This window comes from Perna viridis, chromosome 3 (assembly GCF_037379345.1).
Source record: "Perna viridis isolate PV_CMFRI_1.1 ecotype Kerala chromosome 3, ASM3737934v1, whole genome shotgun sequence".
Taxonomy (NCBI): Eukaryota; Metazoa; Mollusca; class Bivalvia; order Mytilida; family Mytilidae; genus Perna; species Perna viridis.
In genome coordinates, this window is record NC_142447.1 from 8626768 (window position 1) to 8770946 (window position 144179).

The 144179-nt window shown below is 32.7% G+C and overlaps 7 protein-coding genes across 9 annotated transcripts in view; 5 read left to right on the forward strand and 2 right to left on the reverse strand.

Moving 5' to 3' along the window:
• The first annotated feature begins 5908 nt into the window (after positions 1-5908).
• Positions 5909-24921, forward strand: LOC148620902 (uncharacterized). The gene is made up of 7 exons (XM_088574775.1): positions 5909-6630; positions 13972-14262; positions 15293-15367; positions 15509-15673; positions 16464-16718; positions 16976-17086; positions 21556-24921. The coding sequence occupies exons 1-7, from the start codon at positions 6205-6207 to the stop codon at positions 21916-21918; spliced, it is 1686 nt and encodes a 561-aa protein (XP_088430901.1). The 5' UTR covers positions 5909-6204; the 3' UTR covers positions 21919-24921.
• Positions 24922-25553: 632 nt separating this feature from the next.
• Positions 25554-38505, reverse strand: LOC148620903 (casein kinase I). Its single transcript, XM_088574776.1, has 8 exons — positions 38254-38505; positions 38056-38162; positions 35577-35703; positions 34571-34669; positions 33387-33605; positions 31152-31226; positions 30562-30772; positions 25554-29807 (listed from the first exon to the last, which is right to left on the reverse strand). Exons 1-8 carry the CDS (start codon positions 38377-38379, stop codon positions 29800-29802), a joined length of 972 nt encoding a protein of 323 aa, XP_088430902.1. The 5' UTR covers positions 38380-38505; the 3' UTR covers positions 25554-29799.
• A 2154-nt stretch (positions 38506-40659) lies between these two features.
• On the forward strand, positions 40660-43634 carry LOC148620904 (endoglucanase-like). Its single transcript, XM_088574777.1, has 3 exons — positions 40660-40819; positions 41217-41468; positions 43259-43634. The coding sequence occupies exons 1-3, from the start codon at positions 40783-40785 to the stop codon at positions 43609-43611; spliced, it is 642 nt and encodes a 213-aa protein (XP_088430903.1). The 5' UTR covers positions 40660-40782; the 3' UTR covers positions 43612-43634.
• An 839-nt stretch (positions 43635-44473) lies between these two features.
• LOC148620905 (tudor domain-containing 6-like) lies at positions 44474-87792 on the reverse strand. 3 transcript variants are annotated; one of them, XM_088574771.1, is made up of 24 exons: positions 87663-87778; positions 86837-87176; positions 79670-79815; positions 78898-78946; positions 77010-77101; positions 74233-74371; positions 73714-73818; positions 73021-73058; positions 71838-71887; positions 65876-66565; positions 65285-65353; positions 64461-64557; positions 63097-63166; positions 62724-62847; positions 62000-62214; positions 60992-61093; positions 60437-60652; positions 58823-59088; positions 58022-58219; positions 53820-57466; positions 52545-52658; positions 51538-51708; positions 51013-51228; positions 44474-50414 (listed from the first exon to the last, which is right to left on the reverse strand). In XM_088574771.1, exons 3-24 carry the CDS (start codon positions 79768-79770, stop codon positions 50308-50310), a joined length of 6876 nt encoding a protein of 2291 aa, XP_088430897.1. In that variant the 5' UTR covers positions 79771-79815; positions 86837-87176; positions 87663-87778; the 3' UTR covers positions 44474-50307. The 3 variants fall into 3 exon arrangements, with proteins under 3 accessions (XP_088430897.1, XP_088430899.1, XP_088430896.1); XM_088574773.1 differs by lacking the exon at positions 86837-87176 and having other exon boundaries at positions 62769-62847; positions 87663-87792; XM_088574770.1 differs by lacking the exon at positions 86837-87176 and having other exon boundaries at positions 87663-87792.
• Positions 87793-87902: 110 nt separating this feature from the next.
• Positions 87903-116380, forward strand: LOC148620906 (protein FAM184A-like). Its single transcript, XM_088574774.1, has 17 exons — positions 87903-88405; positions 90339-91211; positions 93158-93278; positions 94555-94736; positions 96307-96513; positions 99268-99390; positions 100890-101051; positions 101384-101505; positions 103453-103603; positions 103908-104120; positions 104392-104545; positions 105344-105471; positions 106848-107032; positions 107565-107711; positions 110070-110187; positions 111712-111819; positions 112456-116380. The coding sequence occupies exons 1-17, from the start codon at positions 88265-88267 to the stop codon at positions 112621-112623; spliced, it is 3303 nt and encodes a 1100-aa protein (XP_088430900.1). The 5' UTR covers positions 87903-88264; the 3' UTR covers positions 112624-116380.
• A 3889-nt stretch (positions 116381-120269) lies between these two features.
• On the forward strand, positions 120270-122939 carry LOC148620907 (potassium voltage-gated channel protein Shaw-like). Its single transcript, XM_088574778.1, has 2 exons — positions 120270-120979; positions 121572-122939. The coding sequence occupies exons 1-2, from the start codon at positions 120536-120538 to the stop codon at positions 122646-122648; spliced, it is 1521 nt and encodes a 506-aa protein (XP_088430904.1). The 5' UTR covers positions 120270-120535; the 3' UTR covers positions 122649-122939.
• A 19103-nt stretch (positions 122940-142042) lies between these two features.
• The window catches only part of LOC148620908 (potassium voltage-gated channel protein Shaw-like), a 6274-nt gene continuing 4137 nt past the window's right edge, over positions 142043-144179 (forward strand). The window contains exon 1 of the mRNA XM_088574779.1: positions 142043-143141. Coding sequence (XP_088430905.1) covers positions 142686-143141 — 456 coding nt within the window. The 5' untranslated portion in view covers positions 142043-142685. The remainder of the gene's footprint in view (positions 143142-144179) is intronic.

Sequence of the window (144179 nt, forward strand, 5' to 3'; positions counted from 1 at the left end):
TAAGATGTTACAAATTTCCATATTATTTATACTATAATTGCAAAAAATTGCATTCTGAGGGTCACTACCAGAAGAGTATTCTGTTGAAAAGAAGAGAATGCAAACTTCATGCAAAATTTGTTACCAGGCAGTGCGGATACCTTCAAGTCTGCATTAATGGTCATAACTCGGCAAAAAAAAATCAACGGACCAGAATAATTTTTGGACGTTTTAATATCTGTAACTTGCCATGGTATAAAGTGATATACCAAATACCAATAAATAAAAAAAACATTTTAGCGGAAGTCACCGGATTTTAGCGTATATCGCATTCGTGACATTTCGGGTTTTGAAAGTGAACGGGAATATTTGAAGATTAGCAACATTGAATAAAGACTTCAGTCTTTGATTATCCTATGAACTTCTATTTGTATTTAGAAATCACGATATATCCTTATGGCCAAAAAAAAAAAAAAATATGTCGGTTTCAGGTTTCCCGACCGACCCTAATACATTTTTTCTCCAAAATTGACAAAATCGGTAATTTCCGCCAATTTACGGTATAACACGGATTATTTCCGGTAAAACCGAAAGTATGTTAAAAACCAGGTCACAATAGCGTTTGAATAGGAGACTTATTTATATCACGTAAATCCAAGCGTAAATACAGTGTACTTATATTTTGTTCAAAATTCCCACAAAAAATAAGTGTATTGTAATAAAAGACATGATTAATAGGTGTGTAAAAATTAAACTTTCTGCTTAAAACCATACACTTTCATGACTTTAACATGATGCTATTTTACAAATTTAGGCTCAACTTCAGTGGAGAAAAAATAAAATGAAAAAAAATGAATAAATAAAATAAAATAAAATGAAAATGCCGACCGACCTACCCTATTTTCGGGAGGAATGTAACCCTAAACAGACATTTTTTTTTTTTTGCCTTATTATCTTGCAGTCTCTTTTGAATTTGATAGAAACGCAAATTACGCTTGCCAGACACCATTTAATTTATTGAAAAAAATTAAAAAAATTAAATAAATATTATCAATTTTAGCCACTTGTTTTGTTTTCATGTAAGAGGCTTAATTGCTTTTTCTAGACTAAAGTTTGTATGCATGTCAGAAGGATATTATTACATGTAACTAGAACTTCTTAATAGATAGTGTTTTTTTTCAAATGCAAAGCTCGTATTACATTTTTCAGTTAATAATTATATAATACATGTACTTCTGTTTTCCCATTTGGTAACTCAGAAACCAACACAGACTTGCTTCAATGTTTGGCTAGATATTCGAATATGAAATCAGCCTTGTTGAAAAGAAGTAAAGATTAGTTTTGTGCAATCCAGAAGGCTTAATGAAGCTAAATTCATATACAAGGAAACTTTTTGCGATCATTTTTTAAATAATTTGATATAAACTAAGGATAAACTAACGATAAATTAATGATATGTACATTTTTATTGTTCTTTTTTTTTTTTAATTTTGTGTTGATCTCTGAAAAGAGAGAAACTGATAATGTCATATGTGCGTAATATATAGGTCTACTATGGGTGTGCAACTGGTTGATTTTGGGTTATGGTTATTTATAGAGATAAATGAACTTTTTAGTTTCAACAGAAATTGAGTGTTGGATTTTTATATAAGTTCTCCAGTCTCACGTGTGTTTTAAGACTTTTCCCGAGTATTCAGTTAACTTTGCAGATGCTTTTGATTGGGATCTGGTGATTATGAAGCGTCTTCTCAATTCTTTGCTTTGAAATTTGTTTATAATAACAAACGTAAAAATTCTATTTTGAAATGTTTTTTTAATATTGATAAAATCCGAAATTGTCCATTTAATGAGAAATTCCATCTTGAAAACCGAAAAATATATAGTACTTTATGGTATATTCTTTTAAGTTGATAGCTGTAAAGAAATATGCTTAAACCTTTAGTATTGGAGTAACATTGGTGTATATATTTGTAAGAATCAATCATGTAGTTTTAATGTTAAAAATTACACATTTGGCGGCATTACAAAAAAAATAAATAAATAAACCGTTTCATTGCAAAATAAAAAAAAATGAAAGTTGCCTATTTTTCAGATATTTGTGGTCACAAATATTATAGGCATTTCTGTTCTTCAAACATATGTTGTGATACTTAAATGTATCATAATCTATCCTTTTTCTTCCATTTTACCATATATCAGCCAAATAAATAAAACTTATTTATCTTTAATGGTCGGTTTTTAAAGGGGAGGGATAAAATTTTGAATTCATTCCATTTCATTTCAAAGAGTAATCAAGGGAACCAAGTTTATAGCGGTAATCAAAAGAATGCAATCCAGGGACAAAGACCAGACATGGAAAACAGACGTACACAACAAAGAACATAAAGTAACTAAAATCATACATACAAAGTAACAAAAGCAAATGAGCAACTCGGACTCCACTAAAAACTGGGAGCATGGACCAGGTGCACCGTTAGGGTAAGCGTCCTCTGCTTTTCTAGAAACACTCGCCGAGTTGCTCATAAAAAAAAGTCAAGTCCGGGGTAGACAAACGAGGAAAGGAAAACTATGACCCGTTGAATAAATCAGTTTTCATAGTGCAGATGGATACACCATAACGATCCACGAGTTCATGATGACGACAATAAAACTTCTGTAGTGGTGACTTCGATCTTGTAGCAACATAACCCTGTTTTAGAAGCCTATTTTTTTAGAGTTCTAGCGCGATACAAAAAGTCTCCGTTGTTTCTGCAAGCTCTGACATAAAGTATGAGTTGTGATATGAACACTCCCTACGCAGGTGCTGAAGGGATGTTGCCACAGATGAAAGGAAAGTTGACAATTCTGAATGAAAAGTCATCACGTTTGTCGTAAAGTTTGGTCAATAGTTTTCCTTTACCATGGATTTCTAAGTGTATGTCAAAACATGAGGCTGACGTTACAGTGTCTGTAGTATCCCTTATCTGGAGTTCTTTGGGGTAGATGTATCAAATCCCCGAAATTATGATTGTGTAAAGATAATACGTCATCTATACAGCGGAAAATGAGATGACAAGATCTAGCCAAACAATGTTCTTTCTTTCGGATCAGATCAGCTATAAAGTTAGTCTCATAAGAGTGAAGGAATAGGTTAGCAAGTAAAGGAGCATACTTTGTTCCCATTGGAATGCCGACCGTTTGGTGATAAACACGTCCACCACACTGGACAAATATTTTGTCGATTAAAAATTCCAGCATTTTATAAACATCTTCTGTATATTTGGAAGATGATTTGGAATTATTTCTTACAAAGTATGAGAAATCACTACCAAAAACTATATATTTGTATCTAGGTGTACCTTTTTTTTTTTGAAAAAAAAACAACGATGTATGATGTTTTTAATTCGGGATTTTAACTGAGTATGGGGAATAGAAGTATACAGTGTTGAAAAATCATAGGTTTTAATGCTATTATATTCAGGTAATAGTCTTGAACTGATCGTCTCCAAAAGATCTTTCGAATTTTTCAGGATCCACATTGAATTAATACCACTACGGGAGTAAAAAATGTTGTGATAGGACTGCAGACTCTCTTTGTTAGTTGTGAGTACAGAAGTTAAAAGTTTTGAAAGAGGTTTGGTGATACATTTTGCAGATCCAGCTATGAAACGTTGTTTGTATGGGTTTTTGTGGAGTTTAGGAATCCAGTACATAGACGGTAAATCACAATCGTCGTCCTTGTTAGAGAGACCGAAAGGGGATAGCACATATTTATGGTTTTCCACAATCTCTTCTTTGGAGAGTGTGGTAGCAGTAAAAGTCTTATCACTGCTATTATTAAAGAGTAGTACTCAGAACGAAATAACTTAGCAACTTAAAAAGGTTGGCAACTTTTTTTAATAAGCATATCTTGGTTTTGATTAATGCCATTTGTATTAACAAAAAATATGTTTTACTTGTATTGAAGCGAAATGTTTCAAAGACGAATACTTACAAATTACTTTGTGGCTTACCTTTAGATCCTGGTTTCCATAACAACACTGCACTTCATTTTTTTGGCAAACAGACGGAATCATGTTTCTAATATACAAATCTATCAACCTATGTAGGTCTGCAAAAATACCTCTAAGGGGGGGTGTTCGTTATCTGGCCCATAGACTATTTTGGTTTAAGTTGAAGGGGTACAAATAATGGATTTTAAGTTGCCAAGTTATTTCGATTCTGTGTACTAGTTTTTAATATGTTCCTTATTTTAAAATCATGACAATAACTTATAAACTTTAATCATAAATATTAATCCTCTCTTAATATTTAAAATAAATTAATCTTCTTCATTTCAAAAAACTAATTACATTCTAGTATTCCAATGGAAAATTCCCCTTGAACAATTCTCAGTTCGAAAATTATAGTCAGTCCATAACATGGTTGGGATCGAAATTTCTTTTCTAGTCAACGCTTATAAAATTTCTAAATGTCCCATAACACAAATATATATAGATGCTGAAAAAAAGTATTAAGGTCTTGAATTTGGCTGAAATGAAACGTGTGACGGTTTTGGCTAATTTTTCATTATTATCTCCCCTTAATACACATGGTAAAGTGAATTTTACTCTCGTTTGGCAGATATATTTCAATACTGTTTAGCGGATTTGATAGTCCTATTTAACAATTACTTGTAGGTATTGTTCATTTTAAATGATTATCTTTTTAGACTAAAATTTTGAAGAGCCAATTTTACTTCTGTACCAAAACAAGTTTGATATAAGATTTACATATAGTCTAAATGTGTAATGAATATATTGATGTGGAATTTGCATTACAAAGTTTATTTCATAGGAGTTGTATAAATCCGTCTATTTTCTTATTAACTTTTGGAAACCTGATTCATATCGGAAAACTCCATCTAAATGTTGGTTTGAAAACTTAAGTAGTTTGATTTTAACTTTGCTAAATTTCAAACTAAATTCTGACTTTGAAATAAAGTAAAATATAAAGCTTACTTAGCTAATTTAGGTCCGTCATCACTTTGCGTCCTCTTTAGGGTTAATTTTTAGTCCGTCCTCTTTATTTACCTTGCCAGTGCCGTCTATTTAAAAGCCGTATTGTTTTTGAAAAGTGCTATTGCATAAATTACTTCTATTTTTGAAACATTTACACAAACTTTGTACATTGTTGAATTTGAAATATTTATACTGATGTTTACAAATGTTGATGTTCTGGTATATAAAATATGAAAACTAATAAAGTCTTGAGTCTTATTGCCATTTAAAAAGCTCAGATTTCAGTGGAACGAATTAGTCTAGAATGCTGCAACATTATGGTATACACTGTCGTCGTTAACTGTTGATATAAGGTCTGTCGTCTGTTGTTTCGTTTGAAGGTTCATATAGAGTACTTTACAGGTTTTCTTTCTATTTGTTCAGACAGATATATACAGATAAAAAAAAAAAACAATTCTAGACCATTCTAGTACACAGGGGGTACGGATAAGCATATTGTCCGAACCCGCCCTGTTACACATGGAAAACTTCCTGTCACCTAGCTATCAATTATTTATTAAAAACACCAATACTTCTGTATATTTTCAAAAGCTTACCCAGGCCCATCGCACCAGACGCACGGACTCCCGTTTTCGTGAAAAAAATGGTTGAATTGAAAAAAAATCACTAGTGGAGAATTACAGAGGGCGATCTCCCGTTCTTCAAACCCTGTACTCGTCCAGAATTTGTATCTGATCTTTGTAATCGTTTCACTTTTTTCAAGGCATTCTCAAAATCGTCGGGGATAAAGTACGCGGGCGTCAGAGAACACACCTAAAGTAGAAGTGTGCAATTATAAACGGAAACGCAAATGATTTAAGTTCACATCGAAAATTTAGAGAAAATCCCCTACTTAGTTGTTATATTGAAATGTGCTATATATCAATCAATAATTGAATGAAACAGACTATATCTAATTGGATAGCGGAGGGGAATCCCCGTGTTCTAAATTAAGGAGTGAAAATACGAAAAACAGTGTGTTTTCATTGCGGTAACTCCTGGACGTCAGTCAGTTTTAGCGTAAAATACCTTCATTCTGTAATTTCAAAGGGATTTTATAGTGATATCGTTTATAACGGCCAACTATTGAAATACTGATTTCATGAATTACGTTCAAATGTTTTCATCCACTACAAAGATTTTATACTGAATATTCGTATTCGAAAGCACGGTATTACCTCGGAGACAACCATATTAGGGAATTATCATGAGCCAACAATCTTCATCTCCTGAATCATCTATGATGCCACTTAGTGTGGAACAGGAGAGGGATTCATACAAGGAGAAAGTTGAACATCTCAAAATTATGATTACGAAATATAAACAAGAGATTCAGGCACAAAAAATTAGAAAAGAAGGAGTGGAGACTGTGTCTAAACTTTTACACGAAGCAAGAGAAGAAAATTCAAACTTGACAAAGAAAAATCTTGCCCTTGAAACGGTTGTGAGGAATTTGCAGTCACGCTTATCATCGAACGGGATGTCGAATGAATTCGGCTTAGAGGAAGACGAATCGTTTATTCCTGGTTCATCGAAAAGATTACTTGACAATTTAGCAAGGGAAAATAAACGACTTCGTTCCCTCATTCAAGTTTCAACAGCTGATCCGGAAGAAATAACAAAACTGCAACAGGTTTGTTTTTCCATTTTGATTGGTTGACCTTATCACCAATGAAACATGTTTCCTGCTATGCTTAGGGGTTTTCTTTCAGGTTCGGTTTGGTTTATAGAGCAGAATTTTAGATAATTATTGGATTACTATTCAATTATTTTCTATAAAAAAAAACCCCAATATATGGTTTCTTTCTAAAGAAAAGATTTCAAGTACATGTAACAGTTTGCTGTTTTTAAGAATTCATGAAATTGTTTAATTTTATTTGAAACATGGAACTAGTGCATATAAAGATACCTGTTTGAAGTTAAAGTAACATTCTGTATATGGTATTTTTGTAAGTTGTGAGTTATTATTTTTTTAAGTCTGCAATTTCCAGTTTAATCAATAAGAATTTTTTCTGAAAATACCTTAAACAGAAAAGTTCAAAATGCATACATATATTACTGAACATTTCCATGTAGATGTATGACAGAAAGTTTTAATTTAAGATGTTTTTTTTTAATCTTTGAAATACATTTACCAATTGAAAAGCAAAACCAGTAAAATACATGTACAATGTACATTGTACAGTTGTATACATGCATGTCCAATTTAACTGCAAAATAAAAATCGTACATTGTACATGTATTTACACTATTCTGCTTTTTTAGGTGTAACAAGCATTTATAACAATTATAAAGCATGGCTGAAGATTGTATTTATGATATTTTCTTTATAGAGATTCCCTACTGTATATTTGTACATGTGCATGCAGCAATTAAGGACATGTTATGTATACCAAGCGCACTAGAAAATGATAATTTTGTAATACTTGTAAGAAGTTGTGACTCAAGACAGTATACATGTAGACAGTTTAATATCCTGAAGTTTACAGGAATTTCATTTAAATGATAATTGACAGAACTTGTCAATCACCCTGAAAGAAAAAATAGTCCAAATTAAGTATATAAACATGCATCTTAAATTAAATATTGGTTCATATATACATGTACATGTACTGGTGCATGTACTTGTATCTGTTTTACATACATTTTGTATGGTATTTATAGGTATATTTGTACACTATTATATTGGCTTAGAATTTAAATATACAATGTACACTGTAGATACATGTACATGTATATAGTTTACTTGAAAATGTGAACTGTTGATTCAATGTTCATGTCCTGTCAACTTCACATAGAATTGTATCTACATTATGGGTAAACAGATCACAAATTGAATTGGTCCCCATTACAATTAAAATAGCAACCATTTGATTTTTTATGGGGGCTAGGATCAAATTTTAAATTGAACAGTTGGGTAAATCCAAAACACATAAACAAGGAACTCGTACTCATGTACATTTTGTGTATCCCCTGCAGCTGCAAAAAAAGTCGAAGGGCAAAAGTTCCATAACTCCTGTAGAATAACAATATTTGTTTAATCAAAATTGTGGCGCAATATGATCAACTACATGTACATATTGCAACTAACAATCCTTCAGAATTCATAATTATTGCATTCTTCCAATTATTCATACATGTAAGCATATAATGTACAAATGTATGCAGTGATGAGATTAGGCATTGTTTCAAGTTTTGGAATGTGTCCAGATGTTCTGTAATTACCTGTAATATGTTTTGATATTGTTCTGTCTAAACTGTCTACATGCATTCACATACATGCATGTTGTATAATTGTCTTGTTAAATTTCTCAGATTTTGCCTAAATCTTATTTTATACAACTGCAATGAAATTGCTGTTGTAATACATTAGCATGCCTTTGTTATCTGGCATCAATAGACAATTTGGTTTCCAGACAATAAGTTTAGAATAAGCACATGTACAAATTTGTATGTGGATCTCTATGAAATTGTACAAGGTGCCATCCACAAAGGCTGATATTGATTTCTGAAGTTGTGACTTAATTGAACCATCTAGGAATTTATAAGGGCCAAACAATTTACAAAAGTAATTGTAGAATGCAATGTACATGTACTTGCGGAGCGTAGTGTAGGGAGGGTTACGTTATCGGATCTATATTTATCATGTCTCAAATATTTAATCACAGTCAAAATTCAGAGCTGCACCAAGCTTGAATGCTCAATCAGTGTGACTATACTTGCTCAGCTGCATCCTGTGAAGCATTTTATCACATTTGAATATGTGATAAAGGTCTTACAGAAGTTTTTATCATTTTAACATCTATGAATATATGAATTAGAAAATGTTTCATAAGTATTCACAAAAAGGCTTGACCTACAATGTACATTATATGTACAAATGTATATTCACTGTCATATTTATTTCCTTATGAGCAAGTTAATAAGACAGTTAATGTCATCTTTGAAAATGTTTTTTTATAAATGATTAAGAGTATTGATGTTTGATGACATGGGACCTGACAAAAAGTAATGTTTGGGTTTTTTTGCCCTTAAAGAAATTTCCACATCAAAATCTATGGATCATAAATGACAAGACTGTTATAAGATTGTACAATGTAATTCATGTGATTGTATGTACAATGTAGGTTTATTTATTACATTTAGATACAAAATATAACAATGTAGCTGCTGTGTATCCATTTGGGGTTCCAAAGGGTAGAACACCCACTCCTCTTTGTTCAAATATTTTGTTGATTTTGTGCCAAAATTGGCATAAATGAGCAAGTGATTGCCTGCACTTCCCCTTTTATAACTTTCTTGATCTGTCCTGATGTAGTCAACTAGTCTACATGTACAGTGTACATGTATGTTCATTTTCAAACAATGTTTATGCATTTAATGTGCAGTTTGACACTTTCAGTTACCCCCTAGCATATATGACAGCTTCAAATCTTGATACATTCACATGCATGACAAATTGTACTAGTATATACATGTACGTGTGCATATATATGTACTTGAAAAAAGTTACAATAACAACATGTACATATTTAAAGGTAAAAGCGTTTTTCAATACAAACAAGCTTTTTAGCTCACCTGGCCAAAGGCCATGTGAGCTTTTGCCATCACTTGGCGTCCGTCCGTAAACTTTTACATTTCAATCTTCTTCTCTGAAACCACAGGGCCAAATAAAACACAAATGTTCACTGGTATGAGGGGATGAAAGTTTGTGATTTTGGTGCCGATCGGAAATTCAAGATGGCCGCCACCGAGGATCTTAGTTTAACATTGGACCCTATGGGAGAAACATGTAAAAATCTTCTTCTCGGAAACCACTTGACCAAATTAAACAAAACTTGACACAAATGTTCACTGATATGAGCGAATGAAAGTTTGTGATTTTGGTGCCAATCGGAAATTCAAAATGGCCGCCACCGAGGATCTTAGTTTAACATTGGACCCTATGGGAAAAACATGTAAACATCTTCTTCTCGGAAACCACTTGACCAAATTAAACAAAACTTGACACTATTAAATGTTCACTGATATGAGCGAATGAAAGTTTGTGATTTTGGTGGCGATCAGAAATTCAAGATGGCCGCCACCGAGGATCTTAGTTTAACATTGGACCCTATGGGAAAAACATGTAAAAATCTTCTTCTCGGAAACCGCTTGACCAAATTAAACAAAACTTGACACAAATGTTCACTTTTATGAAGGGATGTAAGTTTGTGATTTTGGTGCCAATCGGAAATTCAAAATGGCCGCCACCGAGGATCTTACTTTAACATTGGACCCTATGAGAAAAACACGTAAAAATCTTTTTCTCGGAAACCGCTTGACCAAATGAAACAAAACTGGAAACAAATGATCGTTGGCATGAGGAGATGAAAGCTTGTGATTCTTTTGCCATTTCAAAATGGCTGCCACTGTGGATCTTAACTTAACATTGGAGCCTATCGGAAAAACATGTCTGAAACCACTGGGCCAAATGAAACCAAACTTGACAACAAACAATTGTTTACTAAGGGTAAAAAAAAAAGCAATAGCCCCCCCCCCCCCACACACAAATAAAAATTTAATGGTAGTTGCCTTATAGAAATATGTAGTGAAAGTATGTCCTTAGTAGTATTATGTAGGTACAATAATTTGACAGGTTTTATATGCTGACTGGGCATTTATTGCAGTTCATAAAATTAAATGAATGTTCATAGTACTGAACTATATTGGTGGAAAACTCTAACCATACTTGTAGACAAGTTGAATTTACATCTTATGTTTTACTTTTTTGTCCAAAGTATACTTGATTAAATGTTAAGACTGTACTTGCTATTGCTGGTCATGTACCAATAAACATTGATTTATTATAGGCATCAGAGGGTCTTAACTGGGAACTATAAAAACTAGCTTCCCTGTAGATTTGATTCAATGTTTGTTGGTCTCAATGGGATGGCTGTATTCTCATACACATGCTTCAATGTAAGTTATCATTTGTTTAGAAAGTTCGTTGACAAAATCATAGTTTTCAGAAAGTTATAGGATGGTGCTCCGAGATTGGAGGACCATACAAAAAGCTATGTTAGATTAAAAAAAAATATTTGCTATGTCTATCATTTATACTATTAATTTATTCAATGATAAATTTTGCTGATATTTAAGCCTAGTTCACAATAGAAGAGTCACATATTTGAAACTTGTTATTTCAAAAATTATTTAGCTGCCAATGTACCCAAATTTTTAGACAAAACTGTTGACCATCAAACCTGATATTTTTAGCCAAGGCCAAAAAAATTCTGTCTGTTCACGGCAACATCTTCAAATAAAAAAGTTAAGGTCAGTGGTTCAGCATTATATTTATTCTATTTTTTAAAAATCCATTTTATCGAATGTATTTATATTCAATACTGGAAATGCATCCATATTTATATTCTTGTTGATAAAATGAGTCAATTTCTAACACAAACATAACCTAGAAGCACTGATAAGCATTATAACTACAGAAAAAAATATTGAATTTGCTTTCAATTTTTTGGGGGGCCTAATGTTATGGCAGACATAACTTTTTTATTACCTGTTGTTTATGCAAAAATGTATCTATTAACAAGCTCCATCCTGTAAGGTTAATTTCAGATTTGTTCATTTATTAAAAGTGTTGAAAAAAATATATTGTTTACCTTTTTGTGAAGCCTTTAACAGAAGTCAAGAAAAAGTGACACTTTGGTATGGTGAATATGGCAGCAAACATGGAGTTAACATTATTGTTTTAAGTTGTTCAACATTAACCACTTATAGTAACCCTTTGATATGCAGTTGCATTAGCATCAGTGCGGATCAGTTTTGCCATCGTTGTATGTCTATGCCTCCACAGTCATTACCCACTGCCTTTGACATTTCCAGCCATTAATGTCAAATGTTAATGATTTTGATTAGGTTTAACATCAAACACTGACGGTAGCTTATTAGAATTTGGTATGCACTTGCATCAGTACAGATCAGTTTTAGTACCATTTTATGTCTGTGACTATGCACCAGCAGTCACACTTCACTGACTGTAATTAGGGCCCCCGCATCGTGAGATTCGGAAGCCGTATAGTTTTCACTTTGTCTGTCTGTCCATCCGTCCGTCTGTCTGTCAACAATTATTTTCGTCAAAGTTATCTTAGTTACTACTAATGGGAATGATTTTATATTTGATCTGAAGCTTGATAATGATGAGTTGTACCGTGTAGCCAATTTTCAGTTCAGTCTTGCGACCACTTCCTGTTTGCCAAGACTTTGAAATTTTCCTTTACCATACAACAAAATAAAATTTTCGTCAAATTTTCTCAGTTACTACTAATGGAAATAATTTGATATTTGGTATGAAGCTTTATAATCGACTTTTGTAGAAACCAGATTATTGACTTAACCAGAAGCAATCGGTGTTTGGTTTTATTTATGAAAAAGAACGGATATGGAGTTAATGTCAAGGAGACAACCTCCCATCTCCAAAGTTTCCGCTCGAGAAAATATACATCTAGAGGTCGCCACATGATCTTCAACAAGTGGGAAATTTCCTCCATGTAGCAAGCTCTAAATTGCCCCAATAAAAACAAAGTGGATAAATCAGTGAACACAATACTGAGGGGGAGCTGGAGGGGGTCTGATCCCGGAATCCCGACTTTATTTTTACTAAATCCCGAAATCCCGAACAACAAAGGAACTTAAAAACTGCTAAAATCCCGATTCCCGGTGGATTTATTTCCCGAAATCCCGGGCTTAATTCTTAGAAATCCCGAAATCCTGAGCTTAAAAACCTCTGATCCCAGCATCCCGAAAAAGGTCCGGCCCTTCCTCAATACTATATCAGTTTATCATTTATGGTAAGAAACTAAAATCTTTTAAAAAAACACAACTACATGCCAGTGACTATATTTCCTGCCTTGGGACAGGCGCAAACAATATGCAGCGGGGTTAAACTAGTTTTGTTGGATCCAAACCCTCCCCCTCTATACGGTCAAAGGCTAAAATAAATACAAAGTTAGACACACAGTAAAAATCAACCTGAAATACATCCAATTCATTAGAAAAGTACCTCAACAATTATTAACAATAACATAGAAGACAAACAAATGAGGTATAAACAATGAATGCTCGCAGTTACTGAAAGCAAGCTCAGGACACAAATAAGGATGACAAATCTTCAAGCCTCCCAACACAAAAAATATCAGTTACAAAACTTCCAAAGGATTTAGAACTGCAACATCATAGACTATGTTGGTCTAGCAAGAAGTTGTGCAATGACTAAAATGCTAAAATATGAATGATTAAGTTATAATGTAATGATCTAATAAGAGTATCAATATTTTTTCCTACAAAGACAAGATTTAATGATCTGACAACAATGTCGAATTTATATCCTTTATGAATCAGTCTATTTAAATAATTCTTAAGATTTGATGGACATTGTTTGCATTTATGTGCCTTGTAAACTATATTTCCATACAAAACTGGATGTGAAATGCCTAGTTTAATAAGATTAGTTTTTTAGCAAAGTAATCATGTTGGAGGCTAAGAAACGCTGTGTTTTGCGGAAATTTCATGGATTCCGCAAAACAATGGCAATTTCTGCATTTTTAAAGGCCTGGTTCCGGATTTTAGTATGTTGGGGTTGCAAACTATGCATTATGTCCCCTTTCCAACCTGTCCCATGCAATAATTCCTGTTTACCAATGCTTTAAATTGCAAGAAAATCTTCATCTAAGGAAAATTCCTTGTAAATTTACGCAAAATTATATGAAATATTTAGCAAGTAATTAAACCAGGTGAGCGATACAGGCTCACGTGAGCCTCTGGTTTTTATGGAACCTTGCTTGTAATTAAGTGCATGCTTTGACTAGGTTTAAGTCTGAAACAGATATTGCAGGTTGACATCAATATATTAAGTTAAAATGACTCTTTGAGTAATTGCACTTCACATTTTCTGCACCTATAGTATTTTTTTTTCTTGTAGGTCATTGAAGTGAAAAATTCAGAGATTGATCAATTAAAAAGAACAATTACAGATCAAGCAGAAAAAATACAGAGTTCGGAAAAACTACTGAAAGCAAGTGATTGTGATAAACTTACAGAGATAAGTAAACTGAGAGAAAAAGTTAACTCAATGAGGAATGAGTGTGAAACTCGGGATATTTTGTGTTCATCACTGGCTGAGGAGACTAATACCCTAAAACAACAACTGCACGAGGTAGCGGTTCACTGCCAACAACTTGCCTCTAAATTGGAGCGTAGTGAGAGGAGTAAGGTATGAGTTCATTGTTTGATAAATTGAATTTCTGGATATTTTTATGCTTGTCATTTGACAGAAGTTTAACAGTCTATCCCTCTTATTGTTGACATACCTACATGCACCAGTATGATACAAAAACTAAAAAACACCAAGGGATTATTTAAATTTTTTTTCATAATGATAATAAGCTTCTTTTGTGTATACTTGCACCTGTCTTCCTGGAAATGAAGTTTTTGGACCCGGGTACATGGATTTTGCACTGTTTTTCAGTCTGTCAGCTCATCTATCCACATATCGTGTACATATTGTGATGAATACAAAATAGGAGGAAGAGGGTTTTTTTATGTGCTATTTAAAAATGAATTGTCAAAATTTAAAGATAAAATGTATTTGTTTATAAAGCGAATTACACAATTATACTGAGGTCACATTCTTAACAACAGGAAGAGCATACTTTCAGCATGACCTATACTGTCATGGTTTGTTCACACCTTGCACAAAAACAGGTCCTTATGTGTTCAGAATATCAAAAATGATGAGGAAGTTATTATGTGACAATAGGGTAAAAAGGAGTTGATCTCTTATTTTAGAGTATTATATATATTATGTGCATGAATATCAATTATAGTGAAAAATATTATTTGACACACATTAGACCTGAAGTTTGTTTTAGTGAAAGTTTTTTAACGACAAGGAAGTGAGCCGTAGTCCCACTCTCCTCAACCTGGTACTCACTCATTTAAAGATTATTGAGAAACCTGTTTAAACTGAACTATAAAGAAACCAAAAACCTGTCCAAATCAGACACTTTTTGAAGTCCCTTCATAGCAGTTTAAATGTATTTGGAACTTGAGTAAACCAAACAAGTGTCTAATCCAAACAGATTCTACAGTACAAAATAGTTTGGTTTAGACAGATTTCACTGTGCCACGATCATACAATATAGCTTGTGGATAGATAAGATAAGACCTGCCTAAACTATGGGGAGTAGATAATAAAATAGCAATGAAACAATAATGAATATTCATGATGATGACTTTTGTAGGGAGGTAGTGTTAACCAGTTAGATATTGAGAAGTTACATGAAGAAAATGCTGGTCTTAAAGATAAATTAAGTGAGGTAAGTTTTGAATATTGATTATTGTACTTTCATATTCATGGGCTCATAAATTTTGTTAAGTCTTGTCAACAAAGTCATATGATCAGTGCTACATGTACATTTGTTCAATAGTACAAGTTTTTTCTACTACATTTTTTTTAGCTTGTGAAAATGAACAAGAGATGGCAGGAGTATATGTCACAGAAAGAGAGATATTGGCAACAGTTAGAATCTAACCATGTTCATCCGGAACGTATACAAGCAATCAATGCAGCTTTAGAGGATGCCAGTAGACGCTTACTGAAGTTAGAACAAGAAAAGAAACAGGTACGAATGCTGTATAGTATGAAGCAGCATATAGCAGATATGTTTTGAAAACATATGAAAAATATATGTTTCTGATTAACAAATTAATTCATGAAAAACAATTAAAATAAAAATCATGTGGTGTTTATATGTTTTCAAAAGGATTTCACATACGAAATGAGTACTGTAAACATATTAATTTTCATGGTTGTTAATTTTGGCGGATTCTGTCAAGTGAACATATTTGCGGGTATCAAATTTCATGGTTTCCAAAAAATGATTAGCACTATATAGTGTAAAAAGTCAATTTCATGTGTACTATTTTTCGCGGTTTTCTGTCTACCATGAGAATAGCGAAAAATTAGTAAGTTTACAGTACGGTTTTCATATGAATTTCGAAAACATACGATTTCATGTTGTTTTTTTTTTAAGCACAAAAATGTATTTTTCCATACTGTTCATAAGCATATGTACCCATATGTTCTAAAACATGTTACAGTTTTTCCTATGTATAACTTAGAAGAAAACAGAATCATAGGAGAATCAAAACTAGGGATCTGGAAGTACAGAATCACCAGCATTCAGATTAGTCAGGACCTGTGTACGGTTTTCACATTTCTGTCTACACACAGGAGTTTTTTCTTTTTTAATTCAGTTTCTGTCAAACTAAAATAAGAATATCTTTTATTTAAACATAATGAGTACAATTTGTATAGGTTACCATTATCTGCAGGAACTCAGTGCGATAATATTGGTTTAATGATCTTTGCAATATTTTGTAAAAAGACAAAAATATTTTGATTTATTTCAGATTCAAGATGAACTTGATGAAAGAAACCAACAGCTGATATCCAAATCATCAGAACTGAACAAATTACAACAGGATATGCAGGGATTCCAAGGCAATGATGATGGACATATACGTAGTGACACAGAAACTATTAGTGCTCTGAAAGCTCAAATACAAATATGTACAGAAGATTTTGAGTCAGAGAGACGTGACAGAGAAAAAGCACAAAACAGAGTTGCTGAACTTGAAGCTGAGTTAGCACAGTTTAAGAGAATGGTAATTCATTGAGACTGTCTGAATACATATACTAATTTATAAACATGTGTGTCTTTTTTTGGAAAGGAAAAGTTTTATTTTCTGTTATAGTAGATAGATGTTTGGTCAAAACGTCACACAATAGTGCATGTACTTGAATATCAGTTTGAACCTAAATGCAAATTTTTTTATAGATATACATGTATGGTTAATGGGATATTGTTGAAAGCGTTAAAACCAGTTTCTGCAATTTCAGGAATGTATTTTTTTTTTTGCAGAGACCTGAAGATTCTCGACTACCTCATCAGAATTTATTTGAACAAAGGAACCAATCACCTGAGGTGTATGGTAACTTTAATCTTCCTAGCCAGTACAATAGAGAAGTTCCTGTAAGTTATTTGAGTTATATTCTGAATTATCACAAGTTTTATTCAGAATTACAGGTACTGCCTTTGGTTCTGGTAAAGTCAAGCCTGTCATAGTGACCACCTATATTCAGCAATAACCCATCTTAATAGACTATGAGTACAGTATCCTCACATGGTGTATGCTACATAAAATTAACCTATTTGTAATGACCACCTGTCTTATGTGACCTTGATTTTGCCCTTTCTTGGAAGGTTACTTAGGACAGATTTCACTGTTCTTTCAGTTAAATAAGAATTATCACAACTTTGAGTAATATTTGGACAATTTTTCCATGATTCATTGTAGGAAACCCATGGTTGATTACGCAGCATTACCTTGTCTTCCTACATTATGTAGTAAGGCATCACCGTATAATCAACCTAAAATATCCATGATTAGACTCCATATCAAAGTGAAAATACCAATGAATGTGAGAGACTAATGCTACGTTTGCCATTGTTAATGTAAACATTGAAACTGAAGTCATCAAAGACAAAATAGTGACTATAGATTATAATTAGTTGTCTTCACTCAGATTGCTTTTCTTGCTTTTACTCTGCCAGCTCAATCAAGAAACTCAATTCTATTTAAATGATACTGAAATTCTATGAATATATGTTGTAATAAATACCTCAGTATCTAGTTTGTATGCTTTTGTCTCAAGCGGGAGGGACATGAATCCATTTTCTACACGAAGAGTTACAGTATCAGTATTTTGTTCCTTGTATTTGATGTAGAACATTGATCCAGTTGTATTTTCTCAATGACAAGTCATTTCCTTTTGCATAAAGTATTAAATATTACTGTAATTGTGCCATAACCATAGTTTCTTTTTTTATTTTTAACAAATATCTATAAATAAAAGATCCAGAAAACAGCATGAAAATATTAAACATCTGTGAAGTTTCATTGGGATGGCATAATTTACTGGTAGTTAAACCTGTATAATATAATATTCCACAAACATGGATTTAAATGAAATTCTGTTATTTGATTGGACAAAAAAATTAATTGGATGAAGGAGCTGATTTCAACTCTGTCTCTATTTGACAGATTGATGCATTTCTTAAATTATTTGACACTTGTTCTATGAGTTCTTAAATTTGTCCTTTCAATAATTTTAACCTGTCAATTCCAACAACTAAATGGTTAAATTTTATTCATTTAAGCATAGTCCTACTTTTTATTATATGTTCATGTATTTGTCATGGAAATGGCCTGTAACTAACCAAGACTATTGTGTAATGTTTTGAACTTTCTGGTCTTTATCATAGGAAATGCCTGTAACTAGTCAGGACTATTGTGTAGTGTTTTGAACTTTCTGGTCTTTATCATAGGAAATGCCTGTAACTAGTCAGGACTATTGTGTAATGTTTTGAACTTTCTGGTCTTTATCATGGGAAATGCATGTAACTAGTCAAGACTATTCTTTATCATGGGAAATGCCTGTAACTAGTCAGGACTATTGTGTAGTGTTTTGAACTTTCTGGTCTTTATCATGGGAAATGCCTGTAACTAGTCAAGACTATTCTTTATCATGGGAAATGCCTGTAACTAGTCAGGACTATTGTGTAGTGTTTTGAACTTTCTGGTCTTTATCATGGGAAATGCCTGTAACTAGTCAAGACTATTGTGTAATGTTTTGAACTTTCTGGTCTTTATCATAGGAAATGCATGTAACTAGTCAGGACTATTGTGTAGTGTTTTGAACTTTCTGGTCATTATCATGGTGAATGCTTGTAACTAGTCAAGACTATTGTGTAATTTTTTTAACTTTCTGGTCTTTATTGCCGTGATATTGCAATTTGTTATACAGACTTTCCTTTCAGACTTTGCCAAGAGTTTATCAGTCAGGTAATTTTGTTATTACCCGTCAATTTTATATGACAGCAACAAATTTTTAGTTGTATATTGGTATGGCACTGTTGTTGTCCATGTCATCATCGTCATCGGTCTCATCCTTGTTGTCCTTGTCATCGTCTATAGACACTTGCTTTTTGGCCAATAAGTCAGGTATTAGTTGGTGGATCTTTATAAAATGTTATGAAAAGGGAACAAATCACAAAAGGAAGGTTGGTAATGTTTTTTTTGGGGATTATAGCCCCAACAGTTTTAGAATTAGAGGCCAATAAAGGACCAAAACAAGCATTTCATAGGATTCATCAGTTTGACTCCAATAAAAGCTTACGATTGTCTATGATATTGTTCCACAATATTTGATACCACAATGGTCAGACTTTGAATGAATGATTTTTGGGTTGAGCCTTGAACTTTTCAGAAATTAGGGCTAAAAATGTGCATTTTCCTGATGTTCAAACAATTACTTGACTATTATTTATTTTTGGTTTTATTTCCAAATTATTTAATTATTGGATATGTTTTGAAAATCTGTGGCCGTGTATTTCAATCAAATTTCAGATATCTCTTATGGTTTTTGAGTTATAAGGGGTCAAGGGGGCCACACTCCGAAAAATCAATTCTTCTATCTTTGGTCCGATTTGAAATTTTTAAAAGTTTTTATTTGATTTCTTATGAAAATCTCTTCCTTCATTTTTCAATGAGATGTCAGATATCTTTTACTTTTTTGGGGTTTTAATTTTTTGTCTGATTGTGAAAATTTGTAATTGAATTTCAAGTTTTGTGCTATATTGTGTCCAAACCAGTTGTTTTATCCATAATGAATTGTAAGTTCCTACTGGCTTGTCAAAAAGATCATCAGTACAGAAAGTAGAATGGATTGTTGTTAGATCCTATATGCAGTCACTGAATGGAACAATTGATAGGTCTAATTTTAATTAGATTGCCATGCATCATTGTGTCCATCCATTTATAAGCCATACATTGTAAGCACACTCACACTGAGATTTCTCAATGAATTTGGATAAAGTTCATACCAATTGTTTCTACTCAATGAATCTATCTGACAAATTTTAAAATTAATGATGACCAGCAATATTGTGAGAGTTATGTCCCTTGAAAATTTAAATTTCTGCAGATTTCCCCATATCTTTGTTGTTTTAGCATGAAACTTTTTGTACATCCATGCAATAAGTTATAAAGTATCTGAACTCCAGAGGTTGTACATTTTTAATGTTTAATGTTATTTGTAATTTGAGTTGAGTCATGCTGTACTTCTGAAATAGGATATTGTGTAAGCATATAAAAAATATATTAAATTAAAACAAATCGGAAGTTCTGATATCATTTTTCCCTCAACACCCTTCCTTGTTTCAGATGGCTGTTTCAGTCCTTGATTATCACAACTTCTGTATAATCAGGAAGTTAATTTGGGGTCAGAGGTCTTATCTGTTAATTTCAGGATCAATTTCCTCTTCTGGTTTCATACATTTGTAATTTGGGATTTAATTTCCAGAAAAAACCCAGAAGGTTAATTTACCTAATTTATAGAAAATCTTTTTAAACTTGCATCTTCATTTTTATGCTTAATTAATGTTTGCATTTGGTCAAGGATATTGTGTAAAGAAGCACAATTTTGAAACTTTGCCAGAATCTTTATAATACACAAAATCCCAATAGTTAAGTCACATTATATATGGTGTAAGTATAAATAGATTTGCAGTAATACAAAAAATAAATACTAGCAAAATAAACTTGATTCAAAGATCCGAAAGATTTTCTTCAGTATGCACCAAGATATTTCATCTATTTGCTGGTCAATGTGTTTGTTGTACAAAATGTTAGTTCAAAAAGAAAGTTGTAAGATTTGTGATAAGTGATGGGTTGGGACTACTTTTTGAAGTGGCATTTGTTTGTATTTTCCTGTTGCTTAATGAACACCTTTTGTTTAATTTAAAACCCTTGCTATTTGCTCATTTCATACGTTATTTCTTCTTTGATTTTATTCACCTGAACATCTACCATTGCTTCACCTCTGGATATGATCCCAAAGATTCTTCTTTTAAATTATTGAGGATATTTATGATGAACTTAATAACCTTTTGTTTTGTTTGTAATACATCATGGGGAGATAAAAAGCAACTTTTAAAAAGGGGACATATTCTTAGAGCAGCAATACTATAGAAAATAACCTTAAATGGTTGAAATGGCCTTTCCAAGCTTTTTAGATACTCCAGGTCATCTGTGTTTGTCAATGATATATACACTTAGCAATTTTCACCACTAGATATATTTGGAAATTTTTCTTTAGAATGTTAGAAAATCTAGATTTTTGACAGAGTTATCTCACCTTGAAATGTGCATTTGCAGTGCATTTCTATGAATTTATAATTTACCAAAATGGTATGGAAAATCTTGTCTTCATTCTTTGTTTCCGATGGTATAAGTAGTCAAATTACACTGTTAAAGTTGTGGGTTATTTTATACCATGTTTCACCCCATGCCTGATTCTTACAGAAACTGGGATTTCTGATATTGCATAATATTTATAAATAGAATGAATGAAATAAATAACTTGCATTCCTTTTTTCAGACTACCCTAGCAGCAAGAGGCCCTTTAAGGAGAAGAGAAGATAATGTGTATGAAATGTACAACGTTGCTGACACAGTACAAACAGACTCTGCTCATAGACATGAAAAAACAGAAAAAGAGGGTACAAATTTAGCAACAAAACTAAATGCAACTGACCCAGAAACCATGTTAGATAAAGTTCCTGAACTCAATGATTTTAATTCTGTGGATAGTGATACATTTAATGAAATTGAAAAAGTGGGTGATATAAATTTAAGAAAGTGTGAAGATCTGAATTTAACTCACTGTCCACGATGCGATCACAGTTTTGAACTTGGAAATGAACAGGAGACTCAAGAACACTTAGAGAAATGTTGTGATTGATATGCTTGAAGAACTGCTAGAATAGTGATATATAAGTATTTGTCTGAAAATGTTTATACATGGTCATTTCTTGTTAGGTTTGAAGCATATACTTCACTTCTTGTGGCGGAACCATCTGGAAGGTTTCAGGGTTGGAATCTACCTTTTTTTGGAAGTTAAAAAAAAGGTTTTGTGTAATTGTTGCAGAAATGTGCAAGTAATTGGCAGGGACCCCTATCCCAATTTTTATCAATTCTAGGAACCCCGTATCTTTAATAAATTTCTGGATCCGCCTCTACCTTTGAAGTTAGTCTGAATTTCCTTTGACACAGCAACCCATCTCTTTTTAATTTAGATGTTGATATGAATGATTTAAATAAAAGAGGAAGGTTACTGGGTCAGAGAAAATTTGGACTACATGTACAATGAAGTATGCATTTGCTGATAAACCCTATATATCATTTGTATAAAGGCTTGTTTTCTTTAAGACCAAAATTCCTTTTCACTTCGATTTTATATATAGATTTGCTTGTATATAAAGACTATCCCTACAACCTACACTTTTTTAACTTCTTTTAAGGGCTGTTATAGTCAAGATTTCAATGTTTAAAATAGGCAAAAATTTGACCCTGACTTCAGTAATAATTTCTGTTCTTCATTTGAATAGTGTATTCCTAATTCACAAAATATTTAATTTCCTTAAGAGATAAAGTGCATGAAAAGGCAACTTTTTATTTGACAGGTAAAAATTTGTGTGCAGTTACAGCAAAAATATACAGAAGCTTTTTCTCCCCTTGTTTAGCGTTTAAGTTTTTTTGTGCAATCATCAAACTTTTTCACCCAAATTAAAGTCCCTGCAATGAGCTTATAGAAAATAGTTGTATGTTATGATTCTGGTCGATTTGCTATATCATCTTCTCATACAAAAACAGATTAGTTATCTGTTACTTCCTCATATATTATCAAATTCAATAGGATGTCTATTTAGTTTTCTCATCTTGTAGTGATAATGGAATTTTATTATGACTTGATATACAAAGCTGAACTTAATAGTACTAAAGATAAAAGTATTTAATTTTAGACATCAGAAGTATATGATTGGTTGAAATTTTCATAAGTTAATGGACAATAATACATGTAATAATAAACTGTTTATTAGTCTACAGCTTAGATAAGCTTTCATCAACCCAGTCCAATCTGGATTTACTTCATAAAAACCATACTTCCTGTTTCTTGAAGTTAAAATGTGAAGGATTAAATGTATAGTGGGTCACTAAACCATGACAAAGAGTGAAGACACATTCTAAGGGGAACAACTCTAGTTATATTTAGATGAAGTTCTAAAAAAGAATACAAGAGAAGTCCCCCCTCCCTCTTTTTGAGATAAAATTTCTGGTAAATATAACAGACTCAGCTCAGTGTACATTACAGCTCAAGTTGATACCAGTATTTTCATTTCCACTTTTTGTGTTATTTACATTCATATAGAAAATACTCTTGGAGATTTATATATAATTTATGATAATTTGGAAGTTTCAGTTCCTTGGTTTACTATTGCAAGTTTTGTTGAATGCCAACATGTCAGTGGAGTCAATACATTGTATTTGCACCCATCAAATCCACAACAACATTTTTTTTTAAATGCAATACAATTACATGTATGTCCATTGTGTTACATTTGTCAAATAAATCTGGGAATATTGCAAAAATCTTAGAAAGAACTAAAGACTTAATACCTTGAAAGTATTGACATTATTTAATAAAATTTGACATAACATTAAATGTTGAATAAGTATCCTTTTTTGAAGATTTTATTATAATGAATGAATCATTAGTCATATTAATTTAAAACACTCATGCTAGTGCATGTACATTTGTCAATTAATGAGGATGACTACTCAGTGAAGAGTAAACTGGTACCTTGAAATGTTAGTTAACTCATCACGTATCTGCTTGAATCTTCCTCTTAAATGTGAAAATAATTTACTCCACTGGAATTCAATTGTACATCCTTGATTACAAATGAAAATTTCACATGACATGTTTTATTTGTATTATGTATGTATATTTAAACAATGAACCCTTATATAGAACTTTTTCTGATGTGTTTAATTAGTCAAACCCATAGAACTTTTTATTTCTTTTGACAACTACCAACTACCATTTTTTAGTAGTTACAGTTAGTGAAACCTATCTAAAATGAACCTCTTTGAACCCATGTATTTGTTTGGTTAAAGCAGGTGTATGCTTTAAATAAGTTGATGTCTTGAAATTTATTTGTGGGGACGGGAAGATTTCAGGGGGTTTGGTTTACACAGGTTTCCAGAATATCGGGTGTTCAGTTTAGACAGGTTTCCAGAATATCTTGGGTTTGGTATGGTCAGTTTTCCAGAATATCTTGGGTTTGGTTTGGGCAGTTTCCCAGAATATCTTGGGTTTGATTTGGGCAGTTTCCCAGAATATCTTGGGTTTGGTTTGGGCAGTTTTCCAGAATATCTTGGGTTTGGTTTGGGCAGTTTTTACTGTACATTGTGTATTGATGCCCCACAACTTGTTTTTGCATTTATTGAGTTAAAGTCTATCAAGTACCAAGCTTAGTATTAATTTCTAAAAATGTAAGTAGAATAAATAGATTGCTTGACATTGAGGCCTATAAATTTCTAAGTCATATGATAAAGTCAGGCCATTCAAAGTAAATTTCTTGGTCCTCAGGATATTGTTTGTGAAAATCTTTGAGAAAGAGAGAGGTGAATTGCATTTCACAATTATATTCCCCCCAAGAAAACAAGGGTGTTTTTTGTATTGCTTAAAGTTAGAAAAGATGATGAGGTTCTTTTTTTGTTAACATTTTATTCATGGGTAATGAGACATCTTCAAAAGAGGTGCAGGAGGACCTGAAAACCAAGAAATGATTTTATTCAAGATTGTGATGGTTGTTATTCCAATGTCTACTATTGTTGTGATTGTAATTATTATGATATTAGTCAAAATTTAAATTTGTTGCAATAAAATGTTTTTCTTCTATTCATGTATTCCTATTTGTATTTTATTTCCTTGTTTTTCTTCCAGTGATTGGTTTAAACCTACGGGTTACATGGGATATAGAAATTGTACAACATAACAAGTTCCAGGTATGATAGTCTTCTCTTGATTCACCAGGAAGTATGTGTAGCTTAGGTATTGAACCTTACCATTAATCCATACATCCCCACAACCTTTGTTGAAGTATATAGTGATCATGGTGTTCAGTCATTAAAAGTTTTCTCTGCTTTTACATATCACAGCCACTTGGTTTTATAAAGATATGACATATTATGGGATGTAGTTTCCTGATTATCACCTTTTTATATATTTTGACAATATGGTTACTGGGTATCCACCATTGGCAGTAGTTAAAACCTGCATTTTTAAAAGTAAAATAAACATGTATGTATGAAGAGGGATTTTTTCTCAAAATGGCTAAGATTGATATTTTAGTCAGAAATTTGGAAATTGATTAATTTATTATGTTCATTTTAAGAGGTGAATTTAAATTTAGTGCAGTTACTGGTGGTCACCAATACATCAAAAATTGTAAAACAAAAAACAAATACAAAAAAAGTGGGCCTTTACTGGTTGTCAATGAATACATCAAAATACAAAAAGCTAAAAACATGTCTTTTAAAAACATTTTATTCTTGAACGTCAAGTTCATCAAATTGGCAAACAAAACTTGATATACAATAATCTGGTAATACACTGGTAAAATCTTGTTCCCCTCGTGGTTGTGTTCACAATAAAATACTCATAAAATATCAGATTTGTACTGCACATACTACACATGAACAAAACCAAAAATATAGCAACTGGGTTTCGTCGTGAACACACACTACACAATGTCGATGTTTGGAGCTTCCCTGCAGTTTGTCTATGATAAAATCATGACTTGACCATGAGGAAAACATGTTTTCAAAAGCCAGCTTGGAAAGTTATCTACTTTCATAAATAATATTTATCATTTTACTTCTAAAGATCTTCACTAAAAACATTCAATAGTTCTATTCATAAAAAAAAAATAAAAAACAGAATAAAAGCAACAAAATTTTCATCTTACTAAGACTTGGTACTGAACATTTTAGTCAATTTCAACCTCAAGTCAGGCATTAAGTAAGAAAACTACAGTTTTCTTGATGTAGAAATCAAAGATCTAAATAACTGATACAGCTCAAAACAAACATAAATGCCTTAAAAACAATGTGGAAAAACCATGAGAAAAAAACTTGTAAAAATTTATTGATGTGTGTCATGAGATGATGGCTAAAAAGGCATGGTATTCATAGAAACTGGTTCACTCTTTTGATTTGATCTGAACTTTTATAATGGAAAAAATGTCATGGTAAAGAAAGACATGAAAGACTTCAGGGAAAGTGGAGAAATAATAAACAAAGTAACAAAAAACATGAATTTACAAACACAATATGGATGAACCTTCATGCAGTATGTTTCATGAAAAAAATATTATTAAACTCATGATAAAGCAGTTGTTATGGTATGCCATACTACTCTATGCTTCCTAGCATCTTAGGCAAAAAAAAAAATAAGTCTTGTTTTCTGCTACCATTGAGAAAAAAATAGGGTGGGTAGGTAGGTAGGCAAATTATTTCATTTTTCAGAAACATTTTACATTGAGTCAACAGGGAAACATTCTAGACTTGAACAGTGCTTGAGCCAAAACGGCCATAAAATGTTTAAAGTAGGCACAAAAAAACTAGGGTAGGTAGGGTAGCAGGAAAGACATTATTTTATTTTCGCCTGATCTGTATGCTAAAGGACTGGGTCATACTGAATATCAATATTCAAATATTTATACAAGGTCAACCAATCAAAAGAACTCTATTCTGGTAAAATTTTAGCAGACATGTATTAGAGCATAGGGAAATAAAGCAAATCATAACAGCTGGTTACAAAAGGTTGATGAAATAGGTACTGACCATACAAATACTGCAGTTCAAAATTTTTCGAAACTCTAAATTAGTGAGAATATAAGTATTAGACTGAGACAATACACTAAAGGGTAGGGTGTATGCTGGAAAGACAGTAACTATACAATAACTTGACAAATACATGGTTGGACTTAGTACTATATACAGCCATGTCATAGTTTTAACCTTCTTGGGGTATCTTAAACTATAGGACGAAATCATACATATATATCGAAACATGAAGGCAAAACTAAAGTACTAAAACACCAAAGCATTGAATCATAGGAAAATTTACTATATTCCAATTTTTAAAACAAATGTAATTTACTTTGAAAATATCCTCCCAGTAAGAAAAGCTCTACAACAGCAAACTACTCCTAGAGGTACATTCTAAAAGCATTTTAAACATCTATTCACCCTATTTCTAACATAAACCATATCCCTACAGGTACTTTGTATGTAGTCACCACAATGTTCCATCTACAGTTGTAGCTAAATATAAAGGGCATACCCCCATCTTCCATTCTGATTAAAATATAACTTGACCTTAACCAGAATTCTCATTTAATCCAAAAGATATAAGTGTGCTCTAATTGAAGTAATGCACTAAAATGTTCTCAGGACTGCAGCCAAGGAGTTCAAGGGAATTTGATAACCCAAACCCATCTTGGATGCAAAAGAATGATAAAAACTGTTAAAAACTTTAAAAAAAAAAAAGCTTAACATTGGGTAAGTACTACCTCAGTTCAGAAAATTAAGTCTAAATACACCACTCCCCCCCCCAAAAAAAAAAAATAGCCTAGGGTTGTCCTAGCCATTTTTTGCCCTTATGCTTAATATTCCAGTCAGAACACTCTATACATGTACTGGTACATATTTTTTACATGTACCTACTGAAAGTTAAAACATGAAATATTAAATGTACAAAATGTATTAGACAATGTAAAAGTTGTAAAAAGTCTCTGAAATTTAAAATCCTTCAGTGTTACATATTCTTGTAGACAATGATATAAAACAGCTCCACACAAAACTGTAAAAATTTCACAATAAAAGTTATCCAAACCCAGAAAATATTTGAATAATTACATCTAAACTTCACTGAACACAAAGTGACAATTAACTATCAACAAATAATCTATATTTATAAAATCTACATTTCTTCCAAAAAATATCTCGTAACTAAATTAAGTGCTATACAAACAACCATTTAGAGAGACAGAGGATTGCGCTATTTAAAAACCTCCATGTAATGTCTTACGTATTTTCATTATCTTATTATTCATTACTGTAAGAGAATCTCTTCAAAGATTGATTGATTGATTGTTGTTTAAATGCTGTTTTTGGCATTCAAGGCTGTATAACAGCAAGATCATTTATCAATCATGGAACATTATACTCCTTTGAAATGCATTTGCTTTTTATTCAATCATGTTAAACATGATTATCATGATTGTAAAGGTAGAGCCACATTAACAATCAAAAGTTCTTCTAATGGTCAACTAAATCATCCAAAATAGGATTATTAATTGGAAAGAGTGAATAACTCAAATTTTATCACGAGTGCCAAAGAACGCCTAGATTCCATGAGTGCACGGAACTTGTTTCGCACACGAGTTAAATCCTCAAGTGTTCTTGGCATGAGTGATAATATTTTGGTTATTCACGATAACCAATTGATTATTTTATTTATTATATAAATAGTTTTTATAATTTATCGATATTTTTAATATGAATTTTAAATTCTGTGATTGGCAGATTGATATCAAAGTTGTGACGTTTTGGCGGGAGAACGTCCGAAAGTGAAATTACCATTTTATTTCACAGTGTGAATTATCGAAATTTATTTCACAAGGAACTTTCCATAAAAGACTGCTATCTTTATAATATTATGATTTTCAGTTCGAAGATATCCCCTTCATTTACAGGTAAAAGCCATGTCTAAGCCAGATTGACATTTCTTAGTTCTTACTGACTGATAATATTCCTTATCAGCATATAAGATTAAAGATGGATATTATTGCTAATTAAAGAGATCCATCCTGGCATGATTTAACTAAGCAAACAAACAAAAATAAAAAATAAAACAAATCTGAAGTAAATATACTGTACAAAAAATACCTAACATTAAAATCCTGATTTCAAAAAATGAACTGATTTTAATTGGAAAAAAAATCATATCTGTAGATTAAAAGCAAAATAGCAATATATACAAATATTATTTGTCATCTTCACTCAAAATGATTTTATGGTTTTTCACTATGTAGCCTCATGAGAGAACACTGATCTTGTGAAAATGACAAATAATAATCTTATGCATGACAATGTATTTTAAATGCATTATTGGTTTCATTGGTAGCACCAAGAAAGTTAAAGCTGGTTGCTCTTAGTTAGTAAGCATTTAGTGTATGTAGATATTTCAAGATATTGTGAATACAATGTGTTACATGTAGGTGCTTACAAATTTGTGCACAAGAAATAAAATTCAATCCACTAAATAGTTATTTGTATAAGCTTCAATAATGGTTTCTCATAAAGATCTCAAATCTTTATTTCATATAGTATTTGCACCAAAATGTAATACTATCATATCATATAAGTATTATAATATTAAAATATGATGCAACAATAAAAATAAAATGCTCAGAACACAAATAAAACAATTGAACATAAAAACACAAGTATTTAGCCTATGTTCTGATTGACAATTAACAAACAAGCAAGAAAATAAATAAATAATGTACGAACACATGACTGATACAAACATGGTGGAGCTTGTCTTTTGACTATTCAGGTGGAGATAACTCCTCTGAGAGATCAATTAGATTATGATGTAATAAAATGTTTTGGTTGTCCTCTGAGTGGCAGTGTAGCACAGCTAAAATTGTGCCAACACAGTTTTGGCAATAGACATTTGTTCATTAGTGGGCGTCCTCTTGTCTGCTCACCTCCCTATAAAAGAAAATGGTTATAATTATGGTACCAGAGTACACCTAATGTCATCTTTGGATGTTCAAAGGGAGATAACTAATACTCAACTGTTAGTTTAAAATTTACTAAGCAAATAGTAAGTTCAACATACATGTATCAATTACATTAATATTTGTTAATGACTAGGATTTGGTAAAAAAGGCATTTCCTAAGAGTAAGACAGAGGTAAAACAATATAAATATGTATACACATACAAGCTAAATGTGTATAAACAAATCATTACATGAAACTACTATTTTAAAGTTAGAAATTCAAAAGGTGAATGCAAGTTAATTCTATTCAGCCGTTAAATATGTATCATTATGCTAAAATAATTGTTTTAAGTGGCATAAAGTTAAATCTGATGCTGTTTTTTATAAATAGATAGTTAAAAAAATCTTGAAAATGAAGTACAAATGTTCATTACTTCTTTTGCTATTACATCAGGGACATACAATATTTGTATAATGTGTCCCTGATTACATGTACAGAGTTTTTAAATTACAGCAAATTTAAACAGAATTCTCAAGTCTGCTAATTGCTTTCTTCAAAACACTGACAATTGCTAAATGAGACTAAACTATAAAACCTGTGACTTTCCCAAAGTTCTAGAAGGGTATCACAAAGGAACAAACTGATTTTTGAAGGATTTACAGAGAGCTGAGCTAAATACTGGACACTGTTCTCTCTTAGTCAAAGGTTTCTCCACTAGCACAACTGTCTATATAAACTAACCTGCAGTGGCATTTTGAGATGTAGCTAATCCTGAGCTGGCCGCTGCTGCCTTCTGTTTGAGCATCGTCCAATCAAACACATAATCATACTGATAATTCAATGTTCGGAACAATATTCTGAATAACTGTCTTAAATACATATAATCAGGTGCTTCTTCAAATCTCAAACCACGACAGTAATTTAAATACATAGCAAATTCTGCTGGAAATCCCTGTAAAAACACATTATATATGGTCACTGAAACACAAAATTATGACCTGAAATTGGTTTGGGTTAAATTTGCAAAAAAAAAAATTTTAAGCAAAATACACTATTTTTTCAAATTTTAGGAGCGTGATTAACCCTTCTGAAACTGCTACTTGAAGCCTATCAAAACGAACCATGCTCAGAAAGCTTGTATTTCTCCCTTTTTTATATTTTCAATTTAGAAAAACAAACAAGACCTCCAATCTGCAAGAAATATTGTTAAGACAGGTTTCAATATGCAAATAATGTCAAAAAGATATAAATACAGGTAATATTCTTGAATTCTGACCAGATTTAACTGAATTAATGAAAATTCCTAATTCATGTTAACCTTGTCAACTTACCTTACAAAGCACTTCAACTGGGGTTGACATTTTCTTCTCACTGATTTTTTCATATTTTTGTTTCTTTGTTGCTGCCTAAAATAAATCATTTCAAAAATATTATCCATGACTCTAAATTCTAATTGTTCTTAGGACATATTCCAGAATAAATTAGGCAGTTAAGAGTTTTAAAGTAAGCATTTTTTTTTATTTTGTCTACAGAATAAAGCAAAAGTCTGTGAAAATCTTGTTTGGATTTGTGGCAAGGGTCAGCTTTTCAAATGCTTTTCCATGAATTTTTGTTCTAAACAAAACATTTTGAGGTGATCAGGGATGGGCACAATTACTTTCAACAGTAATCGATTACATGTTAGTTTGTTTTTTTTTTTTTAATGTAATCCATTACATTTGATTAATTTTACAGATGTAATTGGCAATTACTTTTGATTACTTTTTTTTAATTACATTTCTCAGAAGGCAACAAATATTATATAATGCTCAAAATATTTATATAGAGAAAAATATTTACACAATTTCAAATGCCAGATCGAAGTGTAATTCACATATTGACAAAATTTAAACATCAGAGTTGCACTTTATCATTATCATTTTGCAAAAAGTGTCATCACAAGAGAGGTGTTAGATTTATAATTCTACGGATCTCAGGTATTTCAATTTCAACTCAACTTCTTCAAATATTCTACTTAAGTTTTAAGTTGAGAATTGTTTCCCTGAGAGTGTTTCATATCAAGGATCAAGAATGTTTATAAATCTTTTAAAGTATGGATTCTCTACAAAGGAAGTGGTGATAATGTTCTAGTTATTATGTGCAGTTGTGCACCATTAGTAACCTTTTTCTTTTTTTCATTTTTTTTTTCGTATTTATTTTTTTTGGCATGAACTGGTCAAGATTTCGCTCATTGTTATTTTCAGTTTCTTTGTCATATTCATATTGTTCATTTTGATGTTTCCTCTGATAAAGTAAGAGATTTTTTTTTACTTCATCTTTCAAAAACTAAAATTTAATTTTTTTTAAATGGACATCTAGTCAATCAGTACAATTAACAAACAATAGTTGTTTTTATGCAATGTAATTGTAAAATTACACAAATGCACTCCATTTAAAACCCAATGTTTCAAATTGTAATCGAATGTAACTGAAAATTAATTGATGATTACAGACCTTTGAGCTGTAATTGATTAAATTACAATTACAAGTAATTGAAATCAATGTTGATTACAGATAACTTTCGATTACGAACTATGTTGTAATGGATTACAATCGATTATGATTACCCCAATCCTGGAGATGATGTCATTTTCAAATTCTCCTCTACCTGTTTTATGACCTTTTAAGTAGCATTCCAGCTAAGGATCGTGCAAAATGTGATTCATGGGTAAAAAGCCTCCATATTTTTATTTTTGATACTTTGTTTGAAATGTCATAGTAAACAGAAATAAACACATGGTTTTTCATATAACCCGTGCTCTTATGAGATAAAAATTATATAGAATGCACTGTAGATTTCAAAATTAAGGGAGATAACTCTGTAAATGGTGCACAAATATAATAGAATCTATTATATTTTCAATGTCGATTATCTCCTAAAAGCAGGCAGAATTGAATGAATAATTACACATTTCATAGTATAGACCCATAAAACAACCTAATTACAAAAATAAAAATATGTAGCCTTTTTTGGGGTGTATCACATTTTTCAGATTTTGCATGATTCTCACAAAGACAGCTACTTAATTACATGTAGATTTAAAGAACCTTTTGAAACAGGGTTTGTTTCTTTACAATTGATGATGACAAAAAAGAACAACCTATTTTTTTTCATTTAGCAATGTATGCTTCTAAATAAATACAATGTAGCTCATTTAGCTATAACAGTAAATATACAGTACATTTATTACCTGATATCACGCCAGATTTTGATAAGTGTGTTTATTTTTTTTTATACATGTAACTGTAAAAAGACTATATATTTTTCATGGTCCTCTTGGTTCAGTAAAACCATAACCAAACATTTATGTCAGTATCAATCTTATGAAACCCAAAAAATCAAAACATGTCAATTAAACTAACATTGTTTCTGCATACAATTTTATTTACCTTCACAGTATCAAGTACTGTATTTAATGAAATAATCAAAAGTTTAAACAAATTACCTATTAAAGGCCGTTTCTTGGTCAAAGTTTAAAACAAATTACCATTAGGTCTTGCAAAGGTCAAAGGTTATAACAAATTACCTTAAGGCCCTGCCATGGTAGAGACCCTCTGTTGAAGTACATCAGGACATATCCAAGTGACTCCATATCATCTCTTCTACTTTGTTCTATTCCCAAGTGGGCATTGATACTGGCATACCTAGCTGTACCAGTCAGATTTTTGTCTTCTCGATATGGAATGTGTTGTCTTGTTCTACTGTCTCTGTATTTTTTGGCTAGACCATAATCTACTAAGAAAACCTGAAAAAAACAAAACAAACAATCTGGGTTTTACTTTATTATTAAACTATAAGCATTTGTGACATATCATATTTTTGCTTTTTTGCAATGGTCAAATAAGCAGGGAAGTCCCAGCAAAATTGATTTTTTACACAATGATACATTAACTTAGTAATTTTCGAAGCCATGAAAACTGATACCTTTAATTTTTTTTTCATTTTCACGAACCTGTGAAATTGAATATGATTTCAGTAACTGCAATATAAGTGCTACATTGAATTCCCATACAACACAATGCTATAAATTACTTAACATGTGAAAATTTCAAAATAAGCATGTTAAACCAATAATTTCATTTAAATATTAATATAATATATTGTAAAAGTAAATGTAACTCAAATTTATGAAATGATTTCAAAAAAGAAAAACTAATCCAAAAATTAACAAGTTGGTCAAACAGGAAGATACAGTTGGTATAGTATGACAATAAATCGTAATATATGGCATACCTATATAAAGCTTCCCTCAAAATATCAAGTGGCTGTGATAAGAAAACTTGAACAATGGTGCAAATGTATACCATGATCATTATATACCACCTGCATTTAAACCCTGGCAGTATTAATATAAGAATTCTCTACAATTTGGTTGTTTTATTTACTTCTTGAGCCAAGTATTCTTTATGATGTTCTCCAGCTGGTGACGTTACAGATAGGTGATTGCTATACTTTTTGCCATGGCAAATGCTGAATGTAAAGTGGCCAAATATTCCTATGGAATCATAGAGATAAAGGTTTTATATCTCATGAAATTTGAATATTGCAAATTATCAACTCAAAAAGGCTCTTTGTTATGATGTAAAATTGAATAATTTGACTTAATACTTTGCAATATTCAACTATCACTTATTACAAAACCTAAAATATCAATGTTTAATCAGATAAATATAGGTATAATCAATAATTTGAAAAATGAAAATATCAAACCTTATTGCAGTGGCGCCCAATGCCCATCAGAAAATTGTCTGGCTTGATATCTCGATGGATGAAGTTCTTGTTGTGAACATATTCGATTCTGTTGATCATCTATAAAATGAATGCAAACATATAAGAAAAACATTCAGTACTATCAAATGAAATGAACCCTGATGTAGAATTTGGATATTCATCTCAATTCAAACGTAGAATCTATTACATGTATATAGAAGGCTTTTCTTTGTCTCAAGAATTTGAAGTTTTTTAATCAATATACATAGCTTACACCAATGTCCTACCATAAAGTTTACAACAGTGCAAAAAGTTTGCCTCAGGGAATCACAAAGAAGTCTATACTTACAGTAGGTAAAATAATATAGTTTGTAGAACTCAATATAATATTCTGATATATGTAATTATAAGATAAGTATAATTTTTGTTTTGGTATTTTGTTTACTATATATATCCAATAGATGAATGCTTCTCATTTAAAACAAATTCATGCTTCTTTTATTGTCGTACTGCTGGAAGTAATGTCTAATGTGCTTTATGCTGCATCTCTATTTTACCATGTGTTTAAATGTATCTTTATGTTCCTACGGAGGGGACAACCACTTCATTTTTTATGGGTTGGGGCAAGGATAGGTTTTATCATCCTTTTTTTTCGTCAAGTCTTAAGTAATGCATGCATGATCAATTGCTGTTCAGGGGTTCAAATTCAATTTCAAGAAGGTCCTGAACTTATTCAGTTTCAAAACAATGGTCCCCTTGCAAACACCCAATAGCCCTCAATTCAGTGTCTTCGTAAATGGTTGAAGGAATTAGGTAAATGAGATTTCTAAAGACCTATGTCAGACATTCAGGGTCTAAGAAGTCAGATGGACACAAATTTGAACCCTGCTTGTCTAAGATTTTCTTCCAAAAGAATTCTGGTCCCACTGTAACAAAATCAGATCTTAATCCCTTAACAAAAATAAGATTGTTGCTTCCTAACCTACAAATATTGCAAAATACCTACCTGATCTGCCAACATTAATACTGTTTTCATTGTAAACTTTCTTGAGCAGAAGTTAAACAAATCCTCAATACTTGGTCCCAACAAGTCCATCACTAGGACATTGTATTCCCTCTCCTGGCCCCACCATCTGAAAAAAAAAATCATTCTTGAAAATGAAGTATATTTATTTGGTAAGGCAATTAATTCTCTTCATAATTAGTCTAGAACATCTTACATGTACATGTGATCAATTTTTATGGTTTAACCAAATCAAGTGAAAGAAATAGTGGTAGCTCTACACAGCCGAATGTGCCACATATGATAATCATATGGTGCTCTATTCATATGATAACCATATAGTGCTCTATTCATATGATAGTCATAAGTTAATTTTGGCTTGTGAAATTGTGAAAAACATATGATTATCATATGATAATCATGCAATTACCATATGTAAACCGAAACATATGATTATAATATGGTGCTTGATTTATATGATAATCATATGATGCATACCATATGATTCTCATGTGTGGCACATTCGCCTGTGTAGACTTTTATAAAAGTGAGGGGGCACCAATTGGCCTAAAAGGCCTCTCTAGTGATTTCCAGGTTTCTATCATATAATCAGACTAACTTTTCAAGCATTACGGGGACCCAGGCCCCCTATTGATCCACCTCAACTATGTGATTACCTCAAAAACAATTATACTTGTACTTTCAAAGTAAACTAAATGTATATACAGTGAAACCAGTCTTAGCAACCACCTGTATTCAACAACAACTTGTCATAAAAAGACTATGATTAAAATATCCCTGTGTAGTGCTTTTGATGTAAAAATTAATCTGTATATAAAGACCCTCTGTCTAATGTGGCCATGATGTTGACCTTCCTGTTTGTTTGTTGGGGTTTAACGTCCAAGCAGCAATATTTCAGCTATATTCAGATGATGAACATGAAATTGATGATAAAATGAACATGAAATGATTGTGAAATGAAAAAGGGATGGGACACAAGGACAATGGGGTCGACAAATTTTGATTGCCATTGGAAATAGGGAGAGGTGGGTAGGGTCGGGCAATTTAGCCTCCTGTGGCGGAGCCCTATGGTTCCTACTCCGGGAGAATATCACAGTAGGGTTCTTTAACATGCGAGGAATGTGGCATCTTTCCCAACACGGTGCATCACTATGGTTTGTGGTCAGGTTTTCCGTATTATAGCCTGACAACCCCAGCATGTAACACGCCAGGGGTACCCCATTCCACCACATGGGGAACACATCCCAGTAGCTCTGTGGGCAGAGCGCCCTAGCCTCTGGCTAGGTTTCTGAGCACTATTTAGTCGCCTTTTACGACAAGCTTAGTGCTGCTGCAGGCCTATTCTTTTGACACCCGGACCTGCATGGGGCTGTTGACCTTCCTAAGAGGTTCACTAAAGATAAGTTTAACTGCATGTATATTATGGACACTACTTAACATGTTTAGTTGTGTAATGTTTTTTTCCACAGTGGCCTGATTAAAAAGGGGAGGGTTGTGATCATGCCAAAGTATTTCAACCCTGCCACATTTTTTTGCACCTATTTCTGGCCTTTGTATTCACTGTCAGTTAATTTTTATGTTGATGGAGTATATGGGGGCAGCTATTTCACTGCACTGGAGTATAAAGTTGTTTTGAGGGCAGACCCATTGGTGGCCCTGAGCTGACATTTTTTATCCTGGTGGGGTTGTTGTATCTTTGACATATTCATCATAACCATTGTTGTTATATTACATGTAATTAGGTCACTACAGTTACACATTGAATCTACATGTATATTTTTCGGAGGTGCTGACCCTTAGAGTATAATAATAAAAATACTCTTTTTTTGCAATATGTACAAAAATGTGTGTACCTTGTACAAAAGCACACATATATAGGGGTATTCCAGTGTACATACATAAAATACATGTAGTAATTATATCAGTTACAATGTATGTATAGGAATTAATAGAGGCACATATAAATACATGTGATAATGCAATGATTGTAAACAAACATGAGATAAATATTCAGTCCTTATACATTTGTAGAATGAGGAAGCATTTTAACCTACATGTCTTAATATTTACATGACCAAAAATTTATTGTTCACACCACACAAAAAATGTGTCCCTTCAAAAGAAATTGTTCAAACAGGAAATTAGAAATATTTGTTCAATAAAACCACTATGTACACACAGGTATTTCCAATTATTTTATTATCTGCTGAGATACATATATTTTTTCAACATGTTATCACTATGTCATTCTTGATGACAGCATGGGAACATTGTGACTACAGCTGTACAATTTATATATTTTATGACAATGTAATTAATCATAGATTACATTATGTATTATTGGAAGCTGATGACATCTATAGTTGTGATATCAGCTGATCGATTTTACTAATGATTATTTTAAGGACCACTCAGTAATGTGTGTAACATATCAATGATGTAATAACGATGGGGCACTCACCTTATGTGTGGAATACCAACTCCGCCCTGTAGAATTTTATACAATTTGCTTTCATAAATTAACTGAGGGTGTCGAGCCTTTTGTGATTCCAGTTTCACAGCTACTTCCTAAAATTATAAAATTAATGAAAAATAAAGTTTCGTTTCATTCAAAGAAACAAATATGTCTCTTCATCGAACAAAGAAACAACATACGTACCTCTCCATTTGATATATTTATAGCAAGGTAAATGTCTCCGAATGACCCACTTCCAATTTTTCTGACCAAACGGTATTTTCCTCCGACATGAAATTCCCCTTTCGAAGAACTAGACGCACTGGCCATGTTTCAAACAAGTTCTTAATTACAAATTCTCTCACTTCATCGTTGATTCAGAGGTATTCGTCATGTACGGGGTTGTTCACTCGTAACACGATCATACAAAACAAAGATCTCGGGAATTATGGGATCGATTTTGAAACAGCTGATTTGGCGTCTCGTTGCTAGGGGCGACTTTCATTTTGGATCTACCTGTGTGGTAAAGACCCCGGGGAAATTCAACACCACGAAAATTATAAATAATTAATATTAATTCATCAAACGTCTTCAAAGTATGAGATTCAACCAATAAGAAAATCACATTATTTTTAGCACAGTTATTACAGGTTTATGGTCATATCACAAAGAAAGAGTAATCAAGAGAATCAAGATTTTTGCGGAAAATCAAAATAATGTAATCCGGGAACAAAGACAAGACATGGAAAACAGACACACACAATAAAGAACATAAAATAACCAAAATAATACATACATGTACAAAGTAACAAAAGAAAATGAGCAACTCGGATTCAACTAAAAACTGGGAGCATGGACCAGGTGCACCGGTAGGGCAAGCTTCCTCTGCTTTTCTAGAAACATCCGCCGATTTGCTAATAATAGTCAAGTCAAGGGTAGACGATAGAGAAACTATGACATGTTGATCAGTTCTCATGGACCAGGTGGATACACCGTAACGATCCACGAGTTCATGATGACGACAATAAAACTTTTGTAGTGATGACTTCGATCTTGTAGCAACACAACCCGGTTTCAGGCCTAATTGTAAGAAGTGTAGCGTGGTACAAAAAAGTCTGCGTAGCTCTGGCATAACGTATGAGTTGTTATATGAGAACTCCATACGCAGGTACTGAAGGGATGTTGCCACAGATAAAAGGAACGTTGACAACACGGAATGTTTGTTTGTTTGTTTGTTGGGGTTTAACGTCCCAATAAACAAACAAACAAACATTCCGTGTTGTCAACTTTCCTTTTATATGTGGCAACACGGAATGAAAAGTCATTGCGTTTGTTGTATAGTTTGTTACGTAACTCTGAATCTTTGTAGCGACGTCCTCCTCTCCAATAATACCGATGCAATCTGTTTGTAATTTTAGTACCCGACATTCCGTTCTATTGCGATCTTTTTGTAATTTTAGTAGCTGACATTCCGTTCTATTGCCCACCATAATAGGTACAAATCAGTGATAAAATAAAAAAGTGTATACGACCTTTAAGGACTTGTCTATTTTCGATTTGTGATAATGTGTGAACTGTTGCCTTTATGGCATTGTCTTGTTTGTTTAACATTTTAAACATCTATTCAAAAACCACAAGTGTTGCCACGACATAAGACCGAGCTCGATCCCTAGTTTTAATCTGCAAATTCTAGTTTTCTGTGTTTTTGTTGCTATTTCGTCATCGTTTCCATTTCATCTACCCTGTTCTTTTTCTATGTTAGCTTTGAATACTATTTCAGAATCACCAATTCAACAATTATACTTATTTTAATTTTGAAAAGAAATTGTTTTTGTTTCTTTTTTTTTTTAGAAAAACGAAACTCAAAATGCAGAATGGCATTAACTTCGATAAAACCATTTCTTTTTCGTTTTATTTTTTAGGTGTACTTGTGTGAGGATAATGACATCATCTCCAATAAAAATGGAGGGAATGCCTACACTCGGATTCATGACTTGGTCAAGGAAGAACACTTGACACCTTCTTGAGAGATCAAACAAATGTCTTAAGGTGAAAAAGTAACGACGTGGTCTAGTATCTAAGTAGAACAAAAAACAGGACACGTTATAGGGAGAAAACACCATCTACAACAAAACGTGTCCATGATAAAACCTTTAAGTATTGTTTAGGAACTGATTGTGCGCTTTATTGGGTACCTATGTATTGCTATACTTTAAGGCGTAAGAATTTATAATATTTTGTTCAAAACAGAATGAAAACGATATCAGTACCTTTCTCTAGTTTCATAGATGGTATCTAGTCACTAACAAATCACAATTAGGGTATTATTTTCATGACGTCTCATTCTGTCCATATAAACTGCACACCGGTTTCATTCTATCGTTGGTTGTTTCTATTATATTTCCCTTATTTGGTCTTTATTCCTTGACTTTCTGTTTTGGGAATGCTTAATTCTCTATCACGTAACTCATATCAGTTTATTTCATAAACACATGTACTTCCGGTTGTTCTACTGGTAGGGCGATCAATGTGTCAACCGACAAAACAAAGAAACAAAAAATGAAAAAGAAATTTCTCATTCAAGGTGGTCTAATTTAACCGCCTATAAAAGAATGCATACATGAAACCTGTCGACATTCCCACGATAAGAGCGTCCCAGATATCAGCATTTTATGATATATAAGTAGTGCAAAAGAGTTTTTCAATATTGGAACCAAATTAAAGAACACCAAAATGAATGTTTTTGTTTGCTTGGCCGTCTTGATAGTAGGTATGTAAAAACCGCTTGCCATATTAACAATCAGTTTTATAAGCGAGAATTATAACATTCATGTATCTTTTCTGAAGGTAAGTGTGGGAGTATAAGGCATATCGTGCACATTAACACTCTTTTATGCCAAGAACTCGAAGCAAAATGCATAACAGTCATTAAACTAAATTCAACGCTTCCTTTTTAAAACACAATGTGTACAAGAAATTGCTTATACCGCATCATTGCACTACATATACGATTCATGCGCTGTGTTGATCACTTGACTCGCTAAGCTGGCCACGATTCATGTCGTGAATATTTCAAACCTCATATAGTTGATTTTATACGACGAAACGAGAAATACTAGAAAACCATGCATAGTGTTAGGTTGTAAAGTTGGTGTGCTTAATTTCAGCATGCGACGTCCATGCTTACCAGAAATGCACTGGACATCCTCCAATGTATCATGGAAAACGGTGTGCATCGACGACCCGCTACGTTGACAAGCATAAGGGTGCATGTGGGTGTGGACCAGCAGGTGGAGATACACAATTCAACTGGAATTCAGCTGGTTTTGTAGTAGCAGCTAGCCAGAAATACTTTGATGGCAACGATAAAAGTTGGTGTGGACAACATTGCGGACAGTGCATAAAATTAACAACGACGGGTAAGTGTCGGATTCAGTTGTACACATATGAGATTGTCTCTTCCGAGGGGCGGATCCAGGATTTCAGGTTGGGGGTGTAAATCGAATTAAAGGCCGATCGAGGAGTGTCAAGAACATATAGGGGCTAAGATTTATGAAAACACAAGATTCCACGCAGACATTAAAAAAAAAAACCAATTTAAGTGGGTATATCCGGGTCTGCCCCGAAGAATCTACACATTCGCATTCTAGAATCTTGGTTCCCTTGATTAATCTTTCATCAGTGAACTATCTCGTGAGGAGACCATGCCCCATCATTATCTCCATATAAGCTTTGTTCATGAAATTGATTTTCTTTATAATAGAGATTGGACTGGAACAACACACCGTCGTCTCCTGTGCCAACTGAATAAGTTTTACTAAGTAACTGTATCAAGTATTTCGTGCTTGAAAAAAAGACAAATAAAATGGGGATGCAAAGTAAAAATCAAAGACTGAAGTCTTCAAAGTCGATAATAGCTAAATGTTCTTTGCCACTGATTTTGGCTTACTTTTTACATCCGAAATGGCATGAATGCGATATGCTCTACAACCAGGTGACTTCCGCTAAAATCTTGGTCCCCTTGGTATGATTACTCTTTCATAACCGTGATGGTCCGAATGTTTTCACTCAAAACAACTGGTTACAAGAAACAAGATTAAACAACTGGCAATGCTATATATTGATATCGGGGCCCTGATAATGTGTATGACCTACATAGTCAATTGTAACTAGTCACTGTGTCTGAATCAGAAACTTGGTAATGTTCAATGCTAACCGATCATTTCATCTTTTAATGTAAACTTCCCGTTCTCATACAAGCAAAAAACACACAGGCATGTGTATGATATTTTCTTAAAAAGAGGTACATTTTAGCGATCTTTCGGTCGCATTTGATGTTGATCAGGGAACCAGGTTAAACAACTGGCAATGAATATTTATAGATATCGGGGCCCTGCTAATGTATATGACCTATATTGTCTTGTAAAGAGCCCCTTTGCCTGAATCGGAAACTGGGTAATGTTGAATGCTAACCGATCATTTCAAGTATACTTCCAGTCCGTGCAGGTCCGGGTGTCAAAAGAATAGGCCAGCAGCAGCGCCAAGCTTGTAAAAGGCGACTAAATAGTGCTCAGAAACCTAGCCGGGGGCTAGGCGCTCTGCCTACAGAGCAACTGGGTTGTGTGCCCCAGGTGGTGAAACGGGGTACCCCTGGCGTGTTACATGCTGGGGTTGTCAGGCTATAATACGGAAAACCTGACCGCAAACTATAGTGGTGCACCGTGTTGGGAAAGATGTCACGTTCCTCGCACGTTAAAGAACACTGCTGTGGTATTCGATAGGAGTAGGAACCTTTGCGCTCCGCCACAGGAGGCTAAATTGCCCGACCTAACTATCCCTCCCTTTTTTCTAATGGCAATTAAAATTTGTCGACCTTATTACCCTTGTGTCCCACCCCCTTTTTTTTATTTCATTATCGTTTCATGTTCATTTTATCATCTATCTCATCTTCATCGTCTGAATATAACTGAAATATTGCTGCTTGGACATTAAACCCCAACAATCAATCAATGGAACCTCAAGTACGTGCTGTTATTATTTTTAGGATCACAGGAAAGATAAATTGGTGGTTACATCTATGAAGGATATTGAGGTATCTTTCTATTGAATTACTACTAATATAGCATTGATTTTCTGCAAAGTTGTGCCTCCGGCAATGCTACCCCTGGATCTGCCCCTGACAGTGATACATGTAATTTTATCTTTAAAGGAGGATACGTTCCAGGCCAAGGCGGTCCTACCCCAGAGGGACATTCAAAGGTTTTCATGATAACCAACCTCTGTCCAAACATATACCCAAACCAAGACTGGTGTAACCAGGCATCACAATACGGCGGCCAAAACAGATATGGATACGAGGTCCATTTTGACTTGGAGAATGGTCACGGACAAATCAGTGGTATGGGTTGGAATAACCCAGAAGTAACATGGGAGGTAACAAACTGTGATTCTGGACACAGCCAGGATGGTAGAACACCAAGTTACCACCAGTGGGGACAGTGTCAATGTGCACATCAGGGAAAAAGATCTTTTAACGAGACAATTGATAACAGCACAAATTAAATAAATCAATGAACAAAGTTAAATGCTATGTGTTTATTGGGTAGATAAAGATACAGGATAGTTTTTATTCTGTGTATCATGGCACTGTAATTTGCTTGCACGAGAATTGAACACTAAATCTAGTTTTTTTTTTATATAGACTAAGTACATATTTTCGATGTGCTCAAAACATCCGCAAAATTTTAGACATGCAAAGTCAAAGGTTAGACACAACAGACCTGGTTTCACCAAGGGTCTAATCAAGATTCTCCATGTAGAACATTTGACCTCCCATTTTTTTTTTTATTTCAATGAATTGTTTGAACTCATTATGATGTCAGAAAGGTGCCAGTGCATGACTCGTATGTATTCATGGCTCTCTAACAAATCAACTAAATTATGCACAAATCAGTCATTTCCTTTACTACAAATTTTGTAGAAGTTTCTATGTAGTGTATTTCATTATTGCAGTCAATTATAAACATTCACTTTTTGGAGATGATATGAGTGTGATCTCTAATGGACATTTTTTTTATTAAAAATGAAATTTTGCACATGCCATCCACTGGCCAGGTCTTTCATAGACACTCTCTTAAAATGTAGTAGTCCTAGATATATCAGTACTGTGAAATCTATCAAAACAGAAGGTATGACAACATTTGGCTCTGTTAACATACATATTTGGTTTACACAATTTCCAACTACTTTTAAACCAACGAAGATGGGCTTCAACAAATAGTGAAGATTGAAGGTATTCAGGGTTTAGTTTAGACAGATTTCACTGTAGCATATTCTGCATTAAGTAAAATACTAGATATATAGTTAAGTACAGAAATACTGTACCAAACCCCATGACTGATGAAGCAAACAGATGAACTCAATAGAAGAATATAACTTTTTATTACAGTCAAGTAGTTTCATTATCAGGATTTACACAAACTAAAATGAAAGATATCACTCCCATAATATCAAATACAGATTCCAAAACGAGTACTCACAGTTAGACAAAACCAAAGCGCTTTTATATTTCTTTTTTAGTTTTAGCTGCCTGTCAAAAATAAGTGAGCAAAGAAACATATAGTTCAATACCCCCTCTAGCATCAATGTTTTTAAAATAAGACACTCGTATCTTTTCATCCAAAGCATTTTGTGTAAGACAAGAATTCTCCTGTTTCCAATTATTTTAGTGTTTCTTTTTGTACCAAGATTTTGAAGAATTTCAGCTGAAATTTCAATAAATTGGTGTGGCATAACCTAAAAAGTTGGCATAAGAGAAAAATCTTTCCACACTTCGTTCATAATTCAGAGATGTATTACTGCAATAGCAAATAACCAACCTACAAAATCATCTAGATTTAGTTCATATTTAAGACTTCATCTACATGTGAATTGAAAGACTAGACTTTTAAGTACTTTTCTGTCTAAGAATCAGGCAAAATGTATATACGCTGTAGCACATGAAAATAAAATACTCATATTTTTTTGTATTAACCAAACATTTCTATCTCATTACCCCAAGAAATAACCATCAAAATGTAGAGTTTGCCTTTCAAAGATATTGATAGACCTAATTTAGATAAATGCACTACAGAAATAGTGAGAACATTTCCAACACTTTTTCTCTATATAAGTAAAAATATTTATGTCAGATGCTTCAGAATTATTTTAAACAACTTTTTGGTTATTTTATAATTTTCTAGATGTATTGATTAAAAAAAAATACTCAATTGAGAAAAATGATGTTACCTATTGCCTGATTCTTATACAGAACGGTACTTAATACATTAAAATATTTTAACATGAAATTTCCATAGTTATAAATTACAGTTAATAATTCTGACTATACATACTTTCTGGGAAATACATTTTATAGCACTACAAAAATTCTTTTTTCTAGAACAAACTAAAATAGTTAATTATCATTTTTACCCTTTGAAATGTGTAGGTGACTAAGCCACACACAATCATCCATTATTTCCAAATCTCCATACAATTTTTTTTTTACAGAAGAATGAAGGTAAGAATTCTTTTTCTATTTGAAAGTCAACTTAAACCAAGGATACACTGCTCAATTCAAAAGGAACATGAAACTAGATGATGCCACCACATTTAACCTTCATACAGCTATATCATAACTCATAATTGTAAAAAGCACTTTGTCAGATGTGTTATTGTGTCTGTGAGACACAAATGATGCCCCCACATGTGGTTTTGAGTAAAACTCAGCATAGCTGAATGAAACTTAAACTCAATCTGTAACTAATCATGACAGACTTACATAACAAAAACCAATCATATATCTTCAAGCATTTACAAAAAAAAAGCGAAAAACTATTATTTCAATACAATTTTTAAAGTGCAGGGCCCATTATTTTGGTAAAATTCAGCGTAGCGGAACGAAACTTTAACTCATTCTGTAACTAATCATGACAGACTCATATACAAATAATCAGTTTAATATCTTCAAGGGTTTACAAAAACAGTGCAGAAAACTTATTTCCATGGAATTTTTCAAGTCCAGGGCCCATAATTTTGATAAAACTCAGCGTAGCGGAAGGAAACTTTAACTCATTCTGTAAATAATCATGAAAGACTCACATACAAAAAAATCAGTTCAATATCTTCAATGATTTTCAAAAAAAGTGCGGAACACTAATGGGACAGACCGAATTACGAACAGACGGGTAAAACAATATGCCCCCCCCCAAACTTCTTGTTGCAGGAGCATAAAAAAGCCATTAAACAGCACAAGAGTTTGGAATTTAGACTTCTCTGAGATACATTTAAAAAAGAATTCCTGATTATCTTAAGTGTGTAATACTTTTGGTCTAATTCCATTGAAGAATGTTCTTTTAAAGAGCTGTTCATAAAAGGTGATACAGGATAACAGTTAGATATTGTGAACTTGTTAGTGATGATGACCTTGAAAAACAGATTTTCCCTACAAACTTAGTTTGTACCAAGTGGATTGTTGGGTGCTGATTCTAGGAACTTCACAAGGATTTGAATTATGAACAGTAGTTTTTACACTGATGACAGTTTTATCTATCAACTGTGTAAATATTATTTACACAATTAATTATTGCAATATATTTTTTTTTCAAAGGTTTAAATTCAGTACATTTTAGGTAATATGAGCATATGCCAGTGAAGTCATCAATATTTGTCCAATTAGATAGAACATGGCAAGCTTCAACTTCTCTGTGTGCTATAAAACTCGTATCTGTTAACCAACTAATTTATTGTCTGTGAAAAATACTAAATAGTTGAATTTTTAAAACAAAAAGTAACTTTTATGTATGTGACAGTGACAATGGGGGAGAATATCCCAAATGAACTTTTCCAAAAGTTAACAGGTATGAAGGCAAGTATTCTACTAATTTCAAAAGCAAGTTTTATGTATACAACTTTTTACCATTATGCTTACTATTCAATATTTTAACACATGTAAATATATGAGCAATTTTTAGCCTCAAATATGTTCTTCTTTATAAAATTTATTTTCAATACAATGTGTACATCCTGGACCGTATACATATGTAGGTTGGTGAACAGATTAGATAGGTTTATGCTATCATCTTAAGCTGACTGTCAGAGTAGGAATGTCTGTTTCTATTTGATAAAACAGATCCAATTAGTCCATGAAAAATTTAACATGTCAGTTGTGTCAGCGTTGATATCACATTTTAATATGGTGCTTTGAGATAAACCTTTGTTAATGTTAATTTACTGTAATATTACAATCAAAATGTCTTTACATACAGATTACAAACAAATGTATATATATATAGGTAATAAAACATTTTACCAACTTCATCAATTGTTGAGTTTCTTAGTATATCATTATAGCAGTAGAGAAAATTAGTTTATCTGGACAATGTGTAATTGATGAAAGTCTGTTAAAGACTATATTTGCAATTACATGAAAGGGAAAGAGGAAACCTTGGTTCTCCCATCTAGCTTTGTAGATAATAATATTGGAGGCAATTATCAACATAAAGAGCATAAAATAGCCTATGATGCAAACAGGTTCATTTCAGCCTAACAAGACTTCATCTGTCAGTACTCTATAAAACTCTTCAAAACAGCATTAAACGAGGTTCTCTAGGACTGGAGAATATGATAGATGAGTTAAAGTTAATTTTTGACTGCTTGCTGGTGTCCACAACTTAACAACAGTTGGTGCTGACATAAAAAAGACTGGAAATCAATACTGGTTAATTATGGTTAAACATCCTATAGCAGATAATCCATGCATTTCAGGACGAGAACAACTGACCAATCAGACAGACCCTGCTTTGTACTAGTCTGAGTCACTGAGCCAGTGGTTTTCAATGAAAATGTAGAAAAAAAGTACCTGGTAATAAGAAATATATATCCTTCTGCTGTTCCATTTTAGATGTGATTCTATGATAGTCTGAACAATTATGTTAAAATGACCTTACACAGGCATCATTATCAAACATAGTTCAGTTTAGAAACACAGCAATACAGTAGTACATGTGTGAGACTCCTCATAGCACCATAATCATCAACATATTCATTAACATACACGAGCAAAAAAACAAAACAAAACAAAAAAAGCTGTGATTCCTAACGCCAATAGCATACAGAATATAACATATCTATATACAATATTAAAGCTGCATTAGCTGTCATTTTCGTAAATTTTTGTTTCTGTTGAAATATGCATTCACTTAATCATTTCTATTAAATTGTACTTTTCTCGTATAATTTTATTTGATATCCACAAATAAAATGCAACAAATAAATGAAATAGGTGTCGATACATTTATTGTCTTAAAAAACAAAATCGACCTATATAAATTTGTATGCATGTAACTTCTGGTGACCTCAATCCACACGTGCTGTAAGGGTCTATTCTTTAAAAAAAATAAATCTGATTGCAGAGCAAAAGTGGTTAACCAACAGCAAGGAAGACCGAAAGACTCAAGCCATAAAAGAAAGTTCAAATATAATTCAAGGATCTTTTTGTAATTTACGTATTGTGATATAATGTGGTACAAATATGGTCAAAAATTGTCATTTTTTTTTTTGGAAAACTGATCAAGAAATAGATGAAATAAAATGTTAACAAGACACATGGTTACCTGTGTATTTGTTATTGTTCTTTTTTTTATACCAAGGTGAAAGCATTTTTAACCATGGTGATTGTCCTGTTGGCAATCTTCGGAAGTAGTGGCGAAAAATAATTAGATCTGAGCTATCAATACTCTTTGATTAAAAAAAAAAAGGTTTTCATAATATTCTGTAGGTATTATCGGCATTTATTGCTTCAATTGCATTACTACAAACTTATTTCATTGAATCAGCTAAATTCAGTAGAATCAGAACTGACCAAATTTGGCAGCTAATGCAGCTTTAAAAAAAAAAATACAAGTGTCACAATAGTATTTTTGTAAGTTTTAACCTCAACAATCCAGTCCCAATAATGTTGTGTGCATTACATATGGTTTGTGACAACACAACTAGTAAATAAGGTTGGTAAGTTGGGACACCTACTTTCAGGGTTTTCAAAAGAGGAAGTAAGTAGTTACTGTACCTAACTACAAGTATGTAACCACAATTTTGTAGTACAATAGACAGCAAAATACAAAGAAAAGCAGAAGGAAAAAAAATGCTGCTTATAGACCTGTTTATGATGATCTTATTAAAATGGTCCTTATCATCAAGAAATTTGTGATTTTAAAGTCTACCTTAAAGAGATTCACTTTATGGAGAATTTGTTAAAGCTAATATCTCTGTGCTAACCATCTGTTTTTGAAAGCCCTGAAAGAACAAGTTGGCAAAGCACAAAAGTATTCAATCACCAGATTAATACAATATATCAACAAAAAATACATTGAAGATTCAATACAGAAAGATTAATGACACACCTGATCTACATGTAAGATTAGAAATCAAGTCACATCAATTTGAATTACATTCATCATTTAGAACCAACATAAGGATGCAACATTTTAACCCTTTACATTGCAACAAGAAATTCTTCAACATTGTAAATTTTAACAAAAAATCTACACACATTAGGTTAGAATATATTGTTGAAGTCCAAGCATCATACTTAAAGTTACACTTTCCATCAATAACACAGCACTTGTAATACCACATACAGTATGTAAAGGGTACTGTAAAAATATTTATTTTTGTGGATTCTTTCAAGAGAACATATTCACTGGTATCAATTTTCATGGTTTCAAAAATTGATTAGCGTTAGATTGTGTTAAAAATCAATTTTGCATGTACTATTTTTCGCGGTTTTCTGTCCACCATGAAAATTAGTACGTTTACAATACATAAAACAACAAACATTTTGTGACTAGTTACACTTTACACGTACAAAATCGTTACTACTAAAAATATATATACGATTAATCAAAACATAGACAAAGTTTGTTTTTTTTTCAATTCCAAGGATGAGCACTCTTTATGGAAGGAAAATAAGAAAAGAAATTGGCATGTATAGTCTCACATAAAAACTCTGCCAAGTAAAAATAAAGTTCTTATTAAAAAGTAGTTCTTTCAATGTTGTTTCAATCCATAATCGTTATGTTCTTCGAAGCACCTTTATTTACTAGAAAACATACAAAAATGAAACAAAACAAGTCCCAGATAGATTTATATAAACAGGTAAATTCTGTTCCACTCTGAGAATAAGACATTTCAGTCAAGTAAAAAAGTTTCCAAAGAAAATTCTCATGATGTTTTCAATGAAGCAGCCAGTTGAGCCTGTAATAAAGCAATCTGTTCCTTGAGAGCATCAGGATCAGCAGCTCCTTGGAGACCAGCAACATTGGCAATACCTATTACAAAAACAAAATTACATTACATGTACAATGTAAATGCATGTAATATAAGATGGTAATATAGCAGATACCAAGGGTACAAATGGACTTATTAGGATGGAAGGTCCTCTTAAAGGAAAACAAATGTCCTCAATACAGCTCAATATAAGTTTTTAAGTGCCAGGGCATTGTTTCACAAAGCACTAGTAAGACTTGCACACACAAAGCCTTAAAAAACCAATGGGACTTATGTGCACATAAGTCTTATGTAAGCTTTGTGAACAATGCCCAGGACATTTAACCCACATTTAGTTTGAACTCCTCAGATACATGTATACCACTTACATTAAGTCTTTCATTTTTTAAATCTTTAAAATACTGAAGCTACACAAGCACCAACTGTCTTGGAAAATCTTAACATAAATGGTTTGTACTGTTAACATGAAGAATAGTCTAGAAGAAAAGATTTCACAGAATTTTACATCCATTAAATACATGTAGCAAATTAAGGTTGGATTGTACATGTAATTCAAGACTGAAATCTTTTTATTTGTTCAAACACTCAGCACCACTAAGTATCAAATCTATGAGTATCACCTCTGAAATCTGACTTTACCTGTGGGTTCTGTGGAAGGTTTTTTTGCTAGGCCAGCTGCTATCAACTCTGAGGCAACATCAAACTCTTGCGACGTATTCTCATCTATGATGACCAGTTTAATAATATAGGAATCTCCAGATTTTTTCATTATCTTCGCTTTCAGTTGGTTTCCTTGGAAAACCTTCATTTTTTCTTTAATCGCTGAATCCCAATCAGAACCAAGAGGTGCTATGTCTGTAAAGACACCACAAAATTACTTAATTCCTACATGTGACACAAAGGTAGACACAGCAGATTTCACAACAATTTGCATATTTAAAATCATGAAACTATATGACAAACAACACTTCTATTTTTTTTAGAAGGTAAGTGTACTGTAACCTATCATATTTTGTAGTGTACAGATACATCACATAGTTGCATTTTAACACTCTGAAACAATAATCATTTTTTGAAACAGCAGAAATTGATACCTACAAGTATGTTCACTGGACAGAACCAGTGAAAATTGGCACATGTATTGTTACATTAATTAATAGTTACCTGCTAGTGAACATTTGAATGCTCTTATTGGCATGTTGATATATTCTGGAAGCATGGACCTAACTTGATCAGCCTTCAGCATCTCCATGTTACCAAAATCACAGTAATGGACACAATAGGAGCCATCAGGGTAAACCTCCACTACACTCCCTCTGTACCAGCCCTTGTCAGCTGAAACACAATACACATTAAATTACATACTCTGTTGAAATAGGTATTGCTGGGCCCATTCTCAAGGTACAAAACCTTAATTCAGAGTCATTTAGGCTATTTTCTATTGTTTGATTGACCTATTTTCTCTAGGAAACATTGTTGATATCCATAAACAACTAATTAAAAGTGAAGCTGCTAACCAAATTTCAAATCATTCCTAACCAAGGGAACAAAAATTGTTTTCATGAAAATTTTCATCTCAAAAAAAGGATGATGAGCAAAAGTCCCATAACTCTAGTAAAATTTGTTTGAATCTAAATGGCAGTGCAATATGATCAACTAACAATGGTCACTAACAATCCTATGACCAAGCATGTTAAGTGGCATCTGAGGAGTTGTGTCCTCACAGCGTTCATATAATGTAGCATAAACAAATTCAACAGTCCCATTACTCCTATAAAATTTGTCAAATCAAAATGGTGGCATAATATGATTAACAACATATGGTGACTACCAATCCTACAAAATCTGTCAACTTGTGTCATCAACTGTGACCAGATATTTCTATGTACCCTTCCAAATAGCAGTGGAGGACAAAAATATCCACATACTGGCTGGATTCTATGCAGCAATCAAATTTCCTTACAGCACATGCCAAATAATAACTTACATGTACATACCAATTTTGATCAATTACATAAGTAACGAGAGAGTTGTAGACAATGTTATGAAAATGCTTAAGTCCCTCACTTTTAATTTCTTCTCAGTCATTTGATCATGATTTCTTAAGTACATGAAATACATTGTAGTAATCAGAAAGTTCACTGAAGTTCATGATATTATTGTTTACTTACCAGGATAAAAGGCACACACTAGATCATTCTTCTGGGGTTTAAAAGTACGATCAGGGTCATCTATTTCACACCTACACATCATGCTCTGCATCACAGCTGCTAAACTTTCAATGGCTGAAAATATCCAAACACTTATTTAACTGCTACTATTAAACCATAACCTTTACATTCCTTTATCATAGTTTCTATCACAAAATGTACATATACAAATATTTTTTTTGATAAATATGAATGTACTAAAATTGAAGTGTGTCATGAATCAAATTATACAAGTGGTTCAACAAAATCTTATTAGTTCTTGAAGTAGTGGATTTATATATTTAAACACAGAATGATTTTCAATTCAAGACATTTAATTTAAAGCATTTTTTGAGGTTATTAATTCAAAAGATAGACTTTAAAGGGAAAGCCACTTTTGTATTAAGTTGGGCTCTTATGATAAATCATACCCAAGTAAACAAAAATAAATAACCTTTAATGAAAAATACGCTTTTATAAAATGCTCAAGGCTATGCAAAGTTCAAAATCTTTGAAATATAAGTAAATAGCCATCTTACAGAGCTCTCCTTTATGAAGGAAGATCATAAGCATACTTTATTGATTTTAACCGAAAGCTTCCAATTGACTCGTGACGTCATTAAGTCGGTTTGGTACTGATACAAGTATTACAAATAATATGTAAACAAAGAATATTCTGTAAATATTTATCTAATCACCAAAACATGTTGTCTTGTCAACATTACAATTGCAGGAATGACAAAGAGAATATTCTAAAAGTTTCTGATCGGCAACAAGAACATTCTTTGGAATTAGATTTTCCTATGACATACTAATCTTCTGGCAGCAAATCCCGGTTTTCGTCAATGTTGTCTGACATTTACTGACATGTTATGCCTCAATCTCTTCTTATATTTATTTTGGGTTGAAATTATAGGGGGGAAAGTCCCAAATTTGAGACTTCTTCGGACATCGTAATCCATTACCTATTTAGTTTCACTTTGCAAACCAACTTCGTGACGTCACAACTCAACTGATCATGGTGGCGCCCATAGATGTGGGAAGTACAAATTGCCTAATTTTAAATTGCGATTAATTAATTAAAAAAGGGAAATAATTTTGTTTCAATTTAATTTTCATGAACTTTTAAAAGACTAGTTTCGATATTTCTGACTTGCACAATAACATGGTCTTCACCTTTAACTCAAATATCATGAAAATTTTTATGCTGTGTCAAAAATGCATCTTCTAAGTTTTATTTACACAATAGACACTTACCATTCAAGTCAGCAATCTGGCAGTAGAATTCTGATGGACTAACAGAGTGGGTGATCACCACATTAACAGAGGAGGATTCTGCCAAGTCAGTTTTTGCCACATCCCTCAAGGATAGGTATTTACTTCCTCCAACAGCTGCATCTACCAATGGTTGCTGCTTTATTTGTTCAGTTTTGTTCAGTGGAGAGGTAGACTTCTGTAGCTGATCAGCAACACTAGGTCTTCCTCCTGTAGGAGTTTTCGGTGGTTTTTGGAATTGTTCATTCAAATTTACATTGTTAGAGATGAGGACAACATGGTAAACATCTGCCTCTTTTTTCACTACTGTTACATTGATTTCCACGTTAGCAAGACTTGAAAGGTGTGCTCTTACATCTTCCGATTTAGGAACGTCATTTAGAACACATTTGATACACTGGACAGGATCAACAGCAAAGGACTGGTCTACCTTTCTGATCGATTCCTCTGTGACAAGATCCTTGTTGCCAGAGTCGATGAAGTGAACTAAGTACTTCCCATCGACAACATCTTCAACAGCAGTTCTATACCACACTTTGTCAATAGAGAACTGAGTACAAACAAGTTCACCTTGCTGGGGTGTGTATGCATGAGGATTAGAATTACAATACTCCATACAATGAGACAAGATTTTGTTCAATGCTTCTCTACTTACTCCAATATTTGGTTGAAGGTAAAATGAGCAGTCCTCCAATACTTCTGATAAAACAGCATCAACTTGCTCACCATTATTTGAAATATTTAACATGGGAACAGTTTTGGCAAGAATGACAGGTTCCACTGTGGCAGCTTTTGGAACCTGCAATTGCTCATTGATATTTATTCCTTCTTCTGTAAAAAGAATGACCTCATAACATTGATCAGAAAAAGATACTGACTGTACTTTTATTGTCTTGTTCATTGCAAGTTGTGAGAAAAGTGTTATCAGCTCAGGAGAGCAAGATTTCAAATCAACTTTGTGAAGAGTACAGCATACAGCACTCAATGGAGCTCCAGAAAGAATATTAGGAAGTTTTTGAATGGATTCAGAATTTACCTTGGAAGTATTTCCAAAATCAACATACAACAAATGGTAGTTTCCATCTTTGGAATCTAACACTTCTGCCCTGTACCATTCACCTTCAAAAATTCCAAGGACAAGTTCACCTTTTACAGGGACATGTGGTGATGCTTTTGTTTCACAGTGTTCTTTTATAGCTACTTGAAGATCAACAAGTTTTTGCTCCTCTGAGGGAAACTGAAGATAAATTTTGTCCAGACCTGAAGCATCAGCTATCATCATATCAACTTTGGAGCCATCTGAAGGCAAGGCCAGTAACTGTAAATCCTTTGCCATGACAACACTTTCCTTAGCTTGAGTAGGTAGTGACGAGGTTAGGTTGCTTCCCCCATTCATTATGGGTTGTTTACCTTCAGGGACATTACCAAACAATGTGTTAATACAATTACCATCAACAGAAAACAATTCTATGTCATATTGGTCCTCAGATTTTTTAAGAGCTTGAAGTTTGATTACTTGGTTCATAGTCAATCCAGCAAATTGTGCAAGTTTGTCCTGACTAAGTTCATTAAATTTCACACCAACGATAGTGCAACACAATGCTTGCTTTGGCATTGCTGCAAATTTTGTATTGATTCTGCAGATAGAAGATGGTGTGACAGTCGACAAGTTTCCATAATCAATGAAGTGAACAGTGTACTTGTCACCATTTACCTCTGTCACGTTAGCACGATACCAGACTCCATCCTCAAATTTGGCACATACAATTTCTCCTTTGGATGGTGTATAGCCTGATGGAGCAGCTTGGCAAAAATACTGCAATTCTTCTGTAAATGTTAGCAATTTCTCCTTATATTCATCACTGAAAATCTGAATGTAAGCTAGCTCAAGATTCATTAGTAGTTCAGTCAACAGTACATCAATCTGAGAGCCATCAATTGGAATATTTTCCAATGGTATGCTTGATGCAAATATTGGAGGTCCAGGATTGTCACCATCATTTCCAATTGGACATGTGGCAGCAGGTCGTACAAGACTGTTAATATTTGTTCCATCTGCTTTATAAAATATAGTTTCATACGTTCCATCAATCATACTACATCCTTGTACTGTAAGTAATGTATTCATAGCATTATAAGCAAAAGTGTTTATCTCTGTCTCATTAAGGTCTTTCAAAGAAATATTCTTTAACCTACAACAAACTGCTTGACGGGGAAGGGCAGTAAATTTAGATGGAATTTGAAAAACATGTGTTGGTTTAGTCACAGAAATATTTCCATAATCCACAAACTGAACTTTGATTTCATCTCCACAGATTTCCAGCACATTAGCTCTGTACCACTGTCCATCATCAGAAAATTGAGCACTAACTAATTCTCCTACCACCGGTGTATACCTAGCAGTAATAGAATTACCTATGGCTGTCATTTCTACACCTACAGCTTCCACACTAGCCACACTATCCTGTTTCTGTAAGTATATCTTGTTGTTTATCTTATCAGCATCAGTTATTATCAAACCACTGACCTTCGACCCACCAACAGGAAGTGTTATCTGTGACACACTGTTTGTCATTACTTTCTGTTCAGCTGAAATAGTAGTGGCAACTTTTGGAATATTTACTGTCTCCAAAACATTTTTGGGGCGGATTAGATAATTTATATCAGTACCATCAGCTTGGTATAGTGTAGACTCATAGACATCAGCTTTTAACTCATGAGCAAGAATTGAGATTAGCTGATTCATTGCTTTTGTTGCAAATGTACCTTTTTCATTTTCATTAAGTTCTGACAAAGGAATATTTTTCATGCAACAGCAAACAGCTTGTCTTGGTAGTGTTGTAAATTCCTGTTTAATTTTCATCATGGTTTTGGAAGTGGCTGTAGATGAATTGCCATAATCAACAAACTGGACTTCACACTCAATATCAGCTCCAACTCCTGACAATGATAAGACATGTGCCCTATACCAAGACCCATCATCAGGGAACTGAGCACACACCAATTCACCAACCTCAGGAATATACAATGAGCAGAATGATTTTCCATCAGCAGTCATTTTTCCTACCAAAGCCTCCACCTCTGCCACAACATCAGCTTTTTGTAAATATATTTTATTACCCTCAAGATCAACATGAGTAATTATCATATTATCCACTTTAGATCCAGCAGGAAGCACAGTCATTGGAATATTGACAGCCTTCACAGTGGGCAACTTGCCTTCTTTCTCCTCAGGACTAAGACTCTGTAGTATTAATCCTGCAGCAGATTCTCTATTGTCATGGAGAAAATCAACTTCAATTGTATCATCTGAAACTGCCTTCACTTCCAATGCAACAAGCTGTGCATTCACTGGGTCTACAGGCAATAAAATATCAAATAGTTGCAGTGTATCTTGTGACCAACTATTTTGTTTTGTTACACCAGCAAACTTCATTTTAGCGGCAACTTGAGGGGAAGTTTTACATAGATCAGTTGCTGTTCTTATCAATGAATAGCTCACATCAGATTTATTTCCATAGTCAATAAATAAACATGAAGCTACTTCTTTTGACAGGGCAAGAACTTCAGCTCTATACCATGATCCATCTACATACTGGGCAAACACTATTTCTCCAACTTGAATTGGTCTGAAAAACAAATATGAAGTTGATTGTTGGAAAGTACATGTAGCATAAAGGGGTCTTGAAAAATAGGTTTTCATCAAACATTTTTAAAAACATGTTCAAAATCTGCATTACACCTTAAAAAATCATCTTTTGACTGTCAAGTTCAAAATCTGTCATTATCAGGCATGACTTCATGAAGCTTACAAAACAGCATAAGTTGGCAAAAATACGAAGTATAAAACGTTTAGTATATTTAGTTCAAATTACCATGCTTTTATTGAGTATTGAAAATAGAATTTAGTTTTTTGAAAAATAATTCAGCAACATCTCAAATTTATATTCTATCAAATATGTTGACACATCACTAATGTTTGGTTAAAAATATTGCAGAGGGTTATACCATCTTCAAGTGTTCAGAAGGGTTATACCATCTTCAAGTGTTCAGAAGAAGCCAGGAAAACTGTTAAATAATGATCAAATGAATGACAATCCATAGCCAATCTGTGGCATTGGCATAAAACTAATTTACATAATTCTGAAACTGGCGACATATTACAGCCTTCTTTCACATCTTACCTGTAGGCACTCGTGTTTGAAGCCATGTCTTTCTCAAGCTGTATGGTCAGTTCACTAAACTTCTGAGGAATATCATGTTCAGTCATCTGTCCATAGAACAACACAGGAGACTGTTTTTCTGTCACCAAGACAGTAATTGTATCACCTACAGACACCAAACTACTGGGCTTTTGTATATCTGTTGTCATTATCACAGTACTGCAGGATAGAAAGGTATAGTGATGAAATGTAGTCATAAATGGGTTGTAATTTAAACTACAATAACCATTCTTTATATTTTCATGTACCTAACTATTATCACTATAATTTTGTGAAACTGGTACAAAACTATCATTTAAAATGAGGCTTTCTCTTGTACCAATTTATGTCTATTCCTTAGAAAATTTTAAGTCATACATGTTATTAACTCTGCCAGCACTATCATTCATTTTCACTAAAAAGTCTTTAGTTTTCCTGTTTCATCAATCCATGAATACTTATTTTCTGATTACTTTCTTCTTAGAAATACCAATCAATTTATACAGTCATACCAAAGTTTTAAGCAGTTCAAAGAACTTTCACAATATTTGGACCAAAAAGAACATTAATTTGTCTAATACATTTATATTCATGTACGTTATGATTATATTCCAGAAATTGCAGCTAAATTGTCCACACCCCTTACCCTACTGATTTAATGTTTAATGAAAGACATTTTGTGATTATAGTACTAATCCAATGATTTGCTCCTTCACAATTGAAGCTAAATGACCATTCCAGAACATGGCATCAAGACAATTCTGAGACTTTGAAGGTCATTACCTAGATTCTGGTAAAATAACTGGGCCACAAGCCAAAGAGTCTTGTCTAACAGCAAATCCTTCTTGCACCAATGTCTCTGCAACATCTTTTTCATTTGTCCCAAGGATTTTTATTTTGAATGTATACCCATATACTGCTGTTGCTGTGACAGGATATAACATCTGATTAACAGCTGAGGATACAAGGAGAGTATTCATTTTTACTATGGCTGACTGTGACCAAGTCTTCTCTTTAGGTAGAATTCCAGCTAGCTGACATATTATTGCCTACAATTACAACAGCTTATGAACCTCTATTGTTGAACTTAATATGCTGATGTATTTAATTTTTTTAAAGCAAAGACATGAAATTTTAACTTTCAGAGGACAAAGCCTATAATTGATTAGTTAGCTTCTATTAAACCCCTGGACAGCACCATATTAATGCCCAATTCTGATAAAAACAACCAGATGGCAAATACATGTATTTTTTATTGATTTCAAAATAAAGTATATTATTTCAGGATTACAGTGCTGCGACCTTGTTAACCTTAGGATAGACATTACAACAAACAAAAATATAGACAAAACAAGACCTTTCGTGAGAGATGGCTAACTAGTGATATCCCTCCTTTCAATGATGATATATGGAAAAATGAACGATTCCTCAGTAAACAGGAAGTTGTCAAATTTTTCCATAATGAACCAAACCATATAGCATAATAACAAGAAGAATGTGTTAAAGCTGCTGTGATGAGTAGTTACTAAGGAAACTGTGATGGAAAAAAAATGTTACCAAAAGAAACACGAACACAAGAGTAAAACAGTATTTCCCCACTTCTTCGGAGCTTGGGAATAAAAATAAATGGAAATAAAAAGCTTTGCCAAGTGTAGCATGATATGATATGACCACAGTGATTGAACCCTTAACAGTTGGGACGAGTGTGGACATAATATAAGTTTCTGACACACTTAAGCATAAGGACTTACAATTTATTATTGACACAACAAATGGTTTGGACACTATATTGCACAAAATTTGAAATTCAATTAAAAATTTTCTAAATCAGACCAAAAATAAAAAAGATTTTTCAGGTGTGGCCCCTGTGACAACTAATAACTCGAAAACCATAAGAGAAATCGGAGTGAAAAACGAATCCAATAAAATTGGTTTTTTTTTTTTTTTGTCAAAATCATACCAAAAAATAAAAATGTTCAATTTTTTGGGGCATTGCCCAACTTTAACCCCCTATGACTTGAAAATGATCAAAAACTCATGAAGTCTGCTAATACATTTGTTTACAAGAATTAAATAAAGAAACGCAATAAAGAGAGAATCATTAAAATGGAAAAAAAAAACCAAACATTCTACATGAGTTTTAATAAGACACTTATTTTTACCTTTTTTTTGTAAAACGAAAGAGGCCAGAAAGTCCAAAATCAATACCAACCTTCCTTTTGTGGATTAAAACTGGGTTATAAAAATTAATGAATCAACCAGCTAATACTCAATTTAATGCACAAAAACCAAGTGTCAATGTAAGACAGCATCATACCAATATATGACCACAAAAAATTTGCAATTGTATAAAAAAAAAACTAAGAACAAAACCTTTTAAAGGTATAGCTTACATACCATTGCCTTCATTGATACCATATCAGGTTTTAATTCTCGGAATCTTTGGAATGGCACCTTCTCTTTATTGCCATAATCAATGTAGGTGACATCAGCAGTAGTAACATCAATACTGTCCACTCGAGCTCTGTACCAGTTTTTATCTTCACTAAACTGAACAGCATAAACTAGTCCAGTCTGTGGAGTCTTCACTGCGTCTGTTGTGTTACTGTACACCTGATAGAAAACTAAGGCAGTTTAGAAAAAAGATCCAAAGGCTCCAGGATTGCCATTTCCTGTTACCCTTGGCATTGGAAACTTAGCCAGAGGGAAGACTTATTTGTAAGTTTTGCGTATTGGCTTATGTAATGGGAAAGTTTGTGGAATGCAGATAATTTCTTAACTTTTAGATCACTGCAGAATTCAAAGTTGATATTAAGACAAAAGAAATGTTACATGCTTGTAACAGATATAGATATCAACCAATAAGCTCCTACTGATGACATGTCACTCCTTATTTCTCTGTTGTGTACATCTTTCACTGGAAATCTAGTAATGAATGTTTATAATGCTTACAGTATTCATTCTTTCTGCCAACTCTAAACCAGCTCGAGCAATTACACCATCTGCCAGCTGAACTGCTATGTGGTCTGGTGATGTGACAGCTACTACCAATACCTGAACAATGGAAGATACAAAATACAACAATGGCACTAATATCCAGAAAATATGAGCACATCTAAAGTTCAAGATCAGCTAAACAAATAAGACGTCTTTGAGCTACTCTCTACAACAGATGCCACTACTTAGAAAAAAATCATGAAACAGGGGAAAGTGTGTTGAAATATAAATAATTCATTTTATTGCACAACTTGTCAGAGCAAATTGACCAAAATAAAAGTGACTCTTAAACTTCCTTGATTATGACAATAATAACTCAATCAGAACCACTCGGCCATTTCCAATACACTAAAAAATAAGCTTGTATGCTTTGAGAATTTTTTCTTGAAAAAAATTGCCAGAATTGTAGTCATTCACATCTCAAAAGTAGGTGGCCCTATAAAATTTATTTGGTTAGATATCACTAGAAATAAAGGACAATAACTCTGTCAAGAATTTTGGCAGGAAGCGAGGAACTATGAAAAAAAGTAATGGTAAAAATTTCAACCAGTTGAACAATCATTTTAGAATTGGTTCAAATTCTGGACAGATTATTTCGCCTAGTGCCTTCAAGGTTTTTATTTTGCATAACTAGAAAGGCTGAGGAATTCTGATTGAATAATAACTAAGACATGAAAACAGGAAGTTTTTACGACAGAAAAGTGTAAATGATTGTGCTGTGTTGGGGGGAAAAATGGAGAACCATATTTAAATTTCCACTTAAATAGTTGACACTTAAGAAAGTTTCCAACATTAATTACAATGTCACCACCATTAAGGAACCCTTTCATATGAACTTTTTTAAATGGAAGCTCAAGTCAAAGTGACATGCAGCAACTCTGACATCTCAAGACACTCCTCACATTGAAAAGGAGGAATTCACAACATACATGTAAATGGAAGATGATTACTATACATCCTTACTTGTGTTTCGGTATTTAGAGGAAGCTGGGAGTACTGAATTTCTTGTGCTGGTAGAACAGCTTTTGGGCTCTCCTTCCTTTGGTTCTGACTTGGTCTTTGGCTGACAAAAGACTGTTTCTTTGGACTTTGCTGTTGTCGTGGACTGGTATAATTACTCTTAAAGTTTGAAATAGGCTGTGTATTGGGTCTAGGTTGTTGTTTCTTTATTTGCCCACCTAAATTGATACTCCTATGTTAGACAAGCTGCTTAAAATAATTCATGAAATAGGCATGATAAGGCTGTATTTATAAACAGTAACCAAAGCTGGATTTGATTTTTAAAAACTTAAAAATATAAAGTTTAAAAATAATAAAATAACATTACATTCCTTAAAGTTTCGTGTACTTTATTTTAATTTCACAAGTCATACACCTAACTGCTAAGCAAATGTTGTAAATATAAGTTAAATATGACTAAGTTTTCAAATGTTCTTTCACAATAATAACTGAGACCTCATTAGATTATACTACAAATTTGTCTATTATCGATGATCCAGATAAAAATGCAATGAATCTGATAGAACTTGAAGAATATATACATCAGTGATTTACACATATATTTTTATAGACAAAAGACATTTCCAAAAATCCCAATTAAAATTTTCAAAAATTTTGACAAAATGTCAACTGGAATTTAGCTTTAAACACTATTAGCAAGAATTAATTTCAATGCTTTTGAAACAACCATCTGTGGATTTAGGACTTGGCTGTTTATTTCTTGGTTGATTGCCTTGTGGATAGTTTGGACTTTTCTTTTGCTGACATGATACTGTCTCTCCAGTTGCATTTGATACTGTGTTTTTCATTTTCTAAAAAAAGAAAGGACACATTATTATTTTGATTCAACAGTAAATATCTGCAGACAAATACCATGGGTTTTTATTTCTAGATGCTATATTGTAATATTCATCATCAGTATTCATATAGTTTTCAGTATCCTAAAGTAAATCAGTTCTAGCATGATAATGCAAGGGGTTAAATTAATCTCTAAAAAATTGACAACTTCATGATGATTTCTTCTAGTAAGTTTATTTTGTAAAATTGTTTTCAAACATTACCTCGACCATTTCATCTCCTACAGAAATCTCAAACTGGTTCTCAAATGCATGTGAAAAGTCATTTGAGGCCCTGGAATAAAAAAAGCATATAATCAGTCAACAATAAACAAGCCAAAAGCAGATGATTTAAATGAATAGGATATTCATAGCTTAAAACTTTATCACAATATACCATAAAATATGAAATGTGTTGAGTATGAAAACAACCTGCACACCCTTTATTTCACATGAAAATGTGGAAAAAAAAAGCATGTATCAAATAAGCTTCTAAGAATCATACTTGGAATTCTTAATAGAAACCCAAGGTTCTAAAGAGCCTGAATCATTCACGTGGCTTTTTAAGCAACATTCAATTTTTGGAAAGGCATGTTTTTCTTGGATAAACATTCCTTACACTCATACCTAAGGAACAATCATATCAATTTTCATTAAATTCTTTCCAGTAGTTTCTGAGAAGAATTTCCTTAAAAGCAGTAACTTAAAGTGTGATTAGTACTGTTTTTTTAATTCTTGAGAAAATTGTAATACAAACAAAATTTAAAAAATTACATCATGTAAAATAAAACTATTATCATACATTTGCATTTCCCATATTATTTAGAACAATTTTTCCTAATATGTATAAACTGAATGTTAATCAATACTGATTTCTGAAATAAAAACTGTAATGGAGAGTTAAATAGTATCCAACTTCACACACACTTACAAATTTTGTTCTATTTCACCTTTTTTTCAATTTTTTTAAAAAACTGTCCAAAAGTTTATATGCAATTATATTCACAACTATTTCAACAGAGTGTTATACTACACCTTAATTATACTCAATCAGAATTAATTTCAACAAATAATTGCCTTTGATCAATGTAAAATTTTCACAATTGGACACTTATTATAAATTTGAATTTTTCAGCCAATTTAACTTAGCTAAAATCACTGATCTTCACATCCTATTTATTAATCATAAAATATTGATAACAGGATACAGATTTTGATTCGTAATTTAAAAGGTCGAACATGCTCAGTACATTTAATGCTTCTTGACACATTAATGCAAGAACTTCATTCACTTAATGCTAATATATTGCTAAACATCAAAAAGGAGTCCCTCAAATCTCCAGTTTATTTGAAGACTAGATTTTGATTTTTTTGCTGAAATAATAGAATATTATTAAGCTGAATAATTGCCTGAAACATGTTTACAGGTTATAAAAGATGTATTGAATGTTATAAAAGGAATTTCATTTGGACTTTATTTTTGTGTATAGAAAAAGTAGGGAGGTTCCAGGCATCAACGAAGAAAGAGGAAGATGGTAAAACTACTTTTTAAACACTTGACGACAAATGTGAAATATCAAATACAGTACCTCAAACTTTTACATAAGTCTTTATGCTCTGGCCAATCATTCTTTTGACAATCTGCACTACAGTAGGGAGTTTTACATTTACTGCATTGGAAGGAACCTGTTGAAAGAAGTTTTATTTCTTGGTTCAATTCAGGAATTTTAGAAGTTAAGCTAGTACAGGAATCGCTCACCAGGTTAAATTTTGCCTTCAAAGGACAATAAATTTAAAGTTTAATCATAAAAATCATTTCAGCAATTGAAAGTTTCTTTCTATTAGTTTTTAAGATATAGGCTGAATTTTTTCACCTTTCAAGGGCAGTAACTCCTACAAGGAGTTGTCAGATAACTTTTATTCCTCGAGACTTTACAGGCCTTCTAATAAGGATCATTTCAGTAATTGAAAGAATTTGGCTAGACAAGACAGTTTTGGAGATATATGCAAAAAAACTAGTCTGACCCCTATGTTCCATTTTTAGTAATGGCAGCCATGTTTCAACTGATCAAAAATCCCCATATCAATTCTTTGCAGGATAGCCCAAGAAACATTCATACCAAATTGGCTCCAATTGGTCAAGTAGTGTCAGAGGAGGAGAGATATGAAAAATTGTTAATGACAACAACAACGGAGGCCAAGTGATGGCAATAGCTCACATGGCCTTCGGCCAGGTGAGCTGACAAGCAAAAGTCCAACAAAAACAAAAACAAAACAAAAAAACAATTCCCTTTTCTAAGGTTGTACTAAACAAAGGTGTTCTTGGGGTATTATAAGACACATGGAAGGACAGAGTGCTTGCCATATACCATACATCCTTCAGATGATGGATATATCAATAAATTAAACATACCAATATTTCTGCAAACATTACATGGCCTAGGATCCACTTTACTTGGCTTTACTGTCTTATGTGAGCTTCCTAAAAATATAAACCTTCTTCGTAAACTACAAAATGATAAAATTTGTAATAAAACAAGCCTCAGATGGACAGTATTGTCCTTAATTAAGTTAAAATGAAATCTAAAGTAGTAATATCCTGCTAAGTAACAGAAATATTTACAGGAATATCAAGAATTACAAATAAAACAAATTTAAGCAATTGTCAGGATTAAATCATTCAGTAAACCAATATACTGTATGTAAATATGCATTAATAACAATGTACTGTAATTCTGTCACTATAAATCAAAATGGTATTTTCAACTAATAATCCCCAATAGTAATGGTTAATAATCTGCAAGAATAACCACATAACAATAATTTCTGAATTTACAATATTTAACTCATCATTTTCCCTTTTTTTTTTTTTTTTTGGGGGGGGGGGGTGTTATTCAAACCTTATATACACATCCAGCAATAAAAAATCTATCTGGTTTCACTCACCTCTAATTCTAAGATATAATTTCTTAAAAGTCAATCAACTGCATCCCTGCATACTAACCTTGATAAGACCTCATACTAGAATCTAAACGCCTTCCTTGTCCCCCACCTTGTCTATATCCCTGATAGGTAGGTGATGAATGCCTTGGCTGCTGGTAGCCCTGATCATGGGAATGGCCGTAGCCTTCATTATAATCGTAACCATCCTCATATTCATTGTAACCCTGAAAATCTCCAGAAGCATTAGGATATATGTAGTTTTTATACATATTCTTGCCACGTCCATACCCTTGTTGGTAATTGTGATAACCCCTTCCATAACCTTGCTGGTAATTTTGATAACCCTGTCCATAATCTTGTTGAAATTTTTCATAACCTCTTCCATAACCTTGTTGGACATTGGGAAAACCTTGTCCATATCCTCTTAGTGGTCTGTATCCTCCTCCATAGCCACCATCATAGTTATTTGGTGGACCATGAAAAGCACCTTGTCTGTATCCTCTGTTGCCTTGATTGTAGTCAGGGCTAAATGTCCTTCCATCATGAAAAATTCCTTGTCCCATACCTCTACCTCTCATTTGATCTCCAAAAGGAGGACCTCTTGTGAGAGGCTGACCTCTACCATAACTTGTATTGCTAATTGATGACATTCTATCAAAATCATCATCCTCAACGTCATTAAACCTGTCACTAAGATTGGATCTTCTTTTTTGTACAGGCATACAAGAAGGATCAGGTATCACTTTGCTTCCTACAACAGTTCAATGACCATTCAAGAAATTAGAAAAATGCAAATTAAGTTGAGGGGGGAATAACAACAAGAGGCTCCCGGGAGCCTGAATTTCCCACCTGGTTGAATTTAGCCTTTCAAGGACAATAAATTGAACAAGGAACTGTCCAACAATTTTGAATCAAGAAAACTTTGATAGGACTTATCATAAGGATTATTTCAGTAAATTGAAGTTTCATTTAATCTATCATAGTTTTCAAGATATTGACTGAAAACTATTTTAAAAAGTCATCTTATCCCCTTTCAAGGGCAATAACTCTTACAAGGAGTCTGAGGACTTTTGTAGTCCTAATAATATGGATCATTTCAGCTGTTGAAAGAATTTGGATAAACCTAACGGTTTTGGAGATATATGTGAAAAACTACTGTCTGACCCTTATGTTCTATTTTTAGTAACGGTGGCCATGTTTTTTGACGAATCAAATATCCCCGCATCAGTTCTATGCAGTATACCACAAGGAACATTCATACCAAGTTTGGTTTCAATTGGTCAAGTAGTGTAAGAGGAAAAGGTTTTTGTAAAATTGTTAACGACGACGACGGATGCCAAGTGATGGCAATAGCTCACATGGCCTTTGGCCAGGTGAGATAAAAAAAAAAAACCTGTCATTTTCCCTGGCAAGGGCAATAACTCTTATAAGAAGGCGTCTGACAAATTTTATGCCTGAAGACTTTTGTAGTCCTAAAAATTAGGATCATTTCAGCTATTGAAAGAATTTGGCTAAACTTAACGACTTTGGAGATATATGCAAAAAACTACTGCCTGACCCCTATTTTCTATTTTTAGTAACAGTGGCCATATTTTTTTCGACGGATCAAAAAAACCTCACTACAAATCTATGCAGGATACCGCAAGGAACACTTACTTATACTGCGTTAGGTTTCAATTGGTAAAATAGTCTCAGAGGAGAAGATTTTTGATAGAAATAACATTAAAAATAGCAAAAAAACTGAGAAAAAGGACAACAACTCCAACATGGCTTAATAGATTAAAATGAAAATTTGACCGCAGATAGATCTCATCATGCTGAACACTTTTATCCCTTTCAGAATGGACTAAACCTAACTGTTTTGGAGACATATGCGAAAAACTATTGTCTGACCCCTATGTTCTATTTTTAGTAACGGCGGCCATGCTTTTCGATGGATCAAAAATCCCCACAATCAGTTCTCTGCATGATACCCCAACGAAAATTCATACCAAGTTTGGTTCCAATTGGTCAAGTAGTATCAGAGGAGAAGATATTTGAAAAAAATAACATTAAAAATAGCAAAAATCGTGGAAAAACGCACGGTTTTAGCTAGGATTTTGAGGGCTTTAGTCACTTTTGTGTAGAGCACTAACGACATATTATGGGCAGCAGAATTTTGTACATAGTCACTAGTATTATAAACTAAAGACACAAACACTCTTAATACATTCATTTTAAGTTTACAGATACAGTCATAACAATAAATATTACAACAAAATAACTAATATTTTCTATAAGAAAACGTGTGTTACTTAATAAAATAGTTACTATTAGAAAAATGGTAAAATAGAAATTTTTTTTACATCATGACAAAGTTTTGATGCATTCAGTCTAAAATTAGCTACTATTTGACATAAGCTACTATTACGGTATGACCTGACACTCAACTAACAGAAGAAAAATCCTCCTGTCCTTTGCCAAACACCACACCTCAAAAGCCCTCTTCAACCTAAAACTCCTCAAATCAGAAGGATAGAGACAGATCTTTAGAAGAGGATTGATTGATAAAACCTTGAGCTTGTTCCTAAAATATAGTACCTACTAAATCCCCTTTCAGTCACCAGAAGATAACGCACAAACTAGACAGATAGAAAGGAGGTTGGCCACATTGGCATAGTCAACTGTGGAATGTTGCACTCAGTAAGCAGTTGCTGCATGATATCTTATAGCTGGGTGGTAATGTTTTAGTGATGTTTGTCCCCAGATCATGAGTAGAATTGAAGACATTCGTAATCATTGTGATTTCGTTTCAAGGAGAAAAGAGAAACGTAAAATAAATATTTATCGTTGATTAATACTTCCTAACTGTCTGTAATTGAAATTCATGAGATGACCAGTCACACATCGGAGACATTGTTTTTGTGTGCATTTAAATTTCTAAAAATAGATAGCTATATATATATGTTGCGAGGTTCATGAAGGTTTTTTTTTATATGGGAGTAAAATTGGTTGGTATCCATTAAAGATCAAAATCGTTTAACACGACTAATCCTTAAAATAAGGATATATATGTTATATTTTAAACGCACTTAAAAGCAGAAATGTCTCAAGTCAACTCGAGGCTTTTTTCAGCTGTCAAAAACGACCAGCTGAAGTTGAGTGAGAACCCTGGGATTATCTTTTGTGGTCCTAATGATCAAACAATTGATGAATTGTTCACATTTTAAAGGATTAGTATTGAAGCACATATCAAGGATGCCAGATTAACAACAATAAAATGTATTTCATCACACCTGGTTGACCAGGTTATTACCAAGCTTGGGGTCATAAACTTGTCAGAACGTAAGGCCGGGTGAAATTATGTAACTTTCGACTGACAGTTTTTAACAACATTCCTATTTAAGAATATGAAAATTTATCTGAAATACTTTTTGAATGGAATTTTTTTTTTATACACTTTTCAAATTATAAGTGACGAAAACGATCTTAAACATTTTTGTCATTAATGAAATTATTTCGTAAATGGCGAAAATGATGAGCGCTAGCTAAATCACTAAAAAAGGGCAATAACTCCAACATGGCTTAACAGATTAAAACCAAAATTTAACCAGAGATGGATCTCATCATGCTAAACATTTTTATTCTGTCAGAATTTAGCTAAACCTAACGGTTTTGGAGGTATATGTGAAAAACTACTGTCTGACCCCTATGTTCTATTTTTAGTAATGGCAGCCATGTTTTTTGATGAATCAAAAATCCCCAGAACAGTTCTATGCAGGATACCCTAAGGAACATTTATACCAAGTTTGGTTCTAATAAGTCAAGTAGTTTCAGACGATGGACACCAAGTGATGGCAATAAACTCTCTACCAAAGACTAATAAAAACGGTGACAACACCTATACTGTTACTACACTCTCCAAAGAAGAGATGGAGGAAAACCATACATCTGGGCTATTCTCTTTTGGTTTCTCTACCAAAGACAATGATTATAATTAACCGTCTATGTACTGGATTCCTTAACTCCTGAAGAATCTATACTAACAACACTACGTAGCAGGATCTGCAAAATGTCCCACCAAATCTCTTTAAAAACTTTAAACTTCTATACTCACAGCTGTCAAAGAGGTTCTCCAGTCCTACCACAACACTTGTGGTATTAATTCAATGCGGATCCTGAAAAATTTGAAAGATCTTCTGGAAACTCTCAATTCACGATTATTATCAGAATATAATAGCATTAAAGCCTATGATTTTTCAACAATTTATACTCCAAAAATGATAGTACACCCACATACAAATATGTAGTTCTTGGTAGAGATTCCTCATACTTTGTAAAAAATAATTTCAAATCATCTACCAAATATACCGAAGATGATGTTTTCAAAATGCTAGAATTTTTGATGGACAACATACTTGTCCAGTGTGGTGGACGCATTTTTCAACAAACCATCAGCATTCCAATGGAAACAAATTGTGTTTCTCTACTTGCTGACCTAATCCAAAAAGGAAATCGTTTAGCTATATCTGTTAATCTCAGTTTCCACTACATAGATGACATATTATCATAAACAATCCTAGTTTTGGGGATTTGATGCATCGCAATGGCCACAAAGAACTAGAGATAAAGAATACTACAGACACTGTGAAGTCAGCCTCGTACCATGACCTAAACTTAGAGATCGATGGTCAAGGGAAACTGTTGACCAACCTATACAACAAACGTGTTGATTTTCATTCAGTATCATGAATTTTGCTTTCATCTGGCAACATCCCTTCAGCACCTGCATATGGAGTTTTCTCATCTGAACTCATACATTACGCCAGAACTTGTCGTAACTACGCAGACTTTTGTATCACACTAGACTTCTTACACATAGAATTTCTGGAACCGAGTTCTGTTGCTAATAGACTGAAGTCATCACTACAGAAGTTTTATGGTCGTCATCATCAAATCCTGGATTGTTACGATGTATCCACCTGTACCATGAAAACTGATTTGTTCAACATGTCATAGTTTTCCTTTCCTCTTTCGTCTACCTGGACTTGACTTTTTATGAGCAACTTGGCAGGTGTTTCAAGAAAAGCAGGGGACACTTATCCTACTGGTGCACCTGGTCCATGCTCTCAGTTTTTACTGGAGTCTGAGTTGCTAAATTACTTTTGTTACTTTGTATGTATTATCTTAGTTATTTTATGTTCTTTGTTGTGTTTGTCTGTTTCCAAGTCCGGTCTTTGTCCTTGGATTACATTCTTTTGATTTCTGCTAGAATCTAGGTTCCCTTGATTACTTTTAAGAAATGTAATAAATGATCAAGACTGCTGCTATTAAATTTCCAAGATCATCATTAATTTAAAGGAATAGTATTTTCTAGAACTATTGCAAACATAACTTCTGGCATATATACTGTAATAAGAAAATGAAAATTGTAAGTGAGGTAACTGACAATTTGATATAACGTGTAATTTTATAACTGTTTACAAACCTGTTTCCACACAATTTAGATCTGTTAAAAAGACAGTATTTGTCTAATCAATTGTGCAGTAAAAATTAATCATTGTTATCTGATTGGTTGTCCATAAAATTGTGATAGATCCACACAGGAACCATTTTCTACCAGTCAATCATCACAGAACAACCCGAAAGAGCCGATTGGTTTTCGGTCATAAAAGCTTACCTTTACCTGTTTTGACAGCAATTAGCACTTTTTGTCAAATTTACACCTCTTCTAATTAACAAAATGATATTGAAACATGAAAATACAAAAGGACGTTTTGGGTCAAGTTAAAAGGGTAGAAGGGTATAGTGCCCTTCTAATATCAGGCTAACAAACCACTGTTGAAGACATAAAAATTCTAAAAGAATTCCTGAGTTATTGAACAACATGTGGACAAACTGCAGTGGGGAACAAAAATGTCTTCATGAAAAAGGATAAAAAAAGATAAAAAATAATTTGAATACATTCATAGTTAACTAGTATTGTACCAGATTTCATCATTAATATTTTCCCTTTAATTCTAATTGTTCATAGATTTACTCACCTTGTCCTCTCATACCCATTTTCATGCCAGATCTTTTATCATTTGGGTAACTGAAAACAGAAAAAAAAACCAACCAAGTTGGCAACTGTTATATAAGAATATGCTCTGCTCATAGATAAGTTAATCACTTTTTAAGTAGATCTATTTTTCAACAATCATTTAAATTAAAAATACAAACAACATATGGTCTAAAAGCAATTATTTCCAGCTCTTACTACTCATCTTCCAAAGGTCTATTAACATAAGCATTATCTCCACATTATTATACAGGCTAGACAGGAGTTTTTATAACTCAATAATGATTTTTTTTAAGTGAATAGGCATCAACTCTCTAAAAAAAAAACACAAAGGAAGTTTTGGGTCAAGTTACGAGGGTAGAAGGGCGTGGTGCCCTTCTAATATCGGGCTAACCAACCACTTAAAAAAAAAGAAAGAAAAAAAGCCAGTCACATTTAATTTTAAAGTCCACGAAATTTACAGTTTGTCACCTGATCATTATACTTATAAATTTCTTAATACTGATAATATCTTTGTAAATAAGTAATGAATCAATAGCTTATGTCATATTTATGATCTTTGGTGTGTACAAACAGCAAATTCTATATCAATTTAACATAGTTTGATTTTTTTCCTGATCTAATACAGTCGAAATTTGACTCGCATGAACTCTTTCACAAACACTAGAACTGACTAGTTGGTCCGTCCAATAATAAATCTTAGAGAATAACCCTTACTAACCTGAACTCATCAGCCATTTTGTCAACTTGGGTAATATTTAAGTCATCATTAGTTAGGTAATTTAAATATAGCATAGTACTGATTTAAGTTCCAGAACATTCCAAAGTCGGCATAGTGAAAGCATCAAAGAAAATTATAGATGAAAACAAATTATTGACTAAGAAACTTGAAACCTAAATGTTCTTTTTAAAAGTAAACACGGCATTTTCAATGTCCACAAATCAACATAACCTTCCAGAAGCGAATGATAAATATCAAAGAAATAACAAACTTAGTAGGAACAGTAAGCAATTTTTAATGATCAAGTCCACCACCGATCAGCAACCAACAAAAATATGAAAATCTATGAAATTCAATTTCACCAACTCCTGATAACTCAAAAACATTTCAATGGTCTGTTGGAGCTACTGAGGTTTGACTGTATAATAATTTCTTTTTTACTCACTGTGCATTTCCATTAACTACAGTTCTTGTTCTTTCATTCTGAAATTACAAAACAAAAAAAAATGTCACTCGACGTGAAATTAAAAGCCTCTTTTTATCGTAATGATTAAGTGTTTAATATCCATAATAGGCATTGGGTACTAGAAAACATACTTTTGTTATACTTGTAACCTAATCTATCAATGCAAAGATTTACTTCATTTTGTTACCTTTACATTGAATAAAATGATACTGTAAATTTGACTTTTTTTCTTATTTTCAAGCACGGTCTTGTAAAGTCATGGTTAACATATTCATATGTTTACAAACCTGCAAAGTATAACTTTCTTTTTTACCAATTGTGATCATTAGATGTGATGATTACAAGAAAATTACTCCCTAGAAGGTTATGTTTTAACTTCATTTCTGTTTTTTGACTTACAGATTTTAAATGACACTTCAACTGTCACTTTCCTGACATGTCTTAATTAAACAATATATATACAGTTTACGAAGCATTACACTTACAAGAAATGTTTTGGCAGAAAAAAGTATTAAATTTATTTCACACTGTATGTCAAAGTTTTCTTTTTTTCACAGGGAACATTTGATAAATCAATGTTATCTATGTAATAAATATAAACAGTCCTTATTGTGTAAGAAAATTTCCTAGAGCTAAAAGTACCATGACTTCAGTCAATGCCTGTCCACTTACCTTCAGAGAAATTCTATCACTGTCACTATCAGATCCCCATGTGCCATTACTTTTACTTTGGGCCATTCTACTTGATGGAAGAGAGTTGAGAAATTCTTCTTGGTCCTTAAATTAAATATGTTTTTATAAATCAAATACAGTTAACTAGAAAAAGTAGGGATCCAGCAAACTCTTCAACAGACAAAATACCAGTCATATCTCATTTAGTGGACCTTTGGGTTCTCTAAATTATATGTTCTATGTTTGGAGATTTGGCCTTCTCCCTACTCTCATTTTTCTTTTTAGAATATATAATAGTCCTCCCAGACAAAAAAATGGATAAATTAATGTGAAAAATAGTACCCACTAAACAGATACTTAACACGATCCAGCATTAATCATTTTTTGAAACCACAGAATTTGATACCTGCAAGTAGTATGTTCACTTGACAGAATCCACGAAAATTAGAAACAGCAAAAACTAAAATAAATACATTTAAGTTTAATTTCAAAACTTCAATGAATCACTCAATCCATTACCATCCTTTCTCTGCGTCTTTTCTCCCTGTCAGCATCTGACTGGGCTATTTGAACCCTGAGATTACATTCACTTAATCTAAAATTATGCAACTGTCTAATGGCCTCCTCAGCTTCAGCCAAACTTCCCATGGTAACAAACCTGCAGGGCAAAATACTGTATAAATGACAAGCAAATTTCAAGTTTTTGCCAGGCTTTAAATATTTCATTAAGTCATGCCATACGCAATCTCCGAAATACTGCACCAGTTATACCCTCCTTCAGAGACATTGTAATTTCATTGAGTTCAGCCATAAGCTATCATTGTAAAATGATACAATAGTCAAATGACCATTTATACCCCATGAGACATTATGCAAATGCAGACCTGTTTATGCCACTTTAAGACAATCCAAATTTTTTGCCATATTGAATGAAATTAATCCAGTATGTCCTTAACTTGGTGTGATTTTAACACTGGTGTGACAATTCACAATTGGAAGTGTGGAATTTGCGGTCACGGAAATAATGGTGATCCATTAAGATGAACACCTTTGCAAATTGAATTTCTTTAGTCTATACCTCTACCCTTTACCAAATTTATTACAGCAATATTAATATATGCTTGATTTAAGCCAAGGTTCTTGTATGGCATTGTCCTATTAGTTTGGTCTTTTTTAGCAGCACTGGAATAGAATATTTCAGGAAGTGACATTCTGTTGGAATTTTTTATTTTGTTCTGTTTTTTTCCCCCTGGTCCCACTAAATCCATAATGATTTTTTGGTCAAAATATCCAGTCTTTTGATACATGTAAGTTGATCAAGACTATTTGTCATCATGTTCAAAATTTATTACTGACATACCAAGTCTGAAACTAGTCTCACACTAAAGAAATGTTCTGTAGAAATTGCAAATTTACTGTTCAGTTATGAAACAGGATGATCAAAAGAAACGCTTTGGGTTTTCTACCAAATTATCTATTGAGATCAATTTAACTGAAGTCCCAAGAAATTCCAAGAAAAATTTGCATGTTTGGAAAAAAATTTGAAAGATAAAACCTAAATTTTTGTAAGCTGTAGTTAAGAATGTTCATTCTGTATCCTGTCTTAACTGTCTTAAATATTTAAAACAAAATGCTGATTAAAATACAAGCTTGTAACTGAATATTCAATAGATTTCGAAGATTTTATTCATTTATTTTCTCAAACAGACACCATTTTTGTTTAAATTGTTATCAGAAGAAAGATAACTTTGGTCAAAATACCTCTAAAAGACAGAGTACAGTCCCCATCATGGGTGATGTTAGAAAATGAGAGGGCGACTTCACTTCGCTTTTGGTGTCATCTGAGGGCAAAGTGAGGGACCCCACAGGGGTATAAATACATACTGGTAGCCAAGACCAAATTAAAAAAAAAAAAAAAGATTTCTGTCTGTTCAACTAAATTTTACCCAAAAGTTTGGTAGTCCAACTCAAAATCTAGTAGCAATGGGCTACTGGGCAACTGTTAATTTTTATCCTTACTCCTGACTAATATTGTAACAGTTGTAAAATTCAATGAGGAATAATGGATAATTCATTGTAAGATACAATGTATTTTCTGTTCCTGTTTACCTGGGGTATATCCTCCATTAGTTCAGGACACTCCAGTTAGGACAGAGACTTAGGTCATGTCATTAAATTTGGTACATTCAATCTTTCATTAACAGCTACTTCCAAGGAGCGGGAGATATGTAGTCTAAATATTATTTCATATTTTTATCAAGTAATCATGCAATCTTGATTTCGATTCTGCACTTTTAAATTGATAATTACTATGCTAATTATTAATATAACACTATGAACGTATCGATTGTTTACCAATAATTTTGATTCTAGTAATGGACTTGTAAAAACAGTCTAGTGACGCTTTTGTTTCTGATAGTTTTAAAAATTAACTGCTTTTCTAGAAATAAAATAATTACAGGTCCCAAGCCATCTATATAATGTGTACATAAGAATTGCAAAGTAGAAGCCCTTAATCAGGACTGCAAACACTGTCAGTAATGTTTTAATACATAGCCCAAATGAGGACGATACGGCAATCTTGATAAGTTTTCTTCAGCTGTGTCGTCTTCAACCACTAAAAATGCTTACAGTTTACTCTGAAATATTTCTTATTCTAAATATTTTTCAAATAAGTTTTGTTTAACAATTTGAAACCTGAATTGATACTCCCATATAAAAACAATTCCTTGATGAACCTTACATAGTTGTCTATCTTTAGAAATTTAAATGAACACATTGTATACAATGTGTGTCTATTCATTAAACTGAATTCAATTAATTATACAATGTAACTCAATACGGGATATATATATATATCAATCCTTAATACCACATGCTTATCGTCTCATCAAATTTTAATGTGCCGACAGCTTGGATTAAAGCTGGACAAATCAATACTAGTGCAGATTTCAGCAATTGGTTTGGAAATTTTTACAAGTCTCCTGGACTCCCCAATTGTCCCCAAGAGCTCGGATACCAACATCTACAAATGTATATTGTCAGTGGAGATCAATGTGCTGGGTGAATTTCACACCCAGGTCAGTGATTCTCCATACACTATTAACAACCGTAATATACAATGTCCCAGCTGGGAAGGTGTAACACTTCATTTCACCAAGAAAAAAAAAACCTGACCGACACGGTTGTTTCACTAATACAGAATAAAACTCTGACTTCAATGTTGGAGAACCAATGTCCCAGAGTTTACTGTATGCTTAATGCATATATTTTGTAAATGCTAAACATGTACATACCCAAATTTTGTTTTGGAATTAGGAAGTTTGGACTCCACAACATTTGCCTTAAGAACATTTCCAGCACGACTAAACAAATTCTCTAAGCCTGCCTAAGAAGATAAAAAAAAAGTTACTTTACAATAGCTTTCACTAATGTTCATAAATTATCAAGTTTAAAATGAAATGAAAAAAAAAAATTGCTGAGTTTAAAACAATCATTGAAGACAAAAGATTGATGAAGTTCCTATGACACATTACTAGTCTTACATACGTTAGAATCAGAAATTGTTGCCAAGTTGTAATTATGACTAGTTACGCTGGTATAATATAATCAGGGAAATCATCGGGGAAACCATAACTTGCGTATGGAGTGTTCATATCACAACTCATACGTTATGCCAGAGCTTGCCGAAACTACGCAGACTTTTTATATCGTGCTAGAACTCTAACAAATAGGCTTCTGGAAAAGGGTTATGTTGCTACAAGATTAAGTCATCACTACAGAAGTTTTATGGTCGTCATCATGAACTCGTGGATCATTATGGTGTATCCATCAGCACCATGAAAACTGATTTATTCAACGGGTCGTAGTTTTCCTTTTCTCGTTTGTCTACCCCGGACTTGACTTTTTATGAGCAACTCGGCGGGTGTTTCTAGAAAAGCAGAGGACGCTTACCCTACCGGTGCACCTGGTCTATGCTCCCAGTTTTTAGTGGAGTCCAAGTTGCTCATTTACTTTTGTTACTTTGTATGTATGATTTTAGTTACTTAATGTTCTTTGTTGTATATGTCTGGTCTTTGTCCCTGGATTACATTCTTTTGATTACCACTATAACCTTGGTTCCCTTGATTACTCTTTGAAACTTCAAATTTTACCATATGATAAGTAATTGTAACTTTGGTATCAAATTAGAAATAAAATGCTACCCAAAGTGTAGCAGAATGTTACTGAAAGTATAGACCTGTAACATTAAAATTGATATATTAAAGCTGCATTAGCTGCCAAATTTGTTCAGTTTTGATTCTCCTGAATTTTGCTGATTCAATGAAACAAGTTTGTAGTAATGCAATTGACGCAATAAATGTGGGTAATACCTATAAAAGAATATTGTGAAAGCGTTTTTTTTATTCAGAGAATATCTATAGCTCTGATCTAATTATTTTGCACCATTACTTCCGAAGATTGCCAACAGGACTTTCACCAGGGTTAAAAATATTTTAACCTGAAGATTGCCGACAGGACTTTCACCTGGGTTAAAAATACTTTAACATTGTTTAAAAAAATAATAACGTATACAAGTGTCTTTTTTCATTTCATTTCATCTATTTCTTGATTAGTTTTCAAACAAATAATGACCATATTTGAGCCACATTTTATCACAAAAGGTAAATTTCAAAAGGATCCTTGCATCATATTCTAACTTTTTTCTTTCACGGCTTGAGTCCTAGGTCTTCCTTGTTGTTGAATAACTTGCAATCAGACTTGTTATTAATGAAGTGACTCTTACAGCACATGCACAGATTAAGGTCACTAGAAGTCACATGCATATGAATTTATCTAGGTCGATTTTTTGTTTTGCAAGACAATAAATACACTTATTTCATGTATTTAATGTATTTTATTAATGGATATGAAATGAAATTATACCGGAAAAGTACAATTTAGTGGATATTATTCAAAGTTAAGGTATATTTCAACAGAAAAAAAAATTAAGAAAAAGTCATCAACATATGAAAAACTTTCATAGATTCAAGACTTAGTACAACTGTACCTGTTATTCAAGAGAAACTAAGTGCCTAGAGATGCTTGTATAAAATTAAAACCACAATGAACACTAAGCCAAATATATATCTTCTAAATTAGAAGTGGATGTGACAATGGAACCTTACTAATACTTGTACTTACATCACTTAGATCTTTTGGAAAACCAGTAACATACAACTTTATACCTTGCCTAAAAATAAAAAGCTCTGAGTCAATGCAAATAATGATGATTTCAATTGACCCTTCATAAAAAAAACAAAAAAACATGTACTAAAGTTACAAAACAAAGACCGGTTTTCTCATTCATGTATCAAACTAAAGTAAACAAAATCAAACTTCAATTTTTACCAACTTCTCAAATTGGAGAGATCCCTTCTTTATCTATCAAAACTAATTTCCTGGAAGTATAGAACTTTTAAAACAAATTATCATTTAAATAACTCTTCTACAGATCAGAGAGAAATTAAATCAATGATTTAAATATCAAACATCTCGAAAACTGCCAGTCCGGTGGTGCTGACTTCCACTAATTGATGATTGCATCCAATTAATTATTCATCAGTAAGGCCAACAGTACATTGCTTAATGCCAGTCCATCACAACAAGTTTAGTTTCATGGTTTTTTGAGTTTATTTGATATGTAACAACTGTCGTGACTGGCCACATATTTTTTTTTACCAATCATCAACTTCAATAGTTCAAACTGGCGTGATCTTAGAGTTTAGTATATATTGTCCCTCAAGTATGGCAAGTGTTTCAAGTTGAAAACATGAAAACACTGGACTTGTATATTTGTTTTCGGTCAGACAAAAACATTCAAGCTCCCAGTCTGGATATCCGGTAGTGTGTCAATAAGTTTTGAGATGTCTGAAATATGAATACAGAAATAGAAATTTTTCAGTTAAAATATTACGATATATCTTGGTTTCTTGGTATATATTTTCCTGGTCCTCTGTCATAGGAATTGAAGTTTTTGTCATCGAAAGCTGCTTTTCTTGGATCCCAATCATCCATCTTTACTACTATGTTGACATCTGACCTCAAGAAGGACTAGCAGTTCTAGAAAAGATACACAATGGTTATTATCTTAAAAGTTAAAAACAGTCTTAAGTTTATAATCAGTAAAATATTTTTTACACATTACATATTATATGCCTGTTGACGATTACATTGTCCAGTTTGAGAGTGCGAAACCTGAACAAATGAGGTATGTAAGAACGATAGTTTGATCTAAAAATTGTAGTAAGGGGTCATACTGGCCCCCACAACTTGTTAAGCACTACAGCTTGCACCAAAGACCATTGCCCACCCCCCGTAAAAAAAACAAAAAAAAAAAAAAAAAAAAAAAACAACAAAGGTCACCTAACATCATTTCAAGCTGATTGAGTCTAAAGGTAAGCATTTTTTTAAAATAATATTTACTACAGATTCTGTAGGAAATTTCAACTACATGTACATGTATTTTAAAAACTCTTCCTGATAACAATAATAAACTTCGAAAAATTCATTTACAAATCAAGATCAATTTCTGAACATTATAAACACTTCGTTCGAACTGTTCATTGCCATAAGGAAAGCTCTTGTAGTTTATGGCTATTGATATAGTCAGACGTAGATGCAAGGAAAAGTATGCCAGGCATTAGCCAACCTCACTCCTAAATATAGGAATATATTTTTTTTGCATGAGATCTTCATTAACAAATTCTACTCCAAAAGGTTTTCTTAACTCACTTCCCTCAGCCTTTATTTCTATTCATGCCCATCCCGAACCTGAAATCCTGGATCAGATCCCGGGAGTTGGTATCTATCCACGTAACAAATACAAATGTGATTCAAATTTCGGTTGATCATCTCAATTGTAGATGTTCAAATGTGCAATTAATCTTTAGTGACTTTTTTTATAACTGTGACTAATGTTGTTGAAAATGAATAAATTTACCAATTAAATCATTGTAAAAACATTTCACTATATATATTGAGCTCCTAAAACCTTGTAATATCCTTTGTTAATTGGGAGCACTCCAGTCAAGATAAAAATTTAGTTATGCCATTAAAAATTTAAGTACATTCTATTTATTTATCATGGATAAAAATTAGCAGGAGCCTGAATTGCTCACCTGGTTAATTTTTTTACTTTAAAGGGTAATAACTCCAACAAGGCATTAACAATTTTGACTAAAAAAATATTTAGGTAGGCCTTATCATCAGGATCATTTCATCAATTGAAAGTTTCTTTCTATTTTTTTTTGTTTCTGTTGATTGACATCATAAAAAAATAAGGGTCGGTCAGGCTACTGGAAACACAGAATTCTTTTTAAAGGCCTAAACCTAACAGTTTATCATTTGTTGATGTATTATTTTTTATTACAGCTACGTCCAATGAGTGGGAGATATGTAGAAATATTACTTCGTATTTTTATCAGGTAGTAATGCAATCTTTGACATTTCAAATTTGCACTTTATATTGATAATTACTTTTAATAATTATAAATAGAATGTTTTAGAAGTATTGATTGTTGTAATTTGATTCGAAGGACGGAATTTTAAACAGTCCGGTAACGCTTTTAAGTTTTGATAGTTTTAATAATTTACTGGCTTTTCCAGAAATAAAAGAAACTAACTACAAGTCTCATGAAATCTATATAATGTGTATACAAGAATTTTAAAGCCCTTAATCAGGACTGTGAACATTGTCAGTAATAATGATAAGTTACAATACATTGTCCAAGCGAGGATGAGACAGCGACCTTAGCCGGTCGTTTTTGACAGCTAAGATGCTTCAAGTTAACTCTGAGACATTTCTTATTTAAAGTATGATTCAAATACAACCTACATATATCTATGTTTTAATGATAGGTTTTGTCAAAGAATTTCAAACTTTCACTGATGACGACCGATGTTTACTCCCATACAAAAAATATCCCTTGATGAACCTGGCAAATATATAGTTGTCTATTTTAAGAAATTTACATTGTTTACAATGTCTCCATTGTGTGTCTAGTCATCAGATGGACTGCAATAAATTATAACTCAATACAGGACAGTTATGAAGTACATGTATGTATCAATGATAAATGTCTTTTTCACATTACATTTGTCAATCGTTAATACCACATGCTAATCATGTCAACTGCTGTTTTATTGTGCCGACAGCTTGGATCAAAACTGGACAAATCAACTACAGACTTGTGTTACTAGTATGTTTTTACTATTTTGATGAATCTCCCAGACAGTACATGTATGGTAAAGCTCTTGGTGCTCGCCGATTTCGGCAATGCCTACTTCATTTTACTAGTGTAGATTAAGGCAAGTGGAATGAGAATTTTCACAAGTCCAGTGGACTCCATGTTGTGATTTTCTTGGGTCCTCAAAGAATTGAATAGGTCAGGGACATGGGAGCTTGGGTCCTTGAGAACCCTGCACATATATTAATTCCAACATCCATACTGTTACCATGATGGGTGAATATCACACCCAAGTCAGTACTCTGTACACAATCAAGAATATAAGATGTACCAGATGGGCGGGTGTAGAACTCCTCAGGGTTTGACACTAACTTTCCTAGCAAGGTATCCCAAAGGACTTTCTAATCAACAAATTAGGTAGTCCTTAAAATTATCTTGCAGCCCTATCTTCAGGTATAGTAAGATTGTAAGAATAAATTTAGGTAGCCCAAAGGACTCTCCATTAAAATTTGAAGGTAGTCCTCTCTCAAATTAGGGTGGCAAAGGACTCCTGCTCCTATTTCAATAAAAAAAAAATCCAACTAAAGCCCACTTCAGGGGTTTCATTAATTTTCCAGGCAGGAGGTACTTTACAGAGAGTAGGAGGAACCAAGTAAATTCGGCAAGGGGACTGGAGGTCGCTTAAGGCCCCCAGTGGGTCCAGAGGCAAAGCCTCCCGCAAGCACCTGGATGTTAGCCTTTTCAAGATTTAAATTTGGAGTTGAAAATATGGGATTAAGTCTGCAATATTTGCTTCTGTTTTGTTTAAAATATATGAATTTGAAATCAAGATATATGATGAATCATAACTGATTTAGTCTCAAAGCCCTGAAATCCAGGAGCTCCCCATGATTCATTTCTAGACTAATGCTGATAAACTTTGTTGACTGTTTAATACTATGCCATTTTATATGAAATTTTGAATAAATGTCATATTTTGTTCTTAGGCTTTTATTTACTTGTTACAAAATTTGAACACTAACATATGTTAATAAGGCCAAAAATAAATAATTATTTCCCCAAATCCAACCCTATCAGGTCATGTGTGGGTAGGTAGGTAGGAAAATATTTTATTTTTTTTGAAATTTTTTTTTTTGGTACTTGTAAATAGGAAATTACAAACCAGCGTTATAGGCTAGTATTTTAAGTTCTACGGTGTGTCAATTTATCATTTTTCTCATGTCAGATATATCAAATAAAACTCTATGTATATTTTGAAATCATTTATATTATTGGATTTCTCTTAGGTGGTATTATGCCAATAATAATGCAGTCTCTACAGACTGGTAACACAATACGATGTGTTTTAAGGGTCTCCTTGTCCTTTGTTGCCCCAGCAGCTGCACAGAAGGCAGAAAAACTATACCCTTTAGTACTGAGTTATATAGCTTGCTTTACACAAATATTCAGGCAAAAAAAAACCAAATGCTGAAGTAAAACATGGTTTATAATTATTATCCACCATTATCATTCAACTCAGGATATCATGTTTATTACAAAAACCAAATATTGTTGAAAATTAAATGTAAATAAAAAATAGCAGGAAAATAACAGCAATTTTGAAAATGTCTGCTCCAATCAAATTTTTAAAATCACCATTCAACTCAGGATAACATGTTTTAATTGATATCCAAATTATTTTTCAAATGCTGTCCAAAAATGGCAGTAATTTTGAAATGCTACCAAGTGATTAATAAAGAGGGGTATCATGCTCTAAAGAACGGTGAATGATAATTGATTCCATGGTGCATGGAAAATAAAAGCGAATAAATTACTTAGTTCGTGGGAACAAGAAAGTCACATGCAAGATTAAAAGATGTATCTGAAAAAAAAAATGGACAAGGATAAACCTAGTACAATTGACATAGTATGACATAATCAGTGTCGAGCAATCTGAAACATGTTTTATCAGTATGTTATACCTTGCCTTGGAACACATTTACAAAATGACATGATGGTTAGGCTAGAATTAATGATTTTTAAAATGTTTGTACCTTGTAGGATGGCGTAAATGGCACACGTTTCCAGTCGTAATTGATTTGAAATCCACAAATTTAACTTTATAGCACAGTGCTGGTAGCAAGATATCACAGTACCGATCTCGATAGTGCTGTAAAGCACAGCGCTTTAAGGGGAGAACACTGGAAAGTAATACACATTTACAACACGACATGGTGGTTAGGCTAGAATTAATGATTTTTAAAATGTTTGTCGAAAAAATAAATTTTATTTGATTTTCTGTTTTCAAAAGGTCTAAAATGTGTAACTCGAAATTCCTGTACCCAAAATCAAAGTCCAGTATTTTTGTTATCTGTACTAATGTATTGCATATTTGGCAATAAAACATCATAGTACAATTGAAATTTTCATTGAAGATAAATTAATATTGCATCAGACTCTGTTTATGAGATTTTGTTTTTCATTCTGAATAAGATCACATCCAATATTTGCTGGTACGGGGATTGACGCCAGGTACGTTACGGAATTCAAACTCAATCACTTATTATTTAAAAACAATACGAAATCTTTCAAAACTTTAACTATAGTCTTAAGGTGAAGTTTTAACCTCTTTAATAATTTTAGAAAAATGTAAAATTCGGACAGGAAAGTGAGAAATAGTCAATAAATAGTTGGGTACAGTAACTTTCGGTCACACATTTTAGACTTTTTGACTTCAGAAAACCAATCAAACAAGACTTTAGACTTTTTTACTTCAGAAAACCAATCAAACAAGAAATAATAGAAATATGAACATCATTTTCTTTATTAGAAATGCATTGAAACAGACTTTTTCTCATCTCATGCGATTTTGAGTTATTAATATACCATAAGAATGAATATTTATATATTTAACTCCTTGGCAAAACAGTATTTGGGTACATGGAAAAATTGCTACGGGTACGGGTTACACATTTTAAACCCTACCCATGCTGATGCCAGTGGTGTTCTTGGTTATTTTTGTTGCCGGACTTTGTATGCAGATAAAAGTTTATCAAGACTTGGAAAAAGTAAACAATCCTAATCATGATGAATTAAAGATAAAAAATACCCGGAACAGTGCACGAAAATAACCCTTTATACAATGTACCACACACTACCAGGAGAAAAGCATGAGCTGTCTGCTTTTACGAGACTAGTGTGGGATAGTCCTCTTCAAAAATTTCCTTCTTAGAAAATCTCTGCAATGCATTTGTGACTAAGTTTTTCTGAAAGTTTCCAGCCGAATAAATGGCTACAGAAACCAACAGAACGGTGGCTATGTGTTTCTTTAAATTTATGAACAACCTAGAGGATGTGGTAAAGACCATAGAAAGCTTAGTTGCATCACTGAGGCGTTTTCTTCTATGTCGATTACAAAGGTGCTTTTAAGAACAGCATCCCCTTCTTATGTATTTGAATTCTCCATTTTATAGGAGCACCACAACATGGATTTCAACAATGAAAATAATTTCTACAAAAAATTGGCAATATAATTAATCGGGCTGTGACGATTTTTTCAGGTCGGTCGGGATGGGGTAAACAAAGAATATTTAATTTTTGGCCTAAAAGCGTAGGAACAAAACTAAACATTTATATATAAAATTCCATAGCGTGGTGGTTCCTAGTGCTGATTATTTTCATAATAAAAGTTCTTGTTGTTTATTGCCTAATTATAATGATGTTGGTCTAAAAATCATGGTCTGATAAGAAATTCTTTGCTTCTGAAAAAGGACAAGGCTGGCAGTTTTAGTCTGGTTGACTTTTAGACGGACATAATTAATTAAACATTACAATGTATTTATTTTCTATTATTATCTATAGCCGTGTTGAATCTCGGATCCAAATTTTTTTTTGTATTCTGAGAGCAAAGGCCAGACATGTTCTTTTCAAACTAAGGGTTGCCAGAATATTTTTACCAAAACTCCCCCTCCAAGCCAAATCAAATGGTCGTCCTTGAAATCATATTCTGTATTTAGAAGTTTGTTTCATGTGTTGACTTGTTGTCAACACTAAAAATTCCTGCACTTGTCTGCACAAATCACAACAAATATCGGGAAAAATGACAAGTATGGGGCAATTCCAAATACGAACGGCATTTTTTGACATGTTTTAACAGAATCTTCACCTATGTTTAGCTTTAAGTTCAGCTCAAAATAATCGGTGATTGCTTTGACATTGTTAAGTCATCACATTTTCTAGGACATTATATAAAATCGTCGTAGGTTGAAGCGCTTTACCGATTAGATTCTGACTCGGACCTCGACAAAGACACCAATATAAACAGTAACAAACACTAAAGATCATAATTTTGGAGACATCTGTCCGTGCGAGACCCGATAGGGTAGTCAAGGACATTAAAAACCCCCTTAGTTTTGGAGACGTACCCGTAACCTACAGACCGAATGATCTTAGATATCTATTTACTAGATTTTTCCTCATGATTATTTTTTGCTTTTACTTTATTCTGCCAGTTCCAGACGCTACCGTAGCCGGGTAAAAGTACCGGGTACCGGCTCTTAATGAAAGCACTGCTACATGTATCTACAGGGCCTAATCTAGACATCTATAACAAAACGTTTTATTGAATTCCATTTAATAATAACAGTGTAGATATTTTTGTCTAGGTAATACATATTCCACAAGAACTTTTCCCTGTAAAAGACAAATGGGAGAAGTGAGCACTAACAATGAGAAATTTTTTCCCATTTCTCCCTCCTAAATTAAGCCCTGAGCTAGCTCAGAACTTCTTCCTCTTAGAGGTTTTACCTGCCACAAATTCGCATGGGCTCACTTTGGTACAGTTATACTCAGCGTCACATAAATAAAATAGTAAACATTTTAATAAAAATATTTTCTACAACTTTATTGACACCTACCATCGTTTAAATTGTCTTAAATAACTTTCTCATTCATTTAGCCAAACAGCTTCTCCCTTAACATCAAATCGTTAAATTCATGTGAGATCTTAATTCTTGGTCCCAATATTTACGTTGTCAGAAGTCAGCCATGCTTACAGTGATGGAGTTGCTACGAGATGTTGTTTACATTTAAATGGTTTGTCCATAAACTGAAGAACCCAGAATGTATTGCGCATTAGTTCGGATATCCCGAATTTATTCTACGTGAACAACGTACAATACCAAGAAGTTGATCAAGCAGACGATTGTCACTGGAGTTTGATGGGAACTTATAAACTACGTTTGTAAACAAATCGTCCTGAAGAAACCAATATGGCAGATATTAGTATAGGATTTTCCTGTTAGAATTTATTACACATGATTTAAGCCAATAAATAGTACTCGTTGGTACTAACACGTCATGCATATATGCGTACTGTGTTCAGATTAAAGAAGAGACAAATATAGCAGTAAGTTCCGACAGTTTAAAAAGTAGAGCTTCAATTCGAGAATGGGCTGTACGTAACAACAGAAGCGTAACAGGTAGCTTGTGTCTCCATGTAAATGAACACTAGAAGTCCTTATTGTAAAATGGTTATTATATTTTATTTAAAATTCGTTGCCAGACAAAATTGTTTCTCAATGTTTTGGAGAGAGGAATTATGAAAAAAACATGTAAAAGTTTCCCGCCATATTGATTTCAGGTTTCATCTGCTGACTACTTTCTATTTAAGTAATCAAGATTTTGCATTCTTCAATGCAATGCTATTTTTCATTGATTTCATTCCAAAACCAAACTGCTTACAAAGCCTAAATTCTGCGAGATCTGCAGCTAATAATATGAGAATTTCTTCCTATTTTCTCGGTTTCTTAACAGCATCGTCTGACCACATGCGCATGTGTACTCCGATCTTTATAGTGTTTGGTAGTGAGACCGAGCGCAGGTGAAACTAAAGCGTCTTTCTACACAGATCAAATAAATTGTTCCCTCTGGGCTTTTCCGACTGTTTCGGAGAAATTCCTTAGTGTGTTCCGAAGACGAGCACTTGTCTGAAATACAGATAGTTAATAGTACCTTTAACTATTAAATCACAATACTTTTATCATTAACGCTTCAAAGACTTAAATGAACACAACAACTTCCCTAAATATTTATTTTAAAGCTGGACAACACGTTATAACACTTTCATGCGTTGCTAAGCAACTTGTAAACTGTCGAACTATTTTCGGTGTATTTATTTATCAAATTTTGTTATACGCTTGTATTGTGAAATTATTTTTTATAGGTACAATTTTTTTTTTTATAAATTTAAGATAGTTTATATCCAATTAGTTGATTTGAGTAACGACAAATACTTTTTCATAAGTGATAACACGGGAACTACATTCACTAACAGAAACTCAATCATGGCAGCCAGTGCCAAAATGCCATTCAACTACTACCAAAACGGAAAATATGGAACTTTACCATCAAATCCACAGAAGGATGTCGAAGTCACGGGTGACATGCATCTCAAGATGTCCAAGAAAATTGCTCAGCTTACAAAGGTTATTAGCTTCTACTCATCACAACTTCTCATTATCCCCTTTACTGGCTTTAGAGAAACGATACTTACATGTACCAATAACTTGAATAAGTGTAACATATACGGGTCCCTGTTTTAGAGGAGCATGCACTTTTGCAGGTTGAACTGTACACCTACACTGTATTTTTAGTACGACCAATTACATTTTGAACTATTAAAAAAAGTTTTACTGCTGACACTTTCATACAATTAAGTCCTATGCTGCACAAGTGTATACTTTGCTCCCACTATACTATAGTTCTATATATCTCAGATCTCTCTGTATAGTGGTAATATCGAGTATGCAATGCCTAATTCAGCAAGCATCGTGAGCTTTACCATACATGTACCGTCTGTGTGAGACTTGCAAAAATAATAAAGAACATTACTAAGACTTTGAAAGGGGGGGTCGACAAGGGGAAATACTTGCTAAATGCAAAATAAAAAAGTAAAGTTCAATTTTGCTAGTAGACATTATTTGTACTTGTTAAATTTTGCCAGTGGAATTCTATATGTCATACAGGTGAAGTCCAGAAATAACCCAAAAAACTGAAATTTAGCGAGTGTAAATTTTCATTACTTGCTAAATTTAGCTAGAGGAAAAAATTCTGAAATTCAATGCGTGACCAGTACCAGGGAGTGTACAGAAGATAATACGAACATGTTTATTTTTTATTAACCTATCGCCCTGTGCAGGTCCGGGTGTCAAAAGAATAGGCCAGCAGCAGCGCTAAGCTTGTCGTAAAAGGCGACTAAATAGTGCTCAGAAACCTAGCCAGGGGCTAGGCGCTCTGCCTACAGAGCAACTGGGATGTGTGCCCCAGGTGGTGGAATGGGGTACCCCTGGTGTTTTACATGCTCTGGTTGTCAGGCTATAATACGGAAAACCTGACCGCAAACCATAGTGGTGCACCGTGTTGGGAAGGATGCCACGTTCCTCGCACGTTAAAGAACCCTGCTGTGGTATTTGATAGGAGTAGGAACCTTTGCACTCCGCCACAGGAGGCTAAATTGCCCGACCTTACCCATCCCTCCCTTTTGCTAGTGGCAATCAAAATTTGTCGACCCTACTGTCCTTGTGTCCCATCCCGTTTTTCATTTCATCATCATTTCATGTTCATTTTATCATCCGTTTCATGTTCATCGTCTGAATATAGCTGAAATATTGCTGCTCGGACGTTAAACCCCATCGTTAAAATCTACAAAGTTACTATTACAAAGGTACAAGGGAATATCCTACAATACTTGCACTTTGCAGGCCCCACTGTATTGTGGTATTGCAAGAATGAGAACATGGAATGCTGCATGTTTTCGGTCTTTGTTGTGGTCAAACAGGGGATTAGCTGTAACTTATAAAATAGAAATTTGATAAAAATAAAGAATGAGGAAAACATAGAATTGAATATTTTTTGAGAATAGAATATTTTTATTTGCCAGTTTGATGCCACTAACTGAGCTGAATACAAAACAAATGTTTAAAACAAATGGGCAATGACTAATGAACTGGAATGACAATCAAATATGAATTTTGTTATAAGATGTTTGTACATGTATAACCACAGTAACCCAGCTTCAGTTCAAATTCTTATATATTGTGTGATATTATTACAAAAATGTTTATATGTCTTCTAATAAAATATTGGATCTCATATCATATATGTACATTTATGAGCATGATATAAGGTTACAAATTTTCTTAATGAATTTGTCCTCACACGGCATCATTCATATATTTAGAATTGTCTCAGACAAGTCATTATATGTTTTCAGGTTGTTCAGTTTGTGCAATTGAGTATAGGATATGAATGGAAGAAAAAATATAATACACAAATTCACCCCTAAAATCACAGACAGACTTACAATTAAAGCTAATTGTTAACTGACTGCATGTACTTAACTTATCAAGTTTTCTTCAGGTTATATATGCCCTTAACACCAAGAATGATGAACATGATGGTGCCATTCAGAGTCTTAAAGAGCAACATGAAGAAGAAGTGCATAAAATTTTATCAGAGACAAAAGACAAAATTATGGTGTTCAAACGAAAACTTGATGAAGAAACTGACTATCGAAGAAAAATCACATCTCTCGAAAGCACTATATCTGAACATGAAAGACACAAAAGAGAGGCCATGCAGCAGTTTGAATCATTTAAAAGACATGCAGAGAGTAGGGAGATAGAACTCAAAAAAGCAAATTCTGAAAAATTGCTTTCACTTTCACATGATGTTCTTAGTGCTAAAAAAGACTTTGAGGAACAGCTTGCTAAATTTCATTCTTGGAAGAAAGAAGTTGATTCTGAGAAAGAAAAAAGTTTACAAGATATGAAAAAAGCTCATGAAAAAGAAATGGATGACTTGCGTCAATTCCATCGTGGTCAGAGCAGTGATTGGCTTAATGAAGTTGCTAAAGTTGAGAACAAGTACAAAGCTGAACTAGATGAGTTAAATTCTAAAATTGAACAAGTTACTGCTGACAAAAACAAATCTGCTGAGGATTATGAACAAAAATTAAGCAAAGCTCAGGCGTTCTATGAAAAAGAGCTTGCTGCTTTAAAAAGTTCTAAAAATGAGAATGACAAACAATTAGCAGCATCTCTTATGGAAGAGAAAGAAAAGATGAACAAAGAATTCTTAGCACAACAAAATGAAATGAAAAAGAGAATTGACAGTTTGGTTGAACAATTATCGCTAAGTGAGGAAGAAGCTGAGAAGTACAAAAAGCTGATGAAAGACATGGAATCAAACTTGACTGATAAAGACAAAAATTCGTCTGCATTGCAGCAACAGGTAGCTTATAGTTTATACAATCATCTCCTTTTATTAGTGTTTATTTCATATCAGAGAAGAATTAAGAAATAATTCCTGAATGCCAGGCTTTATGCTTATTTTAACATGTGTATGCACTTCATTTGTCATTATTTTTCAGTGTTAGGGAGGTGTAAAATCTTGACAAATATAGTGCCAACCCATGTTAACATAAGCATGAAGCCTGGCATTCAGGAATTATTTCTTTTCTAACATAATAAAAAGGTCCATTTTGTCAGTGAGGCTCTCCTTAGGAAAACAAAATATTTGGCTCATCCTGTGGCTGTGTTACTTTTTACAGTAAGGTACAATTATTTCAACTGTTTAAAAAAAAATAAATACATGTATATAATTATAATAATGAGTAACATTTATAAATAGAAAATGAAAATTAAACGCATTTACGAATAAATAAACCAATGAAATTGTGTCATAACATCACATCATGTTACTTAGATACAGGTCATTCATTCATTGTAGAAATGCCACACTAGGTCACTAAGGCTTGTCTAACAAAAAATCAACAAATCACTGTCCTGTGAAACACATTTCATCCTTTATGAATGACATTTCCATGTTGATTTGCTTGTGTGATCATGTCCTTCAATGCTCAGCCGAAATCTGTGGCCGAAACTGTCATTTTACATATGTCATATAGCCAACTGCAAGTTAACCAAAACATTAGATATTTCTTATGTAGTATGCTAAGAATAGAATAGAGACATTTCTAAGAAATGTTGTTGTGTTTGTTGCTTTAATATGTAGTAAATGATTACAGTCAATGAAAAATGATTCGTTCATTGCAATGATTGTGCAAGTGTGAGCAGGGTTTTACGCTATTTAGAGGCCATTTTTGTTTACAAAGCAAATGTGTCACGCTACATGTATGTTAGAATGAAATTTTTTTATGTGTTAAGACATGGCCCTATGGTAATCATTAATTATACAATAATTGCTGATGTAGACGGCATTATTGTGGTTGCATAACTGTTCAAGGTACATGTATAATGATATTGCCTCAAAAGATAATGCCTTGATTGCATGAGCTCTGTGTACTGGCTGGGTCATTTTTAATGTTGAAGGCAAAATCACTTCGTTAGGGCAGTCAGTTTATTGATATCAATAGCCTCTACATAATTAACTTTTGTGCTTGTTTCATACAAAGAAAGTCAGGGGAACCAGGATTCGAAAGATAATCAAAAGGCACATGTACATGTATATCCAATGATAATGACTGGACAGGAAAATAGACACAAACAACAAAGAACACAAAATAACGCACACACAGAAATGAGAATAAATGAGCAACCCAAACTTCACTAAAACCTAGGATCATGGACCCAGATGCACTGGTAGGGTAAGCATCCTCTGTTTGCTTTGTTGCTCATAAAATGTCACATCAGGGATAGATAAAAAAGAAAAAGAAAGCTATGACATGGTGTACAAATCAGTTCTCATGGTGCAGGTGGATTACCCACCATAACCATCCATGAAATGAAGGTAACAACCATAAAATTTTGTAGTGATGACTTTAATCTTGTAGTAACATTACCCAGTTCAAGAAACCTAATTATAAGAAATCTTGTGCAGTGCTTGAAATTTGCATGGCATATGAATCGTAATATGAAAACTCCATATATACATGTAGGTGCTAAAGGGATGTTGACAGAGATAAAAAGAAAGTTGACGTTATGGAACAAGAAGTTGGCTTTTGTTGCATAGTTATGTCATGAGTTTCCCCTTTTCCATTGATCTCAGAACAGTACATGTAGCTCTCATGACATTTTAATGCACACATGTGCATGTACATCTTATGACTAAATTTTGATAATTTTGTTAGAAATGCCTCTATGTAAGTTGGGGTAGCAATCTTGGGTATTAATGCCTCCAAAATAAATATTGTTCATGTTTAATTATGTGTGTTTCAGCTTGCAGAAGCAAAACAGAAAGCATCAGAATCCTTATCAAAATTAAAAGAAAGTGAATCTGAACTGATGGTAACCAAGGAGAGATGTCAGGAGCAGGGGAAAGACTTGCTGATCAAATCTGGTAATTAGGTGGAAAAGTTGTCACTAAATGTAAAAAAAAGCTAACTGTAATTTTAGAATAAGAGATTCTTCTGTCTGAATTTTAGGAGTTTTAGTTTTGTCAAGCAGTTTATACTCTGGAAGCAGCTTTAGCCTTGAGTCTATAACATGATTAAGTCAATAAGACAATCAAACTTATCCAAATATTAAAAGTACTTTACACAAAAGTGTGTGTTGTAGAATTGGTAGGCCAAGAAATAAAAAAAAAGTATGTTTAAGGTTACATTGTATAAAAAATTAGGGTAGGTAGGTAAAATATACTTATTTGAATGATTTCTTCACATTACTAGTGCTCAACTGAAAAATGATCGTGAAGCGGCATTTCATTAAAAAAATACCACTACAATGTGCTTTGGTAGGCAGAAAAAAATAGGGTAGTTAGGTTATCCTGAAACAGACGTATTTTTTTCTTGGCCTCATAACTGTTTGAAAAAAAAGTAACAAATACATGTACCAGTAGTTATTTACTGAAAACCCATAAGTTGTTTATAGTATGACATTATCTTCTGTTGAGTATGGTTTTAGTTTGTAATTTCAGTGCATAGATAGTTGAATTAACTAAGGTTTACACAAAAACGCACTTAGTAAAGGAGAAGGGGCGATAAAGGCTCTCATTGGCCTGAAATACAACTGTGAAATACAACTGAAAATTGATCATAAAATGTTAAAAGATTTAACAGGGAATTTAAAAACTGAAATCCATAACCAATGAGAATAAACAATAATAAGTCTTGCATTAGAAGGACAAAAGAATTACTTGAAGTTGACTAAATTCAGAAATTCTGTTAATTTTGTACTTTTTGGTCACTTTCCGGTCATAGTTTTGGCAAGGAAATGGTGTCCACACCTGAGAAATAACTTGAATATTTAGTAAATATATACATTATAACATAGTTTATCATATGTGAAAATACAAAGTTGTTTCTTGAGTGTGGACATAGTTATATATGAAAAAAAAACCTACAATTCTCAGAACTTTTTGTTAAATGTGGCACCATGATGACATCGTTACAGTGAATTAATGCCACCAATAGTTATTTTCCCTTATATTTATAAATTTTACTTTGTAATAGACAATTTTTTTGGTAATTACAAATAAGTTGGTACATGTATTTTTGGGCCATATTCATAGCTGAATGCCCCAATACCTCTATGTAATTGCATACTTAGTCTTTCTGTACTTTTAAGGCAATTTACACCACTACAAGTAATACTTACTTTGACTTTATTACTAACAGGTCAGATAGGAGAGCTAGAAGCAACAAACATGCAGAAAACATCAAAGATAACAGACTTACAGAAAGAAGTTAACAGATTCAAAGATAAGTTGTCTTGGCTAGAGTCTGAAAGGAAAAATCTGGAGTCTGAAAAAGATTCATTGTCAGAGGAAAAGATGTCTCAACTCAAATCTCTGGAGCAGGTACTATGCTATGCAATTCTGTAATCCCATTTATTTTCAGTAATTTGGTGTAAGAAAATATAAGTCCCTTCATCATTGAAAACATGATAGAGTATTTATCGGGAAAGTAAATAACAAGACAAGACAAGTTTATTTTGCTGACTCAGGCACAATTAAGTGCTACAAAAGCAATATAAAAACAAGTATATACCAATTTTGCAAACAGTAAGAAAGAAATCATGGATATCAACAGCTTGTATGAAAATCAGCACATTTGTCAAAGCAGGGAAAATATTTTTTTCTAGCTTCCATTAAATGTGTGTAGCTTCTCTTCTTTCCACAATAAATTAATCATCATGCCTTTGTGTGCTATAGGTACCATGCATAGTCGCATTTGTCATCCTTGCTTTTGACAATTCTGTTTGGGTTATTTTTGGGAAAAAAAACAAAAATAAAGCATTCGGATATGTTTCCATATTCAGACGGACTTTTAAGTCATTGACAACATTTCTGTTCCCATAAGCTTCACCTATTAGGTCTTGGTCTTGTTTTTTTTTTTTTAAGCCAGAAAATTAGGACCTTTTGATTTGGTCGAGCTTGTAGTTCTTATACAGTCGAACCTCGATGTGTCGAACTCGGATTAGTCGAAATCTCGGATAACTCGAACTAATTACGAAGTCCAAGCAAAACTCCCCTTACTCCAGTACAATTTTACCTTGGATGACTCGAACTCGGATGAATCGAAACCTCGGATAACTCGAGGTAATCAATCAGTCCCCTCAATAGGACTTCGAGGTTAATTGACCCTGATGTCTCGAAGTCAACTAATTAGTCGGAAAACTGATTGCTTTATTACAAACCATGATCGAAGTATGTTTAACAACAATTAGCGTGGCTTTTAAAATTAATTTGTTGACACTCTTTATGGTTTGATTTGTTTATTTAATTAATTTAAAATTGTGCTTGTTGAGAAAAGAAACAAATTTTATTAATAACACGTGGGAATTTACACTAACAGTGATATCAGATATTTTGATATTTTGAAAAATTTTATAAAAAATACAGATGAATTGTAATGGTATCTGACTATTTAATGAAACATCAAACAGACAATAGTAAGGGTATCTCAACGACTACATTCGTTTCGCTAGTGAATTTGAAATTTTATTGTAATATTGTAGAGCACATGGTTTGACGGTACTCCTGATTGTGAATCAAACAAAGCAGCATGTTTTGAACTATGATGTTTTTGATATAGACAAAATAAAGAGGAAATTTCACTAAAACACTTGGTGCCGTTCAGTATTTCAAACATGATATACAACATACAACAAAATATCTTCCGATATGAAACGCATGACATTACGAAGTACCGTGTAAAGTGAAGTACATGTACTTGTACAACAAATGATGTAAATACAGAAACAATCATAGACCAAAGTACTATTATTTCTGGTTTATCCTCAACCTCGGATTACTGGATTCTCAGATAACTTGTACATTTTTGCATGGTCCCTTCGACTTTAACTTAACGAAGTTTGACTGTACTTAACACATGGTTTTAAAGTTTTGATTGAACATTATTTTTCAGTCTTTGGAAGATTTGTCAATAGAAAAACAGACATTAATCACCAGATACGAAAAAGATATTGAGTCACTGAAGGAGAAATCAGAATCTCAGATTAAAGAACTTACTGAAAAACATGCCAAAGAACTTGCTGAGCTGAAGAAACAGTTAGAAGCTGAACTTTCACTTCAGAAAACTAAGGCACAGAATGATTTAACAGAATGCAGACAGGTAGGATTTATAAACACTAAGATTGTGTGATATGAGCATAGATTGTTGAAAGTTAGCAATTTTGCCATTCATTAAAGTTCTGCAAGTTTTTCAAAGAAGAAATATCAGTAAGAAAGACATTATTACAACTAAAGTTGAAAATTTATAGAAATTACTTTGTGTCATTAAATTTCTGAACTTGAAATTCTACATTTTGAAATGTCTGTTGAATATTATTTACAGTAGTCCCTCTCTGAAGTAGCTCCTCTAAACAACCACCACCCGTCTTATGCAACCAAATTTCAATTGCATTAACGATTTATAGTGCATACTGACCCTTTATAAACACCCTTCTGATGCAACCAGTGGCCACAAATTTGAACAAAGATCTAGTCTCTCATATTCGGCCATGTTCATTGTCCATAGAGGTCAGTGGATATCAAGTTGAGTCCTTTTTCCCAGTATATTTTCAATAAAGAGCAGGGGTCACGCTGGGCTTCGCCAATGTCACAATTTGCAATTTTTTATTTTATCTGGCGACAAAAATAGCCAGTTGGCAATTTTCTTGGCGCCTAGGTTTTGTATATTAAAATTGACAGGAAGTCTATCAGCAATGGATATTCTCTCTAATTAAACAATTGTGTTGACACCTGGTCAGAGTTAATTGACCATGACCAATTTACGACTGAAGGCAATTAAAGGTAGTTGGACCAGGCGACCGTGACTTACAATATTCTCATGGGAGGTGTCAGTCAAATGTAAATATATTATTGAGCCAATCAAAACTGTTATCATCTGGTCAAAGGTAAACACAATAAAGGCCATGTGCACATGGCTACATACAAGCTTCACAGCCCTGTTTAACCTTGTAATACATTTAGAAACAGACTTACCTAAGAACAGAATAAATTAAATCCAATTAACAATGATTATCCCATCATGAAGTGTCTAAACACCGTGAAATGAAAGAATTGATAAAAGAAAATGCATGACATTTGTTTACACTATTGCCATGTCACTTTTTTGGGGGGAAAATCGGTAAACAAATAGAATGTGGATTCCCAAAATCTAATTAAAGAAATGCTATTCAGATATCAAGATAATTAAACTAGGACACAATTAATGGTCCATGGTACAAAATGTAGTTTGCTAGAAATTTTATCACTTGAAAAAAAGAATCAAGTTTGTTAAAAATTTTAAAAAAATCAGATTATATTGTAAAATAAATTAGACCATTAAGGACAAAGGTGAACAAAAATGTTTTAAAATCAGGGACTATATGAGAATAGTAATATAAAGTCCTTGATAGAAGTAAAATACCTGTTTTTGGAGTAATACTTTATTATTTTATGCATATGAAAGTGACAGACTAGAGCTAAAAACCTGCTTTGTACATGCATCATGAGTGAATCTTGGGTACACATGTATGTCATGAATGGAGGTTTTTTTTGATAATTCTACAGTGGACTTAATACTGTCATATTTTTAACAGAAAGTATAATTTTTTTGGCACCCTTTGGCTCCAATTTCTGAAAATTGGTGACAAAAAATGGCAGCTGGCGATTTTTCTGGCGACAGAATTTTGGAAGCCAGAGCATCCCCTGAAGAGTAACTTGAACACCACACAAGTTTAATTAGTCTTATTCAATTGCGTGTCAATTGCTCTGAAGCCCTTACGTCAGGTGTACGAAATGTTAAACATGTCAGACTTAGGCACCCACGTGTGAAATCAGTCTGATGAATCAGTCATAATTAAAAAAGGTAATTGATAATAAAAATGTGACCAGGTATTTAAAATTACAAACAACATGTGTTACCTTTTAATCTGGTTGCAATTAGCCATCTAGGTCACACTTATAATCTATTTTAATCAGTGCCATATGAAAATGTGTTATGACAAACTGTAAGTGGGCATAAATTTACATATAAAAGGACCAGTAACTCAGGAATGTGTGATCTTATAATGTTTTACCAGTAAAGAATTTTGTAAAACGTATCTTTTACAGTTTGTTTATCTATTTTAATGGTTTTAAAGTTATGCATTCTGATTAGCATAAAGCCCTGACAGATAATTTTATATAACATTGTCAACTGATAGTGGCACAGATTGATTATGCTTCATCAATCAATCGCTGACTTGTTTCTAAAGATTACCTCCAAATTACAAATGAATATAATCAAATTATTTAAGAGCAGGTTGGGAAAACTTCTAAACTTTACAATTAAGTCAAGCTGATGACTTGCTGAAGAAAATTGAATTTTAGTTCAAAAATATGGTAAATAAACAAAAATTTATTTAATAATTAATTGCTACTTTGCTTAAAAAAACACATTACTATATACAAAACAAATATGAAATAAAATTGTATATAATTTGTGTACTTGTACATAACAATGTACATGTAAGAGAAGAAACAAGCAATACATGTATATATACAATGAAATGCTAAAATTGGCCAAACCTCTTATGTGAGGCCACCTCTATTAAGTGGCCAGTTTTGGATTGCAGTATGGGTGGCCACATAAATGAGATACTACTGTATAAAGCATTTGAATAAAAATTTAGTGACAACCCTTCTATGTTAATATCCATCTTTTTAACTATAAAAATAGTTGTCAGATCTTCAAGAAAAAAAACTTATTTAAGTTTTTTTTAGTATAAAATAACTGGAAACCTTATTATGTCACATTCTCTGCATTTTTTCTTGTGGTTGTTCATAAATATTGGTAAATTTTTTATTTTCATAACTAAATGTATGCATGTGATTTTTGTAGCAATACATGAAGAAATACACAGAAGATACAGAGCATCTTACAGCTGAGAAAGACAAATTAAAGGCAGAATATGAGAAAGTGAAGGATGAGCTTTGGTCTAAACTACAAAGTTCTGAGAAAGAAGTAAGTTTGAATATGATCCTGACTAAAACAGCCATTTTTTTATTGAACAAACAACTATGATAAAACTTCATTTATAATGCCAGTGTCATTCCAGTCAGATTTTGGCGTTATAACAAATTTGGTGATTAATTGAGTTTGCTTAATGACAATAAAACTGAAATCACTGATGGACTGATATCCAGAAGATGACATGTGATGACCGATGATTTAATTTGATATGAAGATACATTGCAAAGAAAATAAATGTGTTTTCACAACAGTATCTTAATGACTTTGACAACTTACTGTAGTGAATCAGTGATGTGTAAATCTATTGATTCAGGTTGTGATTGACGTTTAATGTTCTGTAAAATGTTCGTTTGATTTTTAAGTATGTGGGCAGAAGGTGATATGAGAATTTGGCAGTATAACTGGATTTTTTGCATGTACAGAAATTGGGACAAGAAAAATTTGTGGTGACATGAGAGTTCGGGGATAATTCTATTGACATAAGAGTTTGGGGATAATTCAAGGGACACGAGAGTTTGGGGATAATTCAATTGATATGAGAGTTTGGGGATACTTCAATGGACATGGGAGTTTGGGGATAATTCAATGGACATGAGAGTTTGGGGATAATTCATTGGACATTAAATCAGGGTTTTACTGTATATAAAAAAAAAATGCACGATACCAATATTTATATTTTAGTCTTCTTTATACATGCAATAAAATAGGGTTCTAAGAAGATTGCCCATGAACCAAAATGAAAATGTTCATATGTTCATGAATTATGGTTAACTTTTATCTTGTTTTGCTTTAAAGTATAAATATTTTAATCACTTCTTTTTTAATCAGGAAAGTACAAAGGTATTACTTTATACAAAGATTTTTTACACAGCATTAGGCTTAAGGTCAATTAAATCTTTATTGTTGCAAAATTTTTTATGGAGTTTTTCTTCTTGTATCTATCATCACACTTGCTCCATTTATGGGCACATTTCACTGGGATATGAATAATCATTTTGATTATATTCTGCATGTGGATGAGTGAGACATATCCAGATCTGCAGGAAGAGGTGCACATCCTGGTGAAATGTCTTTCGTGTAATTTATACATACCTGTTGATAATGGTCTCCATATTACATAAAGATTTGATTGAAATCTGCACCTACTGTGAAAGTACTATTGTTCATGGGGTACCAATTTTCGTGGTTTTTCTGGGTACACCGGTACGAAATTTGGTTCCCAACAAAAAGGAGATTTCCAGTGATGTGGATACTGAAAGCTACTAAACCAGGAATTCAAGAATCCACATTTTTTGTTTCTTCTCTAATCCACAAAAATTGGTGTTTTCAAACTTAAAGAACTATAACAGTACTTTAAATTATTCCCTCTTTAGAACTGTATAGAAGTTTTGATATTTTATATAATGGTAGTTATGAAAAGGTTTTTACTTTACAGGTAATAAAAGTCTGACTTTGACTTTATACTGACACCATAGTTTTAATTTACCTAGGTTGCAAGACTAACGAAGATCTTAGAAGAAAGTGAAGCAGGCTTAGGTTCTGCATCAAGTAAAATCAACAGCCTTAGAGATGCTTCTATGCAGTTACAGACTGAACTGGAGAAAACAAGGGATGAACTTCGAACAGCCAAAAATAATGCTGCCACCTACAAAGTGAGTTATTTAGATTGGCAAACCTAGAAACCATTTCAACTGGAAATTGTTACCTAGAAAACCCAAATTTGATTTAGTCACATTCTTAGTGATTTTTTTTTGTGAATAAATACACATTTAACTTTTTATTTATTGGATTTATTCTGAATTGCACTGTACATTTTACAGTCAAAGAATCAGCTTCGAATTCCATGTCATTGTAACTCTGGATAATGACATTGCTTGAATTACAAGTCATTTAGCACAGTGAGATACATGTTGATTCCTTAAACCAAATTCTAACATATTTGAAGATAGTTTAAAATTTGTAACTTATTTTTTGTTCTTTTCAGGCTGAACTTGATAAGCTTAGGTCTTTGCATGACAGCAAGATGAAAGAGGCCAAATTAGATTTACAGAAACAGTTGGATAATTTGAACTGTGATTTGGAAAACAAATGGTCTGATACCTTGAGGTAATATTTTATTCTTGGTCTGATACCTTGAGGTAATATTAAGGGTTTAATTAAATTGTGATTCTTGTTGTTTTGGTAATACAAATGTAGTATTAGTAATGTTACTTGATTTTCAGAATGAAAAGTTTTTTTATAAAGCATAAATGAAGAAGTATTAAACAAATTCTTTTCAAAAGTACAAATCTGACTGAAGCTGTACCTTTGACCTTATTATTGTTTAACAAACTCTTTTGAAAGATATAAAGCCCTGTGTCATATGATGTTTTGACCCCAAGTTAAGTATAGAAAAAATTTTGACTCTACCTGAAGATAATTTAACCACTCTTGCATGATATTTTGACTCCATACATTAAGTTGAATTAAACGGGGGAGTGAATCAGGTTATGTCCACTCCTTATAGTACCGAGTACTAGTACAAGATACAGTGAAACTTTTCCAAACCGACCACTACTGGGACAAGAAAAAATGGCCGGTTTGTAGGGGTGGCCGGCTTTGTGAAAAATAGCAATACATTCTAAGAGCTGTTCCATTATTGTGTTCTATAACCCTACACCGTGTCAGTGTGTTGGTCGAGACATGTTTAATGCCGATTCAAAACTTTTGGCCTTTTATTACATTTCAAAGCTTGCATCATTTTACTAACGGTATTGCCAACAAAATAATATTCACGGTTTTGAAAGAATTTAAGATCAAAGGGCTATTGATGGTAATTAATAATTTGTAATGTTTTCGTAAATTGCCTATCAACAAAGTCTAATAATTTCGCCCCTATGTTGTTTTCGGTACAGGTCACATTGACAGTTAAAAGATCGTAAAGATCGTACTATTGAATGACCCTGGTTGCCTGACGTATGTACACAACAATTAACGCCAACCAGTGGCAACATGTAATGACTGGATTAAATTTGTTGTTTAAACAACTGTCCCCTTCCATTATCATCTGTCCACTGATGGAATGCAAACCAGTCAGTGAATGAATTATTAATTATGTAATATTACGTAGTCATTTACAGTTTTGTTGACACATTTATTACAGGTGAACAATAACCGGGCAGCCGGAATTGTGAGGTTGTTTTTATTTGAAATATGTAATTAAGACTGTGGAAAACTGGCGAATGTATGGTTTTTAGGGGGTGGCTGGTCTATTGAAGTCAAAACACACAGGTTTTAAGGTATATCGGACAGGACTTTTAAAAACGGCTGGTTTGAAGGGAAGACCGGTTTTCTGAGGGTCCGGTTTGGAGAAGTTTCACTGTATTAACTTTACGATGCAAACTAATAATATAGGGTTATTGCATGAATACTGGTGAATATTGTCCCAAGCAGAATATTGCAATATAATATTCTGCTTGGGACAATATTCACCAGTATTCATGCAATAACCCTTTTATTATATAGTAATTAATATTTCAGTTAATATTATACTAATTTGTTGGATATATTGCACTTGACAACGTTGTATGTGTTTTATTGCACTAGTTCAAATATGATGCATAATAAATATATGAACTAGTGCAATATGAATTGATGAATGTTTGATAAATTGTAGTAAAATTGAAAAGAATGCATTTTTTGTTTGTATTATTTGAAAGAAAAATGGAATCACAATAACTGTCACCAAACACGGAAATATGTTAACCCATATAAAGAGGTCATTGCCATTTTTATAATAACCTGTCAATATCCCGTTCAGCCATTTTTTTTAGCAGATGACAACAGTGCAATAAATTTAAAAACGTGCTCGGAATGTCTCCGAATTTTTCCACATTTGAATGAGAGTTTGCGTGCAAATACCGGGATATATTGCATGCTTTGTTTTCTATTGATTTGAATAGGAAAATATTTATTACTATATGATAATTTATATTACCAGATCTGGAGTGTTATTTGAAAGTCAGTGGAAATCTGCTTGGATTTCAATATTGTATTTTATTATGTTTTTAATAGAACGGAAACTGCAAGATTGAAACAAGATATTACTCAACAGAAAGATGATGAGAGAAAAGCAGCCTTACAACAGTTGTCTAAACTGAAAGACGAAGAGTTAGCAGCAGCTAAAGTTGGTTGGGAGAGAATTGTTTCTGAGATGCAGAAACAGGTAGATCAATACTATTAATAATTTTTTTCTGCTTTAAAGATGAATTTTTTTTTCCTATCAGTTTTACCAGTAAGGTTCTAGTTAAACAGATTTTTTTTTTATCTTTAATACATTTAGGTAAACTAAAATTAGTACATGTATCTATTTTCCTGAAATAGAGATGGCAGTTTATGATACATGTTGGATATTTATTTTTATATTTGTTTTCTTTTCTTCTTCTGTGTTGTCATTAAAATTGAAATTAATGAATTGAGTCCAAAGCATTTTTTAAAAAATTACCTTTAATTTTATTCTTTTATATTAGATGGCTGGATTAGAAAGCAAAATATCAAAAAGTTACTCAGAATCTGCAGATGAGATTGAAAAACTTAGGAGAGAAGCAGAGGAAGAAAAAAGGAAGTTGGAGAGAAAGATTGTGGAGGCATCAGAGGAATACTCAAAGAATATCAAAATTATGGAGTCCTCTCATGAATCTGAGAAGGAACGACTGACAAAACAGAAAAACCAGGAAGCTGAGGTAAGCATTGGTTTGTGTATTCAAGGGATATAATCAGGGTTAACTTGTTGTGAAATCAAGGGAAACAAACACAGATTGGACAATTTTTTTTTGTTGAAAATTTTTTAAAAATGGGAAAAAAAGGAGCAATGGATGCAGTGACAAATATTTAGGAAATATATTTTGCATATAAAAGAGAAAAAAACGTTGGAGTACATGATGTGAACATGAGTGGTATGATTTTGCTAAAATATGAGAGCAAACCATCTGTATATTATTATTTTACCTTCAGGAATTGGAGCGAAGTCTTAAGTTAGCACACCAAGAAGATATACAAGGTCGATTGACTGCACACAAGGCTGCTTTAGAGGCAATGAAATCAAAGGCTGAGGAAGAACACTTAGCTGAATTACAGTCACAGCTCCTGAAATATAATGAAAATCTAGGTACTATTTACATCATAATAAGTATATTGGTTGATGGATGAGGCACATGTTGTTATGTGTATTTGAATTACATTATTTTTTTTCTTTAAGAGGCTGTCCATATAAAAATCAAATAATTCCTACAATATGGGTGGCATAGGGTTAAATTTATCCCAATGTATTTTTCGTTGCAATGTAATGTATATATAGGATAAAGTTTGTTTTAAATTGACAATGGATGATTCTGAAAATATATTTTACAAAGCCACCAAAGTTAGCTCGAATGAAAGAGTTATCTCCTTTTCTTCAATAAGTTCAATGCTTTGTATGTAAGTTATTTCTCTTTAATCATTTAAGTTAAACAAAAACCAGTATTCAACTTTTTGTGATTTGAAATAGGTGATTTAAAAAAAAACAACAAAATTTGCCATGTGCCACACACTGTCTGGTTTTTGCATGGACACCCTCAGAGGATAATAGAAAATTTCTTATTTCTTTGGCTGAGGTAGAAAACTTTATCTGGAGAGGTGGAACTCTGCTCATTTTTATACCTCTACTTCTCTATCTAAATACAAATGTTTTATACATGAATTGGAATGAAAATTTTATTCCTTTAACCCCCTGCCAGAGACGAAGAGGAAATATAATTGGTATTCCATACCTCTTGGATAAACTTTACTTGACAATTTCTTACTATGGATACTAATGTCTTCCGTTTGGCAAAAAGTATACCATAGGAAATAACTGATGCTAGGAACCCTATCTATTTATTTAAAATTACAAGAAACCTTTGATCATTGAATTAACATTCCACTTCAGATAAACAGAAACAAGACCTGACATTACAACATGAGAAGTATGTAGAAGAGGTTGAGAAATCTCACTCCACTCAGCTTCATGCTGCCAGAATAGAATTAGAGAGATCTTTAGAAATCTCAAGGCAAAAGGTAATTTGACCTATGTGTTTCAGCTTCAACCCAAATTTACTATAATATAACTAGAATAGGTACAGTGAATATGTCAAAGAAACATCAACCCCATTGGTAGGAAAATGGCAGCCCAAGGCCAACCAGTAGTTTTCAGTGAACAAGGAAACTCTCACTTCACTGGGCATGCTGCAGCTGGCACCAAAACATCATTATACACAGGTACAACAAAAGAGTTGCCCTTATGTGCTTAAGTAACATCAAAAATAAACTTAAGATGAAAACGAAACAAGACATACAGAGGCCAGAAATTCCTGACTTGGGACAAATGCTAAAAATGTGACAGGGTTAAAGTACTTTGGCCTGATTACAAACCATTTTTGGTAAATTAGAAGTTGAAAATTATAAGTATATCCATATCTCTGTTTATTTCTATGGAGTATTCTGTAAGTGAAAATATAGTTCTGGTTTCTTTCATTTGATTGTATGTTTTTGTTGTCATTTACAATATTACAGGTAATTTCAGAGAGTTCTTATTTGTAATAGTTTTGCAAGGTTCAAATAGATACAAAAATAAATGCTAAAATAAGTTTATAGTTCAGATATCTAATAACGACATTTCAATCTTAATTTATGAACCCCAAAAATTAATGACCTCTTACATATTATCATAATATGAAACTTTTTTAAAAGACAATTGCTTCTGACTTGAAATTATTTGAAACTAATATTTTCATTAAGAAAACAAGGGGTTGTTGTCTTGGGAAAAAATAGCTCAAGCAGCAAATGTTAATTGTGCAGTTGGCATAGACTCATCACTGGTGTAGCAGACTGATCACAAACTACTAAATGTAAATTTAAGTAGCACTCCTGCTAAGGATCATGCAAAATGTGATTCATGGGTAAAAAGCCTACATATTTTTATTTTTGATATTTTGTTTGAAATGCCATAGTAAACAGAAATTAACATTCGGTTTTTCATATAACCCATGCTCTTAGGAGATAAAAATTATATAGAATGCACTGTGGATTTCAAAATTAATGGAGATAACTGTAAATGAGACTCAATACAATAGAATCTATTAGATTTTCAATGTTGATTATCTCCTGAGAGCAGGCAGATTTGAATGAATAGTTATACATTTCATAATATAGACCCATAAATCAACTTCATATCAAAAATAAAAATATGTAGTCTTTTTTGAGGTGTATCACATTTTATAGAAATTTGCATGATTCTTATAAGGATCACTACTTAAAATGTTTCACTGTGTTTTAATGTACATGTATGAGATATGAATGATTTGAAAAAAAAAAAGAAATTATAAAAACTAACAGTACTGAGTTAAAACTTGTATAACAGTGAATAGATGAACTGCTATTGTTATTGTGTGTAGGATAAGGATCACCAGATGAAGGTAGAGGAATTACAGAGTGAGATAGGACATCGGGAAAGACATATCAATAATCTGAAAGATGAAATACATGACCTGAAAGAAAATATAGAAAGATTACTCAGAGAATTAGAAGCTAAAGGAAAGGAAGTACTTAAAGTTAGGAGTGATGCAAATCTACAGATCAAGTAAGAACACACTGTTTAGGATGTTGAATAGCATAGATTATGCACATCTTTTTGAAGGATGTGTTAAACTTAAGTTATACACCAATCTTTTTCCTCAACTCAAGAATGCTTTAAGGGATTAGAAGTGTTTTTGTGTTGTGGAATGGAAACTTCTCATCTTTTCTCTATTATTCACTATAGAGATATCAGATTTTGAAAGCCAAAATTTGAAAATTTGTGGAAATTACACACTACTAGTAATTGTAATCTATTTATCTATTTATGAATTAATAGAAGCCATTGTTGATGATATACCTCTTTTAACTCATAATAATTTCCTTACCCAAACGTTTTTAAAGTGAAGAAAGATTGTCATCTGAATTTATTTAACTTATATTGTATAACAGTCCAAATTTGAAAAAAAAATGTCGAAATATTTTTCATGAATCCTTAAAATGAAATTTATAGTTGCCAGATATTTCATGAACTTCTTTAAGAGTATGCCTCTAACACTCAATTCAGTAAATCTTTAAAATATTCAATATTTTTATAGGAAAAAGGAGGAGGTATTATCTAAACAATTTAAGAGTGAGTTAGAGAATGTTAAAGTTGACCATAACAGGGAGACACAACAGATGATGGAAGATTTTACTGAAGCTCAGGAAATACTTAAAGACAAAATATCAGAAGTCCAAATAGCGTAAGTCTAAATCTTTGATATTTTATTATTAATTTAGATCGAAGATCAAAATTGATATAGCAGTCACAAGGGCTTTTAGATTTGTAAATCCTGATAGCATTTGCCATTATCTTACACTATCACAGGAAAATAGTCCCATTGGCATACCCCATTAAGGTTCAGATGCAGATAGTTATGTCCACTTTTTAGTTATTTCTAATATATCAAATTTAGTTTTATGTCATTTAGACCAATAAACAAGCCCATGAAACTTTTACTGCGAACTAAATAATGCTGATTAATTTGGTTTGTTTTAAAATGATCCAATTAAAAATAGTTGACCTCTAACCTCTTATCAGTACCTGTTAATTTTTATGCATTTTCTCAAATAAACCAGTCGTTCTGTGTCAGTATATAACAGTGGCTGTGATTCCCATCAAGAAACTTGTTTTAGAAATTAAAGAAGGGGGTTTCAGGCTATTGTTTGATGCTCATCTTTTGGGCTTTTTTAAAGGGTGTAGCATTACCCCAAAACCATCCTGATGTTTCACCCACTGTATTGTGTATTTTTATTTAAGTTACCGTCTCATGACTTTTGAAGCCCAAAGATAACAAATAGAAATGAAACTGCATAGACTATGGCATTGGAATTTTGATAATGCATTTCTTGGGAATTGTGTCATTTTTTGGTCTGATGTCATTGTTTTAAGCAGTAATCGTTCCATTTTGCTATTTTAGCAATGTGTATCTTATTTTAAAAGAGCTATATGGGCTCCAGAGCATTTAATTTGCATGTGTAATGTTTCCTGCTATGATTGGTGAAATTATATTTTAAGGCATTATCGTTTTGTTTTAATATACATGTCTCAGGAACTAGGTGCTCAGAAACTTGGAGTTTTTACATGATACATAGGTGTCTCTGGAATAATTTGTAGCACTTGTGCTATAGAAATTATCATCTGAGAAAAGTAGCTTGTTGAGATGAACATGTTTCTAAGGATATGATTTATTTCATTGATTGTGGCTTAAGTTTGAATGATTTAACGAACATTTTCAACCTTGAGGTCGATAAATTGAATTTCAACCTGAAAATTTAAAAAAACTAGGAATGGCCAACTAGTAGTTTGTAGTTCAATTATGCACTATGTGGGAGAGTTTTGTATTCATTCATTTAGGTGTTCCATGTTAACAGATATCAAACCTGGATTATGCAAACTGGCATACTGCACACTGCTACTATGCATCATGAAATTTGGTGTGTGTTTTTTTTTTAAGTCTTTCATAATCAGAATGGTGAATTTAAAAATGAAACACAGAGTTCAATATTAACCATTTATAACAATAAGCTTGTGTGAGATATGTTTGAATTCTATCCCCATACTTTCCTTTTATCCTATATATTGAAATAATTTTAGCTTAAAAATTAAAACAATTGATATAAATTGATTCAGTACATGAGTACTTTGATATAAAAGGGTATAAGAAGTTTAATGTAATTTTAATATATTTTAATTTAGTGTATAAATGGTTAAAAGTACAAATTGAGGAGTATACAGAAAAACAGAAACAGAAAATGTGTCTAAGAGACAACAACATTACTGATTGATTTATTGTAGTAAACATTTATAGCTAAATATTTCATGCAATATAGTCAATATAATAGATTACATTGTACTAAATGGACCATGATTCCTGTATAAGTCTATGTAAACAACAGTGCTTGTAAATACATCTTTACATCAAATCATTTTACACATTTGGCAGAGAAGCAGGACATCCATTGTACTAAATGGACAATCAATCGTGATTCTTGTATAAGTCTATGTAAACAACAGTCCATGTAAATACATCTTTACATCAAATCATTTTACACATTTGGCAGAGAAGCAGGACTTCCATATTTAAAGTCTCTTGTATTCTTTCCAAAGCAGTAATAAAATGAAGACGAAAACATACAATTTAAATATGCTGATCAGAAATCATTAATGTCGATCCATGATTATTTAAAATATATTTTAAATTAAAAGAAAATTTCTATGGCATTTTATAATTAGAGAGTTACAATATGAAATAAAACAATTTTTTACCTGCGTCAGTAGCCACTTGACTCTGTCATACTTAAGGGTAACGACTTTGTGTAATATGTAACTCAAAAGTGTTATATACATATTGAATATGTGCACTTTCTATAATGGAGAAGTTTGATAATTGTTTCATGGCCATTTTTTCAACAGTGCATGCTATCATTGAGAAATTACTTATGGAAATTTGTAACCCACAATGTAATTATATTTAACTTGGTTAGTGTTTATATACATATTCAAGATGCTTATATGCTTACAAATATATAATGGTGATGCAGGTCTTGTTTTATTATAGTTTGGAAGAAGCCAATGAAAGGTACAGAAACAGAGAGTCACGACCAGAGGACTTAGAATTGATCGATCAGCTCAGAAACTCTGTACAGGAAAAAGAAATGAGGATGAAACAATTAATTGTATGTCAAATATTTTTATATTTTGTTTTTAAGATATGAGGGCATTTTAATTTTATACAAATTTTAGGCATATCAAGAGCTAACGTTTTATGGGTTAATATTTCAAAGATGTTTTCTTTAAAATGTTTATTAAGGGGACCAAGCATTCAAACACTTTTATGTGAATGATAACAATTTCAAAAAAGGTTTTTTTTTTATCTAAAACATATCAGAAATATATCAGAGTTGTGGATTTTTATGATTATGTTTTACTGACTTGAATCATACAGAGACTGACTCGAAAATGAGAAAAAAATCTGGAAACCATTTTTTTAATACCCTTTCATCAATGAGGGGTATTCTATCAGTCTGTTTTTTCTGTTGATACACCTGTACACTTTTTTGTAACAGTTTTCTCTGCTGCTACCTATCACAGCTACTTAACATTTTGACACATGCTTTAATTAAGGTTGATCATACCTATTACACAGAGCATTCTTTTCTGTCACCGCACAAAATCATAGAGACATATATATTTTCAAATAACTAATAGTGTTTGAAATGATGTAAAAATGAACTATTTATATTATTTCAAAGGATTTTTTTTTACATAAAAATTAGAATGGTAAAATTGAAAACGTTGTTTTGAAAAAGCCAGTTTCAAATAGAGATAATTGGGAGGGAAAATCTTTTAAATGGGGGATATGGTGGGAAAATATTTTATTGAAATGTGTAGGGAATTCTAGTTTTTTTAATATTGAAAGAAAAATAGTTTGGTGACCCCCAATTTCCATTTTGAATTGTGAAAGAATGTCAGTTAAGTGTTCTTTATATAAAGTTGTTAGAAATTTTATCACCGTTTTTGTAGAAGTTTGCAAAGTATTGAAAATATCCTGCAGAATTCTTATAAAATATAGTAAAATATCAGCTTTAGTAAGGCTCAATTATCTCAAAATCAAGTTCGGTGAGCATTGTTTTTTACATTAAAATTCTAAAGTAAAATTTTTGTATGTTCATTCAAGGTCATCTTTGAGAAAAACTAGGAAAATTTATCCACTAGAAATACTGTAAAATTATTAACTTTCTCTATTTTCGTGTTGGGCAGAAAATTGTGAAAAATGGTACTCGCACAATGGGATTTAAACACTTTATAACTTTAACAATTTTTTGAAACCATGAAAATTAAAACCTGTGAATGTGTTCACTTGACAGAATCTGTGAAAATTAGCAACCGCAAAAATTAATACATTTACAGTATTAGGTATGAAGTACATTAAGTGTACCATATCATGCCATGACATAGGATTTGAATTTGAGATTAGGTGACATCAACTTTATGTTTGGAAACTCATATCAGTTTATGTTTTGCTTAAGTTAGGTGTGGGGGTATCTTAAGGTAGTAGACCTGGGGTTCCCCCAAAATTTTCCCATAATTCAATTTTCTTTAAATTTGTACATGATATTACACTAATTGTGGCACATCATTTGATCATTGTTGATAGTTTATTTAAGCAGCAGTTAAATGATGTTTGTTTGATATTACAGGACGAGAAACGATATTACCAGATGGAACTAGTCAACAGAGAAACTAACTTTAACAAAGTATTCAATACAGCACCAAATGTTGGAGTTATGAATCCTTTACAACAGAAGGTAAAAACACATGTTAGATTAATTAAAGAACGTTTTGGTTCTCACGCCCTTCCTCATCCTTGAAAAAGGATTCAGAATTACCTTTTTTTTTTTTATTGCAATGTTAACAGAAAAAAATTCAGCTCCATTGCCATTTTTCCTGCCACATTTATGAAAAATGTAGATGGAAGTGCATTTCTTCGGTTGGGAGGTTATACAAAAAAAAGCCTGAGTACCTAGAAACCACCTTTTTTACATTCTCATATAATTATAAGGTTGAAGGTCCTATAGTATTTTAAAGTAGTTTAGTAAGCTGGAATAAAGTGTATGTTTCTGTTAGATTATTTTCGTTTGCAGCATATTTGTCTCAGAATTTTCACATTGTGTGGTTTTCATTCTTTAATAATGGTTTTAAAGATGTAGATATTATCTTTTTCCTGCTTTTGGATTAATTCTCTCTGTATAACTAGTGCTTGAAACTGGTTTTCCTTTAGACTATTTGGTGAGTATCAATACCCAGTGCATATGGTTTTAGGGCATTGTAGAAATATTTGATTTTTTTTCAAAGGTTGACTTTTCACAAACCTTATCAGCTTATTTTCATTTTTTTAATAAACCATTTTTTAACTAAATAGTGAAATTTTCAATTATTTTCAGAAGCCAAGGAAAGGAGAGAAAAATGTGCCAATGAAACATACAACCAGCTCACCAAATCTGAACGGAAGTCACCAAAGACTCGATCCATTACCGAACTCACCATTACACAATGAGAACTTAAACCCTTCACGACCCTTACCAAGCTTTACAAAGAAATTTGTTAAATGATGGAAATACTTAGTAGTTGGTGTTTTATTAAATATAAATTAGGTTGTGGATATACTCTACAGTTCAGGTGGTTTTTACAGTTACCACTTATCCATGGTGGAACACATCAGAAAAATACACATCTATTTCAAGGTTTGACATTGTTTCATAAGGTTTTTTTAAGTCAATTGAATGATCAAAAATGAACCAGTGTATACACACAATTAATGTGTACTAGTTTCTATTTGAATTTTATGCATAGTCTTTCACCATAGAAAGTTGAAACAGCAAAATTGACTTGAGGTATAGTGTAGATGCCAAGCTAGCCAAGCCAGTATTTAAAGGATTTACAGTTATCAACTGATTTATTATATCATAGCTGTATCAGGGTTAATTTATCGACCTTGAAAAGGATCATTATGAATTGATATTTATAATTTGCATTTAAACCATTTTATCCGAAGGGAATACATCTTTTTCATGCTTTGGTATGAAAGGGGAAAATGTCAATTAATTGGAAAATTTATTGTATGAACTGATATCGAAACAGCTGAATTCTGATAATTAATTTCAGTTCTCAGGTTATTAATTGTTTGTTTAATTGTCATAGTGTTTGTAGAATCAATACTTTAAAGTGCTTTTATGACTTCAATGAAAAAGCAAAAACAAAGTATTTTACTTTTTCATTCTAACTGTTCTTAAGCAACTAAATTATTTTGTACATTTATCATAATTTTGATCCACTTAAAATGATAGAAGTTGTAGTAGTCTGCTCAGGGGGATCTTCAGTAGGTGAAGGTTAATTGTATATAAAACCATTGGCACTTATTTAGGTAGCCAGGACACCAGTTGTAAATCTTAACAACTAATGCCTTGTCAATAGTTGCAGTGCTGAAATTCTTGTCCTAATATGTAAGTGGTTATCCAGATATTGTGCATTCGAAAAGCATTGCTGTGATACTTTTGTAATGTTTTTTTTTATTATTTGTTAGAATGTTAAATATAACAATGTGATACTTGCATTCTTTAGTAATAATTTTTAGTAGCTTTTGAAATGGAACCATTTAAAAATGTAACTACGTGTAGTAAGTTCTTGTGCTTGCCAGTATTTTGTTTTCCTGTCTTAGTATTATGTATTTCCTCCTTAAGTAAGTACATGCACCTGTAGTATTGAAAACATTTGTCTTTTTCATATTGTTAGTTGAAGTCTTTTATCTATAATTTTTACCTTACTGGGTTTTAGGTAAACCAGACAGTTTGCAGTATCAATATGGTTAGATATTTATTCATGTTTCATAAGCTGTGATGGTTGTAAATCGTTAAGCTTGTAAGTTGAAGATATTAATAATATCAGCTGTAAAAATCTTTTTCTTGGTAAAAGATTGTACCTCTTTGAGAAAAATGTAAACACAGTTTGTATCATGGGTAGGTACAGAACTTGAAAAACTGGAGGACACACTGACTGACAAAAAAGGGGGCACTGCCTATCATGCTTCAGTGGTTTTCTTTCTTTTCAAACAATTTTTTTACTGAAAAAACTGGAGGGTACATGTCCAAACCACCAAGCCTGAATCCACCTTTGTGTAGATATATTTTCATGTAGTGGGATCTGTTCTCTTGACTTTGGTCAGATTTTCACATTGCTGGACCTTTGAAGAAGAATAGTTTTTTTAACGGTAAGATTATCACATACTGCATGACATTTTTCCAGCAAGTTGAGAAGGCCAAACTCAACATTTTTCAAATTATTTTTTTTAATTTTTTGATGATTGAAAATTTAGAGAAACAGATTCTTAGTATTACTTGGTTATTTGTGGATTTCCTTTTTTGGTAAATTATGGAATTTTAATGGACTTGCCAACACTAAAGTCTCAAAATTCTGTAAAAAGTACCCTTGCTCACGACTATTATAATCCAGTCTACCAATACATGTATATATATTTTGACAAAATGATCTATAGAAAAGGAGTAAAATTATGGCTTTGATATTTAAACTGAAACAAGAAATGAGTTGGTACTTCAAAATGTATGAAAGGAAGTTGATCAGGAGTGAAGATTTATCTCATTGATTGAAACATTCAGAACGTATTGTATTTTCTTTTTCATTTCATGTTCTCCATTGAATTTCTGGTCATTCCTTGGTGATGAAGTGACCTTTTGGGAATGGGGTTTGTCTGTCATTAAAAATATACTTTCATTCTGAACTTTCTAGAGATGTTATGAGTAATGTCTTATTTCAAATTGACTGTGGATAGATGTTATTATAAGACAGTGACCCTGCCTGTGCAAATCTTTCCAAGCTGTTTATATCCTGAACTTTTAATGGAGCAAAATCTTTTTTATGAATTTATTTTAAAAAATGTATTGAGAATTATTGATGTTGAAAAAAAGCTTTTTCATTTTACAATACATATTTGACCTTTAAAAGATGTTTTTCCAGTCCAATTTCGAATTCCTAGTAGCTGAAATGTTACACTGTAGCATGTTTTCAATTCTCTACATGAAACTTTATAGCAGTTAATGTAGAGACATTAAAATTCAACTTTGAAATACTTGAATTATTAATTTCCAAGTTCACCTTGTTAATGAATTACTTGGTGAATTTGCTTGCCTCTGTAGGCTTTTTACGACAAACATGATGTCTTAATTGATTTGAGTATTGTTCCGTTTTAAAACTGTGCAGTGGCTGATTTACATATGCTTAGTTGTAAAATGTCAGTCTCTGTAAGAATCAGGCATTTGGTGAAAAAATTATGAAATAAACTACCACTTTTTATACCATTAAATCAAGAGATAAAGAAAAAAATTTCCATGTTATTTTGGTACAATGAATTGTAACTATGATTGAAATTCACTGCAAATTAGTTCAAGGGTAATGCATCTCCATTTTTAACATTCTAATGAAAAAATTCAAGCATAGGCTGAGATCAATAAGTGGTCATTACTTCTTTTAATAAAGTATATTGTCTGATAGGTGATTTTTATTCTCATTTTTCCAGATTTTTACAAAGACTAATACTTAAGATGTATTTAATAGACTGTACAATTCATTGCTATGTTTATCTGGCCATCAATATTTACGGAATGCATAAAGCCTCATAAATAGGAACTTTTTTCTACTAAAAGTTTAGGTAAAATGTATTATTTGGTATGAATAACTTGAGCTGTAAATAATTTCAAAACCCCTGAATAGCAATTACTTTATTGGTCATCATTGAAAAGTGTGTTAATTCATGTTTTTTTTTTTTTAATTTTTGGGTTTAGTTAGATCATTGGAGTTTTGACTGAACCACGAAAATAACAAAATTGGAACTCGTGAAAATATTTTTCAGAAGTATTTGTGTAATAGATATGCATAAATCACCTGCTCTCTATTCCTGCATGATTTTGAAGTGAATATGAAAGATGTTAACAATCCTTGATTCTCTGTTTCTCTAATTGGTGACTTTTGCATTATGCACATTATTTGCATGCAAAAAAAAATAAACTTGCATGATTGAAATTATTGATTCCAAATCGAGGTGTTTCTAATTACTAACAGTTTATAATTTATCAGATCCTGTTTCTGTACCAGATCCATCCATATTGACAATTTTGTCATGTTTAATATTTTATTGTTTTTAAATATTTTGATACAAGTGAATTGTGTTGTTATTTTTTTATTTAAAGTCTTTCTTTGTTGAGTGATTATAATACATTGTATTAATTTTGGCTATTAAGTTATTTATATGCAAGGTACTCTATTTCAGTGGCTAAAATAAATTACTTTAATATTGTACTCCTTTCCTTTTTATGGTAAAAATGTCAACTTTTTACCTGATATTCATTTCATATGAAATCAAAGACAACCAAGAACAACAGCAGGATACCAAAATGTTGAAACAAAAACAAAGCCATGAATATAAACACAGGGTTACATATGGTATCAGTCTTGTATTACATATTCCTGAGCGGGTGTAAGTCAAAACATGGAGGCTAAAAAATATAGTGCGCTTCCTATTTGCCTTTTCCTCTTTTTGTTTTTTGGCAAATGACTATCATTTTTCATCAAAAGTACAGGATAAATATCAAGCTATGACACAAATAACTTGTTTATGAGGAAAAAGAGTATTTTCATGAAAAATAATGCTTCAGAAAAGGGGTCCATTTTATTTTATAAAAGTGGAAGGAGAAAAAGTATATTTTTAGTTTGACCTGTCCTCGTGTACCAAATTACGTGTCTTTTTTTTCTAAAATGGACCTAAAATTATTTTTGACATTTCCTTAATTGAAAAACATGGTCAAAAGTTAGATTGAAACTCCTTGTATATTTTTTTAAATCATGAAACATGGGGGCAAAAAATACAAGACGGAGACCATATACAGTAAAACCTGACGAAACTGGAACTCTTTTGGATTGTAGAATTTGTTTGGTTTAGACAGGTGTATGGTTTACTCAGGTACGATAAGTACATGTAAAAAACGTTCAAAGTATGTTTGAAACTGACACTGTCTGATATAGACAAGTTTCCTTTTTTTTCAGGGCTTGGGTTAAATCGATTTCAATGTGACACTTAAGAACTAAAATGTGGAACAATATTATAAATACCACTATTAAGAGTGAGAGAGAGAAAGTAAACAACAGAAAAATAAAACAGCTTTAAAAAGGTGACTGACTCGGTACAAAAAGCTTGGACCATTAGCCAATTAGCCAGCTTCAGAAACACCAACGTAGTTTCACATGTAATGTCAAGTAGCCAATGATTATTAAAAAAATGACACGTGTGATTAGTTTTAACTTGTTAGACATACGACGTCCCATCTTGGTAATGAGAATAACTTTTTACATTTTTGTAATACACATCGAACAAATGATGAGATTGCACAACTATCATTAGACAGATCACATTTACTAAGGTTTCGACCTATTTTTGAAAATTATTATGGCATGAAAAGGTAAGTTACAGGTCATAAGTGATGTCGCGTGAATTTTCCTGTGTATTTAGCAATTGAAATTAGAATTAAAACGTGTCCCTGGAAATGAAACTGAAAGGAGTCGTATAGTATTTTATATCGTGCGTGCCTGACAGAAATATATATTTTATTGTGTTATGACATTTCCTCAAAGGCTACGGAAAGCACAATCCGTTCGAATTAAACACAGGCTTCAAACGCTCATTACTGCTTGCTGCAAACACCTTAATGGATCATGAAAAAAAAGCTTCATGAAATATTTGCTCTTCTCATAATAAATTCTTTCAGCATCTGTTAATGCCTATTCGTTCAGAAAAGTCAGAATTTTCTGAAAAGTGAACAAGTGGGTAGAGTTTATGTATTACTTTGCCTATTGGCGGCTTCAAGGGATATAGAAAAAAAGTTGGTAATCACTGGAACGCCCGGCTCCTACGTTCCTAAATTTCTGGATTCACTATACATGTACACGTTCCTTACACATTTACATGACAAATGTAGAGCAATGTAGTCTTCTAGATGTATTTTTATTCTATACATCTTGTGGGTGCTGGTTGGTTTTTTACTGATCATACACGTTATTTTGACTCCCCGAAATACTCTTGTGTTTTAAAATTCAAATATGTTCAGACTCCTTAGTTCTTACCCTCGTGTAGTTTTCTGTGGTTTGTCAATAGACCGTTCCATTCTCTTACATGAAAACATTCTATAAGCACAAACATACTAGTTTCAGTTAAACATTTTTTTCGACTTTTTGCATAGGGTAAGGAATGAAACTTCTTGCTGCAACTTATTTCTTCATGGATTAGAGACAATTAGAATTATTTTTGACCATGATATCATGCAAGAAGAGTAATGAGATGAAAGGACTAAAATATTAATAAACGCTTTGAAATCATAAGTTTGTTTTTAAGTTACGAGCATTTCTGGTTAGGCAGTCCATGCAACACGAAGTTAACGCTTAAACCAGATTAATTTTACGAGGACAGGTAAGTTGTTACTAGCTGTGAATATTGTGTTTGTTTAATCACAGTAAATGCTGTATTGACATACACGAAATAGCAATTCCCACAGGTTGTCATCATTTATTTACTTTCATTGCATTTCCGGTTTATGAGTTGGAAACATGATCAGAAAATCGCTTAATCTTGACAAGGTTCTAAACTACTTGGTTACAGAAGAATTATTTCACGCAATAACGCCATTTTGTAAACAGCCTAAAGAGCTGTTTACGGTTGAGAAAATTTAATTTGACAGCAGCTCTCTACAAAAATAATTCCAAAACAATATTTGTGTAGGGTTTAATTCCAGCTGTCTGTAAACCTGGTCTAATTATGAAATGGAGAATCCGAAGTCAAGCGCGACCATTATTTCAATTATGGAAATTACAATAGTACTGGTAATATATTTTAATGAGGTGCATTAGCTTCATAGTAATTAAAGTTAATCTTTCAAGTTGTTCTACATTATAATAGTTGACTGATTAATCTGACTGTCCGTCTGTAGATATGTCTGGAGTTACTTTGCATTTTGGATACAACAACAAACAATTATTGAAGGTGTTGCACTATATAGCACTGAACCATAAAACCCGTTTACGGTCTCCAGTTTCAACTCTTATACTTTTAACATAAACCTTTAATTGAAATTTGCAATATTTGTATGACTGGTATTTTTGTATTGAGAAACCACTGGGTCGATGCCACTGCTGGTGGACCATAGATCCCGAGGATATTCACCAGCCTAGTAGATAGACCCGAACACAAACTATATATCATAAATCATTTACCGTTTGCAGTAGTAAAAAATGAAACCCCTAAACACAGCGACTTCGTTCCTTGTATTACACATGGTAGCTATAATAATGTAGCCCCTTTTGGTAGACTCTCTGGATTTGGCCTCTTATTTTGGTAGAATCTCTGGATTTGGCCTCCTATTTTGGTAGCACCTCTGGATTTGACCTCCTATTTCGATATTTATGGGTTTGAGAACTAGTTCTTGCTCCAATTTATTTTTGCATCTTTAACTTCTTAAATATTTGTTCAAATGCTTGTTGTGAGAGGATAATGCTTCTCGGAACACGTGTAGAGTATACCGAAATTTGGAATATTTATATGATTGGTATTTTTCGTATTCATGACAGGTTAGAATTCAGTGTTACTGTATTTTTTCAGTTTTATTTTCTACTGGTTCAACAATATCAATCATTTTCGCTAGCTTAGAGTAGAAATAAGTACTCCTTGATACTTCTCGACTCCAAAGAGAGTCGTAATCCTCGGTTAGCGAAAATGTACTAGTGCTTAAATGGATCGTATTCCACGGGAAGCGAAAATGCCCCAGTCCTAGGGTGGACTGGAATCCTCGTCTAGGGAAAATAATCCAGTCCTGTAGCAGATCATAATCCTCGGCTACAGAAAATGTCCCACAGTCCTATTACTAAGCAGTATTTACCCGATCTTATCTATAGTAGAATATAATATGCCATTTCATTTGTATTTACATGTTCTTTGTCTGCCAGGGGTACAATTTATCTAATTATGTGAATATCAACAATGGCAAAAGAAAAACCCTTTTTAGTAATTTGCATAAAATATACATATATAAGCGCACGAACAGTTAAAATTCCATTAGGAATTTTAGAAAGTATCATATTGCTCTTTCGGAGTCTTTCGTTACTAGGCAACCCAATGAAGCAATGAAGGTTTCTTTCATTCCGCTGTTGTGTTACCCGATCCTTTCCCGGGATGTTGCATTCAATGAATGGAGCTAAATTTATAGCATTAATGTCATTCCTCACCATAAAACCTGAAGTATTGTATAATGTCCATGGAGGAAATCAAGTCTCACGTCAAGTATTAACTCATCAATATTTCAAGAAAAATATCATATGACAGGCTAACATATATGAACGTAGGAATCCGTTTTTCACTGACTGTTGTGTTGACCGAATTTAAAATGACAAGCAGGTAAACATTTTCAAGACATGGATAGAATCGTTTTGAATATTTCTGGGACTAAATTTGAAGTGACAAAGACACTTTTGAAGGAACACCCAAATACAAAACTTGGAAAGGCTGTTTTATATGGTGACGGAGTCGAAAGTCAAGACATATTTTTCGACAGACCTGCCAGTGCTTTTGAGGCGATTTTGACATTTTATCAAACAAATAAATTACATATTCCAACCAGCATGTGCCCAAACGCATTCAAGGATGAGCTAGAATTTTGGGAGATTTCTTACGAAGCTTTGGACAAATGTTGCATGTACACTTTCATTCAGTTTATGGAAAAGCATACAACAAGACTAGAGTTCCAGACAATGAAAAATACAACAGAGCCAGTTAAATCCATTGGGTCAGATTATTTGGCAGTTAAAAACAGGATCTGGAATATTTTGGACCACCGTGAGACCACGTGGATATCGAAGGTAAAAACCTTACCTTGTTAATTTGCTTAGCTATGATGGTATTACAAAAGAAGGAAAGATTTGTAACACTAAACATTAATAACTCCAATCTTAACCATTAAAGAAAAAAAAATGTATTCACTCTGCACACAGTGTAATAAGAAGTTTATAGAAAAAAGTACGAAATTATTTCTTAATTTAAGTACAAAATGTATATGTATACTATCTGAAATTTGTGAAAATGTTACTTTATTCAGTTTGTTTATACGTCCTATTCTTCATGTTACCGTAAACATATTATTGAATGTTAATTGCCTAGTGCTAAATTACTTTAGAAGGTTGCAATTAAGAATTGTGTATAAAATTGAAAAAAAATCTTTGAAAACTAATTCGTCGCAAAGAGGAGTACTAAATGAACCATTTAATTGAACATACTTTTTCAAAACTAAACGATTCAAATTTCAGTATGACAAAGCGTGCACCTTTCATCGAATTCCACAATTCACAAAACGTTTTAATGCCATTGTCAGTATATTGATTTATAAGGAACAAAATACAAACTATTTGTATAAACCACTATGTATTTAGCATGCTTTTAATATTTGCATTTCAGTTATACTTCACAATAGCAATTACCTGTGTCCTAATGTCGATTGCATCAAACACGATATGTACAATTCCACAGTTCAGGCGGAACTTGACCATGTGTGAAAAATTCAAATACTTGTCTTTTAGCGACGACAGGAAGCATATAGTAGCAACAGATAAAAAGTTTGATTGTAACGAATATAAAGAAAGTCTAAATACTGACGAATCATACATGTATTACATGGACCCGACATTTTACGACGATAATGACGACACGGGTGTGTCTGTCCGGTCAGACAACTCTTCATCAAATGGAACCGGAAGTGGATCTCAAACAACTGACAAAAATCAGAAAAACAAAAACCTTACTGATGCTTTAAAAGCGTTTGAAAAATATCATTCGGAGGTAACATTGAAATCCGATGAATTCATAGCTTTAGACTACTTTTTCACGGCTTTCTTTTCACTTGAATTCATATTGAGACTGATCGTCTGTCCAAGTTTGAAAAGGTTTATGCTGAATGTATATAACGGAATAGAACTTCTTATTTTGGTATGTACTTACACGGAAATTGTACTTCGCAAGACGGCGAGTGTTAGGCACTTTTATACTCACGAAAGATCCATTGAGTTGTTCGATTTTGTCAAGTTCTTTCGCATTCTTCGTCTGCTGAGATATTGCCAAAATCTAGCTGTTGTAAGGGTTCTTAAATTTTCCGTATGTAATAACGTAAAAGATTTGTTAATGTTGTTTTTCAACATTTCGTTTATTGTTTTGGTTTTTGCAAATCTTCTGTATCTAACAGAAAGAGCAGATAACATACGAAGTATACCAGATGGTTGGTGGCTTGGACTCATTACAATAACGACGGTTGGTTTTGGGGACATGTTTCCAAAAACTGTGGCGGGAAAATTTGCGTGTTCTGCGTGCGCATTGTTCGGCATACTTACTTTGGCATTGGTTACATCCATCTTTGTAGAAACATTCATGACTTTATATGGAGTTGCCCACATGGAAACAATTTTGACCAAAGGCCAAAGAAAATGGTGGAAACGAGTCAAAGCTAAGATGTCAAATCATAACACTAATACTGAACACTAGTTTCATGAATACTTCTATCATTTGTTTTAGTTTTTTTATGAATGAAAAGTAAGAAACTATTGTGTGTAACCCATCAAAAGCAATCCTCCAATGAACAATTACAAAATAAACCATGAAGAAAAATGACAGACATTTTAAATGAACCGATACTTCAGTTATGAACAATGTATAAAAGTATCGATGATTTTAGCCTTATGTACTGGATGCCTTATGAATTGTTGTTGCTATGCTAACAACTAATAAGATGTTGTCAATTTGATTTATGGATTAAATTTGAGAAACCATATAAAATTCCGGACTTTTTGTTATAATTGAAGACACTTTCAGGGAAACATCCAATTTTATAGAGCGATATAAGTTTGAGGCGTGTGTACGACACCATGACTTGGTTACAGAGTTCGGGTATGAATTTGCATCCGCATTTATTACCAATATTTTTTAAATGTTTAAAATGTTTTGTATTTTATAAATACTTGTGATATACAGCATAACTAAATACCTCTATCAAGTATAAAACAAATCAAAGCATGATGTTTATATTTCTACAATATCATTTGCTTACATGTAAACGTACCCTGCTCTCAGTGCTCAAGACCGTGTCACATTGAACCAGAATTTCTCACTAGCCGTCCAAAGTTAAGTTGCAGTTAATATAAATCATAACTTGTCAATGCGTTCACAATTTATTTAATTTTTCTTTCTTTGTGTGTGTTGTTTCCACAACTACAGATTAATGCTGCTGTTCTCTTCTTGTCCTATCATAAAAACAAATGATTGTGCTCGCTGATTTAGGTCCACTTCACATATTACATTTAAATTTGTTTTTTAAAGTATAATGTATGGTAAGTTTTTACTTTATACAACATGATATCTTAGTTAGATTTCACATTTTACCGGATTGACAACCCACCGATCCTGGCACTCGGCTGATTTCACACATTTGCAATGTGAATAATGCTGTTTGTGAAGCAGGACATGCTTACCCTTCCAGAGCACTCGATTTTATTCCCGGTATGTTTCAGGAGTTCATTTGCAAATTCTTTGGTTTTTGTGTGCTTTCTTGTTTTCCTTATCTTCAGTTTTTATATGTAATTGTTATCTACATGGTGTATGTGGTTTTATCTATTTCATGTTTTCATGTTTTGGCCATGTACTTAAAATTTGAGTTAATTCCCACCTTTATGACTTCTTAAGTAGCATTCTTTCTAAAAAAATCAGACAGAAGGTGATTCATGCATTTCAAAATTTAGTTTTATTTCTTGTTCAGACACAGTAACTGATCATGTAACCAAACTTAGTTTTTCATTTGGTTGTTGCGCTTTTGAGATAAAAATTATATAGATTGTACATGACATTTGCACTTTGCAAGAGTTATCGTTCTTGATTTGGTTTCATTTGATTTCTTTAAGTGGGAGATAAATGAATGATTTTCTAAAAAGTGCAAATCTGAATGCAGAAAAGGTTGTTTTTGTGTGAAAGTATAGCATATGTAGATTAAAAGCATCGTTTGGGTTTTTCTTGACCATGAATCACTTTACTATTGGTAGTGTCTGAATTTTGTGCGGACTGGTACTTCATATGTTATCATTGCCTCATGGGAGACATGCTTTTGGGGACAGAGGTTATAAAAATACGTTTCATAGAGGTTAAGCTTTGTTTCCAATATCCAGATCTTATCGAGAAATATTCTTTCCTGGCAAAAAAGATTACAGACAGTGAAATTGCATAACTGTTTTGACTTCTAATTTTCCCTACTTTGCACGTTGTCAATTGCATGCTGCCTGTTTGTATAGCAATAATTGTATTTAAAATTACAATTGAAGCAGGAGGCTTAGTGCGGTATAAAAAAGCATGGTTTATCCACCATTTCAATAAAAAAGCTTGTACTATGTCAGGACAATTACGGCTATTTCTAGCGTTCCGTTATTGCCTTGATACAGCCATTTGTTATATGGATTCACCTTCATTTTTACTTTTCGCTATTTTCTCAAATTCGGTAGTTTTGATATCACACTTATTTGATGTCCGTGAATTGTCCTTGTATGTTGACGCTATTTAAAAACCACAAGTAATTTTTAAAAATATTATTTTACAGCAAAAAGAACACCATACAAGAAAGTTCTAAAATAGAAGTTTGGGAAACACCTGATCAAATGTTTGTTTATTTGTTTGTTTGTTGGGGTTTAACGTCCGAGCAGCAATATTTCAGCTATATTCAGACGAATTGATCAAATGTAAATAAAACATCAAACAAGTTGACAAGTACTTATACTAAATGATATACATATAAAAAGTTTTAAATCGCCAAACATTTGACAAAGACATTTTTGATTAACACAAAAGCACGTCAGTCATAGGTCATAACGACATTCCTGTTGTAGTGCTTGTGGAATAATAAAAAAGACGTTTAAGAATGAACAAGAAATCTAAAAAGTATCTTTTATATTTCTGAAGTTTTTCTTAAATGCGTTTATGAAGATAAGGACTGCTTTTTTCAACTTCATTCAGCAATAAAAGAGAAAACTTTAATCATAATTAGTATACATTAGGTATAAACAACAAAAACAACAACAACAACCGACCCAGTTTTTAATTTTGTTTGAATTGTTCTCAATAAGTTCACAGGCAAATATTTTTCACATGGAATTCATGTAAATCAAGCTCGATATAAAATTCACGTAATTTTCATGTGAAAACATCATATTCACACGAATATCACGTAAAGACTCGATTCACCTGAAACTTTGTTTCAAAGTTGATTTGCTCAATTCTGGTGAAAATCATAAAAAGTTCGTTTGAAAATCGTATGAAATAATTTTGCATGTGTACAAGACCAACTTGAGGAAAAAATAAAAACATCTCAATACGTGTTTTTTTAGACGTTTCAGAGATGTCCTCTTTGTGACATTTGTAGAAAGAGAGATAAAAGTACATGCACAACAGGAGTTAACTCATTATTCTTTCCAATCATTTATGTATGTTTTCCTCTTAATAAAATGAAAGATTTATAGTATTGTGTCGCATACCATAAAGAATATATAAATTTAGGATTGGCGAATTTGAAGGAATATATATACTGTGAGCTATGAATAAAGAAAGGGTAAAGTATTACTATGTAAAACTCCCATTGTGCCATGGGGAAAATCAATAATTCTTTATCCCTCTGACACGTTGTCTTGGGCGGTTGACAAATTTTACAACATTATTAGCCAATTTTTGGTGTGAATTTAATGTTTTTCGCATGAGTTTTGACATTTCATTAAAAAGAAACCCTCATTTTTTAACAGTATTAATCTACCTTGTACAACATATTTCCATATAACAAGCTGAAGTCAGTTCTGCTTGATTTCTTAAACCAATGTTTCTATTCTATACATACCATGGGAGTAGAAGATAAGCTCCATTGTACTATGTAGAGAAAAGGTTTATCTCGTGAAAATCTGCATTAATTCTAATACTGGAATTATTGAACGACAAAATTTGGAGGAAGAGCGTTCAAAGAGACCATTTGAATACCGATGGGAAAACCTGTGCAAAACTCTTGACCGGTCTGTTTCTATATTTTCATAAATATTTTCACAGGGACCACTAACGACTAGCCCAATTTAATTTCAATTTCTGTTGTATAGCTGATATAGTTTCTCTGAATAATGCAATTTAAAAGAATACTTAAATTTGATCTACCCAAATGAACCCCTGTGGGTTTCTTGTCTCTTTGGCATAGTCACCATATCTCTATTGTCGCTATATGAACAGAAGACGTTTGAAATCGAAACTTTATGACAAACGTATTTACGATTTTGATTATCCAGTTGTAAACTTACCCTTCCACAGTAGCAATATACAAGTATTTCCAACTTTTGAAGTATACCTTTCCAGTTGATCCGTTACTGTAGTGGATGTGATTCTTAGTAAAGCATGGCTACTGTTAAAAAGAAATACCTAGGTATCTTTAGACCTTTTTATATCATCACTACAGAAGTTTTATGGTCGTCATCACAATTTGAAGTGTTTATTTTATAGATGAAACAAAATATCTCCAGTTAGTTTTTACGTCTTACCGGATGAACACCGCTCCCCTGAAATTGATGACTACCGGATTGAACCGATGTCTCTATAGGAGCAATACATGCTTACCTTTCCGGGGCACCTGATTTCAATCCGTTTTTTTTGTAGGATTTCATTTAAAATTTAAGCTTTGTCATATTGAAAACGCTTAGTTTTTTTTAATCGTTTCTTTATTTTTTTCCTTATCTTCAGTTTTTATATGTTATTGTGTTTTATTCTGTTGTTTCCGTTTCCTGTTTTCAACTTTTGACCATGTCTTTGGATTATGATGCATACGTCTGTTTTGATGCCGCAGAAATTTCGTACCGATATTAAATGCTTCGAGACAGAATTAATTCATAATTTCATGAAAGCATATTTCTCAATTTCAACGCAACAAAAAGCTTCATAAGCAAATGAACCAAAAATGACGAAATGATGAAAATGATGACAAATTAAAATTAATGGCTCCAATTAGATATGTTGTACATAAAAATTGACGAAAAAAAAACAAACAAAATTGAATGTTTTTAATCAAACATTCATTCATTTTGCAGCTTTCATGTTGAAATTGTCAATAAATTTGTCAATATTAATCAGCCCAAGTTATTAAATATCATACTATACCTTGAATATTTTTGTATGGTTAAATGTACACCAACTAAAAGGCATAAATGAAGTTTATCATGATAAATTTACAAGATGAAAGGGAAAATTGGTACTTGATGGTGTTTCGCCTATCATGTCAATTCTCGATTATTGCTATCTAGTGATATTTTTTGTTAAAGCCAATTAATGAAATGGCGTTGATGGAACGGTTACCAAGTTTACTATTCGCTTTGGTGATAGTGTTTTTTATGTTGTTTTAGATTTTTGTTTTCGATTCAATTGGTCACATTCGGGATGTCTTTTTGAATGGTAACATTTAAAATGTAGCATACGCCCCGAAGGCCAATAAAACCATTTCAAAGATGTTTCTACAATAGCAATGGATATTTTTAGGAATCAAACTGCTATAATTAATGGGCAAATTAATGAATTTACAGCGCTCTTTCCCAAAATTTGTTTATATAATGTTGAGAAATTCAACCTTTGAAATAAAGCAAAGGTACTTAGAAATTATGGAAATTTTAATTGAATGACAAAATAGTTTGAAACTTTATTATAAATTTGATCAGCAAAACGTATGTTTATACATACAAATACATGCAATAAACTGCTAAAAGCTATAAAATTGCTTTAGGTTTCCAAAATGTATTCGAAGCCTGCATGTCAAAACCTTAAACAAGCAAATAAAAAGGAATTAATTGATGATTTGTTGATTATGTCTGAGATTACGATCATATTTATTGCATAAAATGCAAAAAATACGTGTTTAAATGTCCAAAATGTTGACACTGCTTATGTTTGAATTTGTGGACATACTTACGACATAAAAAACATACGTGTTTAGTGTGTCTAAAAATCAGTTTTCCATTGTGCATGCAGCTTCATGCGAGCACGCATATTTTTTCCCTAAAAATCTTTGAAATGTTTGTTTAAAAATCTGACACTTTAAAAAAAAATATGGATTTAAATTGGATTACTGCAAGCACTTCATAACTCTTACGTATTTCAGAATTTTATGAAAATTTAATAAAAATATGTACATTGTTTCTGCTAAAGTATGATTTGGTTGCGAGACAACTCAAAATATTTTGGAAGCCTTAAACATGCAAATAAAAAGTAAATTATTGCTGTTTCATTGCTAATATTTTAATTTACGAGTGCACTTATAAAAGGAATAACACAAATAAGGGAAAAAATAGTTCTAAGACTTTTTCAATGTGGATTGATGCGAGCAAATACATTTTTTGCCTTTGAAATCTTTAGAATATAGAAGTTGCAGAATGATATGGCATATTTTCACAAAATGCATAACTAAGAACACTTTATTTATATTCACGTACCTCTGGATTTAACGAAAATTAGTAGAAGGATATATTTATTTCAATATTTTAGCCTATTTATTTATATTGCTAGTGTAACCAAGATTGGAGAATTCAAAAACCTGAAATATAGGTGCAAAATGTGAAAAGCCACTGTTAAGCTGAAATATATTTCGTTAGAACATAAATGATTTAGGCACTCTTTTCAGCATTATCTCAATATTATCAAGCGAAATCTTTACTTTTATTTAAGAAATAAAAAGGAAAGAGACATCTTAAAAATTGATGCGTTTTAAAATCCTGGTTATTCCAAATAAACATGAGATTGAGAATTGTTCATTTTTGCAGAAAATATTTTAACTTTGGATCAAATAAGCATATACGGTTCAATAGCCAGTTTAGACAGTTTCATGGTAGCCGACTCTCAGCCGAAACACTGATTGGCTCTAGAATGGTTGGTTCAATTTCTATTGAACTGTTCGTCGACAGTGCTACAACATTGGAAAAGAGCTAAATACAGATATCATCTGCAGTACCGTCCATTCATCCATCCAATTTATTTATTTACATCTGGTATATCTTATCATGGAAATCATCTATTGCGATTTAAATCATTCAAATAATTCAGTCGTTCCTTGCGGTCATTCCACTAACTGACATTCAGGAACGATAAGTATAAAATCCGCACAGAATCATGTTGGTTAACCCAAAGTATTAGATAAAAAAAATGGCTTATTTGAAATAGCAAGATATGGAAATTGGTGATTTTACTAATGCCATAATTTAGAATTGGATAAAACTCTTTTTGTTGCGAGGATGCTGATAAGATTTTTCAAATCTCTATACTCGGAAGACTAGATTACAATGTCAGTTTCAAAAGCGAAAAGTGTGAAAAGTCAAGATGAAGAAAAACGATAATTTCTTCAACTACCGTTTGTCAACAAATATATATATGCAATTAATTTGGCTAACATCCTCCATCACAAAACTGTTACCAACAAAATTCCTCATATTTAAAAGACAAATCCATACCAATTATTTCTTATTCCTATACCTCACCTATTGCATCAAAAAATTTCAATTATTAAAGGCTTTTGCAGAACCTCGAGATTGAGGACTTTAAGACTGAACCACCTGACTGTTCTTGCAAAAACTCTCCATTCAAATATGGTCCTTCCGGTCACGCCGTTACGGGATATTTGTCCATCTACGAAAACGAATCTCTGCGTAATATCCTTTCTAAAGGTCCTAAGTACCGTGAACCACGCTCCATAAATTGGAATTATAACTTTAAAGTTCTTATGGATGCCGTAGAGGACTACATAGGAAAATAGATAAAACGAGAACAAGAAGACATTGATTCTCTGTCAGGGTGGTTAAAGACTGTGAGGTCTTTAATTTTGAAACGAATTAAAGTTTTCAGTAGGGCAATGAGTGCCAATGCTACATCAGGTTTTAAGACCCCGATGTAGCAAAAAACATTGTCTACTATACATTTCAAATATATATGTTTGTCGTACCAGCAGACAAAGACCAAAACAACATTGTTTTTGTCTGCAAAACGTTTTACATCCAATGTTATTATCATAGGTAGACACAGAAAATAATAGCAAATAGAAAATAAGACCTATACTGCTACCAAACTCTCCAAAGAAGAGATTGTGGAAACAATAAATCTGTGCTATCCTCTTTTGGTCTCTCTACCAAGGGCGATGATTGTGATTTACCTCTATATACTGGATTCCTAAACTCCACAAGAATCCATACAAACGTTACATAGCTGGATCTGCAAAATGTAGCACCAAACCTCTTTCAAGAGTTTTAACTTCTATACTCATAGCTGTCAAAGAGGGTCTGCAGTCCTACCACAACACTTGTTACTCCTGTAGTGGTAATAATTCAATGTGGATCCTGAAAAATTCGAAAGATCTTTTGGAGACAATCAGTTCAAGACTACTATCAAAATATAATAGCATTAAAACTTATGATTTTTCAACACTGTATACTTCTATTCCCTATACTCAGTTAAAATCCCGACTTAAAAACATTGTACATCGTTGTTTTTTTCAAAAAAGATGGTACACCTAGAAACAAATATATAGTTCTTGAGATTCCTCATACTCTGTAAGACTGTAAGAAATTATTCCAAATCATCTTCCAAATAAACAGAATATGGTTACAAAATGCTGGAATTTTTAATCGATAACATATTTGTCCAGTGTGGTGGACGTGTTTTTCAACAAACAGTCGACATTTCAATGGGAACAAATTGTGCTCCTCTACTTGCTGACATATTTCTTCACTTTTATGAGGCTGACTTTATAGCTGATCTGATCCGAAAGAAAGAATTTCGTTTAGCTACATCCTTCAATCTAAGTTTCCGCTATATAGATGACGTATTATCGTTAAACAATCCTAATTTGAGGGATTTGATACATCGCATCTACCCAAAAGAACTTGAGTTAAAGGATACTACATACACTGGGAAGTCAGCTTCATATCATGACCTACATTTAGAAATCGATGGTAAAGGAAAACTATTGACCAAACTTTACAACAAACGTGATGACTTTTCATTCAGAATTGTCAACTTTCCTTTCATCTGTGGCAACATCCCTTCAGCACCTGCGTATGGAGCATTCATATCACAACTCATGCCAGAGTTTGCCGAAACTACATAGACTTTTTGTATCGCGCTAGAATTCTAACAATAGGCTTCTGGAACAGGGTTATGTTGCTACAAGATTGAAGTCATCAATATCGAAGTTTTATGGTCATCATCATGAACTCGTGGATCAATATGGTGTATCCATCTGCGCCATGAAAATTGGTTTGTTCAACGTGTCATAGTTTTCCTTTCCTCTTTTGTCTACCCCGGACTTGACTTTTTATGAGCAACTCGGTGGGTGTTTCTAGAAAAGCAGAGGACGCTTACCGTACCGGTGCACCTGGTCCATGCTCCCAGTTTTTAACGGAGTCCGAGTTGTTCATTTGCTTTTGTTACTTTGTATGTATGATTTTAGTTACTTTATGTTCTTTGTTGTGTATGTCTGTTTTCCATGTTTGGTCTTTGTCCCTGGATTATATTCTTTTGATTACCGCTATAATCTTGGTTCCGTTGATTACTCTTTCATATTCGGTCGTCAAAATGATTTAAATATACATTTTTCTATTTAAATGGGATGCAGCGAATAAACACATTTCCTTTGTACTCAATTATTGCATTGATATGTACTTCATTTGAGTCTCCCTACCGGTGCACCTGGTCCATGCTCCCAGTTTTTAGTGACCCCGTGCAGGTCCGGGTGTTAAAAGAATAGGCCTGCAGCAGCGCTAAGCTTGTCGTAAAAGGCGACTAAATAGTGCTCAGAGCAACTGGGATGTGTGCCCCAGGTGGTGGAATGGGGTACCCCTGGCGTGTTACATGCTGGGGTTGTCAGGCTATAATACGGAAAACCTGACCGCAAACCATAGTGGTGCACCGTGTTGAGAAAGATGCCACGTTCCTCGTACATTAAAAAACCCTACTGTGGTATTCTCCCGGAGTAGGAACCATAGGGCTCTGCCACAGGAGGCTAAATTTCCCGACCCTACCCAACTCTCCCTATTTCCAGTGGCAATCAAGATTTGTCGATCCCATTGTCCTAGTGTCCCATCCCTTTTTCATTTCATCATCATTTCATACTCATTTTATCATCAATTTCATGTTCATCGTCTGAATATAGCTGAAATATTGCTGTTCGGACGTTAAACCCCAACAAACAAACAAACAAAACAGTTTTTAGTGGAGCCCGAGTTGCTCATTCACTTTTATTAATTTGTATGTATTATTTTGTTTATTACATATTCTTTGTTGTATTTGTCTCTTTTCCAAATCTGGTCATTGTCCCTGGACTACATTCTTTTGATTTCCGCTAGAATCTTGGTTCCTTTGATTAATCTGTCACACTTGTATTACAAACAAGACTTTGGAAAATATTGCAAAGAAGAGACTGCTTTAAAAAATCCACTACGTCGATGTAATTTAAAGATGTGCGTTAGTATTTCTTCAGGATTTTTATACAGGTATACTAGTAGTCTTGAATTTTTAAAATTGGTTATTAAAATATACCAAAAATGGTATCTTAGTTGCTTTACCGTATAAAGATCATTGCAACAATACTGATTTATAACAAATATTGTAAATTATTGTCATCGTTTTATAACATTTGTTCTTTTTAATGATTCATATTTTTCCAGGTATACCAAAGACCACAATTCACTAAAGAGAGAAGAGGGGAAAATGCAAGATTTATATTTCCTTGCAACGTATCTATCTCCTTAATTAGTAAAATTGTTTTGAATAGCAAACACATATTTTTACTGCAATATGTCACCTTTGCTCAAATGTTAACACGGTGTCATCGGGGTTTGCATACATTTAATTTCCCTACTAATTAAATAGTTATATAAACAAAAAAGTCAACAGATTTACATACCATGAAGATCTATAGTTTGTTTCAAATTTATATAATAAAACGCATGAATTTTATTTTTTATCGTGTAAAAAACTACAAATGCATGTATGCATACTTGGTAAAAAATACATTTTTGTTTTATTTTGTAGGTTTGAGATTGTCAGTGATGTTTATTTTAATTGTTGAAGAATTATTTAAAAAAAATATTATCATCTTTTCTGTTATAGCCATATGAAATATCAGAAAATAAATAAAGAAACTTACTTGTGTTAAATCTATTAATAGATAACAAAGCAAAGGATAAATGACAAATCAATAACTTTGTTTTACGACAAATGAAAAATGATAATAATAAACATGAAGCAAAATTAAATTACAACATTAAAACACATTATAGCACATCATTTTGTAATGCATCAATCCTTAAATCCAATTAATACAAAATCACTTTAAATTACCAAAGATAACAAAGCGTGAAAAAAATTACAATATTTGTATCATTTAAAATAGTAATCACGGGAATCAAGGTGATAGCGGTAATCAAAAGAACGCAATCCAGGGGCAAAGACCAGACATGGAAAACAGACATACACAACAAAGAACATAAAGTTAACTAATCAAGATACACTAGTTGGGAATCACCATTGGCGTAGTCTGTCGCACTGATTAAACTCTGTCTGTATTCCCTTTTTCGGTAAGTTGTTTGTATTTGAGGAAGTTATTAAATTTGATAACTGCCATTTCTTTTTATGAGCACATTCTTAGAAACATAATGTAAACAACTGTTGTTGCAATAAACATGAATTTGTATTGTTTTATGTGAAATGCTATTTACCAGATTTCACGTGAAACACTCACGTGAAATTTACGTGAAGGTTTAATTCACACGAAGTTCTCGTGCACTTTATTTTCAAACTGAGTCGCCCAGGTGAAAGTAGTGAAAGATTATTTTGCCGAAGTATTATGCTCCTCTTTTGTTGACATAATGATATGTTATGATATTTGTTTTGGAGTAGACATTATGCCATTTTGTCTTTTTGTCAAAATCTTTTTCCCTATAATATTCTTTACTACTATTTCTCTTTCAATTATAGTACTGCATAATTTAATTTTAATCGAAGGAATAATGTTTACTGAGTCTCATTATGGATAAAGTTAACCATCATTTCAATAAATGAAATCAATTGTGCCAATAAGAACCCGACAGCTTTTTTGACATCAATGAAATTCTCGTGAATGACACAATCACATAATCTGAACAGTTTGATATGACATCTATTTAGCATTATAGCGACTAATTTTTAACACAACAAATCAATTATTTGAAAGAGTAATAAATGATGAGAGTTCATGATGACGACCATAAAACTTCTGTAGTGATGACTTAATCTTGTAGCAACATAACCCTGTTCCAGAGGCCTATTCGTTAGAGTTCTAGTGCGATACAAAATGTCTGCGTAGTTTTGAAGTCGATTACTACACTATCTATTGTCAAAATAAGTATATTGACATTGAAATTTTCAAAAGGTATGAAATCCGTAATTGCAATGAAGCGAAGGTCTTACTTTGATTTCAATATTGTTCAAATATTGGAAATTGACACTTCATCCGTGGGACACAAATACACTAAAAGCAACCGACCCGATTAAATACTAGTAGTTTTTAATGATGTAATGGAACTTTGGTTAACGATATTTTGTTGTTATATTTTGGCAACCATGACCCAGCTAAATGTAAGAGAGAAATAATATTCGAATTTGTTAGAGATAATTATTTTCTCTACTTCACAATTAATTTTGTGGACGATTATTTACATGCCGCTCAATGATACAGGTGAGATTTCATTATATTTCCTCTGGACTTCAATTCAGACTACGACCAACCTTAACCAAAGTATTCCTATAATATCATATTTTCATTTCAGTTAAGTTGCTATAGAAAACCATTTTGTACGGTTTCTTGTGATTTTAGTAACATCACTAATTATACGTTTGTTTGTATCAAAATGATTTTATTTAGGTTGATCACTACCAAATTGGCAAAATCCTAATCCTTTTTTAGTTTAATGGCAAATGCTTCTTCGCTACTTAAATGAGCATGTAAAAGAGTAATCAAGGAAACCAAGGTTATAGCGGTAATCAAAAGAATGTAATCCAGGGACAAAGACCAGACATGGGAAACAGACATACAACAACAAAGAGCATAAAGTAACTAAAATCATACATACAAAGTAATAAAAGCAAATGAGCAACTTGGACTCCACTATAAACTGGGATCATGGACCAGGTGCATCGGTAGGGTAAGCGTCCTCTGCTTTTCTAGAAACACCCGCCGAATTGCTCATATAAAGTCAAGTCCGGGGTAGACAAACTAGGAAAGGAATACTATGACCCGTTGAATAAATCAGTTTTCATGGTGCAGATGGATACACCATAACGATCCACCAGTTTATGATGACGACCATAGAACTTCTGTAGTGATGACTTCAATCTTGTAGCAACATAACTCTGTTCCAGAAGCCTATTTGTTAGAGTTCTAGTGCGATACAAAAAGTCCGCGTAGTTTCGGCAAGCTCTGGCATAACGTATGAGTTGTGATATGAAAACTCCATACGCAGGTGCTGAACGGATGTTGCCACAGATGAAAGGAAAGTTGACAATTCTGAATGAAATGTCATCACGTTTGTCGTAAAGTTTGGTCAATAGTTTTCCTTTACCATCGATTTCTAAATGTAGGTCAAGATATGAGGCTGACTTCACAGTGTATGTAGTATCCCTTATCTCAAGTTCTTTTGGGTAGATGCGATGTATCAAATCCCTCAAATTAGGATTATTTAAGCATAATACGTCATCTATATAGCGGAAACTGAGATTGAAGGATCTAGCCAAACGATATTCTTTCTTTCTGATCAGATCAGCTATAAAGTCAGCCTCATAAAAGTGAAGAAATATGTCAGCAAGTAAAGAAGCACAATTTGTTCCCATTGGAATGCCGACCGTTTGTTGAAAAACACGTCCACCACACTGGACAAATATGTTATCGATTAAAAATTCCAGCATTTTGTAAACATCTTCCTCTGTATATTTGGAAGATGATTTTGAATTATTTTTACAAGGTATGAGGAATCTCTACCAAGAACTATATATTTGTTTCTAGGTGTACCATCTTGTTTTGGAAAAAACAACGACGTATAATGTTTTAAGTCGGGGTTTTAACTGAGTATGGGGAATAGAAGTATACAGTGTTGAAAAATCATAGGTTTTAATGCTATTATATTCAGATAATTGTCTTGAACTGATTATCTCCAAAAGATCTTCCGAATTTTTCAGGATCCACATTGAATTAATACCACTTCGGGAGAAACAAATGTTGTGGTAGGACTGCAGACCCTATTTGACAGTTGTGAGTATAGAAGTTAAAAGTTTTGAAAGAGGTTTGGTGGTACATTTTGCAGATCCAGCTATGAAACGTTGTTTGTATGGATTCTTGTGGAGTTTAGGAATCCAGTACATAGATGGTACCAGTATAGTTCTTTCCACTGATATTATTTTCTACGTCTACCTATGATAATAAACATTGGATGTAAAACGTTTTGCAAAAACAATGTTGTTTTGGGCTTTGTCTGCTGGTACGACAACATATTGGTCATGTATAGTAGACAATGTTTTTGCTACATTGGGGTCTTTAAAAACTGATGTAGCATTGGCACTCATTGACCTACTTAAATCTTTCATTCATTTCAAAATTAAAGACCTCACGGCCTTTAATCACTCTGACAGAGAATCAATGTCTTCTTGTTCTCGTTTTATCCATTTTCTTGCATAGTCCTCGACGGCATCCATAAGAACTTTAAAGTTATAATTCCAATTTATTGAGCGTGGTTCACGGTACTTAGGACTTTTAGAAAGGATATTACGCAGAGATTCGTTTTCGATAATGGTTAAATCTCCCGTAACGACGTGACCAGAAGGGCCTTGATATTTTTCAAGTAGAACTTGCATAGTATAGGGATAAATGATAACTGATCGATGTTTTGTTAACTTGTATAAGAAAAGTGGAAACGGTTATTTCCCTTTGACAGAATTTCGCTTTGACTTATCATATTTGGTTGGCAGTTGTAACAAAGATATTTAATATTCTATTCAAGGCTTCGGTACTTTATATGTGGTTGTTTTAAGCCAATGATGTTTCAACCTGATAAACTGTGAAATGCCTTTGCAGTTAAGTTTTCGTAATTATAAATAATTGTTCGATATTGTTCATTCGTAGCACTTTGCACTTTGATAGTTGCATAATAAAGTAGTGAAACTTTCTGATATGGCGAATCAATTCTTGTAAAATAACAAAACATAAATGATAACGGCAACACCATGGAAATATTAATCATAAATAAGTGAACAGTAGCCACACTCAAAAGGTAAAAAGGAACTATATACAAATAAAATATAAATACAACGTAATCAAAAGAAAAAGAAAGGCCCAAAAGGAGGAAAGCTCCAATAATTATGGGAAACCGGATTAACTGAGGGGGCGGACAAGCATATCTTTCTTAATTTCTTCTGCCCCTTCTTCTCTAATTTTTAGTGGAGTCCGAGTTGCTCATTTGCTTTTGTTACTTTGTATGTATGATTTTAGTTAATTTATGTTCTTTGTTGTGTATGTCTGTTTTCCATGTCTGGTCTTTGTCCCTAGATTACATTCTTTTGATTACCGCTATAACCTTGGATCCCTTGATTACTCCTTTCTCTCATCATTTATCATTTCTCTCTCCTCCTTTTTCTTGACCCCACTTTTTTCCTATTCTCGCATGCAAAAAACCTATAAAATGCCCAGTCTAATAACAAATCGTTCAAAGTATTTTTGTAGCTTGTCTTATCGTTCAGATACCGTGGATTTTATTACTTTTGTTGCCGGGCCCTTTAAAAACTTACTTAAAGGTGTGTTTACAGTTATTGAAGACATTTTGGTGATCTCTGTAAGTATTTACTATTTTTATAAAAGTTATACGATGGCTAATTTGTTGTATTTTCTACATTTTTCGTATAATTCATGGTTTTTTTTTCAAGCCTTCCAAAAAGAAAAGAACCCTTTGTAAAATGATAATTTTAAATATATATATGTATTAAATGATTATACAAGGCTTCCCTTCAAGATATGTGTACACTGGCACTTAATGTGTCTATTCTCTTGTTCTAGCTAAGTACAAGTTTATTTGTTGTTTTTTTTCAAAACAAAATTGCTAGTCTCAAGTCTCAGAGAAAAAATATCCCTAGAGCTTTCATATGTTACAAGGATTAATGTTTTAAGACAAAAGTGCCTACGATGACAACACCGGGAGTATTTAGAAAGTCGTTTTCATTACTATGACAAGTTGTAACACTTTCTTGAAGCCTTTTAAGTATAACTTCATTTCTTTCTCGCTCACTTATATTTTCTATCTACATTATAGTCTCCCTTCTCCTTTCTCCTTTGCCCACTCCTTTTCTCCTTTCTCTCGCACTTTTTCTCCTTTTCCCACCTTTTTTCCTTCTCAAGATCTTTCTCCCACCCCATCTCTCCCTGTCCATCGTCCCTTAACTAGGAGAAGGAGAAAGTTTTAAACAGTTGCAAAAATAGGTTTTTGTAAATGCTACCGGCCTACGCATGCTATTTTCAGGTGTGCACCGCTGGCATTGAGATTATTTCAAATAGGCCTAAAAAATATAACACTCATTCCTTTTAACTCAATTTTAGTATCAAAATTTATCAACATAAATAAATGAATATATCAGGAAAAAAGGTTGATGACATCACAGCCACATTACAAAATTTGGTCTATGCAATGATGTACAGAATTTCATCTAATCAGAAAGCGTGCTACACTCCTTGAAAAGGTCATGTTTCCCATTTTCTGCATCATTTATCGTACGTTTACGCATAGTTTTGCGTTTGTTTAAACGCACGATAGAAGCGTTCGATTAAACGCACGATGCAAGCGTTCGTTTATTTTTGTACTTTGATTATTTCCATGATTCAACTGTTATTTTTATATTTTTGCTATTTTTAATTCATATTATTTTGATAATTTTATTTCTATTTTTTCTTCCTTATTATTATTCACCGTTCGTCTATCATGCGTTTAAACATTTATCCCCATTGAAGTAATTCCCTTGTAAAGCGGCGTGGCTAAAATACCAAGTTAGGTTGTACGAAAAGGACATAGTTGGCCGATAACGCTGAACTATTCAGAAAATCACAAAAGTAAAATATTTTTCAATAGAAGCATGATATTATTATTATTATTATTATTATTATTATTATTATTATTATTATTTTAAAAAAGTAAATATTGTGAAACTGACATGACAATTTTATTTTAAACCTTGATTTTTAAAAAAAAATATAACATCAATAACACAACATCAACAAAACATTGATTTATATTCTGAACTATGCCACCTTCCCCGTAGAAAGGCGCTTAATTCATATTACAGAAAAATAATTTTTTCGTTTACTTAAAAAAAATGTATACCAAAAAATATCGATTTATTTAGACATAGAATTATTGTGAAAATGGCCCAGAATGTTTTGTTTGCTACACAAATACGAGTATAAAAAAATTGCTGGAATAAATTAGATCTAGGCAATAGTCGAAAGGAAGAGTCTAATTGGAAAGTCAATATAACAAATGACAACCGCAATAGACCTAACTTCGTACAGGCATATCCGACAGAAATAGTTATAGTGAGTCAAAACTAAGTTTATAACGCGTTAAACTTCCTGCTTCCGTTACGGTTAATTGTTTCCGTTTTATTGCAATGCAAACAGGCAGCAAACAAAATACTCTAATAGAGACAATTATACAAACTTCTACTGAGTCGTTATGCGTTCATTTCAGCACAGCTGTATACCGTAACCATAGAAATAAGGATAAGTTTTAGAACAGAGAATTTTTTTCTTTTGTTGGTTGACTGAAAAAAAAAAACGAATACATCTATCTCTTACATAGCAAGTTTTGTTGTGGTCGACGCTTCTAATACATTTTGTATTGGTAATTTAATAGAGCAGCATCTCAATATCTTCTCACTACAGATTATTATTACACTATCGATTCAAGTTTAATTTGTTGTGCTTCCAATTTCCGGTATGTTGATCCGCACCTATAATGATATGTAGTCACATATCAACCTGAACTATAATCGGATAGTTATTGAAACTACGTATATTTTCAATGTTATTCTTTTATCAATAAATAATCCCCCATAGGAATTATTGATATATAAATAGTGCATTATAAACATGTCACCTTGATCACCCTCTTCACAATGTCAAAAGAGAGACAGGATGATCGTGAACAGATCGATAACGTATGTCAAGTATTGCTGCTTGATGAACATGAAATTTTTTTTTCAAAATATCAGCAAAACTGAAACGTTTAACGTTTTATTGTTGTCCTTTCCTCTTTCGTCTACCCCGGACTTGACATTTTTTTGAGCAACTCGAAAGGTGTTTGTAGAAAAGCGCAGAGGACGATTACCCTACCGATACACGTGGTCCATGCTCCAGGTTTTTAGTGGAGTCCGAGTCGCTCATTTACTTTTGTTTCTTTGTATGTATTATTCTAGTTCCTTTCTGTTCTTTGTTGTGTTCATCTGTTTTCCCTGTCTGGTCTTTGCCCATGGATTACATTCTTTTGATTTCCGCTAGAATCTAGGTTCCCCTGATTATTCTTACAAACAAATAGAAGATGTCTGTTGAAACAAAAACAAACTTTTTTTAAAATCTTACAATTTAGTATGGTGTATACACGTTTAAATTATTTCTTTATTTTTTATTTATTTAAATTATTTAAATTATTTTTCACAGTCACTTGATGCATAAACATCAAATCTTTTCCTCGGAATCTTCATATTTAAGGTCCTTTAGCAGCACAACAGGTCGTCAAATGAAAACCCACTTGTTGCCAGACATTTGTGTCACGAATTTAACGGTAGATTTATTTTTGGGTGTCCCACGATCATCGTCTTAAATGACTTTTGTAACTATTATCATTTTCTGTTTCAATTTAAAATAGTTAGAGCATTACTTTATTGTATGTATTAATTGAAATGTTATTTCTGAAGAAATGCGTCGAGAATAAAGATAAAAAAAAATACTATTCCATAAATTGTTTTTGATATTTTGTACTACCCATGCACCTTCCGTTATAAACAATTATCTTAATGACGCAGATAGTTCATGTCAAATGAGGATGCAAGTCGTCTTGTGTTCTAAAGAATAAACGTGAAATGCATCACTATATTGTAAATTGATGAAAATGTAATCTTATTTTAATTGGAAAAGCATAATGACTGAAAACTCCGCTATTTCCAAATGTTAGTTACTAATGGTAACTTTCTAATAATTATAAATGTAGATAATTGCGGATATGCTATTGATTAAAGGGTAACTTATGACGTCGGTGGCTGATTTTCTAATGTGAAGATATTAAATCATTTACTGAATGTCTTATTCTATTAATCTTTTGGGGATATGTACCTTGCAGAATACCTTGTACAACATTTGACTCGAAAAAAGAATGTAGGCACTTGTTGTCAACAGAGAGAAATACAAAAGTACTAATAAATTTCGATATACCGTACCGTGTTTCAAGGAGTGTCATCAAGTACATAGGAATACTTAACTAAAAAACTAATTGTATATTTGTATAAAGTATTAAAATTAAAACTACCGAAATTGGAAGGCAAATCAGAAACATATTTTATTATACTGTTTTCAAGTTTAACCAATGTTTTGGCTGTTTTTCTTCACTTTTGACGGAACATGTTTTTATTCTTTTACTTATTATTTTCAAAAACACTTGATGTAGCAGTGAACTTGGTCCTTGGTACTATTTTAGGATAAACAAGTTTGTTTTAATTTCTGTCTGCATTTTTACTCCTGTTGCAATAAAGTGTTTCTTTTAATTACCCCAAGCTAATTTAAATATATTGCATTTTGTGTATTTAGGTGGCAAGAACATGTATACCAAAACGCATACAGAATTTGCAAACTATGGAAGTTGAATTACTAGGTTGAAATTTTGTCGTAGTCTGAAATATAATGTAGTTATAAACGGTCCTGAGAGATGCTACGAACGTTTGTTATTAACGGACGTATAATATAAAACTAATTGAAATGAATGTTTACTTGATTTCATCGCGAATCTTGAATTCATCATTAAATCCCTTGCGACCTTTGTAATTTGGAAGTTAACAGGCAGATAGCTGATCTCTATTCCATGGATATATTTTATTAATATATTTATAAATACAAGGTAAGCACAGCGAGTTTGGAGCATGAAAGGAAATGAACATTGGACGGTCCATGTATTTTTAAAATGCATGAACAATGTGATACAACTTTTATTCGATATTATTTGTCAATTGCAAAACATCGATATTTGCTTTAATGCCGGAGATACATTTGAATTCCGTTAAATTTGAGATTAAAAGCAAATATACTTAAACATTTAATGTTGATTATGGAGATAATTACATATGAAATTTAGCTACCGGAGACCACAGGTGTTTAAGTACTAAAGTGATAGTACGGTCAACTGGGAAGAGTATCGAAACAGAAAAATAATGGCCACTCAAATAAGCTCAAACCGGGTGATCTTAAACGTCAGTGGAACGAGGTACGAAGTAACACAAAAATGTCTCATGGAACACATTTCTACAAGACTTGGGAAACTTGCTCTTTATCAAAAACAGGATAACCCGGAGGAATTCTACTTTGAAAGGCCAACTGTTCCATTCGAGTCAATTCTGACATACTATCAAACTGGGCAACTTCATCTTCCACCTAACGTTTGTCCAAAAGTATTCAAAGAGGAATTGAGGTTCTGGGAAATTGACGACGAAGTTATGGAACAATGTTGCCGATTGAACTATATTCAGTTTATGGATTCCTGTGAAAACAAGGCAGCTTTCAGAAGTCTTGTTGATAGCAGATTAAAGTATATAGACAGTCGTCCAGGATCATTTAGAGAAAGAGTTTGGAGGATAATAGATTACAAGGAGACAACTTGGATTGCAAAGGTAAATGATAAAAAGTAAGGTCCAATTCTAGCTTCGAAAACCACTGTCTTCGCATGGACCAACACATGCGAATCACATTCATAATAATATTTTTTTATTTACATTTTTACTTTCAGATCTTCATGAATGTTTGTTTTTGTTAAGTAATTATTCATTAAAGGGAAAGTTCACCTTTGTATTAAGTTGGGCTCTTATGATAAATCATACCCACATAAACAAAAATAAATAACCTTTAATGCAAAATACCCTTTTATAAAATGCTCAAGGCTATGCAAAGTTCGAAATCTTTGAAATATATATAAATAGCCATCTTACAGAGCTCTCTTTTCTGAGGGAAGGTCATAAGCAGACATTATTGATTTTAACCGAAAGCTTCCAATTGGCTAGTGACGTCATTAAGTCGGTTTGGTACTGATACAAGTATTGCAAATAATATGTAAACAAAGAATATTCCGTAAATATTTCTACGATACTGTTTATCTAATCACCAAAACATGTTGTCTTGTCAACATTACGATTGCAGGAATGATAAAAGAGAATATTCTAAAAGTTATTGATCAGCCACAAGAACATTCTTTGGAAGTAGTTTTTCCTATGACATACTAATCCTCTGTCAGCAAATCCCGGTTTTCGTCAATGTTGTCTGACATTTACTTACATGTTGTGCCTCAATCTCTTCTTCTATTTATTTTGGGTTGAAATTATAGGGGAAAAGTCCCAAATTTGAGATTTCGTCGGACATCGTAATCAATTACCTATTTACTTTCACTTTACAAATCGACTTCGTGACGTCACAACTCAACCGATCATGGTGGCGCCCATAGACGCGGGAAATTCAAATTGTCTGAATTCGGAATTATATGTCCCTCTTAGACAAAATTGGCACCAAAATAAGCCAAAATAAATATACATGTACTCAAAAAACAAACAATTGTCTGAAATGTTGTTGGCCTTCCAAAAAAATCAAAATCGGCGCTGAATTACAGTTTGTAACAAGGATAACAACAAAATTACCGAACACTAATCCGATCCATAATC

Bases quoted from the DNA above. Each gene is read 5' to 3' on its own strand.
- LOC148620902 (XM_088574775.1), top strand. From the start codon at position 6,205: ATGAGCCAACAATCTTCATCTCCTGAATCATCTATGATGCCACTTAGT. The intron at 14,263-15,292 runs GTATGAGTTCAT...TGACTTTTGTAG, and splicing joins AGCGTAGTGAGAGGAGTAAG to GGAGGTAGTGTTAACCAGTT. The intron at 17,087-21,555 runs GTAAGTTATTTG...TCCTTTTTTCAG, and splicing joins AGTACAATAGAGAAGTTCCT to ACTACCCTAGCAGCAAGAGG.
- LOC148620903 (XM_088574776.1), bottom strand. From the start codon at position 38,379: ATGGCCAGTGCGTCTAGTTCTTCGAAAGGGGAATTTCATGTCGGAGGA. The intron at 34,670-35,576 runs GTAGGTATTTTG...TTCATTTTATAG, and splicing joins TATTAATGTTGGCAGATCAG to ATGATCAACAGAATCGAATA. The intron at 31,227-33,386 runs GTAATTTGTTAT...GATTTATTTTAG, and splicing joins TACCATGGCAGGGCCTTAAG to GCAGCAACAAAGAAACAAAA.
- LOC148620904 (XM_088574777.1), top strand. From the start codon at position 40,783: ATGAATGTTTTTGTTTGCTTGGCCGTCTTGATAGTAG. The intron at 40,820-41,216 runs GTATGTAAAAAC...GCTTAATTTCAG, and splicing joins CTTGGCCGTCTTGATAGTAG to CATGCGACGTCCATGCTTAC. The intron at 41,469-43,258 runs GTAAGTGTCGGA...TTATCTTTAAAG, and splicing joins CATAAAATTAACAACGACGG to GAGGATACGTTCCAGGCCAA.
- LOC148620905 (XM_088574770.1), bottom strand. From the start codon at position 79,770: ATGGATGATTGGGATCCAAGAAAAGCAGCTTTCGATGACAAAAACTTC. The intron at 78,947-79,669 runs GTAATATTTTAA...TTTTATTTTTAG, and splicing joins CCAAGAAACCAAGATATATC to GCAAGGTATAAAGTTGTATG. The intron at 51,709-52,544 runs GTAAGTAAACAA...ATTGTGTTTCAG, and splicing joins AGTGTGTGCCTTTTATCCTG to CTGACAAGGGCTGGTACAGA.
- LOC148620906 (XM_088574774.1), top strand. From the start codon at position 88,265: ATGGCAGCCAGTGCCAAAATGCCATTCAACTACTACCAAAACGGAAAA. The intron at 93,279-94,554 runs GTAATTAGGTGG...TATTACTAACAG, and splicing joins AGACTTGCTGATCAAATCTG to GTCAGATAGGAGAGCTAGAA. The intron at 107,033-107,564 runs GTAAGAACACAC...ATATTTTTATAG, and splicing joins GATGCAAATCTACAGATCAA to GAAAAAGGAGGAGGTATTAT.
- LOC148620907 (XM_088574778.1), top strand. From the start codon at position 120,536: ATGGATAGAATCGTTTTGAATATTTCTGGGACTAAATTTGAAGTGACA. The intron at 120,980-121,571 runs GTAAAAACCTTA...TTTGCATTTCAG, and splicing joins AGACCACGTGGATATCGAAG to TTATACTTCACAATAGCAAT.